This window comes from Amaranthus tricolor, chromosome 8 (assembly GCF_026212465.1).
Source record: "Amaranthus tricolor cultivar Red isolate AtriRed21 chromosome 8, ASM2621246v1, whole genome shotgun sequence".
NCBI lineage: Eukaryota > Viridiplantae > Streptophyta > Magnoliopsida > Caryophyllales > Amaranthaceae > Amaranthus > Amaranthus tricolor.
The window spans coordinates 30,592,438-30,710,243 of record NC_080054.1 but is presented as its reverse complement, the minus strand read 5'-3'; the positions used below and the strand labels follow the sequence as shown (position 1 = coordinate 30,710,243).

The 117,806-nt window shown below is 30.6% G+C and overlaps 9 protein-coding genes and 2 non-coding genes across 14 annotated transcripts; 3 read left to right on the top strand and 8 right to left on the bottom strand.

The window, feature by feature from the left end:
• Positions 1–7,016: 7,016 nt before the first annotated feature.
• Positions 7,017–11,510, top strand: LOC130820980 (probable LRR receptor-like serine/threonine-protein kinase At1g14390). The gene is made up of 6 exons (XM_057686561.1): positions 7,017–8,356; positions 9,129–9,262; positions 9,340–9,580; positions 9,920–10,113; positions 10,502–10,645; positions 10,960–11,510. The coding sequence occupies exons 1-6, from the start codon at positions 7,102–7,104 to the stop codon at positions 11,212–11,214; spliced, it is 2,223 nt and encodes a 740-aa protein (XP_057542544.1). The 5' UTR covers positions 7,017–7,101; the 3' UTR covers positions 11,215–11,510.
• Positions 11,511–14,165: 2,655 nt separating this feature from the next.
• Positions 14,166–19,459, bottom strand: LOC130820840 (ubiquitin-conjugating enzyme E2 2). Of its 2 annotated transcripts, XM_057686378.1 has the most exons (7): positions 19,154–19,445; positions 18,420–18,510; positions 18,183–18,316; positions 18,045–18,070; positions 16,569–16,658; positions 15,710–15,798; positions 14,166–14,539 (listed from the first exon to the last, which is right to left on the bottom strand). In XM_057686378.1, the coding sequence occupies exons 3-7, from the start codon at positions 18,305–18,307 to the stop codon at positions 14,411–14,413; spliced, it is 459 nt and encodes a 152-aa protein (XP_057542361.1). In that variant the 5' UTR covers positions 18,308–18,316; positions 18,420–18,510; positions 19,154–19,445; the 3' UTR covers positions 14,166–14,410. The 2 variants fall into 2 exon arrangements, with proteins under 2 accessions (XP_057542361.1, XP_057542360.1); XM_057686377.1 differs by lacking the exon at positions 18,420–18,510 and having other exon boundaries at positions 19,154–19,459.
• A 1,740-nt stretch (positions 19,460–21,199) lies between these two features.
• On the top strand, positions 21,200–23,360 carry LOC130821346 (pentatricopeptide repeat-containing protein At2g02750-like). Its single transcript, XM_057687062.1, is given in 2 exon segments — positions 21,200–22,159; positions 22,161–23,360. Coding segments are annotated over 2 exon segments (1,764 nt in total). The 5' UTR covers positions 21,200–21,305; the 3' UTR covers positions 23,071–23,360.
• A 2,430-nt stretch (positions 23,361–25,790) lies between these two features.
• LOC130821309 (WRKY transcription factor 72A-like) lies at positions 25,791–32,204 on the bottom strand. 2 transcript variants are annotated; one of them, XM_057687006.1, is made up of 5 exons: positions 32,092–32,204; positions 30,022–30,101; positions 28,953–29,531; positions 28,242–28,355; positions 25,794–27,117 (listed from the first exon to the last, which is right to left on the bottom strand). In XM_057687006.1, the coding sequence occupies exons 2-5, from the start codon at positions 30,064–30,066 to the stop codon at positions 26,323–26,325; spliced, it is 1,533 nt and encodes a 510-aa protein (XP_057542989.1). In that variant the 5' UTR covers positions 30,067–30,101; positions 32,092–32,204; the 3' UTR covers positions 25,794–26,322. The 2 variants fall into 2 exon arrangements, with proteins under 2 accessions (XP_057542990.1, XP_057542989.1); XM_057687007.1 differs by lacking the exon at positions 32,092–32,204 and having other exon boundaries at positions 25,791–27,117; positions 30,022–30,066.
• A 9,673-nt stretch (positions 32,205–41,877) lies between these two features.
• LOC130821248 (single-stranded DNA-binding protein WHY1, chloroplastic-like) lies at positions 41,878–46,461 on the bottom strand. 2 transcript variants are annotated; one of them, XM_057686935.1, is made up of 7 exons: positions 46,068–46,461; positions 44,448–44,542; positions 44,253–44,345; positions 44,030–44,124; positions 43,373–43,446; positions 42,463–42,551; positions 41,878–42,299 (listed from the first exon to the last, which is right to left on the bottom strand). In XM_057686935.1, exons 1-7 carry the CDS (start codon positions 46,336–46,338, stop codon positions 42,273–42,275), a joined length of 744 nt encoding a protein of 247 aa, XP_057542918.1. In that variant the 5' UTR covers positions 46,339–46,461; the 3' UTR covers positions 41,878–42,272. The 2 variants fall into 2 exon arrangements, with proteins under 2 accessions (XP_057542918.1, XP_057542917.1); XM_057686934.1 differs by having other exon boundaries at positions 41,878–42,321; positions 46,068–46,441.
• A 1,916-nt stretch (positions 46,462–48,377) lies between these two features.
• On the bottom strand, positions 48,378–48,449 carry TRNAD-GUC (transfer RNA aspartic acid (anticodon GUC)). The gene has a single exon. It is a non-coding gene; the product is annotated as a tRNA-Asp (tRNA).
• Positions 48,450–49,070: 621 nt separating this feature from the next.
• LOC130820852 (pectate lyase-like) lies at positions 49,071–51,747 on the bottom strand. Its single transcript, XM_057686393.1, has 2 exons — positions 51,495–51,747; positions 49,071–50,455 (listed from the first exon to the last, which is right to left on the bottom strand). Exons 1-2 carry the CDS (start codon positions 51,695–51,697, stop codon positions 49,312–49,314), a joined length of 1,347 nt encoding a protein of 448 aa, XP_057542376.1. The 5' UTR covers positions 51,698–51,747; the 3' UTR covers positions 49,071–49,311.
• Positions 51,748–55,974: 4,227 nt separating this feature from the next.
• On the top strand, positions 55,975–58,459 carry LOC130821788 (uncharacterized). The gene is made up of 5 exons (XM_057687567.1): positions 55,975–56,472; positions 56,612–57,442; positions 57,501–57,735; positions 57,833–58,199; positions 58,342–58,459. Exons 1-5 carry the CDS (start codon positions 55,975–55,977, stop codon positions 58,457–58,459), a joined length of 2,049 nt encoding a protein of 682 aa, XP_057543550.1.
• Positions 58,460–60,076: 1,617 nt separating this feature from the next.
• LOC130821787 (probable pectate lyase 7) lies at positions 60,077–63,787 on the bottom strand. The gene is given in 5 exon segments (XM_057687566.1): positions 60,077–60,295; positions 61,852–62,067; positions 62,069–62,272; positions 62,274–62,461; positions 63,194–63,787. Coding segments are annotated over 5 exon segments (861 nt in total). The 5' UTR covers positions 63,228–63,787.
• Positions 63,788–63,914: 127 nt separating this feature from the next.
• Positions 63,915–77,822, bottom strand: LOC130821821 (alpha-amylase 3, chloroplastic). The gene is made up of 13 exons (XM_057687615.1): positions 77,443–77,822; positions 77,041–77,171; positions 76,327–76,381; positions 75,905–76,027; positions 75,691–75,808; positions 74,738–75,093; positions 73,158–73,840; positions 72,756–72,945; positions 71,731–71,837; positions 70,950–71,199; positions 70,006–70,128; positions 69,120–69,287; positions 63,915–64,423 (listed from the first exon to the last, which is right to left on the bottom strand). The coding sequence occupies exons 1-13, from the start codon at positions 77,707–77,709 to the stop codon at positions 64,265–64,267; spliced, it is 2,730 nt and encodes a 909-aa protein (XP_057543598.1). The 5' UTR covers positions 77,710–77,822; the 3' UTR covers positions 63,915–64,264.
• A 26,732-nt stretch (positions 77,823–104,554) lies between these two features.
• TRNAT-UGU (transfer RNA threonine (anticodon UGU)) lies at positions 104,555–104,626 on the bottom strand. The gene has a single exon. It is a non-coding gene; the product is annotated as a tRNA-Thr (tRNA).
• Positions 104,627–117,806: the final 13,180 nt, after the last annotated feature.

Genomic DNA, 117,806 nt, shown 5'->3' with positions numbered 1-117,806 from the left:
ATACGACACATTTTTATTGATCCTCTCTGAAGTACAAGACAAAGCATATTCGATTAAATGTTCAAAGTTAACGTCATTATTAAGATTATTGGCACTTGCTTTAACAGTCAACATAGTATCCTCCAATTTCTGCAAATTCTCCTATAAAGTTCTCATATAAAATATATAAAAAGGAAAAGTGTAGTTATTAAAAAAAATGGAGAAAATATTCACAGAAATTTCCGTCTTCGGATTTAGACTACAAATATTCATCATTGTTGGGAAGCAAAAGATTATCTGCATCCCGAAGTTCATGTAATTAATATGGAGTCATCCATACAAAGATGAGCCTGAGGATGCAGATTATCCATTTCTGACCATTCTTAATTCTGTTTATATGCATTAATTAAGAACAAAGGGAGAAAGCTAGCTACCTTACACCACTAGATTTTTATTAGCTACTGATCATTTTTAGTGCTATAAACAATCTGCTGCAAACACAATATATAGTCGTGTAATTTGTACTCTTTCATGGCTTAAAACTCATACACTTTACACGCTTAAAGCATACAAGGGGAACAAAAATATACAATATTTCATATTTAGGCCCCATACATTTTACTTTTACGATGACTAAAAGAACATATTAAAACTAAGAATTTTGTCTAGAAAATGATTATTAGTTAAAGTTGTTGGCTGAAATTATGGTCAATTTTGACCAGTTTAAAGACTGATAAACCTCTTATAATGAAAACCTTTGGTAAAATTTTCAAGTCAATGGCATAAGTGAAAATTTTTGTGGCTATGCTATCTAGTGACAAGAATTTTAACTTGTGCTATGATTTTACCCATTACAAGTGACTATTTGTAGTAATAATTAGGTGTTAATTGTTATTTGTTTATTAGAAAATAGTTGATCAAAAATCAAAAATCAACTTTTCAACTAGCATAAAAGTCATTAATTAAAAAACTAAAAATTAATATTTAAAATCTATTATATATATATGATTTGACATTTTACATATACCTAAAATCACCTTAAAAAAAGTGTAAGATGCTGAATAGTTGAGCTTTTGACCGGTCCAATCTCATAAGACAAAGATATTCTTAGAGTATTTCATCAAGGATATCAATTCAGAAAACTCAAACAATATGTTTACATGTAACAAATTTACTAATATGTAAAAACCGCATCATATTTAACTTTAAGTTATACCAATAAAATGTGAGGAATCTAATCACTTGCTTGTATTATATTGACAATCTTCTCCTCAAAGGCCACTAAAATTTTTTACCCACAACAATCATGAAACATGTTCAAAAGACGGTAACAGTTGTGTTTTTTATAAGGTTGTACATTTAATTTCTTCCGAGTATAGTTTTATGTTTTATTAAATTTGCTATATTATATCTAAAAAAATATTTTATAATGTTTGACTGAATAATAATAATAATAATAATAATAATAATAATAAATAATGTGGTTTCGAGCATTACACACACAATATTGTTTATTTTGTATTTGAACTACTCCTAACATTTTAATCAACCGTTTAAAATGCATGGTCTAATTATGTGTATTTATGGTCAGATTATATATGACCGTATAAGGTCACACCAATTTATCATAAAATTATTATACTATACCATGGTAATTATAAATTTATCTCAAAAGTTAGAAATATCATATAGAATTTTCCCATAAAATATCAATTTAAAAAATTAAGAAAATAGACTTCAAAAATAGGACATGAGTTCCGCCACTATTTAAATTGGCCACTATTCAGAAGCCTTAATTCCTAAATTGTTGAAAGTGTTATTGCTTGAACATGCATCAACTTGTTGAACCGAAATTGAATTCAAGCACACCAAACGCATAAAAAACAACATTGCTTACTATACAAATGCCTAACATACACTATGGTCGTAGTCCAAGGCACATTCTCGGTCGTTTTCTAGGCTAACAATGCCCACTTTATATGCTTAGATACTATCAAACCTCAAACCATGTTTATATGTTAGATCACTTGGAAACTGCTTGAATTGAGAGTTACTTAAGGGTTAATAACTAAAGTTTCTTTGGTTTAGATGAATGTAGAGAAACGTAGGGTAAGAGTTGGGATACTTGCTAAGAAAAAAGTTAGTTCATATGGTCATTTTCACAATGATTATATACCAAATGGGTGAAAACGTGACGTTAGTTGAATAGTTGTAATTACCTTTTTTGTTTGCCACCATGTTATTATGCTTTAATCAAATAACTTTGAAAGCACCAAACAAAATTCTTAGTCTATCAACTAAACATCATGGTATTGATTTCCATTATGATTAACTATGCTCAAAAGTCAACATTGCATGACGAAGCTATGACCTATGAGGTCGTAATAATGATATTAGTATTTTAATCTCAAAAGATTGAAGTTGACTATATGAATAAATAGATCCTTTATATTATTTTTCACTTCTGTCCTTCTAGTTATCTTTCCTCACTTTAAGTCTCTTCCGTTCTAATTTCTATTTTTCTTACCATTTCACTAATATTCATCTAATTTGCACATTCCCAAACCATCTTAAACGATTCTCTTTCTACTTTTTTTTAATATTTGCAACTCTTAAACCTTTTTTATATCTATGAAGCTATGACATGTGGAAGAATATTGATTTAACAGTACAAATAACAGTTATTGTTTAATAAGGTTAAATTTTTTGAAAAAGTTATTTATGTGAATAAAACTCTGGAGGACAAGAAATTTCTAAATTTTTTGTTCTTAATGGTGACTCAAACTAGCTAGCACCATTGAAGAAGATGAGTATGGGTCAAAGAGGACCTCCGCAGGGCGCGAAGAGGCTGCTGCCTCAGTCCGCGGGGCGCGGAGTGCGTTCTGTCTCCATTTCGCGGTTCGCGTAGTTTTACACGTACAGTTCGCAAAATGGCGGTTTTCTTTTCACGGGAATTGTCTTTTGGGACGGTTACCTTTATTTGTGGTCCGTTATTTGTGGATACTTAGGCCCCAAGTTGTCTTTCAAAATGGCTTTATTATATATACCCCCTCTTGTTAGTACTAGAAAATTAATGATTCACAAATTGAGAGAGATCACAAGAAAGCCAATATAATTTGTGAGTGTGATTGTATTTCATCTTGTAAAATCTTTGCGATCATAGTGAAAATATTTGATCTCGGTGCCGGTGGACGTAGCTATCACATTGATAGTGAACCACGTTAAATCTCTCATGTCATTTTCTTATTGTTTGCATTGAATTTCTTATTGTTTCATTATTGTTCATCGACTTTGCTTCCGCTGTCGCACAACATTTCTAAAAGATAATTTTAAAAAAGTTATTTTGTAAAAATAAACTCTGGTGGACAAGAAATTTCTAAATTTTTTTTCCTTTCAAAAATAATTATTTTTGAGAATAAAACTAAATATCGAAGTTAGTTCCAAGTTTCAACAAACATAGTTTGTTTCCTCCTAAAAACAGAAAATTTTCATCCTCATATAGGATTAAGAAAATAATTAACGCCACCAAATATTTTAGAGAGACAAAAATACTTTGGTCTTGTTACACATTCACATATTTAAAGTTCAAACTCTTCCATTATTTTTTAGAATTTTGTGAATTTCATGTTCATATATATAATTTAATTAATAATAAGCTCCACAAAATTATTAAAATCTACAAAGCAAGCAAAAATATATGTCATAAGATGTGGTGATGCCCTTGATTAGATTTGTCGAATTTGTGGCTTATGAATTTATTATTCTTTTATTTTTCCTTAATGAAATAGCTAAAAGCACCATATAAATTTTTTTTTTAAAACTTATTATATCAAGTGAAGAGCAATTTTAAGTCATGACTATAAAAAAATCGACTCAAATAGCTTATAACAAAAATAAATTGACATAGGATATTTAAATTTATCATATGTAGGATAACGTATCTAATCAGTCGAAACTCAATTAAATCAACTTCAGTCAGATTTATGAGTCGGGTTAAAAATTTATATGTATCCTATTGATATTTTTTTTATGGAATGGTATACCCTTGATATTAAAGCTAGCTTATTGGAGAAATGTGCTTGTCTTTTTCATTAAAAATCTTACTAAGATGCCACTTTTGATAAGTAACTATTAACAAATCATTAAACCATGTTGTAAGAGACAAATCTTAGTAATTACCCCATACTTTATAGTTAAAAAGTTTGTTAATAATAAATAAATTAATTACTGAAGTAGAGTAATAATTACTCCTATATTTACCCGAGGATATGATATTTATCCGACCTCGAAATCGAATCCGACTCTCGACTTTAAAATGAATTTAAAAATATGTAAAAATCAATATTAACACAAATCGACTCAAAATAATCCGAAACTGACCTGATAACCTAAACAAATACTCTACTTCTATTATTGTATTCTGGTAGTATGTCGTTATTAGTAACGATTTCAAAGTAACGAAAATATTAAAGAAATGAACAAAGGGCAGCCCACTACCGACAATGAACCAATGTCCACGGTCACCGTCTATACAAGAGTAGCCGTAATTTCCTAAATGGAAATGACATTCTTTTGTACTACTTTTGCTAATAATTCTAGTTATGTCCTAATCACAATTTTCTAATATCTCATCATCCTTCACATTATTGTGAGTATTATCTTATTTATAGAGTTGTTTAAAATAAATCATTTCTAATTTTATTACACGTTAAAGTGTGTGTATGGAGTATATAATAATACTTTTATGTACTAGTAATACATTATAATGAAATAATCCAATCTCAATCTTGAAAATTAAGTCATCGAAATTATTGTTATTATTATTATTGATAAATTAGGCTGAAATTATTGTGAATGCTAACATTTAATCGGGAAATACAAGACACATATTTCATAAACCAATTAGATATCATTCCAAAACTATATGACAATGGAAGGAAACGCTTTAATAACTTATAAAGTGTGTATACTATTTTTAATTTATTGATATGAGATAAATCATTCCAACAATTGTCCTCTATCTGATGAGATAAATGAGTTAAAAATTCTAGTACTTAATAACATAATGAGCAACTTTTTTTTTTGTATATATAATAATATTATGGACAACCTAATTAGCAAAATATATAGAACCTATAATTAGAAAAGGGATCACATGTTTTGATGTAAATTTAACTTCAGCAATCAAAAACAATTGCACCAAAAAAATTCCAAAAGTTTATTTTTATAGAAAAATGGAAAAAATTTGTGAACAAAATAAAAATATTTTATAAGTAAAACATATGAATGAAAATTAAAAAAGAAAATTTACTGTAAATAATATAATATTTCGTTAATTTCTCTACGATAATACTAACTTTTGATTAACCATGAATAATACTATAATATCAACTTAGAGATCTTTTTTCCTAGAACAATACAAATTTTAGTTTATTAACTAACTAGATAATACCCGTGCGATGCACAGTTATATTAAATTTTTCGATATTTTTGTATCATTTAAAAAATTAAAATTTTAAGAGATAAATTTTATATTATAGTTATATCTCATTTCACTCTGAATAGTTGTATACATTACATACATTGTATAATTTGTATTATTCTTTGCATTGTGCGTGCAGATGATTGTGAAAATTAAGTTTAGGACAAATAAATCAAACTAAAGAGAAAAAATTTGATTATATACATTTAATATAATTACATTTATACCCTTATTTGTTTCTTTTATATAAAAGGGTAAATTGTTCGTACATAAAATATACAGTACAAAATTGTGAATATTTTTTAATAAAAAAAATAAGATACGACCAATTTATGCTAACAAAATAAATATTATATAATTCTTATAAAGTGTTACAACTATTAATAACACACTTTAAAATCAAATTTTATATAAAATATGTAAAATTATTTTAAAAAAGCATAAACAAAAAAAATATATTGTTTGTCATAAACCTAAAAAACATAAGTGAGTTGCATAAAGATAGTCACAAACTAAACCATATAATTAGAATAAAACATTGCATTTAAATAACCATTTGTATAAATAAAAAAATCCTAATAAAAGTATATTACTTCTCTTTTAACCATCTCAAATATCCAATGCACTAATTAAATAATACTCATTTAATAAATAAAATTAATAAGAATTTATAAATAAAATAAATACATTATTTTCTAATACATTAAATGATGTGACTTAAAAAGTATAAAATCAATCAATATAGATAATAATATAGTCATAGTTAAAAAGTAATAAAGTCAAAAATATGAATATTAGTCATAATAACAATAACATCATCATCATTAAGTTTTAGAGGGAAACTTTTGTTGAGGTTGTGACACGCAAGCAATATTAATTAGTGATGAAGTCAATAATGTTTTGTTTTAGTAATAGTTATAGATTTATCAATTTTTTTGTCATATACTCTTATCGTTTGATTTTTAACATATTAGAAATATTTTAGGAAAAAACAACCCCCAAAATTTGTATTATTTATGGTTAATCAAAAAGTAGTATTATGATAGAAAATAAGCAAAAAATTATATTATTCTTGATAGTTTTTCTAAAAAAAAGCCCCAGTAGAAACAAACTTGATTAGTAGGCTCAAAGTAATAAATATTTATGTTTGTACCTCAACTAACATTAGTTGCTTCACTTACGCATTAGTTCATCTTTACTCATTTCTCTAATTGCATAGGGCTAGTCTCTTGAGAGACCGTCTCTTTAAGAGACATATTTTAAGTCTAGCCCATTAAAGATTAATGCGTACTTACCATATTTTTAATGTCTATTTATATTTTCCTTAGTGCCTACTTACCGTATCTTTAATGTCTACTTTCATTATCTTAAATGTCTACTTACATCATTCTTAATGCATACTTATAATATTTTAAAATATATATAATGTATCAATCCAATTAAATATAGTCTCTCAAAAAGATCGTCTGACACGAAAAAATTATTTTTGTGCTTTCCATATTTCTCATCAAAGTTTAGTGTGGGAATATTTGAAGCAATACCCATAATATATATTTCTACATTTCCCATTTTAATGGAGATTTGAGTTTTCTTTTTGTAAAACCCAATATATAAAAATAAAAAACACCCAAAATCATAAAATGAATTTAAATTTCTGGGTTTATTTTAGTTTATTAATTCTTATAGTGTGCATTCCAAAATCATTTGCACAAATCAATCCCCCAGAAGCAAGAATTTTATTACAACTCCAAAAACATCTTGAATATCCATCGGTTCTTCAATCATGGCAAAAATGGACTGCTTTCTGTTTTCTTCCTCCTTCATCTTCTGTTACTATAACATGTTCTAATGGGCGTGTAACAGAAATAACTGTCATTGGGAATAAATCTTCACCTACCCATGATTCTTCAACTTCTTTAATAAATGGTAAATTTATTGTTTCTCAAAAAACTTTATCAGAAAAATTCTCCATTGATTCATTATTCACTGTTCTTACGAAACTCACAAATTTACAAAAACTTTCCCTTATTTCATTGGGTATTTGGGGTAATTTACCCACAACAATATCTAGATTTTCTCTTCTTGAATCATTCAATATGAGTTCAAATTTCATCTATGGTGAAATCCCATCTCAAATTTCCAAAATAAAAACCCTAAAAACCCTAATTGTTGCAAATAATTTAATCAATGGAAAATTTCCTGATTTGGGTAGTTTACAAAATCTTCAAGAGATTGATTTAAGTAACAACCAAATAGGGCCAAATTTCCCGTCATTAGGAACAAATTTAGTGAGCATTATACTAAGAAATAACTCATTTAGGTCACAAATTTCTACTCAAATGAAGATTTTCAATCAACTACAAAGATTTGATGCATCAGAAAACAATCTAATTGGGCCAATCCCATCTTTTATGTTCAATCTTCCTGCATTATGGTACTTAAATTTAGCACAAAATCAGCTGACAGGTGAACTTCCAATGAGCACAAACTGTGGTAAGAGGTTATGGTTCGTCGACATATCTCGAAATTTGTTTGTTGGGGAGCTTCCTAGCTGTATGGGTAATGAGTCCCACAAGTATAGGAAGGTCCTTAGTGATTGGAACTGTTTTTCGAGTTTGAGGTTTCAGCACCCGACTTCGTTTTGTGAAAGGGAAGCCATTGCTGTGATTCCACCTGATAAGGAATTTGTAGGAAATCAGGGGAGTTCTGGGAGTAAAATTTGGTTGATATTTGGGATAATTGGTGGGACTATATTGTTTGTTGGTAGTGTTGTTTCTTTGATTTGGTTGATTTACAATGGAAGAAAGTATGGAGGAGCACAACTTTTTAGTAACAAATATGATAAATCTTTTGGTGGGAAGTTGTCTGCTCGTCCTTCTGCAATGGTTGATTCGAGTAAGATCATTTTTTTCCTTTGGGATTCACACGAAAATTAGTAAATTTCTATACATATAAAAATAATTCTAATTTTTTAAACTGAAAATCACGAGTTAGTTTGGTAGTTGAGGGTCTTCCTTTCACCCTTGTGAATTACTGGTGGTCGAGGACATTCTGACCCTCTGACCCATCCCCGAAAAAGAAAGATCAATTTTTTGCATCTCTCAATTTAAAATTTTTCCTTACACTATTTTTGTTTTTTTTTGGTTTTGGATTAACAAATAGTAGAAAATTCTTATTATATAAAGTTGCAGATGATATTTACTATTAAAGGCCGCTTGAATTCGACTTGTTATCAAAAAGATAAAATTGTGTCCATCTAACCCCAAACCTAGTCTAGGAATGAGTCATGTAATAGTATGGGGTGATGGATGTTGTTCAGTATTTTTTGGTGTTTTTGATGTTCTCTGTATGACTTGTGTTCAACCAACCTATGTGAATTTGAAATTGATGGAGCCTAAAATATATACTAAGTTGATTTCATATGCATGACTCAACTAAACATTTACATGATCCTACATGAGGGACTCTTAATTAAGGGGAATTTTATTTTGGCCTTGCCTAGGTCACAGCTCGGGTGATTTGATCAAACTTTACTAGGCTTGGTTATGATAAATGTTCAACTCACCTTATGATAGTTTTTTTGATTCGCACCTGCTCTTTAGGCTTGGTCGTTGCTTGGGTTAATCAAAATGCTGAATTAAACCTTTACGTGTATTTTTATTTTAAGAATATGGACCGAAATCGATGAGGATTCCGAACCTAGGACTTCCACCCCATAAGTCTTTTACCTTAGAAGAACTAGAAGAAGCAACAAATCACTTTGATCAAGTAAACTTGATTGCAGAAGGATCTCAAGGACAGGTACATTGCTTAAATAAATGTGTAAATAGCTTCAAAATATGACAATATATGATCATCTAATATGTGTTTGATTACAGCTTTACAAAGGTTTGCTTCAAAGTGACACACCAATTTTGGTTAGAAGTATAAAGGTAAAAGAGAAGCATTCATCCAAGACTTTAAAACAACATATGGATGCTTTATCACAACTAAGGCATCAAAATTTGGTTTGTGTGCTTGGACATTGTGTTGTTACATATAAAGAACGACATCAAGGAACCGCGATTTTTGTTGTTTTCGAGCACGTAACAAATGGTTCATTGAGAGAGCAATTTACAGGTACAAGATCGATTTCATTCATTTGTAACGTTAGGTAATTGAGTATCTGATATATCCTGATTCAATGTCCATTGGCATAAGCTTTTGGTTGGGTTGATTACTTGATATAGTATTAGAAGAAGGATCACAGTTTTGAATCTCATCCACCCTCATTATTATGCGTAAAATATATGGTAACATGTATGAGAAAGACATGTAGCTTTTATTTATGAGGGTGTGATGGAGTATATAACAAGTTATGGAGCTACAACCATCAATTTTTGTTTGAGTTGATTCCTTGACTTAAGAATTTGTTTTTTCTAAGGATTTGTGACATTAGAGTAAATTTTTGTTGGGCAGATTGGAGAAGAAAGGACAAACTAAAATGGCCACAAAGAATGACAATCTCAATGGGAATTGCCAAAGGAGTTCAATTCCTGCACACAGGAATGGTACCAGGAGTTTTTGGGAATGAGATCAACATTGAGAATATTTTGTTGGATGAAAGTCTTACTCCAAAAGTCAGCAACTATAGGATTCCATTGCCCTTCAAGGTAATCATCACTACTTTTTGTTCAAGGGAATCTAGGCACGCGTAATATCTAACATGTAATATATAACACGTAATATATAACATAGAAAAAAACCCTACTTGATTCTGAATATATGTAAAGAAGAGTATTCGTCCCACAATATAGCAGTATTCTATATTCGGCCTTTGCTTTTTTCAAAGGTCAGATCACGTGCATTAATAAGTTGCAAATATTGTTCATTATCAAGGTTTAATCGAAGATAACCTTTATTTTTTCAAAGGCTAGGTTGCATAAATCCGATTTCCTTATACTCTGCTTAAGTAGGAGTTGTTTAATGGTATTACGATAATGAAATGTTGTATTACTTCCATAATTCCTATAATAGCTTTTTGGCATAATAAAATTGCAGGTAGAAACCCCAAATGATCAAAATGTCCTAATTTCTGGAAAACCAGACAAGGATGACATTTACAATCTGGGTGTGATTCTGCTTGAGTTACTAACAGGCAGACAGATCACATCAGAAAACCAAGTAGATAAGCTAAAACAAGAGGTACTTTCCAACTTCCCATTGTTTTTCCTTATTAGTACATTCCATTACTCCTCTATCCTTTTGAATAAGAGGCTATTGGATATTGGGGCATTAGGCAATCTGCTGAATGCTAAAAACTGATAACTGGTAACTGATTGAAATGACTGATTTCAGCAATTTGAACCCGTTGCTAGGAAAAACAAAACGGGTTCGAAAATAGTTGATTTATAACAAGTTGTTTCAACCAGCTAATTTACTACAATTCAAAGAGACAGAGAGAGCGCACATCATAAAGCATAGTATGTATAACCCACTTAAATGTTTATCCCATGCAGCTCGAAAAAAGTTTAGCAGAATCAGCATCAGCACTACAGCAAGCAGTAGACCTGTCGATGAGAGGCACATACGCGTACCAATCCATCAAAACGGCTGCTGAACTTACCGTTAACTGCTTAAGCAACGATCCCAACAGACGACCTCCCATGGAAGACGTGGTATGGCATTTACAGTACTCGATTCAAGCACAACAGACCTGGACTAGCAGCGGAAATCTTGCGTTCAACAGTGGAAATCAAGGCTTGAATAAGTGATGTATATATGTTCATGATCGTACAGATGTGGTGCTTCTGGAATCTGGATCAGTTCCTGCAGCACTGAACTGTGTAATATAGCAACTTTTTGCACTTCCCCTTTGTTCAGAAAACAAAATACTTGTATACTTCTTTACCTATATGCTATTGTAGTTATTATTTGTAATAAAACGGGTTCTAGAGATCATATACTTCAACCTGTCATATATGTATAGATTCATTTATATATCACTCGTGAAGTGGAAGGGTAGATGTTCCTGCTAGGAACAATGTCCACTTAGATTGTGTTCGTCGTATCTACTTTAAGTAGTTAGTAGTTTAATGGGGTTAAAACTCTCCGCACCCAATAAGTTATTTTAAGATGAATTGTCCCGACACAATAAGCGAATTTGGTTCAAGATTTTTCGACATGATTATTTAATTATTTTGACTTGAATAAACTCATTCTTACACATGTAAGGTCTAGGTTGAAATTTCTTAACCCGAATACATTACGATGAAATAAACGAACAATACCGATAATACAACACAATTAACTAACCCATTTATTTTAATAGTCACTTATATTAGTTAAAACTATAAATAGAAGTGTTAATGATGGTGTATGCTGTAATAGTCTGAAAGTTTTAGCTATCAAGATTTATAAGATAAATCTTGATTTTTTGTGCTTTTAAAGCTGAACGTATAATGTAAGATCACCAAACTTCACTTATTTCAAGCTTTACTTGTTTATGGTTGTTATGAATAGTGTGATTTGAGTGAATAATTGATATGTGCATTCATATGTGTAAGTGATGGGATGGAATCCTATAGATTGGAATTAAGTTAATAACTTAATGATTGTGGTGTTTAAGTGTGATTTATTTGTTGAAGTAATCATGGGAGTTATTTGTTTTAATTAGGGGTGTTCAAAAAAACCCTGTTTGCAAAACCCGACACGGATTATCCGGTATCCGGTTTAAAAAACCGTATAATTAACCCGATTTGTCAAAACCGGGTATTTCGGACCGGGTATTCGGGTTAGATCCGAATATCAATTTTAGTAAAACCGGATACCAGATATCCGGTTTTTAAAAATTTTATTTTATTATTTTTTTTAAAAAAAAAATTTTAAATGCTAAAAAAAATTTTAAATGCTTATTCTTAATATATCTGATATAATTAATATATTATGATCATTTTACCCTAAAAAAATCAAATTCAAAGTAATGTGTTAAATTATATTCCATTATTGTCCTTAAATAATATTTCAAACGACATATTTCAAAATAAGTGTTTTCAGTAATTATTAGATTGATAGCATGTTTCATAAAATATCTCATCCGATGATCAGCTCAAGAATTTGATTTATTCTTAATGTGGTATTGGCAATTAGATTGTAAATTTACTAAACTTATCCTTGATAATTAGAATTTAATTAGAATCACCAAAGTAATAATAGTAAAGATATTGCATTACTTAGTTTTATCTTATTACTAATATAAAAACCCCTATAATGCACGGATTTATTATCATAGAATATATAAAAATATTACTTCATAGAATACGTAAGTATATATTATCGTGATTAAATTTATTGAATACATGATTTTTGTAAGAAAAAATTAAATATTGAATTTTTAAAATTATTTATCAAATACATCACGTTTTCATTCAATTATATGTAACAAATTCTAAGTTACTATGAAATTGTTAAAATAAATCATATAAATATTTTGCCTAACTTAGCTCCAATTTTTAAAAAAAACAAATTCTAAATTAGGTAAATCTATCATGTAAAGAAATTAGAATTTGAATTTTATATAAAAAAATGTTAAAGAAATAAGGAAAAAAACACAATTTTTAAATAAACAAAACCGGGTATCCGGTTTCCGACCCCGTTTAAACCGGGTCGGAACTGAGTCACATTTTTAGGTACTCGAAAAAGCGGGTACCCGGATTTCCGGATCCGAGTCGACCCGGTACCCGGTTTCGATCACCCCTAGTTTTAATGGTGTTTAATGAAGAAGTGCAAAGGGTTTTAGAAGATGCTTTGCTCGAGCAAAAACTGTCAGAAGGATACTGAAGGTCGCTCGACCAGCTCGTTCGACCGAGCAAGCTCTTGGGTGGGTCGAGCGAACAAACAAAATATATCCAGAAGTTGCCTGTAGCTCGCTCAACCAAGCCGCTCGACCGAACGAGCTCTCTGTTCTAGTCAAGCGGTTCCTCTAATGCGCCTAGGATGCTGTTTTTGTCTCTTGAAGTCCTTGGAACTGTTTCAACTCATTCATTATTTAGCATTAAGCATGTATTAAGTGAGCAATTATCATTGAATGTACTTAGTACTATAAATAGAGAGCACTCATGCTCATCTAAAACACATTAAACACAACCCTTAAACCAAACACATAGCCTTTTTGTTTTATCTCTTACTCAATTGAAATACTTTATTTGTAAGAGTGTTTTTTACTCCATTAAAATAATATAAACAAGCAACTACACACCACGGAGGATGTAGTCATCATTGGGTGAACCTCTTTAAATCATTGTGTCAATTTTGCAAATTTTATTTTATCAAACGTTTGTTAGTCATTAAAATTATTATCGTTCATCAAGGTTCGTAACATCGTATCGATCTTGACAAAACTTATTTCAATCGCTTATAGATTACAGGGTAACATCTATGAGAACCAATTTTAGAACCTTGCCCGAAGAGTGTTTGCTCCAACTGAAGCGAAATCCGATTCTCACTTGTTTATGGCTTATTAATTCTAGTATTATAATTCGTTTTTGTTTTACCCTTCTCACTTTGATCGACAGTCTATTAGACAGTTAGGTTTGGTTTACAGGCATCTCCATTCGTTTGATTGTCAATACAAAACATACATTCCACTTGATTGACAGTCTAAATCCAGAAAACAAGACATATTCACAGCCACTTAATTGAGAATGTAACCGTAAAGAAAGATCAATCAAAAGCAATCAAAGCACAATTAACATAACCTGCAGTGTAAAGTTCAACATACACCGAGCTAGCGATACAACAATCGAGAATCCCAACTAGATCAAGCAAGTACTTCAGATATTATAACATAATTAGACAGTTGCTGGGCAAATTGTAACTTTGTTTCCCAGTTTTCCCATTCCCTTTTCTAGTCTCTGACGTTATTTGAGATGGGATACTGGACTATCTTCACGTATACTCACAATCCCAAGATTAATCAGCAGTCCAACTCTGCTCGACAATCTCACGTACTCTCCTATTATATTCACGCTTGTTCTCACTAAACATCCTTGCAGCTTCTGAATTAGCAGGAGAGTTTGGGTTCGGATCACACAGCAAAGACTGTAGAAAGTTCCATCAAAACGAGTTTAAAAGGCATTGAATCCATAATTGTTTAAGCAGCTAAAAGACATAATAGCACAACAAAAACGTGAAGCTCGTCCATGCTTCACCTATTACTAGAGGTAATCAAAAGTGCAGCAGTAAAACCGCAAAGATGTGAAACCAACTACATCAAACTGTAACAACAGAATTGGTAAATTGTAACTTGTTCACCAAAAGTCAGCTCATTGACACCCCTAATCATCAGTGCACAAGAAATCTGCTATACCAATTTTTTAACCATTATTTCAGTGGGACGGCAGTTGAACCAACATCCACTTCCACAAAGTAAAAAACAAAAACCTAATTTTGAGCTAAAGGTGGTTCCAAGCTATCTTCATGGTGAAAAAAGGTGAGTTTTTTCCTTCTCCTTTTCCCTTCATTTTCTTCTTATTTTCTCATTTTCTCTTTGTTTCCTTTAATTTCTCTTTTTTACAAGTTCTCTTTTCGTGGTTAAAAATATCAAAATTTTGGGTCGAAGTATCAAATGATTTGGTACACGACCCATGATGATCCGGGGCACACCTGTCCACGTTCCGGGTAGACCATCCCCAATCAGCAAACCATCCCAGATTAGGATACTATAGTTTCATCTCGTTTTAAACTTGGCTAAAAAATTAGATAATTATGAAACAGGTGCTTAGGAGAAATAACCACACTTTCAAAAAGAACAACTTTCAAATGAGCAATTGTTGTAATAAACTTATGTCCAACAGTACAATGACAAACTCTAACTGGATGAACCCATTTCAAAAAACTTTATCTCCAGGTTACACACGCACATCTAGACTAACCCAGGATGAAGGTACATAATAATTAATATGGACATCTGCAGACCAACCCAAGGAAAATTTCTAGTTGGCATCATTCATACACACTATTGTGGACACCAATAGAATTTTAACAGTATCTATAGATAATGGGAGGTTTTGCCTAGTATTTGTCTGAATTCAAGCTAATTGGACAAATATCAAGTAATATGTCAGCCAACAGAAGAAGGCATACATATCATATATGGAACTCACTCAAAGCATAATTGAATTTTTTCTGTACAGAAGTACTGAGTATATAATGTATATTGTATGCCAAAGGATATGATGATGATCTGAACAAACACAAGAAACTCATTACCTGAATTGAGGTCAGAATAGCAGCAACATCATAGATAGGGCTCCATTGATTCTGTAAGATATCAAGACAGATGCTTCCATCTGCATAAACTAAAAACCAACAAAAAAAGCACACAAAAGATTATAGCATTAGAATATTAAATTGGTAGATTTTATTCACTCATGTAACTAGCACAGCTGCACAGGACCAAATAAAAATGAGTAGTAGTAAAATACAATTACAAACTCAGCGTAGGTTACTCCTCCTGGATCTAAAATCAGATTTGATAGCATAGCAATTTTACGAAAAAAAAAGTGCGAAAAAAACATATGCAAGCGATCTATTTACAAGTACTCAAATTGAAATTAACATTCTCTATAAAAATAGAACACCTTTGCTGGCTGGTGGCCACGACTAAAGAGTTAAAATGAAATGGTCAATTATCACTCGCCTCATCCAAAATCATTCTCATAACAGGTACTATAAACAAGCTCATCAAAGTACAAAGACATAAACATCAAAGTACAAAGATCATATTCTTAACCTAAAAGGATAAACATTATATTCAATTGCACCTTGTGGATACATGTCTTCCCCACTCAAAAAAGCATGATATTGTTGTACATCTATTACAACTATTCAACCTTCTTTGCACAGGTGTTTAAATTTTATTATTGTATACACAAACAGTTCAAAACACGAATGACTACAATACAAAAATGCAACAGAAAGATAATAGTAGATAAAACAAACACATTACAACTGGAACTTAAGGTAGTCAACCATAACTCCATAGTCAATTATCAACAGTACATGATGTAACTAGTATCTGAAGATTGAAGGGTATAATAAACTGGAAAAAATTGTTTTGATAACTTACTGTTTGGATGGAACATCCGAGATACAAAGCGTACCGTTGGAGGTTTATTAGGGTAGTCTTCAGAGAACTGAAGTGTCAACTTGAACGTGCCTGACATACTCAATATAAATAACAGAAATAAGTCCAAATATAGTAGCATACAAATTCACTAAAACGAAATTTTCATTGTGGAAAAAAGGCCGATTAATAACAATCAGTTATGGAAAGTTTTATTAATATAAACAAAAACATTCATTCATAACCTCAAAAATCAAAAGCATGTCACAACACTACAAATTAAAATAATAAATTCATATACAAGCACTATGCACATCTAACAACATCATAGCTCCTCTCCACAAATTAACAACTATACAATGCTCTAATCATATCAAAACTAATATTATTGAATATAAAAATCACAAAAAAAAAGGTATCAAACAGCAAAAAATAGAAGAACACCATGTAAAATTAAATGGGCAAACTTGTAAGACTGTGTTTCGCAAGCAAGTCAAGGATTTAGTAAGTGAGTGGAGCTGTTACGGATCTATTTAAGAGCTCAATGAACAAAGAACTATACACATTTGAAGATAATATTTCTGAACTAAGTTAGGGTAGCTTTGCATGCAGCTTTGCCATACATAAACATCAGATTGTTGATTGACCTTTCAAACTCTGCCATATTCTGAAGAAAATTGGGGGAAAAGTGTGTATATTGACGTGAAGGTGTCATTTATCATGAATAAGATGGCAAAAGCACCATGATAAAAGAGGACCAATAGTCGTATTTTGAGTATATCCAATAGACACATCAAAGACACAAATCCAGGGAGTAGTAAGTTGTACAACCAAGGAGAGGAGAGAAGGATCATGTAAGCAAGGCAAGGGGATGGCGCTTTGATTTGTGTGGATCACCTGTTTTTTTTTTAAATTAATGTCCTAATATTTTTGCCAAGGAGAATAGTTGTTTACTCATCATACTCCCTCCTATTCACATCAAATCTCTCTTTTTCTTTTGCACGCATGCCAAAGCACTAATTCAATCCTTATCATTTTTATAATCAAAAATTATAAAAAGTTAATAGGAGTATTAATAAAACTTATATTGAGACGAATCAAACAAGATTACACTTGACTATATTTTAACTTATAAACTAAGAATAATGCAAACTAAGAATGATACGTGAATAGTGCTAAAAAAGAAAGGGGACATTTAATGTGATTAGGAGGGATTAATAAGTATTGCTCAATCCCAGCACTGAGATCACTACATTAGGCATATTAATGTGAGAGATTTTGAGGTCAAATTTAGCAATCTCATTGAGACAAGGAGAATTGAAGAAAAGAATACATGCAAATGATAAAACTAGGGAACAATCACCAATGATTGTATGCGTCACAAGTCAAGGGTAAAAGCTCACATAAAACCGAAAGTTACAGGCATATCACAACGTAAATAATGCACATAATTCTAATTGATTGAGAATTTCTTATTACCTCCATCCCAAGGGGTATCATCCGGACTGTATAAAACCAACAAAAAAAATACATATTAGAAAAATATGGCATAAGAAACCTTTTATCAAGCAAATCAAAAAGTTAACCCACAGTAAGTCTCAAAAGTTAACTACTGACCCAAAGATAACGGCATTCCAGAGCATAATGTTATTATCTTGAGGAGCACCACTAATCCCAGCGGGAGGGTCTTGTGAGAGGCGCTTGAAATCCCTCATCAACCTCTTTCTTGCTGGAGTTGACATCCTCACCGCCTACAGATATCAAGCAAAAGTATAACTTTACCACAACAAAATGAGCATAGACTCACAAAATGAAATTAGAGTTGATTGAAAATAATAATCAACAACAAATTACATAATACTATTTGACAGCTACAAGCATCAGAAGATACTATAATCAAGCTGAATCCTTTTTTTTTTGAATGATGAAGTCGAGTTACAGTGCCCTATTTTATAAAACAGCTCAAATTGGATTAGATAAATGATGAGATATAGAAATTGAGATTAAATCAGATCAAAACTAATCAACAAAAAAAATTACATGCTACTTAGATCAATATAAAAGAGAACCACAGTTTGACAATTACAAGCTACTGAAGTTACAATACTTACGCTAAAATTCTTTTTATTCAACAAAATTTAGTTGAATTTCAATTCAATCTTTTATACAAGATATCAAATTGGATTGGATTGATTAAAACGACGAGCTCTGAAAATCAGGGTCAACTTGAAAGTTACCACAAAACGAAATTACGGTTTAACATAATCAAAACTAATCAACAAACACCAATAATATTGACAAATACATGCTACAGAAGTTACATAATCACACTGAAAATCTTTTTCTTCAATGAAATATAGTCGACTTGCAATTCACTTTTTTAAACAACAGTTCAAACCAAATTTGATAGATCGATGAGATTTGGCAATTAGGGTTGAATTTAAAGAAACCACAAAATGAAATAAGGGTTGAACGAGATCAAAACTAATCTTTAATCAACAAACACAGAATGTAAATTCATAAATAAGTCTATAATTACCAGCAAAAAAACAAAAGAAAACGTTAAAAATCGACGAAATTCGACATACCTAATTAGAAAACGCGGCGAGAAAAGAAAGGGGGGAAATTAAACACGAAACCTCAGAATTAGTAAATGTTTGAGAAAATTCGGAATCAGGAGAAAGATAAATGGAAAGCAGAAGAAGAAGAAGAAGAAGAAGAAGAAGAAGAAGAAGAAGGGAAGGTAGGGCTTGTTAGAAGAAAATATTCATGGAGGATTAATGGATGGATGAGATTGGGAGAGAGGAAATGCAGAGAATGAAAGAAGGTTCAAGTCAGCCGTCAGCTGCATTCTTTTTAACTCTCTTCTTACTTTTTCTACTCTAAAATTAATCTAATTAGTCCAAATTGAATATGTTTTGACTCAAATACTCAAATGTACACATGCACATCTCTTAAAAAATGAGTTGTATTTTATTATTTATGATTATATTATTTGGTTTTGGAGTAGCAATAACAAAATAAATTTATTTTGAATTTTGTTTTTGCGAGGAGTATAAAATTGATAAACTAAAATCTAAATCAATTTTAATATTTTGAATGATGATAAGTCCCTTAAATCATTTAATTGAGCCTTTTTTTGTTATAAGTTTTAGAAATAAAACTATTGCCTTCAAATCACAGTATGGCAGACATATAAATTATATCTATGCATTGAGTTGATTTTATCTATTTAGTGGACTTTATATGCTTCCTTATGTGAGAATTTATAATCATTTTGTAATAAAAATTAGTCTATTGATGAAGATGTTTATAGTGTAATTGCAAATATACATTAGAGTCGAAAGTAGTATAAAACAACGATTTTAGGTGTTACTTATTTTTCATGTATAGTTTAAATTAAAGAGAAAAGTATTGTTTATTAAGGAAAAAAGTAGATAATGATAATAAATAAAGAGTAAGAATGAATTGTATGGATGGAATTTGCATTATTATTATCCAAAAATAGAAATAATGCAAATTAAGTAGGACGAACAAGTATATGAAAAAGTATATATGATCCACAATACAATTATGATTGTAGTTTTAATCTTGTTTGTTGTATAATTTCACTTGTTCTTATGTACTAGTTGCTTGTCATTAATTACTTGTCTTCGTTTCATTATAGTGATATTTTTTTCAAATATTTGGGATCGGTGATTCAAAGTAACGAGGAGATTGATGGAGACGTTACTAATCGTATACAAGCGAGTTGGCTTAAGCAGCGAGCAGCAATCGGGGTGCTTTGTGATAAAAAGTTCTCGAGGCGAATAAAAGGTAAATTTTACCGCGTCGCAATTAGACCGACGTTGTTGTATGGGACCGAATGTTGGCCCATAAAGAAGGTTTTCGAATAGATGATGGAAGTAACAGAATTGCGTATGCTGAGGTGGATGTGTGATAATACTATGATGGATAGGATAAAAAACCAGAAGTTTAGGGAGAAGTTAGGGGTTGCACCTCTCTCCGCAAAGATGCGGGAGAACAGGTTGAGATGGTTTAGGTATGTGCAGAGAAAGACCCATGACGCCCCAATAAGAAGGATCGCATTATAGTGGAGGGCAAGAAAGGTCGAGGAGGACCTAGGATAATGTGGGAGGAACAAATTAAAAGTGACCTGTATGAACTTCACCTCTCCAAGGGCCTGACCAGGGATCGGGGCAGTTGGCGACGCCTTATCCACATCTTAGATTACTAAACCCAACCCTTTTACCCGTCGTTTGTTATCGTTCATTGCCTTTAATTATCGCTTTTTACCTCCTTTACTTTTATCTTTATTTTTAGTTATGTTTACGTATTCTATTCATTCTATTTGTAAGTTGTAGGTTTCTCTCTCTATGAATACCTTTCTCGAGCTGAGGGACTCTTCGGCCGTACTCTCCTCTATGGGTATGAGCTGTCGTCTTTCTTCCCTCCCCAGACCCTGACCATAGTTTTTATGAGCGGGATACACTGAGTATGATGATGATGAGTGATATTTTTTCAAACAATATGTTACAATCGGATGTGAGTATTTGGAAGAAGTATTAAATTTTTACTCCATTAATTATAATGAACTAACTATAATTTAAAAATAAAATTATTGGCATATTATCTGTTACCGTTTAACCATTCTTCCTTTGATTCAAAAACACAATCTTAACACAAACCACCAACTTTTATGGATCAATTAAAAGCTTTGGTTCTTAGATAATTTAGCACATGAATCATCATATACCAAAGCTAGTCACAAATGGTTGTTATAATCAAGCTTTGTTTTTGTATTCCAAACTTCGTTCTTCCTCTTTACCCGTCAATAATTTCTCATTTCCTTGTCTTCTCAAAGCCTGCACCAAGCTCAACTATGTACTCCAAGGTCAAATCATCCATAACTATGTCATCAAATCTGGGTTGCTGTCTGATGCCTATGTTGCAACAGCTCTTACCCATATGTACATGAAATTTGGACATATCAAAAATGCCATCAAACTGTTCGATGAAATGCCTCAACCAAATGTAGCATCTGTTAATGCTATGATTTCTGGATTTTCACAAAATGGGTGTTTTGGAGAAGCTCTTGTGGTCTTTAAAGAGGTTGGTTTGAAGAGGTTTAAACCCAATTCGGTTATGATTGCATGTGTGGTATCGGCTTGTGATGTTGTGAGGCATGGTAATCAAGTTCATAGTTGGGTGATTAAGATTGGTGTTGAAAGGGATGTTTTTGTTGCTACTGGGGTTGTTACAATGTATATGACTTGTTTGGAACTGGTTTCTGCTACAAAGGCATTTAGAATGATGGAGTATAAGAATGTAGTGAGCTATACTACCTTTTTATCTGGATTAGTACATAATGGTGGTGTTAATGACCTTGTATTGAAGGTGTTTAAGGGTATGAATATAAACCAATCTTGTGATGAAAGGCCTAATGCAGTCACATTGGTTATAGTTTTGGGTGCTTGCTCTTACGCGACTAATCTTCAATTTGGAAAACTCGTTCATACGACTGTTCTGAAGGTTGGATTAGAATCCAACATCATGGTGGGAATTGCACTTGTAGATATGCACTCAAAATGTGGTTCATACGGGTTATCATGTATTCAAAGGAATGAAGGGAAACAGGACTCTGATTACATGGAATTCAGTTATTTCAGGTGTGTTCTTGACTGGTGGTTCTGATACTGCTTTGGAACTGTTTTCTGAACTGGAATCTGAAGGACTGATTCCGGATTCTGCTACATGGAATACAATGATCAATGGATTTGTGAAACAAGGAAAACCCGACAGAGCATTTCAGTTTTTCACCACAATGGTATCAAGAGGAATGTTCGATGCCTGCTCCATGATCTCGTCTTTGCAGTTTGGAACACAGATTCATGCACACGCCATTCAATCCAATATCATTAATGATGAGTTCTTCGGTAATGCTCTAATCGACACATACATGAAGTGTGAGCGATCTTCATTGGCGCGCAGGATGTTCGACCACTACAAAATCAAACCACGCGATCCAACATTTTGGAACGCAATGATTTCAGGTTATGGGAGAAACGGTGAAAAAGAGTCTGCATTCGAGATTTTCAGGCTGATGCAGAACAAGAATATAAAGCCAAACAACAGCGCATTTGCGAACTTGCTATCTGTCTGTCGTCGTGCAGGGGAAGTTGACAAAGGTTTTCGAGTATTCGAGATGATGATTACAGATTATGGTTTGACTCCAACTTCCCAACATTTTGCTTGTATTATCGACATGTTGTATCAATCAGAACACCCTGAGAAAGCTCATGAATTTATGAATGGTATTCTTGAGATTGAACATGAAAATGCAAGTATATTGATGGTTTTGACTGATATTTATGCAGCAATGGGAAGGTGGAACGATGTTGAGAGAATTCGAAAAATAATTGTTGCAAAAGGACTGCAGAGAAAACCTGGTTATAGTGTTCCTATTTCCTACATAGAAAAACACAAGGAAAATGCAAAAAATTGAAGTCTTATAGCCATTTTTTTAACAAATTCTTAAACGAGATGGTCTTATGGTAAGACAATATCTATTGAGCTGACACATATGTATTTATTATGTTTAAGTGATTACTTACAATTTTAAAGTGATCAATTAGAGAAATTGACTAATTATATAGGCTTGTCTCATAATAAAACGGTATCTTGCAACATGAGCTATTTTTTTTACTGGTTTATTGTCCTTTGTAATTTCACATTTTAACCTGGCCCGTAAACTTAGATCGAACCAGTCCGGTCAAGACCCAATTCGTTATTTTGAAACTGTGAGCTTTTGATTTCTAAATCAATATTTTCATTTAAACCTTTCAATTTTATTATTTGAGATTTTATTCCAGTGTGACAATTGAAATTTGAATTTTTTTTATCGAAAAACTTATATAGTATTTTTTAGATTTGGTCTGGATATAAATGATACTACCTCCTATTCAGCCTAAATGTCCCATTTGATTTTTGGCACTATTCACTTATCACTCTTAATTTGTATTTTACTCTTAATCTATAAGTTAAAACATAGTCATGTGGGATCTTGTTTGATTCGTCTCAATACAAGGATTATTAATATCAACTTTTTATAATTTTTAATTAAGAATAATTTAAGATATTAAGATTTAAAATGTTGTCTCGGCAAGTGTGAAAAGTCAAATGGGACATTTATGCTGAATAGGAGGGAGTATAATATTACATGTATAACTTCAAACTCGATCTACCTAAACTGATTTGACAACTTATTTGAATTTGGAACCCGCCTTATTTCAAAAGAATTACCCAATGAACAAAATGTTGAATAGATGACAATTTATAACTTTCAATCTTACTGAAGGATTAATCATGATTATTCCATTACTTCTTTCACCACATCAAACTTAAAATATTTCACTTTAAATAAAAGGTAAATAAAAATTATAGCGTGAACTTCTATTATGTTCGACTTTTGTATCATGTTAAAGAAATTAGTTCAACTACTTGCTTTTATGAAAATCACCGAAAATAAAAATTGTGTTCAAGAATAAGATAAAAAAATAAATGGATAATAGAAATGAATAGTTAAGATAGAGAAAAAAAATAAGTTTATTTATAAATGAGATTAAAAGAAAAAAATTGATATTATCACTAAAAAAATATAAAATCCATAACATAAATTAAAATAAAAAATAATGTTAATCGATAGATATAGAGGGGCTGAAGGAGTATATGTAAGGGAACAAATAAAAAAAAAAAAAAAAAAAAACAGTATCATTATCAAGTATGCATTTAAATGCCCAACATATCATGACATTGACTACAATGACCAAGTGGTGAAATTTCTAGTATTAGTAGTTGGCTTTCACCAACGACGGCTATATTTTATGGTCGTCCATTTTAATTTGATCTTATATTTTATTAATAATATCTTTAATGTTTATGCAAACCACAAGAAAACAAATGATGTTTAAAAGACAAGAACAATAGTAAAGTCAAAGTCAAGTAGTCAACATGTATTATGTCTTCTTGAGAATAAGATTAGTAATTGTAGGAAATATTGTCCAGAATAATCCTATCTATTTTTCATTTGTTGTAAATAATTTTTACTATTAATTATTTATAAATAATTCAACCTTTGTATATTATTTGCTGACAATACCCATTTTCACATTTTAACCAGCTAATAAAGGTTCGTACCACCAAAGAGAAGTTAGGTAAGACCAATGAATAAGTATAGGGGAGAAGAAGAAGTGAGTGTAACAGCTAGTAGGTACCTACAATAGTCGATTAAAATGTAAAAAGGGGTGTTGTCAGCAAATAATATACAAATGTTGAATTATTTAAAAATAATCAATAGTAGGGATTATTCACAGAAGATAGACAATAAATAGAATTATTCTAGACATTTTTTTTCCATAATTGTATTGAGATAGTTGTATTATTTCTCGATTGAAATAAATATTACTTTTTTTATTTAGATAAGATTATGAGTTGGATTCTCTAATAATTATACATCAAATTAGTTCAATTCAAGTGAGTTCAATTCCAATACGTTATTTGAAGTATAATTGGACTATGCGACACAAACTAATCTTGTTTAGGGTATGATTTCCTTCAACTTTTTGAAAATTCAGCTAATGCAATTCAGATTGATTCAATTTACTAAAAACAAGTCGAACATGACATATAGTTGATTTTAAGTAATCACACCTCCTTTTGACACAATATCTAGAACCATATTTATTAGAAAGCATTTATTTAAATCATACTCCAATATTTTTATTTTGTTTAACTTACACTACAAAAAAAAATGACGTTGCGACTAAGACGTACAGGGTGAAACCACAACGGGCTGGCATGGGCCTGGCCTTCGCCCTCCCCTGGTCAACCTTGCAGTTCATTTTTTAAAAGTTATTTTTTTAATTATATGCTAGTAGTATTATAATTATTAGAGTGATAAATATTTGATTGTTTAATGGTAAGAAAAGCTTTAATATTACATGGAATTATAAATCAAGTCTTCTTATATAGTTTTGTCCTTGATATTAAATTAGAATATCTAAATCAAATTAGTAAACATTGCTTTTTAGCTAAAGCATAAATGATATTTTCTCAATATTAAATCAATATTATTTACAATATCATACTCTCTTTTTTCTTTTAATAAATTTTATCAATATTTTGGACTACTTCCCTTCAATTATTTTCTATCCACTAATTACTTGCTTCCATATCAATTATCCTTCTCCTCAACAAACTTAGAAAGAAATAAATATTATTATACTTCATATTCATTTAATAACAATATTATCTACCAATTACCAAACAATAAAAATAATTGACAATTCATGCATGATATTTCAATTTGTAATAATACATGCAAGAATATAAATGTACCGAAACACATCTAAGAATGTAAGCCTCATAGTCTCATTGAACAACCTTTTCCTTCCTTCCCTTAATAGCAAGGGCCTTGTTTAATTAAGACAACATTGAATAAACTCCATAGAAACACATTGAAGCATAATTGTTAAAAAGAAATATGTATAGGTACTCAATTCATCCCTTTTTCATTAAAAAAAGCAAATCCCCCCCCCCTAAAAAAAAAATCAATAAACTAGATTCAAAATACACAAACCAGTATAAGTTAGGCAGAACAGTACAATTGATCTGCATGTGTACAGAACCAACTTAACTACTATTCTTTTTGTGTTATATATGTTACATAACGCAATATTAACAGGGGTTTTGTGATGAATTAGGCAGATCCAGACCTAGATTCTCCCCTGCTTGCATCAACACCGACAGATGCATTGTTCTTTGATGTTGTAGGAAACAATGTCAAGCTTTGATCACCTTGATCTTTTGGTTGTGAGCCATTTTTTTGCTCAAAATTATTGTTCTTATTTCCAACATAAGAAGATATAGCTGCTGCTAAAATTGACTGAAAATTAGGGTTTGTTGCAATTGCCTTTGTCGCAGCAGCTGCTAATGTATCATTTAGAGAGGATTTAGGGTTTTGAAAAATATTATTATTTTTTATATTATTATTATTATTAATAGTAGTATTATTGTAAGGTAATAAATACCCATTAGCCCAAGAAGAAGTATTTGTAGGAAATGAACAAGAATTATTATTTTTTGAGAAGTCTAATGAAGGTAATGATGAAGATGAAGGAGTTGAAGAAAAGTTTAGGAAGCTAGAATTTCTTGAGGAATTTGATGATGAAGATAACCAATCAAAGGAGGAAAATCCTGAATTGGGTAAGGTAAGGTCTAGGGTAATAGTAGGGTGTGAATTATGGGAAGAAGTTGATATTAAAGAAGGATTGTTGAAAGTTGTGATGAAGTTTGAGGAGTGTAGTCCAAGAGATGAAGTAGTTAGAGGTCTTGTAAGAGTTGGGGTTTGGGAGGTTAAAGAGGGAGATTTTATCATGGCGGCGGCCGCAGAGGTGGCGGATGCCATCGCGGTGGCGGAGAGTGGGAGTGGGTGGTTGTGTGTTCCTTCATAGGTTGTGATCAAGATGGACATGTCTTGAGGACATCTTTGTACCTACAATAATAAGTTTACAAGAAAAAGTTGGCATACATGTTTCTTTTCACATACAACTACTATCTAAAACTTTAATTCATATAGAAAAATAGAAAAATAATTCATGTATTGAAGTTGAATTTCGTAACACATAAAATAGAAAAATAATAACTGAATTGGTTTAGCACACATGTAGAGGTGAGTGTTTGGCCCACCCTATACTCTTATAATTAACTCGCCTCTAATATCAAAAGATTAGAGTCAGTTACATAAACGAAACATTAGATCAGTTCTAGTGGTCGTTCAAACGAAGAGTAGAGGACATCCTAACTAGAATTGATTTTTGATTTATGATTATGCATAGGAGGTGACTAAAAGAATTCTCGTCTTTCATTTAATTATCCTGATATCATGATAAGAAACATATTTAATCAAATTCAAATTGATGGTTGAAGTTCTATTTTTTATTATATACTATGTTATAAAGCTTTTTTGCCAAAATTTTAAAATTATGGGAATATTTTTTCCAACAATAATATATATCTATCTATTAATCATAAAAATTAAGAGAGTTATTTGATCGTTTAGAATACACCTTATGAAAAAGTCCACTATTTAATTGGTCTAAGACTTGAAACAACGACAAACAAGTTGTTTATTGGCCTGAAAAATTGAATAACAAGCTGTCAAGATTAGCTATTAGTTTAAAACGGATCTTTTTGGGAGGCGGTGGGAGGTCAAAGGCGAGCCTCATTAGCGCCATACAAAGTGTATCTTTATAGTCTTATTCTATTATTTTCAAATAAACGATATAATATCAAAAGCTAATTAACAAGACGGTTGGTTATAAGTTTAAAATTTATTCAATGACCTAAATGAACTATATGTTGTATCTACACTTCTTTCTCAAATGACTCTCGTAGAGTCATGATGATATCATATGTAACATATATATATTGAGAATTCAACTATCAATTTTATCTTTTGATATACTTCGTTATAAAAATATTTGTTACATTACAATTAATAATACTTTTTATTTTTCAAGCTTATTTAATATATTATGGATAATGTGTAAATAAAAATATAGTCAATATATAATTGATCCAAATAAGACGAAGTAGTATGTAATATTATTAGTGTACCTGTTTTCTGACAGGGCAATTCTGCGAAACTGTGCATCGATAGTATGCTCGAGGACATGGATTTCCTTTTGCTATTTTCTGCCCATACTTTCTCCAGTGACATCCATCATGAATCTACAATTTTACCATCAACCACACATTAAACTCATATAACAATATGTTTTAAAGTATTTATGTACAAATTGATTGATAAAATATGATCTTTAAATTTCATAAAGATTGCACCTCAGCAAGTATCTACTCCATAAATTGTAAAGCTAATTTTATAAGCTAAAAGTTGTAAACTAATTCGTTAAGCTAAAACTAACAACTATAAAGTTTTATCAAATAACAACTCTTAATGTGAGATCGTCTAATCACAATAACATAAATTCATATATATATATATACATAAAGCACAAATTCAAGAAAAAAATAATTGTTATAAAATTTAAAATGTCAATTCTAACATCTTAAATGACGTATTAAACATCAAACAATTAAAAATAAATATTATAAGTATGAAATTAAATGCTTTTATATGTGTAGTTTGACTATTTAGCCCATTCAGAATTGTCTCACGATAAAACCATTTTAATAATAATTTGTGAATATTGAATAGGTTCAAAATTGAGAAACGTGAGCTAGTTAATGTACATCAACAATTGAGATCTTTTATATAATTATATTAATCTTAGATTAAAAAGTGATTGGCTTTAAAAGTCAACTAACCGTGGGGGAGTCACATCTTGATCTAATGCAAACCCTAGTCTTCTTCACTTGGGGTTGGTGCAAGCTTTCTTGATCATCACCCTCCTTTGAATTCAAATCCTCTTTAGCCTTTAGATCATGACTAGAACTCCATGCCTCCATATTTGCACCTTCCTTCGAATCTCGATTGGAATTCTCGAACCTCAAATCATTCTTAGGATCATTATCACTAGCCTTACAATAATCTAGCCCTAATTCTAACTCTCTTTCTACCATTCTATCATTATTTTCTTGCTTCTTATAATTATGATCATAATTATGTTTTTTATTGGTAGTACTCCAATTACCAAGAGTTAAGGAGACTAATTCAGGCTCTTGGTTTTGATTATCTTCATAATTATCTTCCTTGATTGAGTTATTATTGTTGCTTATTGATGAATTTGTTTCTGTGGATTGATCATTTTTAGGTTGCACCATTGAAGAGATTTGATTCTCAAGAGATTGATAATCTTTCATAATTTGTGATAATAACTTCTTTAATCTCTCATTTTCTTCTTTTACTTCTCCCATCTTTGCTTTTGCTGATTTTAGAAGATCCTCCTACATAATTTGGTGCCAAAACACTAAATTAATTACATCAAATAATAATTAGGAAAACAAATACACAAGTTTATATTATTAAGCAAATATGAACATGCATCTTCGAACATGTTTAATTATTTTGAGAACTATGAATTGACCTATTGATTGAAGACTATTTATTTCATCTTTGTGCGTGACAAGAGTTTGATTTTTACTACTTATATTTATAGGCATGTCCAACCTTACATCGGAAAAAAAAAAACATATCGAAGGATCCTTATTATGAATTGGATTATAGAACTTTTGAAACATATTTTCATTATCCTAAGTATTATTAAGTGACTTTCACTAGCTAGCTAACATTAGAGAGATTTCAGATTATCATAAGTATGTAACTTTAAAAGCAAAGATGTTTTCCAATCTAGCCTTAACAATAGATTTAGTCAGTAAATTTACATAAATGAAAAGTACACATAATTAAATAATTTTAAAAGAAATTAAGGCTTACTTGATTAGTATTGAAAATTGTAGAACCACTAAGTTCGGCCTCCATTTTTGATAGCTAGGTTTTGAGTTTCTATGAGCCAACTGCAATTTACAATAGTGAGTTAGGAGAACCTAATGTCTAAATATATATATAGTAGTATATATATATAGTAATAAGCCAATTAATGCAAGTTTAGATCAAAAAATATTTAATTATTTTACAGCTAAACAGTTAGTTAATTACCTATAGTCTTCTTTCAGGAAGGGAATTAAATGAGATAATTAAATAAGATGATTAAGTGTACTTCCTAACAAATAAACGATGGTTAATTTAGAGGTGTAAATTAAGGTGTTTTGATAGGTTTTAAGTATGCTATTTCAGATCAGGTCAATTTCATATATATTATAGGAATGTTTGGCAAAATAGTTTTTAGGCAATTTTAGCTTATATTGATACAAATAGAGATCGTTGGGTGGTCACATTCAATGTTAGTGTTTGGCAAATTAAATGGTTGAAACAACGTATTGTTATAAATAAGCTGTATTTTTTGAACAAGCTGCCAAGTAGTGGGTTTAAAACTAATTGGTCAAACCAATTAATAAAATCAGTTGGTAAAATCAACCAATGTAATCAGCTATTAACTATCAGTTATCAGTTATCAGATGTTTTCCTAACACCCCTATATATTTTCTAATCGAGTCGAGATAGAGTGATTTGGACATCTTTAATGGTTGATGATATAGTAAACGAGTAGTATACCTCAGCTAGTAGCTAGAACATGTGGACTACAGAAAAATATATATATTCAACTCTGTGAATTAAGTCTCCATCATGGAAAAAGAGTGGTTATACCAAAGAGATATAACTTGGAATTAAAAATTAGGTTTAATCAGTCTTCTTAATTAACATTTAATGACATAAAATAAAGGAAAAAATGGATTATGAACATGATCAGAAGAAACATTTTATTAATTAAATATAGCTGTTCTGAAAGGGAATCCATGACCATATTGTGTTGACTTTGTGTGGGCCCTTCTGTACAAAAGATTCATGCTTTATTTTTAAAATGTTAGAATTAGTGGAATTTTTTGACAGACTCATTAATCAAGGAAATTTATAATGACTTCTCAAAAATTTAAAAATAATGTTTTACATATCGATTATATTAATGAAAATATTAATTATTTTAATTGCTAGTTGTAGGTTTAGCTCGTATAGTTATTTGCTTGTAATATAAAACTTAATATTTTTTGATCTAGATGCGTGTAATAATAATTTAATTAATAAGGAAAATTTTGTTGTTAATAATTTTTCACACATTGTTTATTGGTTGAAAATAAATTTATATACTATCACTATATAAAATCATACATGAAATTATTTAAGAAAATAATTAATAAATGAATTTATTTTCAGTAAATTAATAACAAATATTTATAATTAATGTCAATTTTTCATGATAAAATCTAAAAAAAAAATATTTTTAAGAGTACTAAACACAAACTTGTTGCTAACTACCCTCAATTCATTTGGGACAATGATTAAATTTATGGGTTATATATGAAGATATATATGAATATCTTAATATTATTATATAGATGAATTAACCACTCACATAATTAATTTCAATATTTATGAATCAATATTCCTTAATTTAATTATATAGATCAAATTATACATCTGCTTTAATCTTGAACGGTCAACTTTCACAGATGAGATCTGGTTTTATAATTACTATTAATTAATTTATATGTATATTGATTGATTATAAAGATACGCTTGTTGATAATATTAAAGCTTGATTAATTATTTAATTAATTTAAAAGTTAAAACATTTTTTAAATTAATTATTATTTTCACAAAGAACATCTTAGGGATCATTAGCAAAATTATTATTAGAAAACTTTGATCATAAAAATTAAATTATAAAAAAATTAGGCTTGACATACCAACCAAATTAAAGAAAATAATTTAAGAAATTGGTGATATATTCTGGCAAAGTAAAATAAATTAAAATTAGAAATAAACCAATCTATACAAATAATGAATGATTAAAAATATTTTTTTGAAAAATAGAGGCTAAATTCTTACCTTATTATTTTGAGCGGTTTGAGTACGTTATCTTGGATAGTCAGCTGCTGAATTCGCCAATAATTTTTCTGGGGCCATCACATTTATATATGGAAACAAACGTACGAACTTTTATCCAAGGTCTAATATAATAGTCAATATTTAATTTAAACATATTTTAGAGGGGATTTTAAATTTATTTTTGACTTTTATAATAAAATAATATAAAAACAATTAATATTACATAAAACTTTTTATTTTAGGAAAAATTGATATTAATAATCCAACTTTTCACTCATCTGCGGTGAATAATTCTACCTTTGAATTTGTTTTTTAATAATTCAGCCTTTGCACTTAGTTTCGATCAGCATACTAATAGGATATGCTGATAGTAGAGGCAAAGATTGAATAATTATAAAATAAAAAGTTATGCTGCTAGCAAACTAAGAGTAAAGGTTTGATTATTAAAAAATAATCTAAAGATGAGATTATTCATAGCAGATGAGTGAAAGGTTGGATTATTAATATCAAATTATCCTTTATTTTAATTATTTTTAGATTATATAATAGATTGAGATAAGGCGAAGGAAATTCAATTCACTTGCTATGTAATACAAAGAATTGTCAACCATCCACCATATTTCAGTCTCACAAGCAATATGGATCATAAGGAGTACAATAGAGTAAGAGTAATGATCTTGTTTTTAAATTAAATAATAATGATAAATTTACATTTTACTAATTATGTTGTCAATTTCATATAGGTTCATATCGTAGCAGACCCGTATTGTTAGGATCACGAATTTGGTTTTACATGATTTACATAACTATAGTAATTTTTCATTTAATTAATGTTGTCAATTTACATAAGTGATTTACAAACCATCTAAAAATAATAATTTTTCATTTAATTAATATTGTCAATTTAATTCATATAGGTTCATATCGTAGCAGACACGTATTGTTAGAATCACGACTTTGGATTTATATTGATTTACATAATTGTAGTAATTTATAGTTAATTGGAATATCCGAACAGCATTATCATATTTTATAACATAGATATTATCATTTATAGATGGATATCAAATTAAACTTTGTTGTCTAAGTTGATTTAATAAACACTACTACTATCTTCATTTTTTTTCTTTTTCCTATTTTAACCAATTTCACAAGAGCCTTTTAATTAAAATAAGATTAAAGTATTATCTTTAAAATGTAATTTAAACAATGACAAACAGATGAAGTTTCAAAATAATTTTATAATTTTTATATGAAGCTAGTACTTATACTCGGAATAATATAATATAAAGATCATATTTAAAAAAATTATTTAAGATTATTTATTTTTTAAAAATAAAAAACCCTAATTTTCAACATCAAAACCTGTTTTGCATGAGTAACTTGTATGTTTATCCTTCCAATTAAAAAGGAAAATATTTTTTTCTAATATACTTCTATCACTATATACTACTCCCATCCATAGCTTTCATATATAAGGTATTTAAAAATAAATAATACTACATAAAAAGTAAAATTGGTGAAATATATCCAAAAATAAAAATGGAACAAATTTATTAACACATACTAAAATAAAAAATAGAACAAAATAAATGAGACGAAGGGAGTTAGGTTTAATGTCATAGTTATAACTTATAGTCATCAATTTAGTATCTCGCACAAGACATAATCGGCTTAGAGAGGAAGGTAGTGAACATACAATATTTGAGTAGAGGGCAAAGAAAAAAGCATGCACTTAATATATTTCCAAATAATCACGTTCAGTACTAAAAGTGTATAAGAATAAGATGGATAATACACAACTCACTTATGAAGGCACATTAAAACTGAAACCAAGACAAAATAATAAAAATTTAAAATGGTATTCAAGTATTAAGAAAGAAACAAATAAAAAAGACCAAGTACTATTGTACCAACATGGTCAAACTTTGAGCTCTGTTTTAATCGGTATCATAGATCTATGTTTGACTTTGTAGAAGACCTATTCCAAAATCCATCCAATGAAATGATGCCACGTCATCATAGTAGTTTCTATTTTTGATTGGATGCATGGTGGACGGCAAAAGAAATTCACAATAGAATTAGACAAAAGTTTGAATGCATAAAACTGAATCCAATAAAAATTCTTCCTCCTTCTTTTGACTAGTCAGCTGACTCTTATGTCTTTTCTAGTGTGTATGATCTTTTCAATTCACGAGTGTTGCTTCATTACTACAAATCTACAATCATGAAAATTTTGGCAATTGCCATTCTCAAAAAATATGTGACACGTGTTGACAGTACAATTAAAATTTTCTGTTGTTTTATTTTTATAATATAACAATGTTTGATTATTAGCCTATAATAAAAACATCTTTTAAAATATTTATTAGCCTATAATAAAAGATGTTTCTATATAAAATTAATTTTGATTTATAATATATCATAAAATTATACACTATTTAATTAATATTCTACATAAACAATTAAGATACACATTAAATTTTAATTATTGGATAACATAATAATCAATTCAGTAAAAAAGTTATTTTTATTGACATATTATTCATAAATTATTAGAAAATATATTATCATAATCAATTAAGAAATAAAATATTGAAACAAAAGATGCATGTATAATAATAATAATAATAATAATAATAATAATAATAATAATAATATTTATATAATCTATCGGTAATTTGAATCTAATTAAATATTTTAAGTGCTTTCAAATTAAATTAATTTATTAATTATTATGATTTAAAATTACGCATAAATAATTAGTCATATATACAATTAATAAGTTTTATTGGTACCTAAATCAATCTAGCATATTTTATAGAAGAAGGATACACACTCTGCACGACATATCTTAACGACCCATTTGGTAATCTGTTGTAAATGGTGGGATAATAAAAAGTTAGTGCAATTTTAGTAGGAATATCTTTTGACAATTTTAATGATCTATACTCCTTCAACAATCTTATTTTCTTCCCAAAATTCATTCCAATACATTTTCATTTGAACATGTAATATTATTAGGTGTTGATGGAAAATTTTTGTAAAGAAAAAACTTTTTTATGATCAAACTTTCATTTCATTACCATGGGAATGAATGACAACATATATATCATGAGAATTTACACTACAAATTATTTTCATTTACACCATTTAGTAAAGATTAATGGGCTGTTAGTTTACGACTTTATGTTACTTTTTTTTAGATTAACTTATTTTCAACCTAATAATTTTAAAAATATATAATATAAATAAAATATATTTTTGCTCTATTGGTAAAGAAGATTTCATTTTACATGAATCAAGTTGCTTGAAATTTAGGTTTTATATAATAAATATACTTGAACAAGTCTTAAATTAATTATTGTAAAGGTCAATGAAATAATGTCAATCTAAAGTACATGAGATCTTACTTTCAAACTATGATTTCAGCAGTTGTTTTTGTTATTATCAACTATACATTTGATTTTTTTTCCTTTCTGTACTATTCAATATTATTATTATTATTATTATTATTATTATTATTATTATTATTATTATTATTATTATTATTATTATTATTATTATTATTATTATCATTATATATATATATATATATATATATATATGTATGTATACATATATATATATATATATATATATATATATATATATATATATATATATATATATATATATGTATATATATATATACATATATATATATATATACTATTCATTTCACAATTTTAGTTACATTTGATTTTTTTGCATATTTTTCAAGTGGATTTCTAATATCTATAATCACACTTATTAAAAAGTTATAAAATATGTATATTTAAATTAAATACATCAAAATGAATCTAATAAAATTTTATATGTATATATATTTAACTTTTTTATTTTAAAATAGCTATTTAATATTTTATTATTTAAAAATGAAATATTTCAAACGTAATCTGAAATGAGGTGAGTAATTATTAAAGTATAAGAAAATTATATCCTGCATTATAAGAAAAAGGTTATCTCTTTCTGACCATGTAGTCTTTATTTTGAACCTCAGTCGTCCTAACAAACTGTCAAAAACTATTATTTGGGAGTAGGTTGGTACTTGGTATGTCTTTTATGTTATAAAGAAAGTAACTCTTGGTTTGTCGTCTTAACAACTACTTCTTCCATTTGAGTCTTAATAACTACTTCTTCCATTTCAATTTAGTTGTAATATTGAAAATATTTATACTATTCACTTATCTCTTTTAATTTTTAATTAATTTTTAATCTATAAATTAAAACATAGTCAAATGAGATCTCATTTGATTCGTCACGGTGCAAAGATTATTAATATCACATTTATAAAATTTTTATTGTACAACTTTTTTATTGTATATAACTAGAGATATTAACAATGCAATTAGTGTATTAGACTGCGTAAAAAAGCAAACGTTAAAACTATTTTGGAATGGAGGAAGTATATATTAGCATCTTGTATAAAGAGATTTATTTATTAATTTTTGGAAAAGAAATTTTTAATAATATTTTAATTTATAATTAGTCAATCTAATTCATCATGCGATTATTATATGGTGATAATTTGATATTTATTTTAACCCAACTTGTTACTAATTAAATTGGAAATTAGATTAATTAGCCTAGTCAATATTATATCTATATGTAATAGCTGTACATTGGTGAATTTGATTGATTACAGTTAGTCACTCAAATTTGGAGGCTAATTAATAAAAATTAAATTTAAATATAAAATGATTACATAGAGAGGCGGACTTTCATTCAGGGTCAAAGGGGTTGAACCCTAAAAAATTTCCAGGTCATTATACAAACATAAAATGTTGCATTACTATTATAACAATTATAAATATAGTTTGTGAACTAAAAATTAAGGGTTTAAATCTTTCTGCGAAACTATTATTTACAACAAAGATTGGGGTGACAATCATCCATATGAATTGTTTTTCTTTTTTCATTCCAATTCTATCATTTTATTCTGTTATCGTTGATATGATTTTTTTCCTCTATTCATCCCAAATTCTGTCATTTTATTCTGTAAACTTAATTCCAAATATTTATTTAAATCATACTAATTTCTATTTTATTTAACTTATAGACTAAGATCTGCCCCTAATTACACGCGCATTAAAAAATTAAAAGATAATTTTCTTTTAAAAAAGTTAAAAGATAATGTTGAAGGTCTAGCTAAAGTCATCAAGGTGATCAAGTAAACGTTATGATGTGGATTGGATAATTAACTTAATTATTTTTTGTAAGCAAATTAACTTAACCTAATGGTGACAAAAGCCATATCTAATTTTCAAATAAAGGACATTTTAATATATAGAATATGTTAACTTCTAGCTACCATTTAGTTAGCCAAAGAAAATAGTTTACAAAATAAAAAATTAATTTTGATTTTATTAAATAAAATAAAAAAATGTATGTGAGTATGTAACTTTTAATTAATACAACTGAAATATATTTTCAATTTAAGTAATCTAGTTTATTACTTCCTATTATTCTTTTCTTGAAGGTAGTAGATGAAGCTGAGGTTAGTTGACTCTTCTCTATATTCTTTTGATATTTATTACTTCCATATTCCAGTTAAAGATGATAACGAAAGCATGGAATTTTTTTAATTTTTTATTACATGGGCTCAAGGCTAAGGTGAATTAGATAAGAATCAAACTTAAGACCTTAACTGAAGAAAGTGATATTTTTATAATTAAAATAAGACTCAATTTTCAAAAATATAAAAGTTATTATTTAATCAACTTAAATTATCTCAAAGATGACAACAATTAAAATCTCTTAAAAATAATCAAAAAGGAAAGGAATTTAAGATAAGATCATACCTTCACAAAAGAGCCTAGCACATTAGACGAGGTAAGAAGGATTGTTGATTTTCACTACTTCTACATTAGAACACCCATCATTAAAGGATTGAAAAGTATTAACAATCCATTTGAAAGGTAATAATAAATGGGATAATAGGAATGAAAAAGTAGTGTATTTTAGTTAAAAAATCTCTTATTTTGATGGTCATATTTGTCCAACTTCAATTATCTTATTTTCTTCATAAAATTCATTCCAATACATTACCATTAGAAAATGTGGTATTAGATGGTAATGAAAATTTGTAAACAAAAGAACTTTTTTGTGATCAAAGTTTCATTACTATGGGAATGGTACGGAATTTTTGCTGAAATTTTACACTATAAATCATTCCAATTAATACTATTTAGTAAGACTAACTAAACGGGCCGTAAAAGGATTACTATGCAATTAAGTTAAGGGGAAAAAACTTCCAACAAAAACAAGCGTATGTTTAAGTGTCTTTGAAGATATTATTTTTCCAACAAAGAAAAAGAATTTCTACAACAAATATCTTAGACTGTGATCATCATTATCATCATCCTACCAGTGTATCTCGCTCATAAAAAAACTATGGACAGGGTTTGAGGAGGAAAGGACGGTGACAACTCATACACATTAAGGAGAGCACAGCCAAAAGAGTCCTCCGGCTCGAGAAAGATAAGTAGACATAACTACACGGGAAAGATAAATTAAATGTCTATAAATAAAATAAATAAGTAGAACCAACTAAAAAAAAAAAGAAAACAGAAAAACTAATAATAAAAGAAACGAGAGAAGCAAGAGGGCAAGAACACCAAAAGGTAATCTAAGAGGACATCAGTAGTCTAAAATATGGATATGGTGCCTCCAACCACCCCTATACCTAGTCAGACCCTCATAGAGGTTTAACTTATGCAAGTCAACTTTTATTTGCTTATCCCAAGTTCTTCTGGGTCTTCCTCGACTCCTCTTACCCTCTATAATAATGCTTTCTACCCTCCTTATAGGGGCGTCGAAAATCTTTCTCTGCACATGTCCAAACCACTTCAATATATTTTCGCGCATTTTTCTAGAAATAGGGGCTACCCTTAGTTTGTCCCTAAACTCTTGGTTACTAATTCAATCCATCAATGTGTGCCCACACATCCACCTCAGCATACGCATTTCTGTAACTTCCATCTTATATTCAAAAATCTTCTTTACAGGCCAACATTCGGTCTCATATAGTAGAGCAGGTCTAATTGCCGTCCGGTAGAATTTTCCTTTTAACTTGCTTGGAAATTTCCTATCATATAGCACCGCGGTGGCTGCTCACCACTTGACCCAACCCGCTTGTATACGATGATTTACATCTCCGTCAATCTCCCCATCCCTTTGAATGATCGATCCCAAATACTTGTACTTGGTCGTACCTTTAACAACTGCTTCACCAATGGACACCTCTGGTTCACCTACCGGTACTGTCCCACTAAAGTCAGAGCGCAAATACTCGGTTGTCGTACGACTAATGCGCAATCCTTTACCGTCTAAAGCTTCCCTCCACTCATCCAATTAATTACTAACCTCCTCTCTAATTTCTGCTACCAGCACGATGTCGTCAGCAAATAGCATGCACCACGGTACCGTCTCCCAAATAGATTGAGAAATCTCTTCCATAATGACAGTAAAAATGAAAGGACTTAGAGTCGATCCCTGATGTAGCCCAACTTTAACCGGAAAAGACTTTGTTATCCCCACTAGTGTTTGAATATTAGTCGACACTCTGTCGTACATATCCCGTATAGCCTCAATGTACACTGAAGAAATACCTCTAGCCTTGAGGCTATCCCAGATGACATGTCGTGATATGCTATTATACGCTTTCTCCAAGTCAACGAACACCATTAGGGCTGAACAAAGTTTGGTATAAATCGTAAACCAAACCGGACCAAATCGGAATTTTAGTATTTGATCTGGTCTGGTTTTTTTTCAAATTAAATTACGATTTACGGTCTGGTCTTGGTTTTTTTATTTTTCAGACCAGATCGGACCGGACCGGACCGCAAACCGTACTATGGTCAAAAATCATAATTTTGTATTTAAAATATTAAGTTGCTACCTAGATATCTTAAGATGTAGTTATTTTTATATAGCAATATATACTTGAATGATGTTGATGTTATCAACTAATTACAAATTATTATATTTATGAATTGTAAGTGTGAAATATTTGCATAAATACATGTATTAATTTGGATGAAAATATAAAAATAAAAAACTGTAGACCAGACCAGACCAGACCGTTGTAAAACGGTTTGGTCCGGTTTGAAAAATTTTTAGACCGGAATTTCTGGTTTGGTCTGATTTTAGTGTCAGACCAGACCAAACCAGACCGTATTCAACTCTAAACACCATATGTAAATCCTTCTTTCGCTCCCTATATATCTTAGACTGTCGACCAAATTAATTTTTAAAAATTTACGAAACAATTTCAATCTAATTTTAAATTCAATTTACTTAATTATATAGTATACACATCTTGGTTATTAAATTTAATCGAATTTGATGAAAGTAACCAATATACAATAATAATAATAATAATATATAAACGATAAATATCATAAAGCATTAATTATTATCATCATATTCATTGTATTCCACTCATAAGAATTATAATCAGAGTTTTAGAAAGAAAGAAAGATGACAACTCATACTATAACGAAAAAAACTGTTAAAAATACCCCAGTTCGAAAAAGATCCACTTACATATTTGATTACTTTGATCGTATACAATATGAAAATACATATATGATGATCACCTTTCTAGAAATAGAGCTTTGCCATTAGGGAAATTAGCTAATATAACAGAAAATGTTGACCATCATGACGAGGATTTCATGTAATGACATAATACACATTTGTAGATATCTCAAAAGTCTAAGTAATGGTTGAGCTATACTCGTCCGTCCCGTTTAGATTGTAATAAAAGAACTTTGTACAGAGATTAAAAATTATTTAAATTATGCATATGATATTAAAAGAGAGTTAAAAAAATAATGAAATATATTATAGAGATAATATTGAAAGAGAGTTAAAAAATAGTGAAATAAATTATGAAAATGATATTAAAGGAGAGTTAAAAAAATAGTGAAAATAAAAGCAAGTGAGGGGACACATCTATTAAAGAAATTTGTTGCAAAATACAAAAATGGATTTAAAAGAAAAATGTAACAAAATTGTAAGAATAAAGGGAGTAATTTGCAATCCCACATCATTGGAGTATTAATTACTTTGAACAGTATGACACACTAGATTACGATATTAATTACCAAATCTACAGAAATTAGCAATTTCCAAAGTTTTTTGGTGATGAGTTTAAACTAATTAAAAAGCCAATTTAAAAGGCAATATATATCTTTTTTTAATAACTTTTGACCATTAACTTACTTTTTCTCTAATAAAAGTGAACTCAATAATTAATTTTCAATAAACATTTTGATTGTATGTAACTTAACAGCCACCTATTTAATTAATATTTTCAGGTAGTCAAACTAAAAAAATGACTCAACAACTTCAACCTACAGCCATTTATAAAATAAACCCCAACATGCTTATTCCAAACCAAATATTAATTACTACCAAACATAAAGAAATTCAATGTCAAATGAATATATTATGATTTTTCTTTTTAAATTTATAAGTGGATGAAAACAAGAATTTTTAAGAATGAAAATATCAAACTCTAAATTAATTCCCTTAATTTATAAAAGGGTTATGTAAAACCTATTTAGAGGTTATAATCTTTACTCTAACCCGCTTATTTCGGGTTAGGTGTGTAGAATGGTATCAACTTAAAGCGATACTACTCCTGCCATCGTGAGCCAGGAGCTCAGTCATTACTGAAGCTCCTTTTTTGTTCAACCCCGTTAACATAGAATCAACGAGGAGAACTTGCACCTGCTATTGAGATCGGACGTTAATGGGGATTAAAATACCAAGGCGAAAATGTGGATGGAGCTACCCAACCATTCCATCGACAACCTTACAATCACAAGGGCTGTTTAACAAGCCAACATCAGCGTTACTGCTAGTGTTGAAACTTCCCTATAAAACTTTCTAGTACCTAGCTAGAATGCTAAACATCACACATAAATGTGAATAACAAATCCATAGACCTCAAACACTACTTTCTATCTAGTTAGATTACTAAACACCATAACCGTTACGATCTTTCTAACCATGGCACTGGAGAAAACTTTGCTTTCATATATATAGAGCGCAGACTATCTAGTATCTGCTCCATTCAGAGTCTAGAGTTCTCGAGTTTGAGCTGATCGTCATATTGCTATCGTCTGGTTTTATGGAATCAACAAAGGCATGCCAACCTATAAGGTATGGCAAGATAAACTGTAACATGCAGAAATAATCCGGTTTAACAAAACACCTTGACGGTTGATCAATTAAATTCAATACATCTTAATCGGTATACAAAATGGAAATTATTTATCGTATGTTGAATTAAAGAATGGGAGAATGATTCTATCTTACGTTGAATGCTGATAGAAGAACCGCAAACTCTGCTTTTGAAATTGGTATGTAGATGTTTTCGTCCAAGTTTAAAAGTTTATTTTGAACACCTAAATGATGGCATAGCATAATTAGGAGGGATAAAGAAGATCACTAACCATGAATTAAGCTAAATTAAGAACACCTCTCGGTCATGACATTGTTAACAATCAATAGAATGAGAGATTATCACGAGGAAGCATAACACATAGATTAAGTCCACAAGCCGAAGTGAATATAAGAACAATTTAATACAACAACATTTCATTACTCCAATGTCATTTAGTAACTCTCACCTAGACAGGGTATGAGAGTCGAATATACGCAACCTTACCTTTGCTAGTAATAACAAAGAGGTTGTTTTCAATTGACGCTTGGTAGCAAACATAATCTGCAACCTCAAATAAGCGCACTTGATTTGATGAGCCATTTTAACTAGGAAATATAGATCTTTGGTCTTATCGAAATAAGGGAGATAAGAGAACAATGTGATACTGGGATACAAATTTCACCTCAAAAACAGAACCTTAATTCATTTACTAGCTAACTTATAAGATACTTCAAAGGCAAACATGGACTTAATTTACAAAAAATAACACAAAATTGATGAGACGAGTACAATACACACAAACATCCTTCAGGAATAACATCATATTATCCATTATGAATACCATGTTGCAAGGAATAAACTTCGGAACCATAAAAGTTTGTATGGTATCCTCGTATGCAAGTAAAAGCTAAAATTTAGAGTGCGCTGACCATTTATAACAAAATTGAAATATAAATGTCATGTTAAAAGGAGTGATGATGCACAAAGACTGACCACATAAGAAGATCAAAGCAAATGGTATCATAATCAATAGTAACAGTCGGTTTGAGAGAAGAAGCATACTTAGATTGAAGAAGTAGCCGGAGCCATCCGGAAGAGGCTCCACTTTTAATACCTTCCTTACTTTGCCTTCGTCGCTGCATAGAAGAATTTATAAAAGATAAACATAGACCGCTTAACACGAAAGATTGGGATTTGCAAGAACACATTACTAAAAAAATAATGGAGGAGAGTACATGTAGATAATCATTAGAATTGATTTCATAGTTGCAGATTTGTCTTAGATAGGTCTAGATAAAGTATAATACGTGGATAAAGTATAATTCGCGTTACCAACGATTTCCCACGTTGATTGGTTTTGTAGTGTGTTTTGTGTAGTCAACCCCATATTGTCGGGAATTATAAAAGGTTCACAAGCAAACACAATGACACCTCCCTCGCCCTTTCTAACAACACAAATTGTTGTGAGAGACAGTCTCTCTGAGAGATGCATTAGATATATGGGCTAAATAGCCCAATTAATACAAATTAAAGAGAAAATAAGAATATGAGCTTCTTGTTTTGAGGTCGTCTCTTTGAGAGACAGTCTCTCACAAGAGTAGCTGCTCTAACAATATTTCAACCATCTTCTCACTTTAGAACATTTCAAATTCAAACATTTTGTATAAGCTGAAATAATTTCAAAAAAGAAGAAAAAGCATCATTTACCCGATTGTTTACCTTTTTCCTTTGTTTGGATCATGAAAAAATTCACACGACTCCTTTGGCCCAAGGCTTACCAAGCTTCCAATTTCAGAAATCGAAAGAGAAAACACCTGAAGTTCACAATACTTTGATATTACATACTACAAAGTATACTTCATTTGCGGTTGAGTTGCCTAATAATATGACCTTTGGGATATGATTATCGAACATCAATGAACTAATCACCTAGATAACTCACCTGTTTTCGGCTCCAATCATATTGACGAACACCGGCAGCGGGTGCAAATTGAAGCATTATGCACCCTTCCTTTGAAAGCTTAAACGCACCTGACTATAACAAATACTTTAAGGTGCAGAGAAATATTCTGCTTGGAAAGCCGATAAAGAACAAAGTACAAGAATGAGGAAAACCAAAACTCTACACATAACATACCTCCAATGGCAAAAATTCCGGAGCTCTGGGCTCCACTGTAAGAGCAGCTTTCCCTTTATATATTGAATGACCCACAAAAACCCTAGGTGATACACCTACAATTCAGAAAATTAGCACCAACAAGAACCTTTCTATGTGTTCAATGAAGATCAAAATTTACAATACTATGAATAAAAAATTAGCATAAAGAGGAACACCAAGATAAGACTTGATAAAATTACTCCCGAAATATCAATCTTGAAAACAGAAAGCTTTCAAACTACTTGACTCAAACATGCAGATAATAGAGCATAAGCCCAGAAAATTGATAGCCTAACATAATCCATTCGATTTTAATATAAAGCACATACGATATACAACTAATCTAGTGTAACATTGCACCAACTAATTCGCTTTTTGGATTCACAGTTCACTCAAAATGACTCAAAATAGCTCTAAAACAACCATAATTACCTTTTTCAATTTGCGATTCGCAAGAAAATTAGTAAATCATGTAGCACTAATATAATCAATTACTCTTAGGGGGTGTTTGGCATGTGGGATTTGAGGAAGGGAATGGAACTTTGTCCCCAAAAAAAATATAAGTCTTTGTTTGTTTAAAGAGAATGGTAATAGAGAATGAGACTAAAAAATAAGAAAGTCCTCAAGAAAATATCTAGGGGGAAGGTGATATTTTAGTTTTCATTTTTATTTGTTTCTTCCAAGCCCCTAACATGACAAACAAATGACAAACAAATGAGACTTTTTTATCTTAAAAGTCACATCTTAAAAGTCTCATATTAGTCTCACAAGTCCCGTTCTCTTGTGCCAAACACCCCCTTAGTACATGGTATTTGAACTATCCAAGTTTCTTCCGCCATTACCAAAATCCAAAAAATAAACATAGAAATGCTCATAACTAATGTGGGATGGGAAGAGTAAATTTAAAATCAAGGTTGCTAACCAAAACAAAATTTAATCAACATCATAGACAAGATTTTCACCGGCGGAAACTAAAAAGGGGGAAACTGGTGCACAAAGCATTAGCAACAGTCCGAGATAAGGTCCCGCAACAAAAGTTTAATGGAGGCAAATCTTAACAAGCCTTTCTGCAAAAACCGAACATGTGACCTTTCAGTTACACTGACACAGCGACCTGTAAACCCTAAAACCGTGCGCTAAGGCTCCCCTTCTCAACAGGAAAGTACCAAATCAAATTACGCAACTACTTCAACCAAGAGAATCACTAAGAGAACAAGCAAAATACTCCCAAAGCACCAAGCAACTTGACTCAAAACGATTCATATTATTCATTTATTTCCTAACAAATTGGGGGTAAAAAAAATCGAATTATCGTGGGTTTTAGGTTATTTTTAGGTCATTTTGAGAGAATTTAAATTCAAAAAGCTAATTAACCTGCAAATTATGTTACAACATGCAAATTATAGAACATAAACCCATTAAACTGATGATCTAAAATTAGGGTTTCTTCCCTAAATAAAATTTATTCAGCATCACTAGGGAAGAGATACCCACTACAATTTACTCAAAATCTGAACATATAAGACAAAAATAACTGAAGAACAAGGTAAAACAGAAATGAGACAAACTTATACAATTACACAAGTGAGAAAAATTTACCAGGAGAAGAATTTGGTGAGTAAGATGAGGATAACTTAGAAGGAGATTGTTCAAAGTAATCTGAAGACTGGCGACATTGAACACCAGAAAGTAAGGGCTTTGACAAGGAAACATTGGAAACCCAGTTGTTAGTTTGCTTCAAATGGCTAATACTCGTGATAATGGAGTTGTGGGAGGAGAAAGAAGGGAAGTGGTTGGAAGTTAATCCATGAGTTTGGAGTTGGGTTCCAATGGAGAAATTGGGAGGAGATAATAAAAGTTGATGTGCCATTGTTTTTAGGTATGTTTCCCTCCAATGATGTTTTCTCGCTCACTAGTCACTCCATCGCAATATGACTTGAATGGGTTGATGGGTGTAACTTGTAAATGTGTGATGAAAGAATACAAAGGGATTTTGACAACAATATGGTTTTTGTTTGAGATTGTTTTATGGTGTGATGAATCTACATAAAAGATTTATTAGTAAAATAAAAATGATGAATTTTTTGTTTAGGCTAATTCAATTGAAGTTATCTCACGGTGAGACGACTTCAATTAAGAATTAGAGTAGATAATAGGCTCTTGCTTCATTTTAAATGTGATGAAAAAAAAATAAATTAAATATGTTCATTAAAACTAAAGAAAAAACATAAGTGATAGTCAAAATAAAAATAAGGCAAAGTTAATAGAATAAACTAAACATAAAAGTCCACTAAAAAAAAAAACTAAACATAAAAGTTGGATAAGTTTTGTAGAAGAGGTATTAAGATTCTCTCTATTATTTTTCTCTATTACTCATATTAGGATTTTAACACATATTTTAAAATAAAAAACAAAATGTTAAAACCTACCCTTTTAAATTCTATCAAGCAATTATAGCCATTGGATTGAGAAATGGACCCTCTATTACATTTTAAATAATAGAGAGGATCTTAATTCAAGTTATTTATCTTATAAAATTCCTAGTGACACGGCCCAAACACAATTTGATTGGTCTGTGTCATCAATCTCATATTTTTCTCGACATTTCAGGCAAAAAAAGCAGCAGAAAGTTTTAGAATGGTCTAGAGCCTAGATCATTTTAGGTTGTTCTATAAACATCTAAAACACTCTTAAAGATTCTAGAATGTACTAGAGACATCTAGTACATTCATGAAGGTACTAGTGTGAGCTAGAAAACACTAGCATGCTCAAGAATGGAAGGTGCTAGAAGGTTCTAGCGCTATCTTGTAAATACTAGAGTATATTAGAATATTATAGAATAGTGTGGTGTGTTGTAGAGTGTTCTAGGCATGTTTAGAACCTTATAAGTCTTTTTACACATGTACATAACCTAAAAGAGTAATGAAGAGCATTCTAGAGAACTCTAGGATAAGAACACTCAAGCGAGGCTTGCCCATAAATAGACACTTAGGTTCAGTTTTGCATCCAAATTATATCAAGTTTTTAAAACTCTTATAAAGCATCTAATTCTCTTGTAAGAGTATTTTTTTAATACAAAGCTTTTTTTCACACAAATAGTCTCTTACTAAATCTTTCCTTAGAAACTTTAACCAAGCTCATCGGCTTGCACATTTAAAGGTCAAATTTAAGGCTGAGCTAGTGCAATCGTTAATCATTGATACTAGTGTCGCAGGGTTTTCAGTAGAAAAATAAGTGAGCCCGTAACACTAGGAAGTGGATTTCTTGTCATTTTATTCGTTAGTTAGTCAAACAATAAACAACTTAAGTGGATTTTGCGCTGATTGGTCAAACAAAAATTTTGCCATACTTTTGCCTTTTTAAAAAAGTTGAAGCGTCAGGCTTTTCATACAAAATGATAATGTTGTTTTAGACATCTTTTTTTGATTGGTTTTGGATTATAGGACTATTTTTTTTAATTAACAACTAAACATTTGGTAACTCATTGTATATCAAACGTCTCCATAAACAATGGACATAACTACCAACAAAATAGTCATTAATACAAGTTGGTTAAAGAAGTCACTCAACCTAATCAACAATCTACATTTGATTGTTAAACAAAGTAGGACGTGTTGGGTCTAATTTTATTAAAGATTATTAGAAAAAAAATATAGATTTTACGAATATTTTTAAACCTTATATGTAGTTTTAATAATATTGATGGACTTGATGATTGAGTATATTTATAGTTGTCCTTTATATTCCAAAGCAGCCTACGTTCTCATAAACCATCCAAAAAAATATAAAGTACACAAAAACGTTTATTAGGGATGATAATCTTGTAATTTAAATTGAGCTTGAGTTGGATTTATCTTATGCATAAAACCAAAGTTCAATATGGAAAATTTAAAAATAAAAAATTAATAGCGCCGTTGCCGGGGATCGAACCCGGGTCACCCGCGTGACAGGCGGGAATACTTACCACTATACTACAACGACACTGTTGTCACTAATTGTAGCATATGATTATATGAATATTAAATATATTTGTTTTATACTATTCTAATCTTTTACATTTTGAAAGAATGTCGCAAACTAAATTGTTTTAAGGTGTTTGTTATTTACGTGCTTTCCAATAATATTTTCCAAGAAAATAAGTATTTTATTATTTAATATACCAATTTTATATATCTAATAATTTAGAATTTGATATGTTTAATTATATGAAAAATTGATATATTGGATAAATTTAATTTAAAAAATCAGTATTTAATTTTTACTTTAAAAATCTTATATTCGATAAATTTAATCATGATAATATATATATACTTTTATTATTCTTTGAAGTTATATTTTTATATAGTCTATACTATTGTGCATTGCACAAGGTTTTATATAGCTCTATATAATGGCGGATTTTCTTTATGCTTTGTGGAGGCAATCTCTTTTCAAGTATTAAATTTTTATTTAATCTTTTATGCATTTTAAAATTATTCGGCTTTTGTATTTTGTCCCCTCATTCAAATTGCTCAAATTCCGTCATAAATCTTATATGCGTTATTTATACCATTAAATATCAATTATGATTCTAGCAATATAAGCGCCTAAATAGAATAATTCATGGAATACATGTTAATTATTAGTGATCTTTTATTGTGTTCCATTGACTTCATACAAGTAATTCATTAATTTGTGCAAATTTGTATTTCTATGATCAACGGTAACCAACTATGATATATATAACATATTTTAGGACTACGATTATTTGGTTAAATTTGTAGTGGTAGTCTTAGAATATGTTATATACTCTATTAGTAAAGACACAAAAAACGACTCTTTCTAGTTCAACGATCGACAAATATTAGCATTTATAATAAGAAGTGCATTTTAATGGTCCGGCGAATTTGACAGCCCGGCCGGCGAATGTCCCGGGCATTGGATATATCATCCTAGTTTTATCTAGGGCAATATAAGTAGGGAAAGATTGTTGGAAAGTAGCACCATTTACAAGCATGTCCTTGTTTGAAACCCATATTCCGGTGTCCCATTTAGATTGGGGCTTTTGTCTATGTGTAACTTCCTTGGCCCTTGGATTTGGAGGAGCAATGAACCGATTTCCCTCGCTAATAATTGTAGGGTTCATGCTACCGCCAATTGCATACATTAACCAATGGGTGTAATCATTGTTAACTATGTGGAAAAATCCCCATCTACATCTTGGCATCCTTTGTTCTAATCCTTTCCCAAAATGATTATATGCAAGTGTAACTTGCATTTGTCTATCTTCTTGGTGCTCATCATTGGCACCAAATAGGAATACCCTTTTGTGATCAGTTATATGGCAGTTGGAAATTGTAATGGCAGTAGATCCTTTAATGATGTCGATGATCCCATCTGAGGCTTTCGAGAATGAGCAATGATCTATCCAAATATGATGAGATCCGAATATAGAGATTGCATCTCCGTCACTTGGAGTCCTGAAACCATAATGATCAACTGAATCTCTGATCATTCCTCCTGTTCCGGAGACTATGTTTCGAAACCTAATCCCATGGATAATGATATTTTCTACAAATTGGATAGTGATACCTGCTCCGCCTTCGATACTAACAAATGTTCCTCGACCATCCAGAGTTTTATTGCTCGTCATTATTAGTTCTTGATTGAGCCTAATTGTCATAGGTTTAGCAAACACGATCCATAGAGGTATTTTTTGTATGACTGCATGACGTAGAGTTCCACGTTTAGGGTTAACCATATCATCATCTGAGGAGTCGGTTACCAAATACTTGCGCCCTAGCTTACCTCCGATGGTTCCTTTACCGAACCCTAATGCACATTTGGCTAGAACCCTCCTTTTCTTTTCCCAATTAGGTTGGCATCTCCAACATTGATCGATCGGATTTGTATACATGCAGCTTCTCCTGTATACCTTTGCTAATCCCCTTCTTGTGTTGTTTGTTCCTACTTTAGTTGCTTCATTCTTTTCCCACTTTCTTTGTAACCTATGTCATGTAAAATTAATACCTTTAGCTTATATATATATATATATATATATATATATATATATATATATATATATATATGTATATATATATATATATGTATATATATATATATATATATATATATGTATATATATATATATATATATATGTATATATATATATATATATGTATATATATATATATATGTATATATATATATATATATGTATATATATATATATATATATGTATATATATATATATATATGTATATATATATATATATGTATATATATATATATATATGTGTATATATATATATATATATGTGTATATATATATATATATGTATATATATATATATATGTATGTATATATATATATATATGTATATATATATATATATATGCTATCTTTCCATTTCAGTATCCAACGTCATTAAATGGCTCCCATCTAGGGTGAAATTCGATAGGGTTAGATGTATACAATGATCCTACCATTATTAATGATAAAACTAACAAAGAGGTTCTTTATAACTCTTAATAGCAAACATCATATATAATTTTACGAAATAAATAAAAGATGTAAATGGTTTAATAAATCATTTACTTTTAAATTAAAAAACTATAAATGTTTAGCATCATTTTATCCTGTAAATTATATTGCACAACATGTTTTGATAAATAGCACACTTTCGTCAAAGTAATATTGAATTTCCAAAACCATATTAACCAATTAGTGGTCAAAATTGTTTTTATAATGAGATAAGATGGAAGAGTTTGTTTTTCACTAAATCCCCTCGACTTTATTTTTTTAACCCATTGAACATGTGTATTATTGAAATATATTTTATGTATTTTAAAACATTAAACATTATATACAAAATATAGGAAAATTCTAAAAAAATTTCTTGATGTATAGAAAGGTCGAGAAAAGGTAAAAATTAGAAAAAAAAAACAATAAAAATTAAACTTAGATTTTTCTGGAAAAAGTGATATATACTTTAATTAGGACAAAATTCGATTCTCAAAATCAATCAAAAGTTAAGAGACTTACAAATGAGCTCGGAGATTAAGGTGGTTGGTGACGTTGTAAGGATAAGGGTGGTAAGCTTCCCCAATTCTCTTCTTGGCTTCTTGTTCACGTAATTTCCAATACCTATGAGATTCTTCTTCATTGTTGAAATTTTGTGCCCAAGTTAAGACGAAGAAAAATCCTAAAGAACATAATAAGAGAAACAAATTTAGTTGTTTCTCCATATTTCTTTAGGTTGGGGTTTTACTTACAAAAATAATTAATTAAGCTTAATATTAATAGCTAACTTAATTATTGTATAATGAGAAGAAATTTTAATTTTATAAAATTGAATTTCACCGCTTGTTAATTCCTACCTGTCACCTACCTTGAATTAGAAGGAGATTAATTTAACAACTTTTTTGCAAAGTTCAATGAAAGGTGTTAAAAAATTACAGTTTTCTTTAGGTGGCAAAGAAAGAATAAACCATTAGTTAATTAGGCTTTTTTTTTTCTTGAGAAAGAGTAAATTTTTTATTTTTGTTTTTTTTACTTGATGATACGCTAGAGAATTCTACGGGTTAGACGGAAAATAAATAAGTAGACTTTTTGTAAATATTGAAAATCAAATTCTATTACAAAAATAAAATAAAATATCTCATAAACTAGACTATTTCATAATTTTCGAAAGAGTAATTTATTATTTTAAAGTATTCAAGTCATTTTACGAGGGAAGTCTTTTGTTTATTTAGGGTCATAAAAGGTAAGCCAGCAAAAATTAATTCGACTTGTTGATTCAAACTAAACCTAACTCAAAAAAAGTCGGTTTAAGTTGAAACTTTTAACCCAATTAATTAAATGGGTTAATTTGACATGGTCTTTTATTAAATGAGTTTAAATGGGTTAATTTGTCATGCTATTTTTATTAAATGAGTTACATTAAATGAATTAAATTAAAGTCAAATTCTAAACTTGAACTCTCTCTAGTTTCTCACTCTAGGATTTTTCTGAGGGTTTTCTACGAGTGTTGTGTGGGTCTTTTCTTATTCATGGAGTCTGTGTGACTTGGAGTCACGGCCAGTAGCCATTATTGGCTCTTCTGTTTCTTCTCCATCCAAGGGTGGGGTGGATATTTCTCTGAAAGATAAGCTTGATGATTGTCGATCCATTCTTGGATCCAAGATTGTTGGGGATGGGGTTTCTCGTGGTTCTGATGATGTTTCTGGGAAACAGGAGGGTGGTCTAAATGGTTGTGATAAGGAGGTTGAATGGGTTGATGATGGCTCGGATGAGGAGACTGATAATGATAGGCTTGAATTGGGGCTCATAGGGAAATTGTGGACGAATAAATGTCCTAACCCAGCTACGTTCATCACTAGTTTGAAAAGTGTATGGACTGTTAAGAATGGTGTGGATATTGTTAATTTCGGGCGTAATCTTTATCAGTGTTGTGCGACAACGGAAGCGAAGATCGAAAACAATAATGAAACAATAAAGATTCAAACAAACAATAGAGAAAATCACATCGAGAAATTAACATGGTTCACTATCAACGTGATAGCTACATCCACCGGCACCGAGAATAAACTTTTCACTATAAACCGGGAGATTACAAGATGAACACGAGAAACCATAACAATAGCTCTCTAAGCTTTTTCTCTCTTGGTTTTCCTCACTTTGTGTTTTTCATTGCATCTCATTCTAATTCTAATTGCATGGGGCCTTTATATCGTATACCTCATAATAAAAAGAAATTAGGGTTAAGAAAATACAAAAAACCGTTAAGAACTAAGAATAACCGGCCAAAAACGTGCCAAGAAACCGTCATTACGCAGGCTGTGAAAAGGAGCAGAACCAACTCCGCGCCCCGCGGACTGGGACAGCATGTCCTCCAAGCCCTGCGGAAGTCTCTCTGCCTGGTAACTTGTTCGAGTCACTCTTTTTCAACAATCGGTTTCAGTTTTTCCATTGGCGTGACAAACAGAAAATTTTGACGGGACAACCTTGGTACTTTGATAAATATCCTCTTCTTTTAGAGGAATTGGATAAACTGATGAAACCTTCGGATTTAATTATATACAAACTTTCGATGTAGGTAAGATTTTATGATCTAGCATTTAAGGGTAGGGGAAATGATGATAACGCGAAAGTTCTTGGCAATAAAGTGGGGGAATTCATGGAAGTGGCGAGCTCGGGCAGAATTAGTATGGAAAAATCTTTTAGAATTAGAGTTCGGGTTGATGTGCGGGAACCTCTCAAAGATCATGTGTTTTTAAAGATTCTGGGGATTGCACGCCGGAAAAGAAATTTGGTGCATCTCTAAGAGCATCTCCATGGAAAGCTTTTAAGGAGGAGTTCTTGACAAAAGAAAATGAAACTGTTGGGGTTTCTTCGGGTACCAACTCGTTGAATCTTTATGTGACGGAGTAGTGATCATGGTAGGAGGAGTCTTGATTATACGACTGTTCAAGATGTTACTGATGGTTTGAATAATGTCTTTTTTGATATGTCTGTTCATGATAGGGAGGGGGATCGCTCTTTGGTTAAGGATTTCCGGCAGGAGAGAGGTAGTTTAAGAGGGTGTGTGGTGGTTGTTCCTCATAAGGAGCAAGGTCTGGTGGGTGTTGATGAGTCCTGTAGGAATAAGGAGGATTGTAGGGAGGTCAAGGGAGACGGGGCTGATGATTCTGCAAGAGTTGCTGATCTTGATCAGAGGTCTTCGCACAGTCTTATTTCTCATAGGATGCATGGAAAGTGTAGGAAGTGGAGGAGGCAAAATCGTGGGGAACATCGGGTGACTTTGGGTGAACAGTCCCATGCAGCCTGCATGGGTAAGAGAGATGTGGGTTTCTTTGTGGATTATGGCTTAGAGGAAGGTGAGATTAAGACATCCCAGAAGCGTCGTATTAATTCAATGGAGGTTGATAAGGATTACCAAGGGTCTGTAGAGGAGTACGTGGTGGGTCCCACATCTTGGACCCTTGATGAGCAATGAGTAAGCTGATTTTTTGGAATTGTCGGGTATTGGGGAGTCCTGAGGCAATTCTTTCTCTTGCGGATCTTATTCGTCAATACCCTCAAGATGTTATTTTTCTTTGTGAGACGAAGAGGTGGGATTCGGAAATGGATTGTATTAAGCGTAAGTTGATTATGGATTGTGGTGTTTGGGTGGCTGCTGAAGGTAGGGCGGGTGGTTTGGCTCTTTTGTGGTTGAATCAATTGATCTTAGCATTAGGTCTTTGGGTCAGAGATATATTAATTTTGAGGTTAAGTGTGATATGGGTGAGTGCTGGAGGGGGACTGATGTGTAGGGGTGGTCGGAGTCGGGTCATAAGTAGAGGACATGGGAATTGCTGAAGGATTTGGGTAGCTGTCCTAATATGCCATGGTTGGACGTTGCTGGAGACTTTAATGAGGTTTTTATTGAAGCTGAGTAAAAGGGTGGCAACGTGTGTGATATGGGTTCCATTTCTGGGTTCCGTGATGCTGTTGACTTTTGTAGCCTTAAGGATTTGGGGTGTTCCGATTATTCTTTCACTTGGTCGAATAAGAGAGGGGAGGAGTTCATTGAAGAACGGCTGGATAGGGCTTTGGCTAATGATGCTTAGTTGGACCTGTTCCCTTCTTTCTCGGTCAACAATTTGGAGTGGGATTCGTCGGATCATAATCCCATCATTGTGTATGCTAATAAGGAGATTAGAGTTTGGCTAATGAGCTGCCGTGGGAGGAAAGACCTTTTAAATTTGAAGCGAAATGGCTTCATGTGGAGAATTTTGAGAGTGTTATTTCTCTTGCTTGGCGTGATGCGGGGAAGGATAGTTTTGGCTTGTGGTCTGAGAAGATTTCGCATTGTGGTCGTATCTTGGATAGGTGAGGCAAACATAATTTTAAGAACATTCATAAGCGTCTCAGGTGGCTATTAAAAAGGTTGAATAGACTTCGTTGGATGGCTCAAACTACTTCAATTATTGAAGAATTACGTAGAGTTGAAGATGAGATTAGAGACATTCGTAAAAACATTGAAACTGAAGCTTGGCAAAGGAGTAGACCCTTTATTTTGAGAGATAGGGATAAGAATACTTCTTATTTTCATTATCGTGCTTCTCATCGTAGAAACGGAATAAAATTATTTCCTTATTTGATTCTTCGGGTGTGGAGTAGTTTGCTCTGGAGGAGCTTATGCGTGTGGTCAACGCATATTATTCTAAGTTGTTTCTATCTTCTAGGCCTCCTATTGATAAAGACCTTATTGAGAATGTTGAGGTGCGCTTAACTGATGCTATGCGAGATGTTCTTTTGAAGCCTTATTCCAAAGATGATGTTGTTATGGCTTTAAAAGACATGCACCCGACTAAGGCACCTGGTCCGGATGGTTTTCCCGCTTTATTTTATAGTAGGTTTTGGGATGTTGTGGGAGAGGAGGTTTGCAGTATGGTTGTTCGATTCCTTAATTTTGGGGGTATGCCAGCTAAAGTGAATAATACCCACGTGGTTTTGATTCTGAGTCAAAAGGCTTCATGAGATGAAGGACCTTCGTCTGATTAGCTTGCGTAATGTCTTGTATAAGTTGATTTCCCAAACTCTCGCTAATAGATTGAAAACTTTCTTGCCTGATATCATTGATGATAATCAAAGTGTGTTTGTTCCGGAGCGTCTTATTACAGATAATATCCTATTGGCTTCGGATATTTTTTATTTTATGAATATCAGTTCGGCTCGAAAAAGGGGTTTTATGGCTTTGAAACTTGATATGAGCAAAGCCTACAATCGGATCGAATGGGATTATCTTAACGACATTATGCTTCATATGGGTTTTCTGGAGATTTGGGTGGTTAGGGTTATGGAGTGTGTGACTTTGGTGTCCTATTCTTTTTTAGTTAATGGCCAGCTTACTTCTCCTATGTTTTCTCAGAGGAGTTTGAGACAAGGTGACCCGCTTTCTTCTTATTTATTTTTGTTGTGTGTCGAAGGTTTGGGTGCTTTGATTAAGCAAGCTTTTCATTCTAAGATGTTGCGTGAAGTTTGTATTGCCAAAAATGCTCTTGATATTACACACCTGTTTTTTTGCTGATGACAACATTATTTTTTCTAGAGCTTCGATTAAGGAAACTACCATTATTAATAATATTCTTTGTTGGTACGAGATTTTGTCTGGTTAGAAGCTCAATTTGGAGAAGTGTGAGCTCTCTTTTAGTCACAAGCTGGATACCCGTTTGCGCCATCATATCAATTCTATTCTGGGATTTAGAGAGGTGGTTGTTCATGGGAAATATCTTGGGTTGCCTACCGTTTTTGACAAATCAAAGAAGATTTCCTTTACAAACTTGTGTGATAGAGTTTGGAGGAAAGTGCAAGGGTGGAAAGAAAAGATGATTTTTAGGGCCGGTAAAGAAGTCCTCATCAAATCCGTTTTGCAAGCTATTCCTTCCTACACTATGAGTTGTTTCAAGCTTTTGATTGGTGTGTGTAAGGATCTTAGTAATATGATTCGTCGCTTTTGGTGGGGAATCCTTAAGGATAGAAAGGGAATTTGTTGGAAGGCGTGGGGTTTTCTTTGTAGGCTTAAGGACGTTGGAGGGTTGGGTTTTCGTGATTTTGAGGCTTTTAATCAAGCCATGTTGGCTAAGCAGTTAAGGAGGCTTCATTTCTGTCAATCCTCTGTGGTTGCTTGGACTCTTAAGGCTCGATATTTTTCCTCTTGTGATGTTTGGAAAGCTAGGATAGGATGTTATTCTAGCTATGGTTGGCGCAACATTTGGGGAGCTCGTAAGGCTTTGGTAGGTGGTTTGCGCTGGAAGGTTGGTAATAGCAAAAAAATCCGTGTTTGGTTGGATGCTTGGTTGGTTGGCTCTGGGTTAGGGTGTGTCATTTCTCCGCGTTTAGATTTGGCGGTTGATGTTACCTTAGGTTATTTATTACATATTCCTATTAGCATTGGTGGAGCTGAGGATGAATTATGTTGGATTCATGGTGTCGATGGATCTCTTCGTGTAAAGAATGTGTACTCTCATTTGATGAATGACGTGGATTTTGTTTCATGTGTTTAAGGGTCCTGATCCCTTATGGGGAAAGCTTTGGAAATTGAAAGTTCCTTCTAAGGTTCGAGATTTTGTGTGGCGTGCGTGTTGGGATATCATCCCTCATGGTTTGAACCTCAATTCCAAAGGTATCCCTAACTTTGTTGGATGTAAGAGATGCGGTCCGGATGAGCACTTGATGCACTTTCTGTTTGAGTGTCACTGGGCAAAAATGTTATGGGATTCCTCTAAACTTGATCTTGAAGGTAGAAGGTTTCCCTCTTTTAGAGATGCTCTTGATTGGGTTTGGCTTAACTTGGGTGTTGCTAAAGATCGAACTCTTCGTTACTTTGTGTTGACAAGTTTGGAAAGCAAGGAATGAGTTGGTTTTTGAGAATCGCCAAGCTCCTCCTCTTCTTTATGTCAGAAGAGCTTCGGATTGGCTCAAGGATTATCATCATTCTTTTTCCACGGCTCGTTTTTCTAGATCTTGTAGTAAGGAGAAGCTTCCTTGGGGTCGTCCTCCTCTTGATGGTGCCTTTGCTGCTTCTAAGGAGAAATTTGGTCTTGGATTTGTGGTCCGGGATTGTACTGGTAAGTTCATTCTTACGGGCTTTAAGACTATTTGGGTCGGCAGTTCCGCTGAAGAGGTTAAAGCTCAGTCTTTGTTTTGGGCTCTTTCATGCATTAATGATCAGGGGTGGTCATTAAGGAGAAATTTTGGTGGAAGGTGATTGTAAGAATATCATTGACTCGCTGAATTTCCATGGGCAATGAGGTTTTCATGTGCAAGCTATTCTTAATAACTGTCTCTTCTTCAAGAATTTTTTTCACTCTTTGTCTTTTTGCTTTTGTCCCCGTTCTTGTAATAGTGTAGCTCATAGGTTAGCTTGGGCTTCCTCTCGAGTTAGTGTTGAGGTTTGGGAAGATGTTGCCCTGATCTTTGTTAAGGACGCTTTGTATTCCGATTTGATTCAATTTGATGCTTAGCCTTCTTTTTCTTTCAAAAAAAAATTCTAAACTTGAATATATATATATATATATATATATATATATATATATATATATATATATATATATATATATATATATATATATATATATATATATATATATATATATCCCTATTTTTCATTGTAATGTTTTAACTCTTAAAATGAATCAAAAAAAAAACTCTAAATGAGTTGAGTGAGTTGAAATCAAATATCGTGAACTGTTGCAAATTAAGTTAGAATGTTTGGGTTAAAATATTTCTGACTTATTTATTTATATATAATTCAAAATGGAGCTCGACTTAACCTTAATAGGCCTACTAAAAGGCGGTCATATGATTTACTTAACATAAATGATGAGATATGAATGAATTCAATTATATAATAATAAGTTTAATTTAAAATGGGGAAGAGGATGAATTTTAGCTTTGTCAAAATGAAGAAGGAAGGAGTTGTATTTTATTAAACAAGGCAAAATTGTTGAATTATCAACAATTTGTTTGATCATGAACAACTAATTTATAACAATTTGATGCAAATATGGTAAGAATTACGGTTTATTGGGGCGTTTCATAATCTGTAAGACTGTAACAATTTTTTTTCCTTATTTATCATTACCAATTATGACTCTGTTTAATTTACCCGATCTTTAGTTATCAAATTTAAATTTTATTTATTAAAATTAATTCTTACTTATTGTTTTAAATGAATTAGATTTGACCAACTAAAATTTTTCAAAAGTAGCAAACTAGTAATCTAAAAAAAATTATCTTAAATAATTCAATTTTTTTATGATTTTCCTATAATAATCATGAATAATCCTAACTTTAGAGAGTATTTTTCTAGAGTAAGCTTAGGTAATTCAATGACCTGTTATAATAGGTAATTCACAAAAAAAGTAAACTGAATATTAATGTAAATTTGAGAAAGTTTTTGAAAATTTACATAAAAAATTCAGAAAAATAAAAAAAAAAGAAATTTTTTAAAATATTTTTATAACTTTTTTTCGACATTTTATTTTAATTTATTTTTTTTAATAAAAAAATAAAACTTGCTATAACTAGTTATCTGGTTACCGGGTTTACTCTAAGAAAAGACCTTCTAAAGTTAGGATAATTGATGATAAATCAATCGATGGGATTATTGTAGAAAAATCATGAAAAGGTTGAATTATTATAGGTAATTTTTTCAAAAATAAAAAGATTATGCATTTTAATTTCATGTGCTCGGGTTGGAAAAAACTCTAAAATAAAATAAAATAAATAAAAGTAGATAAAAAACAAAATTGAAAATTTAAAAAATCATGTATAACATATATGCATTATCTGTCTATCGGTCAATAAATATCAAACATCACGGAAGAGTCATTGTATAACACAAGAAAATTTCTAGAATTAATTATGCTAAAATTTAAAACAAGTTACATATTCTCCTTTGAATATAAATTTAAGTAGGAGGAAAAATCATCTAAAAAGTTGTACATGAAGACATTTTGCTCCTAATTAAATCATCTACGTACTATATGTCTATTTGAATTTATACCATAAGATTTTTTTAATTCCTATATATATTGTAAATTCAAAAAATATAGAGATTAATAAATAATTAAAAAGTGCTAGCAAGGGTTTCCAGGCAGCCATTTGCGTGGACCAGCAAATCTTGTTAATTCACCGACCATAGTTCCATCCATTGGTGTAAACATTCCAGCTTTATTATTATTGCTAATTTCGTTGCTTCCTGATTCTCTAAAATATGCACCATTCAAGAACAAATCTTTCTCTGTTCTCCATGTCCATGACTTCCACTCTGATTCTGGTGCTTCCCTCTTTGTCACCTTCATTTTTTCAATAATATGTATACATAAATACACTTAATTATGAACTACATTTAAGTAATTTAAATTTAGGCTCGGGTTTACCTAGGTAAGTCATGCTAGTCTGGGTCAACAATTAAAATTCCTATTAATATTGGTGTAACGTATAAAATAGAAGAATGATGATTAAGTTGGTTCAATACACCTATAAAAGTGTTCAGTCCACCTAATTATACTAGTATTCTGGGTCGTTCGCTCTTGCATAAAAATAATTTTGAATATTATACTACAATTCTGGATTAGATCTCGCATAAGAGTGGTTTCGGATATTGGTAGATCTTATGTGGGAGCCAACTTAATATAAACAAACTAATGATTAAAGGTAATTTTAGAAGGGCCAAACAAAAAAGTTAAGTATTTGAAAAACAACTAATCTCTTGAGAGACCGTCTTTTTGAGAGATGTATCTCAAATTCAGCTCATGAAAGATTACTGTCTATTTACCGTATTCTTGATGCCTACTTACATTATCATTAATGCTTACTTACCGAATCCTTAATGTCTAAGTTCAATATCTTACATGTCTATTTACATCATTCTTAATGTCTATTTGCAATATTTAAAAAAACATATAATGAATCGGCCCAGTTAGAGACGGTCTCTCAAAGAATTTTTGAAAAAGTTAAGAATTTAAGTGATTGAATGCTACGGTGACTTGCATCTTTTCGTCTTCAACATAGTCATTTAATTAATGCCCCAAAAAGAAAAACCTACAAATATTTTTATAGAATTAACTACTCAATTTTCATATGAAAATATTGCAAAATTGTAAAAAAAAAAAATACTCCCTCCTATTCATCCTACTTGTCCCATTTATTTTTGGGCACTATTCACTTATCACTTTTAATTTGTATTTTACTCTTAGTTTATAAGTTAAAATATAGTATTGCGGGGATCTTGTTTGATTCGTCTCTATACAAGAATTATTAATATCAACTTTTGATAATTTTTAATTAAATAATTTGAGATATTAAGGGTTAAAATATTATCTCGGCAAGTGTAAAAAACTAAATGGGACTAGTAGCATGAATAGGAGGGAGTATAATTTTTTTAAGTAAGGTTAACTACTCAATTTACTAAACAAGTTTTTTTAGTGTTTGATCAAACAACATGACATTGTAGCAACTTTTTCATTTCAACTTAAATGCTAACTTTTCACTTAATTTACTTACTTGAAATTTGTCTACTACGAAGTCCTTTTGATTGTTTGATCAATCAGCATGGCCATATAGTAGTCTTTTCATTTCCACTTAAAAGCTAACTTTTCACTTAATGAGTTAACTTGAAACTTGTCTACCAATAAAGTCTTTTAGACTGTTTGATCAACCAACATGTTCATGTAGCTAACATTTTTATTTTGATTTAAAAGCTAACTTTTCAATTAATTAATTAACTTAAAATCTGTCTATCATAAAATCTTTTTGACGTATAAATAATGGGACAAAAAACCAACCAAAAAGCCTTCAAAATAAAGGGAAGTACATCCAATTAAGCTAATGAATTAAGGTGAATATATACCTCATTATGATCAGCCATATGACAATTGGAGATAGTAACAGCAAATGATCCTTGAATTACATCAATAAGTCCATCAGTAGCTCTTTCCATAGAAAGATGATCAATCCAAACATTCGAAGATCCAAAAATAGAAATAGCATCACCATCACTTTTTGTTCTAAACCCAAAATGGGTTGTAGAATCCCTAATATACCCTCCATTACCAGCATATATATTATGATTTATGAATATGTAGACCATGTATAATTACATTCTTAACAAATTGTATAGTAATTCCTGCCCCATTAGCAATATGTACACTCGCTCCTCTTGTATCAATTGTTTTGTCGCCTGTCATGATCAATTCTTGGCTTAATCTTATGTTCATTGACCTATCAAATATGATCCAAAGTGGCTCTAACTGGATCACTACATGTCGTAGAAGTTCCAAATTTTGGGTTAATCATGTCGTTGTCTAAAGGGTCCGTTACCTCTTAAAATCGTCCGACTTTTCCCCCGGTCGTCCCCTTGCCAAACCTGATGCCGCAATCGGCTAGTCTCTTTTGATTCTCTGCCCAATTCGATTGGCATCTCCAACAAGCGTCGATAGGGTTTGTTGCTTCGCATAGACCTGTATGCATATGAATCTTTCCTAAGAGGTTTCTTCTTGTCTTCTTTTTAGTTTTTCATACTTTTGTTGTGTCTTTCATAAGAAAATAACTTTGTTCAGTCGAAAATTATATTACTTTAATAGATGAATTTTGGATAATTTTTTAAATTTTTAGTATTTCGAATGTTTTCCTACTATACGCCAGTGGGAAATTTTCGACTGAAGTATAGTAGGAAAATACTTGGAATTCTGACTAAAGTCCTATCATCTCAGGCAATCAAAATTCCGACTAAACACCTACCAACCATGTGTTAGTCGGAATTCCACTAAATTTACAATTGTTAATATTTACCGACTACATTTATTTCGACTAACAAAAACAGTCGAAACTTATTTCCATGGTAATGAAACTTTGATTATAAAAAAAATTATGTTCACAATTTTCTATTACTAACTAATACCAATCTAACTACGTAATTAATTTACATCTAAAAAAAATATATTGTTTCGGTTAGCTAGCTATTAATAGTAGCTTTATTTTTTACACTACTTAATACACTATTTTAATTCTTGATGACTTTATTGATTATGCACAAATTAAATAATATAAAAAACTAATATATACTTCTATTATGTAATGTGCATGCATTAAGACGATCATACAAAACATTAACCATATCTTTCTTATGCAAAAAAAAAACAACCGAACTATTAAAAAAATAAAGGTAATATATTATTATTAAAATAACTCACAAGTGAACTTGTTGATTAAAGTGATGAGTGACATTGTAAGGGTGAGAGTGGTAAGCTTCCTCAAAATATTTCACAACTTCAAGTTTTCTTTTTTGCCAATACTCATCAAATTCCCCAATGTTGGCATTTAAAGTTATAGCCAAACCTAAAAAATAACACAACATATATATTCCTTCCATTTTATTCATTTTACCCTATTTTATTTTTTATTTTTAATTTTTATTCAAATTTCAATTTTCTTTCACTCTTTTTCTTTTTATTTTTCTAAAATCCGGAAAAAAAAAAAGAAAAAAGAAAAAAGTTGGTTATGGCAAAGGTACCTTGGCTATGGCTTATTTCTATGTACAAGTTTATAGGCCAAGCCTAGACCTTGCCAATTCCCAACTAAATTTTGTTACAGAATCAAGTAAAATGATCCTTAAAAATTTTATTTGCTAAATTCAGGGAAGATAAATAATGATAAATTTTAGATTTTAAATATGATTCTAAATTCTAAATAATGAGAGGTATAAATTTATTGTTACCTAATATTTGAGATTTCTTACGAGAAATGAGGGGAATCAAAAAACCACACCCAAATAGAATAATTTTTATTGTGAAATCGGATCTTACTTCCAAACAGCATTCATCTCGTCCCTAACTATTGAATTGATGTTCTAGAGTATATATCACTTTTTTCAAAAATAAAATTACGTATATTCAAACTTCATCTTCAATGATATCGTACAACGAATTTGATATACATAATAAAAATTACGAGTTTTAATTCAAAATCAAGTACATATAAACATGAGAATCATGATCTAATGAATGAAATTCCAATGATATACAATTTCAGATTATTGTTCCCTGTTATTGAAGAATATATCTACAGACAATATGAATGTCCATTGTCCAGCAATCAAACGTCTACCGCGACATATAAATCTCTTCAACTGCGAAAGGCCGCTTGAATACACAAACAACACTCCAGGAAAGTTTTTGCGATTGCAAAATCCTCCTTTCTGGGTGTCCAATACGATTATATATTACGATCATATACACCATTCAAGAAATCGAGTTATCGGGTTTTTACAGTGCTTCCCAAACTCTGTATTCTTTTCCGTCAACGGCCAACGACCATTTTTGAGGCCCACTGGGTGGCTCATAGTAACCAGGTCCGATTTTCATTGCTACTTTATCGTCAATAATTGCTGCATAAACATCTCTCTCTGCTTTAGTTATCTTCACCTGAAAAAATCGAGTTTCAACGAAATATATGAGACCATTTTTACTGTACTCGAGTTCAAACATTTTCCGATAAGAGCGAATAACATTTATTTAAAGACAAGAAATCGGTAAAATATGTGCAGGCGGGTGATCGAGCTTCTTTTCATAAGCATCATTATCAAATCTGAAACAGAAATTCTCTAACCGTTCCCCCTTTAGTTAATGCTTTTGCGTTGTCGTTCTCTAACACCTTTTCCTTTGCCAGTTCGATTTATGGTAATAGTCCCCACAAGAATGCATACTAAGTGTGGATGCAGCACAGACCATCCTCATACCTGTCGCAAAATATTTTACTTGAATTTGAGGGATAGTTGAGATTCGAACCTACGACATTCTTGTCACGTTGCTCCGATACCATGTTAAAGAACCAACTCTATAGGATATTAGAATATTTCATAAATTTATTTTTAGGAAACTTGATATATTTGTTTTATTCCTTTTGCTTTTTTTAACTTTATGTTTTGTGTATAAATACTCATATAATTACCTTTTACAATCAAGAGAAACAAAACATTTAGCCAAAACTCTAAACTCAATTATTATTCCGCATTTTATTGATTCTCATGGTATCAGAGCCGTAAGGTGCCTTTCCGGGATGGCGACCTTTTTCCGGAAATCATCATATACCTATCTTACCTGCAATGGCAGACTCCAATCAAACCGACCAAACCAACAGCTAATCACTTTTCGCTCAGATGGAACAAATATTCCACACATTTCAGCAATTGTATATGTCCATCGATATTGAAAACTCAGAAGGCAAGAATGAGAAGGAGGCGTATGAAGATAAGATAGAGGCAACAAAAACTTGCCTAACTTAGCTTTTTATACAAAAGCTATGAAAGAACCCCATCCCAGGAAACCTAAACCTATTCAACCCATGTCACATGCGGCCCAATCCCAACAATTCCCACAAAAATCCACCCATCCTTCATGTGAAATCCAATTTCAACAGTCTTTTTTAATTCTCACAATACTACTGGGCTGGGTATGGCGTGTAAATCAAATAATTTTTCTTGGATTTTCGACTGCGGAGCCACTGATATTATGACCTTTGACTCTCGAGATCTTTTAATTCTTGGCCCCGCATCTCATACTCATATACAGACCGCAAACGGGGCATGTGTTAGTGTTGATCATACTGGACCTGTTGATATTTCTCCCTCCATCCACTTACAAAATTGCCTTTTGATACCTAATTTGTCTTATAAATTATTATCTATTAGCCATTGACAAAAGAACTGGATTGTACTGTTACCTTCACTTCTAATTGTATTCTGCAGGATGCTCAAATAGGAACGATCATTGGGCGTGGTACTGAGAAGGGAGACTTATACTATGTGGAAGGGGGTCTGCTGATCATCGGTTATGGATGTGGCACCGACGTCTAGGTCACCACTCATAAGGTTATCTAAAACGTCTTTTTCCATCTCTTCATGGTTGTAATATTTCTTTGGATTGTGAGGCATGTGTTTTAGCCAAAAGTCATAAACATTCATATTCTCCTAGCATGTCTCATACTGATAAACCTTTTGTCTTATTACATTCTGATGTTTGGGGTCCTGCTCTTGAATTTAATAGCCATGGTTTTACATTCATATTCTCCTAGCATGTCTCATACTGATAAACCTTTTGGCTTATTACATTCTGATGTTTGGGGTCCTGCTTCTGAATTTAATAGCCATGGTTTTTATATTTTGTCTTGTTTGTGGATGATTGTATTCGTATGAGTTGGATTTATTTCTTGAAACATAAATCTGAGGTCTTTGATGTCTTTGTCAAATTTTATAACATGATTACCACTCAATTTCAAACTCATCCTCAAATCCTTCGTTCTGACAATGGGGAAAATATGTTAACTTGAACACGAAAAAATTCGTTGATGATCATGGTCTTATTCATCAAACCACCTGTCCTGATACTCCTCAACAAAATGGGGTTGCTGAGCGAAAAAACCGTATTCTTCTTGAAATAACCCGATCTCTTATGTTTGAATCACATGTTCCTGCCCATTATAGGCCTGAAGCTCTTGCTACTGCCACCTATTTGACAAATCGTCTTCCTACAAAGGCTATGGCATTCCAAACACCTCTGGATACACTTAAAAACCATACCTCTATTCCCTCATCTCACTCTCTCCCTCCTCGGGTGTTCGGTTGTGTTGTCTATCTTCATATTCCCAAATGTGTCAGGACCAAATTAGAACCTCGGGCTATTAAGTGTGTTTTTCTTGGCTATGGGTTACTTAAAAAGGCATCGCTATTCATAACAGAATGTATACAACTATGGACTGTGATTTATTTGAAAATTCCTACTACTTTCCCCAGCTTAATCCTCAAGGGGAGAACGTGGTTGAGAATCTAAGCTAGTTAACATATCCGGTAAGGATGGACCCTATAGAGCAAGTAGGTAACACCACCGATACTGCCTCCGAAAATATTGTATCTTTACCTCCTCAATCCACTCCAGTGCTATCTGATGAGCATCTTAATGAACCAAAGGTAACACTTGAACCCGATATGTTAATGCCCGGTACAGTGCCAAACGCTGAGACATTGTCTGATGATGTGATTAATAGTATGAACAATGTTGAGATATCTAGAAGGTATGAGTTAACCCTAAGAAGCACACGAGGTGTTCCACTACAGATATGATCCATATGAAGCATAATGATCTCGATATCCCATCATCCGAGATAGTGATGAATCATTATCTCAGACTGTCATGGCTTTTAACACCTCTCTTTATGCTAGTGTTGTGCCTAAAAATGTTGAGGAGGCACTTCGGGATCCCAAGTGGAAGAAAGCAATGGAAGAAGAAATTTCAGCCCTCAAGAAAAATGAAATATGGGAGAAATGTCATCTACCAAAGGGTAAAAAGACTGTAGGGTGCAGATGGATATCTACAATCAAGTATAATGCAGATGGGTCCATTGAGCGCTACAAAGCTTTGTCTTGTAGCAAAAAGATACACACAAACCTACGCAGTGGATTACTCCGAAACTTTTTCTCTAGTAGCTAAGATTGATATAATTCGTGTCCTGTTCTCAGTAGCTGCAAATAAGGATTGGCCTCTCCATCAGTTTGATGTTAAAAATGCCTTCCTACTTGGTGAAATCGAAGAAGTATATATGAAAGCTCCTCCTAGCTTCTCAGAGGACTACAAATCCGGTTAAGAAGACTTTATATGAATTGAAACAATCTCCAAGGGCTTGGTTTGGGAGATTTACAGCAGCTATGAAAAATTTGGGTATGAGCAAAGTAATTCTGATCACACTTTATTCCTAAAGAAGAAGAGGGATCAAACCACATGCTTGATAATCTATGTTGATGATATGGTTATCACTGGAAATGATGAAGAGATACATAACTTGAAGGGGAAATTATCTCTAGAGTTTGATATGAAAGATTTGAGTCATATAAAATACTTCCTTGCTATTGAAGTTCTAAGATCAAAAAGGGGGATCTTCATTAGTCAAAAAAAAGTATATTCTAGATTTATTAGCAGAAACTGGCATACTTGACTGTAAACCAGCCAAAACTCCTATCATGACTAATCATGGGCTCCAGATGATTGAAGGAGCAAATCCGGAGACAAGGATCGATATCAAAGAATGGTAGGAAAGCTTATATATCTCTCACATACGAGACCATATATTTCTTATGTTGTTGGTGTAGTTAGTAGATTTGTGCATATGCCTCAGATACAATACATGACAGCTGTAATGAGAATTCTGAGATATCTTAAGGGTACCAGTTGTAGGGGTCTTCTCTTGGGAAAAAATGATAACCTGGATCTTCTAGCCTACACAAATGCAGACTGGGCAGGAGACTAAAGTGATAGGAAAGCACATTTGTAGGGTTAACCTTGTCACATGGAAAAGTAAGAAGCAGAAGGTTGTTGCGCTATTGAGTGCCGAGGCAGAGTTTCGAGGAATCGCCAAAGGTATCACTAAGGTTCTTTGGATCAGAAAACTACTAGGCGAATTGAACTTCTCCCAAAAAGGGGCATGCAATCTATACTGTGATAACAAAGCTGCTATTAGCATCTCCGAGAACCCAGTTCAGCACGATTGGACTAAACATGTTGAGATCAACATACAATTTATAAAGGAGAAACTTGATAAAAGGATTGTTTATCTCCCTTTTGTTCGATCAAAGGATCAATTGGCAGATATCCTTACTTAGCATCCGAAGCGTTTGACACAATATGCAAGTTAGGTCTTGGAGAACCATACGACCAAACTTGAGGGGGATGTAGGATATTAGAATATTTCATAAATTTATTTTTAAGAAACTTGGTATATTTGTTTTATTCCTTTGCCTTTTTTAACTTTCTGTTTTGTGTATATATACTCTTGTAATTACCTTTTACAATAAAGAGAAATAAAACACTTAGCCAAAACTCTAAACTCAATTATTATTCTGCATTTTATTGATTCTCAAACTCAACCAAAAACTTAAGTTTATGATTGAGCCCCATAATATTTTATATACTCTAACATACTTCCAGTAATTTTTCCACAACAACGTAAACTGCTAAAAATTTATCATTTCCAAGACTTAACCGAAGAATGAAAACACGAGGTAAAATATAAGTTAACATATAATAAATGTATATGAAAAATGAATGTACAGCATTCGATTTTGGCACTTACATCGCTCCTGCAATGGATCTTGTTTCTATTTCTCACAGAAATGAGCGTAGAAACTTCATGTCTGTAGTTTGAAAAGATATGGTCATAAAACACTGCTGGTGTTCCGGGATGAGTCAAGATGTAAGCATAACCTTGCATTTCCTTACCACCGGGAAATCTCCAATGACCCTAGAAGAAACCATACAAAGGTAGCGAGGAAGTAAAGGTCAGCGGGAAAAAAGGTACAAACAAAAGGAAAATAGACGACTTTTTTTTTTGCAGTCTACTTTTCTCCACAAAGAGCCAAAAACAAAATAAGGAGGTATGGCCTATGGGGGTGGGAGAGACACACTTATGCTGACAACTCTTGGACACCCCTCCTCGCTCTCAAAAAAAAGCTGAGATTTCCCTCTATCCAAGCCGACTATCAAAATAGTCCATTCTTGGGCATCTTATTAAACCAAATTTTTTTGTTTCGATTTACGTATGTCCAACAAAAGAAGCCCCTACTCTTTATACAAAAATGCTAAACACAAAAACAATGCAAAGCCTTAATCCCAACAATATGGAGTGAGTTATCATCAAAACCAAAACAAATCAACGATCGACTTGAGAGATCATCAATTTGACAACCTTTGTTAGCAGAAAAGTAGATGTGTTCAAAACAGACCCAATGACCCAATATTCACCCGATCTTATGACCAAACCCGTTTTGACTCGACTTAAAAATGGATTTACAATTATGTAAAATTAATGTGTAGGAGAGGTGGAAATTTAAAGTATATATGGAAATAATTTTTTGGTAATTTTGAGTCTCAAATCTCAACCATGCAGATTGTTACCAAGTCTAAATTACAAATGCATACTAACATTATGACAGGACAAAAAAGGAAACTGAGGAACGCACCTGGGTAGAACCTGTGTCGTGATTTTCGATGAAGGTAACAGCACGAGAAGGCCACCAACCAACAACCCCTGGTGGTTTTCCCTTTGCATCAGATAAACGCCAATATTCACATCTCTCCAGTACCTGGAATAAATGACAGAACTTAATAAGAACATATCCTCTTCCAATAGTAAAAACAAGATTTATAAACCGGAGAAGACGCTACAAAATTTCCATTTAAAAAATCGCGCTATTCTTGCACGTTGGAACCCGACAACTGAACAATTTGAATATGACATATAAGGTGGCTAAAAAATATCCGAAAAAATAGCTTGCGTGTATGTTAGAATCATCTAGAGGCCAATTTGGAATTAGGCAATTTCTCTATAAGGCATGGGGAGAATGTCTGACCAGTGTAACATAATTCTCTAACTAATTCGCTTTTTGAATTCACGATTTGCTCAAATTTGCCCAAGAATAGCCAAAAACCAACCATAATTTGCTTTTTCCGATTCGTGATTCGCGAGAATATTAGCAAATCATGTAATAGTGTATAAGACTCAAGGCTATAATACATAATTATCGAGATAATATTTTCTGGCTCATAATTCTAACAGCCACAAACATGTCAAAGTTCCGGTAGATTTTACATTTTGAATAGTATAGCATAGGTAGGGTAGAAAGACTTTGGATAAACTATTGGTCAAGTTTCTTGTCCGCCGCGAACCTGTGGTGGTGATGACTGTTGAGTTAATGACCTATAAAATATGTAAAGCAAAACCGCAGATCTACGTGAATAAATCAACATGAATTATGTATGGTACAAATTTTTGAGAGCAAATTTCATCTACGATTCAAATTTATATATTTTATGAAATATTAAAACAAAAAGAGAAATTGCGGGTTACAGAATGTACATCGTAGACCAAATTAGGTTATCTGATTACGCGAGAACAGATACATACTGAATGAAGAATCCCTTTAGTGGTGACATCAAATGCACCAGCACTTCCACCGGCAGCATTGATCCAGTCTATAATTCTCTGTCTATGAGCATCTTGATTGTAATCCATTTCTCCGTACGTATAACTTAGAGAATCCCAGTACTCCCCCACGGCAAAGTATGGTTCGGTAGCATCAATGTAGTCCTTGACATAACCACCCCAAAATCCACGCACAAAATCGAGCCTCCAGCCATCATAGCCAATATCTTTCCTGCACATCACGTCAAAGGAAATTTTAAACATGCTCATGAGTCATGACATAGACTACGCAAAATTCAATGAAATATTAAGAGAGACTATTTCAGGATATCCAACAAAAATGAAATGGAAAATTCCAAAAAAATAATTTTAAAAAAATAAAAAATAATTTGCAAATTATGGCCTTAAAGTTTGGCACTTTTGCAAATTACAACCTTAATATTTATTCATTTTACGAATTACAGCCACTAAAGTATCAAAGTCTACAGCATTCAGACTAATTCACGAAATTTTGACCAGTTTAGTGGTTGAAATTTTAGATTAAGTGGTTGGAATTATGGGATTTGGCTTGAACGCTGTAGACTTTGATACCTTCGTGACTGTAATTCTCAAAAAATAAACATTAAGGCTGTAATTCGCAAAAGTTTTAAACTTTAAGGTCGTAATTCGCAAATTATTCTTAGAAAAAAGAAGACTCTGGATCAGTTTAAATCCCTGTCGGATATAATCTGGAACGACCAACCAACATCACCAAGAAACTTACCTCAGCCAGCGTAACCATTCTTTAAGATCCTTTCTAACAAAATCCTGTGAATGATCAATGTTTGGTGCGGCATGAAAGTTATCTCCACTACTCTTATTGCCCCTACCCTGGATAACACAACCAAAACCTTAGTCTTATTGAAATACAGATTATTCATGATCTTCCTTTAGTAATTTGAAGTGTAGTGCAAAAATACAATTTTATAAACCTATGGAGTGGTGATGGGGCCATGGGGGTGATGTGGTTGTGTAATGCCAAATGTTGACCAAAACATGAGATATCCCTTTACAATGCGGTTGGAAACGGTTTGGTAGTTCAAAAAACTTTTATGAGTTGGCCCATACAATAAAATGAGGCTTCGTTTTTGCACTATAATTTGAAATCATACGCATCTGTTAGCATAACAAGTCAAATTGCAACTTTCAAGCCTTTACGGGATGTCTACTATAATGCAAATTAAAATTCTCGCATGTAAACATAATTTATAAAACCTTCAAGAAAAAAGGAGATCTCCACTCAAGCAAAATAAAAAGGTATCAACAAAAATATGATTTACAGTTAAAAACAAGCAGAAATTGCCTCCTTTTACTCATCACGATGACAAATAATTTTCTTAAAGTAGGGAGAATCGGCATTGCACGTCCTAGTATTTATGAATCATACTTGATGAAGTATAGTGAAGTCCATCTGTTTATAAATTCCATATATGGTAGTGAACCCAGTGAACCAACAGAATGAAAACATTAACTAGGTCATTAGACAAACACTGTGGTAAGCTGTTACTTGGACTCAGGTACTGATGTCGGATACTGATATATCCAAGTGCCGGACACGTCTAAATATTCAATTTTACGCTTAAAATGAAGTGTCTAAGTGTCATACCAATGTCCGAGCATCAAGGATCGGACACAGGAACGTGAAGCAAAATGAAGATTCCGAGTAACATAGGTGGTAAGATATCAAAGGAAAAAAATTTCGAATGGATGTACTGCACTTATCTAAAACAGAACAGAAAAAGTAGAAACCTGGAAATGAGGATCATCAGCAACTACTGCCCGATCATCCCAATTAAGACGGCCTCCAAATATATTCCAAACACCATTTTGGTTCTTGAAGTGTGCACAACGATGATTTAACACAACATCTCCAAGAACTTTGATACCAACTTGATGAAATCTCTTCACAACAGTCTTCAGTTCGTCAACCGTACCATATCTAGTCCAAAATCATGACAGCAAGAAACAAAATCATGTAGTAAAAAAAAAAAAATAGCTAAAATTACACCTCCTCAACAGTCTTCAGTTAGTCAATCATACCATATACGTACTTCATGTGAAATTTCATGTTGATTTGCTTCATTGTACATTTTCTAAAATAGAAAAATAATTTCTAAACGTAAAGTTACGGTTTTTGACGGTAGAGCTAACCTGGAGTTTAAATTGTATAGATCTTTTGGCATGTAACCCTCGGGTGAGACAGATTCGGTAGGCGGTGGCAACCAAATTACAGTAAAACCAAGTGATGACAACTCATCAGCTTTTTCATGGAGCTCCATGTACCATCTTCCCGATTTATGCGACTCCCAATTAAATCCCTGACATAGAATTTCAAATCCAGATCCTGTTCCCGAACTAATTTCAGCAGGAAGTTTTAATTCTTCGATTTCCAAAACAGCTTCCTCGGGTAAAGTTGCCTTAGAGCTTCTGAATATACTATATGCTTCCGCAGCTAGCTTTTCGATCTCTTGGAGGATAGTTTCTTGTGCTTCTTTACTCTCGGTCTTCCACTTTTTATCCGAGGAGATGTCGGTAACTAAATTGCGTATCTCTTTAATGATTCCATCCGTAAAAGTAGCTGGCAAAACATCTTGATTTTCTTTTAGTACATTTTCTTCTCGTGTTACAGAATCTGAACTTGATTCCAAAGCAACCTTCTTTTCAATTTCTTCGGATGGAACATCACCACCTTGAGTTCCGGGAAAAGGAATAAAAAAGTCATCTCCTCTATTGTTGAACCACGTATCGTTGTTCAACTTCAATACAAAAGCAAAACCAGTAATTCCTTTATCTAAAGTAAACGAGCCTTTAGCTCCGATTCCGTCCGCTTTAGTCTGCCAAAGACAAGGATAAAACCAGTGATTACATCACTACATGATATCTATCAGAAGAAAATAATTCATGCAGAATGAGTCTTTTAGGAGCAGAATAGACGGAAACTGATTATTCTAGGTAATATACCATTTAAGTATAACTAATACAATGTCAAGACAAAAATAAGAAAACTTTATGGGCCACATCACCGTATCACGACCGTATCGTTAAAGTTTTTGAGTTTACCGGGATATAGGCCGCACTAACTGCGAAATAATCCGTATTGAGCGCATAATCCGTTTTTCGGCCAAAACCGAATCTGATACCGAAACTAAAATTTAGCACTATGACTAGAACCCTTGTAATTGTAGTAGATACTAGATAGATAGCAAGATTTATGGTCAAACATCACAAGCATAAAAAAGTAAGCTAGATTCAAGTGAAGGTGCAGATAAACAATAAAGTAAAACACGGATGTAGAAAACTATGTTTTGGTTGCAGAGTGTAACATAATTCGCTAGCTAATTCGATTTTTGAATTTACAATTCGCTCAAATTTGCCCAAGAATAGCCCAAAACCGACCATAATTCAATTTTTCGATTTGCGATTCGCAAGGAGATTGGCAAATCATGTGACACTGGTGCAGACGTATCCAGAAGTAAAAGTAAGTTTTGATGCATCAAAGAAATGTTTTCAAACTCATCTGCAGAGAAGATGGAAAACGAAACATGACAAATACGGAAAAATAGCTAATTATAAAACATTACTTGGCTTTAGAGACTAAAAAGACAGGCATACACCATATTACTTGCTTGAGCTTTCAAATCAAAGCTTCAAACTCCAGAGAGAAGTTCTGAAGAATCGCCATATAAAGTATGTAGACAAATCAACAAGAATGTGTTACACAAGTTTCATACCTGTAATCTTGTTCGCAGTGCCTTATTCTTAAATACTTCAGTATTTGGTGGATGTGGTTCCGCTGGTACTTCCCATTTCTTAATGTCATTTTTACATATTCCCCAGTGAACTACAACATCCCCGAGCAAATCTGTTTCTAGAGAGACAAGATTCTTATCTGTTTCGGGGCATTTACACACAGAGACCAAAAGGGAATTGCAAACGGGAACTTCTTTTACAATAGGCTGCTCTTCGTAAAACCCTCCGAGCGACTTATTTGCCAAAGTGGGTTCCGGAGATTCTTCACTGCTGCCTTCAGCTCTACGTTGAGATCCTTCACCTTTAAAAAGCATGTGAGAAAGCTGTCCAAACGTTCCTACACGAGTCAATATCCCAAAAAAACTGTTCATGAGTCATTAAGAGCCCTTTCTAATAAAGAACATGCTAAGCGTCAAAAATACAAGCAGCATGAAATGTCTACAGATACCAAGGCAATCCCGTGATACATCTCTATGCTAGAGTATAATAGAGACGAAGTTCATGCTCATTACACTATAATGCATATCAAATCTACCTATATTGAACGATACTCTCAAATTTCGGGAATATCAAATTACAAACCAAGTTAATCGAACCAGTAAAATGCACAAAATGAGCAGCATTTTCATTCCGACAGCTATCACATAAACTAACATGAAAAACTTCAAAGAGCTTCAAAATTTGAATTCAAGCATTGGAACTTTCAAACGGTAACTATAGAATACTTCTATCACATAAACCAACAAGTATATAACATTCATAAATGTAAATGAGAGGCAGTAACCTGCCACGGTGCCTCGTGGTTGAGAGGTGTACCAAATAGTGTTATTCTTAAGGTAATAAACTGCCCTCATTCATCAAAGAGCTTCGGAATGAAAAGAAAACAAACTGTTAAAAGCCTCGGTGAAAAGATTAACATCATAATATATTCCACCTGGCCATATATTAAGGCCCTTCTTTCCGATGACATTGTCCTCGTCATGGAGATTGTCAACAAGAGGCACAACAAAATCCCGACCTTTATGCTGATACCATGATCCACCTTCTTCATCCTAATGCATTTGCAAACACGAGGACAGTATAAGACAGAGGTATAAGATATTAGTATTCAGTATATTTACACAAGCTGCAACAATTGAAAGAATAACCTTTAACACAAAGTTAATTGCCGCAATTTCACTATTGCACTTCACATTGATGCTCACTTCATGAACACTCTCCTTGCCCTCAGAGGAAGACGATTGTGTCAATGGTGTCTCTATAGCATAGTCCTGAAAATTTACAAATAAGCAGCTAGGGTTTTAAGTAAATGTTCTACACCAATTCTTTATTGAGGCCGTCTTACCGTGAGACGACTTTAATTGGGTCAGCCCAAACTATTAAAAACAAAATTGCTTCCTGTACAAGTGAGAATTCAGATTTCATTGATTTTTTATGCTTTTTTACTCATGAGCTGTTTGTATGGGCCCGTCTCACGTTGAGAAGGTCTCATACAAGACTTGCTGAATGTTCTACACATGAAAACACAAGCTACAAGACATTGTAATCCCTTAACTAAAAGAATGAATACCTTTATGACAAGGGAACCTGAAGGCCTCATTTCTTCTGGAGGTTGATCCCACTCACTGAACAAATCAATAACAATGTCAAAGCCTAAATCCCAAAAAATATACTTCAAGATACCTAACTTAAAAAAAAGCCCTATCACAATTGCAAAGCATGTTACTTCACAAGACGAAGATGAGTACGGAATGAATCAAGACCCAAGGGTTAAACTTAACATTTTCCAATCTATCACATCCAAGAATAAACTATTGTATTCAAACACCTTATCATCGAACTAAATCAGAGGTTTAGACAAAGAGCTTAAGGTTCAAATAAATATTTCAAACAGCAAATCATACAATTCTCAATGACATAAACCAAAAGAACTAACTTCCGAAGGGGAGCTATTAGTGGGCGATGGCCGGACAAGGCCCATCCTAACAAATCAGTGAAAATTTAGTATACATAGGGTGTTTGGCCTACAAATCATTGTAACTATATGTTCGCTGGTCTCGCTGTCAATATAACAAAACTGCTCAAATAACCAATACTCTGGAAATTTTCAAACACGCACCTTAAAATCTATCAATAATGCCCCCCTTATATAAAAACCTAGCTTTCCTATGACACTAACTTATGATCAAAGATCACATAGATGATAGAATCAAAACCCAAATTAAGCAAATTCATGCACAATCATTTAAACCAGTCAAAAATGAAGTAGGGTAAGAAACGAAACCTTCCAGTATCACCCACATAATGCACACCCCAATGCAGAACCCATTTCCCTGGAAGGGTGCAACCTACTGTTAACTGCCAATCACCTGGATCTTTCTCTTTATCTAGTCTTATAAATATCTTTCCCTCCACCTATAAAATTACAAATAAATCAAAGTATTAAAACCAAATACAGGAAATCAACAAATTCAACAAACACAAATCACGAAAAAAATGAAAATTTTCATTAAATAGAAAGAACCCAATTCAGATAACAAACGGGATCAGAAACCTTAACAAAAATACAACAATTTTAATCATACCCAACAATCCAAATCAAGAAAAAGCATTGAAATTTCCACAAAGAAAAATGAGCCCACTTCAGAAAAACTAGAAATATCAAATGGGTACTCAAAGTTCAGACCTTTTTGATCCATGACAACTCATAATTCTCACTATAAGCGACTTCATTAGATTGTGGGTCATGGGTGAGAGTAGAAGTTGCGGAAGAAGAAGTAACAGAGAGATGTTTAATGGGTCTATGGCTAAAAAAAGTCCCACCAATTTTGACAGCCCTAGATGAGAAATTAAGTGAAAATGGTGAAATTTTAGTTGATTTAATTGGGTGAAATTTGGGGATGGGTTGTCTAAGAGGTTGATGAAGGAGTGGTTCTAGAGTAAAGGAGGACATAATTTTCAGAGAATAGTGATCAAGGAAGGAGAATGGCACAGAAAAGAGGAAGAAAGAAGATACAATATGATGTGTGATGTGGGCATACTATTACTATTAATATTAATAAGATTGAGTTGGTTGTTATCTGAATATCTGCTGCTAAATAATTTGGTTTCACTTGATTTGCCTTTTTATTTCTTCACCTTTTTGTTGTTTGTTGGTTTTTATCACACGGCTAATTATTCTTTATTTTTAATTTGAATTTCACCCCTTATTATAATAGAGGGTCACTCTAAAAGACTTACCTTCTATATAGGGTTAAATAATCAATTTAAAAGTATATACTTCTTTCGTTTCATTATTGAAGCAAAGAGAAAGTTCTTGTTTTTTAAGAAAAAAGTAGATAATGGTAATAAATAAAAAGAGAGAAGGAATTGTGCGGTTTAAATATATAGATGAAATTAAAAGGAAATAGTGATACGAACCAAAATGAAAATTGTTGCAAATTAAATGAGATGGAGGAAGTATATTGAATTATAGACGTCTAAAAATTATAAAAAATTAACATTATGAAAGTATGTGATTAAACTTATTCAAATAAGATCCCACTTGACTATATTTTTTCTTACACATTAACCACAATATACAAAATAAGTTTAAACGATGAATAGTGTCAATAATGGAAACTAAGCGAGTATTTCAACACAGAGGAAGTATATTATGATAATATAAGCTTATTTTTTGAGGTTGTTTCACCGAGAAACGGTTTCTCACAAAAGTGGCTCGATTGATATTGTGTAAGCACAATCTCCTACGATCTACTAGTAACAAAATTAGAAAAATAAAATGATTTAGAGATAGGTTGGAGACTTCTTACTAAAATTGGCTCTCGTGTAGGTGATGAGAATTGTATTTCTATCATAAGGATGAAAGAGAAAACTCGTAAAGAGGATATGATGGAATTAATCTAGAAAGCATTGAGACGCTAAATAAACATATAATTGTTGATTAATTTTTCATTTGATATGAAAATCTTACTAATTGGATTCAAATTTGATGTTGATTTATATATTTAAATTTTGGTTAATTTCAAAATTTTGTATCAATGAATTAAATTATTTCTTGTCAATCTCATAAATTGTTATATAAGATGGCTTTATTGTAAAACTCGTTCCTTATATGGGTTAAATAATTCAACTAATACAAATTATGAAAAAATATAACCTCCTTATTTTAAAGTCATCTCACTGAAATATGGTCTCTCATGAAAGTAACCCAATCAATTTTATATTTTAATTTTGGCCCAATATTATATTTCCTACCTTACGGTAACAAAGTCACAATCTCATTTGCTTTTCATGTATACTTTATCGATCAATTTTAATTTATATTTTAAGATAAAATATACTTGGACTTTGTATATGGTGGGATGTCTCGACTGGAATTAGGAGTCTCCTCCAACTTTTAATTTAAACTGAATTCAAAATTTTTCATATCTTACATACTATTTTTTAATTTCTACTATGTTAAGAAGTTAATATCAAATATGAACTTCATAAAATAATGAACTAATATTGCTATAGTATATCAAAATCCAAAAGAATTGTAAGAGTATTATCTTTTTATTAAAATAGCTTTCATATTATATGAACTGGAAAAGTTAAATTGTTATCTAAGTTAGTATTTTTATACAAATTATTATATGAGTCGATAAGACGCACTTTAACCTTTAAATACAAAGGTTCACCATTTATAAAAATTATAAGAATATTTACTCTTTTAAGACATTTTAATAAAAGACAATATCTAATAAGTGTATTTAATAGTAATACTTTTATATATTGGTAGAAAAAGTTTTGTGGCTTTTGGTGTTTCCGAATCTTGAAGATATTTATTTTATGGATCCAAAATGATGGGCTTTGCGTAAACACAACGGTGAGTTTGACCACCAACACCTTAACGCATTAGACCTAACTTTAGCCAGCCATTTGTGGTACGAAAAAGTTCACGCACTAATTTTAAGGTATTTTAAATTGTTTTATCCTGACCCTTTTGCACATAAAATATTAGCAAATATTATTTGAAATTTTAAGGCTGTTGTACACTTATTTATCCAACTTTTTTTTTCAAATTTCATTTGTTTTAATCTTTTTTTCAAATATAAACTCTAACTCTACCATCTTTTATTCAAATTACATTTTTTTCCCCCTAAATTCAAATATAGTACTTGAAATGGTGAATTAGGATTTATATTTTAGGGGAAAAGGTTGAAACTGATGGAATTTAAAATGATGAGTCTCATAAATAGGCGTATAGCAGCTTAAAGATTTGATATTAACGTTGTTAACGTTTTATGTGCAAAAAGGTCACAGTGGAACAATTTGGAAAACCTCGAGATTACCGCATGGATTTTTTCAAAGTTTGATTACCACGTGGAAACCCAAAACTTCAGGATTACCACGTGAGTTTTCCAAATTTAAATATATCAATCTAAATTATTGTAATTTTTTATAAGAATTCCGCTAATAAATACTCTTATGAAATTTGATAATGAAAATATAATTGAAAGTCAAATTATTAATACTTCCTCCATGTTGCAATGTTATTCACATTTAATTTTTGTACATATTTTTTAAGTATGATACGAATTTTAATATATATATATATAAATACATTCTATAAAAAATTATGAATTAGATATGTTAAAAGTTATAAATACATTGTATAAAAAGTTATAAATAAGATATTTTTGTGTATTGTCATTCCCACTTGCCAAACAATGTACCCGCCTTTAGACCTTAAGCAACAACCGAAGTTATGCAATATAAAGTTTTGATTATTTTTATATGATATAGGAGCTATAAGTTTTTCCTACTAAGAGCACCATCATTCATGAGGATATATATATCCTTTCCTATTTTCTCTCTCCTTTTCTACACTTGACATATCATTTTCTCTTTCCTCTACATCACTTCCCACTATCTCCATCCTTTTACTTATCCTTTCCCTCAAAATTTCCCAACATCCATGAGTATCCTTTCCCACTTTCTCTCTTCTACTTACATATACCCCACCATTTATTCCCTTTACAAATTATATATATATTTTTTTTGAGGGGAATTAATAAACTTAATTATTATTATTATTGGTGTACATGTTGTTAATAATAATTAATATGTAGATCATTCTATTAATTAGACACATTAATTAAACGAGACGAATTCTAAAACATAAAATTCATTGATTAACAACATGAAATACAAAGATTAAACGACACGAATAAAAAATATGTTACCCATTGCACTGTTTCTTTCCTCTTTTCAGTATTTTTTTTGGCTTCTTGTACAACTTGTGCTCGTGGGCCGAGGAGCCTTCTCCTTTCCATGGAAAGGAATACCCAATTCCTTTTTCTAACAGGATCCTCAAACTTATTTTTACATTGTTATTCATCAAGATAAGTACAAGATAAGGGAGCTAAAAGGAGAGTAGTCCTCAACAATGTTGGTGCTCTAATACGGAAATGAGTTTTATTGAACAAAATAAAAAAATGATTAAATGCACATAAAATAATTATAAATAGTAAATGACTTCGATAAAAATGTGTATTAAGCAAGTTAATAAATATTTTAGATAACTACTAATTATATCAAATTTAATATAAAGTTTGATGAAACTATAGTATTTCTTTCATGAATTATATTGGTTGGTTTCATATAACTGGTACTCTATACCTATAATTTTAAAAAAATAATACAACTATTTTATCATCTCAATACCATTAAATGAATTAAAAGAGAATTAGGAGTGTCGAAATAAACATGAGAATAAAAAAAATTCTTTTTGATCATGTAAATGACTTACAATTGTCAAGCAACATCTAGAGTTCCCTAAACACTTTCTGGTAGCTTTTAGGTTCAAATCCATATTACAATATTCAAAGGAACTCCAGAAATCACCTGACATCTTGTTTTTGATCGAGTATATAAGATATATTATTGGGTTCCATCATTTTATGAATGAATACTAGCTACCTCTACATAGTCAAGTAGTGTCTAGAGCTCCCCTAAACACTTCTAGTCAGTTTTTTGTTACAATCCCTATTGAAGTGTTCGTGGAAATCTAAAAGCAACTGAAAACTTATTATGATAGAGTATATAGCGTGTATTAAAATTAGTTTTCATCGTCTTATGAATACTACCTCTCCATTGTCAAGCAACGCCAAGAGTTCCCCCAAACACTTGAGTAGTATTATGCATAAAGCTAGCAACTTTTTGTTTTGAGTCCCTATTAAAGTGTTCGAGAGAGCTCTAGAGAACACATGACGATTTTTTTATAGAATATATAACATATTTTAAATTTTCAACTAAAAACTTAAATTTTTAGTTTAGCAGACAATCATTTTGCATCTATTTATAAGGTAATAGTTTGGACTTTGTATTACATTCTTATTCCTTAAAGTTCATCCATGGTCTTTTTGAACTAAAAAGATAATAAACTAGAAATAATCCAAATTCAGGGCAGGTGCAATTTCATAGACTGAATCTAGTCTCTTATGTGGCTTGATTAATCGGTAAAAATTGGTGATTATAATGCTAAATAATTTCTTCCTGTTATTCTCATGAACATTATATTCCATCAATACAAGAATCAAATGCATACTTTCCACAATTTTATTTAAATTTTCAGGACGAGGATAATTTCTTATAAGTAAGACAGAGTCGACCTATAAGTGTGAAAACATAAATCAAATCTCTATCATAAAAATAAAAAATAAGTCTTTAAAAATTAGACCAGCTAATATTTCATCTTTTCACATTTTTTTATGTTCAACTAATTTATATATATTCATATTATAAAGAGCATATGATTGATCAATCAAAGTAACATGTATTATTTGAGTTTCTATAGTTAAGTTAATATTTTATTTTTTTTCTTTTTTACATTATATTAAAATTTTTTGTGATATAATATATTTTTAGTGATATTTAATTTAAATTATATTAAAATTTTTTGTGATATAATATCTGGTGATATTTTTCATAAATATTATTAAAGACTATAGTAATAATTACATGTGTTATTAAAAACCAAAGAAAGTGTAATAAATTACTTTATAGTGAATTTTAAAATAACAATAATTATTACTCTAAAAATATAAACCAGTGATATTTTTTAATATCGTTAAATTCTATGTCGCGAAAAGTTAATTTTGTTGTAAGGACATTTCCTTAAATTTTGTGTGTGGTAGAGATGTTTAAAACAGATTCGACTTTCCAAAATATACACAATTTTGTAATAGAATCTGACTTTAAAACTAAATTTATTTGTAATCATATAAAAATAAACGTGAACACACAATTTAATTTTAACCTAACATGAAACATCTGATTTAAAATCAATCAAATGATAATCTCTAACATATGACATACCATAAACATAAACAATAATAGACCAATTTACATAGCATAACCAATAATAATAACACTAATTCTTAAACGAGATGATCTCACTGGTGAGACCATCTCTATTAAGCTGATCCAATATACATTTTTTGTTTTAAAATGAGCATTTATAACGTTAAAGTTATCACCTATAATTTTAACATAATTACTTTTTATAGTCTTAGAATGATTACTTATAACCTTAAAATGATTACTTGTGATCTTAAAGTAATCAATTGAAGAAATTGGTTATTATATGGACCCGTCTCATGGCCAGCTGTAATAATAAACCAAATTTTCTTAACAAATTAATCAGGGGAAGAAGATAACCACCTTTTTACTCATAAGAGATTATTCTTATGATCTTATATATATCCGTAAAAAAAAATTAGGTGATTAGAAATAATTGTTATTTTTAAAGTTAATAATAATATCGTAAATTCTTTTTAGGAACAATATTACCGATCGCTTCCTAAAATTTATCAACTTGAGTGATTTAGATCCATTTCTCACAATGTTAAGAGGATATCAAAATAAGTAGAGATGAAGGATTTATATTCACTAATTTGTATTTTTAAAACACTTAATATATATTTTTAGCCATTCTTTTGGAGTAGAGAGAGGGAGTATTCACCATCATTTAAATTTTAAAGTCAATATTAATGACGTATTGAATATATTATTATGGCATATAATTGTTTACGTACATAAGGCAGTTAAGTTAAGTAGCTTTATTATAGTATCCTTAATAATTAATTAATTTGGCTAGTTCATCAGCTTCTCAAAAAGGTCATATTACTGACTAATACAGTTTGTGAAACTGTACATTGCTTGAATCTCGGCTAAATACATCGTATTATTGTTACTGGTATATTATATATATATATATATATATATATATATATATATATATATATATATATATATATATATATATATATATATATATATATATATGACAAAAGATAGTGGGCATTATTTTTTAAAAAAATATTTACGCAGTCACTTTATTGTGAACTTTTTCTATTTAAAATATGATGATAAGACCATTATTATTATTATTATTATTATTATTATTGTTTTTATTGTTGTTATTATATTATTATATTTATACTTTATTAAATATATTACTGATTTAAATGAGTTAAGTATTATTCATATTGAATGAATTTTTAAATTTAAAGACAATTAAAAACAATAATACATTGAGTGATCGGTTTAATTTATGAAGTTTTAATAAATTTCTTATCAGAAAGAAGTAATTATTATTATATTGTGTATGACAAGGACACTAATGTAGTTAGTTGAAAGTTGAAAATAAAAAAAGCTTAATGATATATTGTTAGATGTTATAAATAAGGGGTTGAGAATGAGAATCATAAAGTTGGTATAGACAAAGAATAAGGTGAAGTACCCTCTTGAGTTCCCCAATACTTCAATTGGGATTCAACTTCCCATCTAAACCCCCCCTATAATGGAAAGCTTTTCCCTGCTGAAGTGTTTGGAGCCTGGAGGGAACTCTTGTTTGTGCTACACATATATATTATTTTCTGTTTCTTTTTAATAATTATATTTCTCCAGTTTTTAAAGAAAATTGTGTCCATTTTATCAAGGAGTACTCGCTTAGTTCGAATCGTTACTATATTTTCATCTTCAAGCCCTTACATCACAACAATATATATATATATATATATAGCAAAACGATTGAAACATAATATTATTATACCAATTCTTGGCGGCAGAGTCAATCAACTACTATATGTCAAAGCAGCTATGTCAATCGGTCTTATGATGTAAATTTTAATAAGTCATTCTAGTAGTCATTTGTTACCATATTATTGTTATTAAATAATGGTAATGAAAATGATTTATAGTGTAAAATTTTATCAAAAAGTTCTATATTATTTCCATATGGTAATGAAACTTTGATCACAAAAAAGTTTTTTTGTTTACAAATTTTCATTACCACCTAATACCACCTCTCCTAATAAAGTTAGAATCCTCTCCATTACTTAAAATATAATGGAGAGTCCATTACATTATCTAATGGTAGAATTAGTTGATGGAGCAATATAGGGAGAATTTTGAAATTTTTTTTAGTTTAAAATAGGTATCAAAATCTTAGTATAGGGTATAAAAGTAATGGAGATGATCCTATATCTCCAATGGTAATGCATTGGAATGAATTTTATGAAGAAAATAAGATGATTGAAGTTGGAGAAGCATGATCATCAAGGTACTAAGATTTTTCAATCAAAATTACGCTAATTTTTCATTCCCATTGTCACTGTTTATTACCATCTACTAAACGGACCGTAATAGTTATTTTTCCTTTTGTTCATTTAAATTTATTAAATTATTTACTTTAAGCTCGTTAATATTTCTAATTATAAATATCAAATAATTATGAAAACTAATATATAATTAATTTTAAATCGAGACAACTTAAACAAAATTTTATATGATTATGTTTTAACTTATAGATTAACGTTAATATGAAAATCAATTTGTTTGATGAATAATATTAAAGTCAACAATAGTGCAAGATTTAAAAAACGGAGAAAGTAGTTTAATAAAAATATTTAATTTTAAAACGCACAATATTACATACTTCAACAGAGATAAGATGCAATTCTTTAATTTAATGTAAATTGTAAAGTAGCATATTTTGAATGGATGGAGCAGCTAGTGAGTATATAGCAGAACACAAATTCTTGTGAGAGACGGTTTCTTTGAGAGACTATCTCTAATTGGGTCGACTCATTATATATTTTTTAAAATATTGTAAGTGTACATTGAAAATGATGTAAGTAGACATTTAAGATATTAAAAGTAGGCATTAAGGTTACGGTAAGTAAACACTAAGGATAATGTAACTAGGCATTAGAAATACGGTAAGTAGACATTAATATTTAATGAGTTGAATTTAAGATACATTTCTCAAAGAGACGAGCTGATAGCAGAATGGGTACAACATACCCGGCCAGACGGCCAATATCCATAATAAATACTTCCTCCGATCTTTTGATATAGTCCCATATAGCTTGGGCACGGATATTAAGGGTTGTGTGGGGTCCATGTAAAAGGTGGTAGTTGGGTATTTTTAAGTAAGTGGATTAATTGTTAATGATTTCCTCTTTTTGATTAATAAAGTACATGGAATGAATTTTGGAGGGAAAATTGGGTTTGACATTGTTTGAGCTTTAATAATTGAAATTAATACATTTTCGAATTTTTTATAATTAAACAACCATTAAACTAGTTAATTTAAATTACAGAAAATTACATCAAATAAATTACAAAAACCGTCAAATTCATAAAATAAGCTAAGTCTTCAATACTTCCTTGATTTCTTCAACGTTTTTTGAACGGCAATTGAAAACGAGCAACCCTCTCGCCACATGCGCATGCGGATATTAAATCTTTCGTTGACTTCAGATTTATAAAAACACAAACACGGTATGCATTTAGTGTTGAAAATTAATTAAATAACTAAAAAAAATCAAAATGTTTCATTTTGAAAGGAAGCCATCAATGAGAAAAATACAGCTGATCAAATGATACTGTAACAAAAATAAGCTGATAAAGGGAAAACAATTGAGTTGACAATTAGAAGATAAATACAGCAAAGGGAAAATGGAGACAGATGGATCAAATGAGTTGACAATTAGTAACACAATAAAGGGAAACCAAAAAATTAATGTCAATGGCGCCAAAAATGAAAAAAAATTGCGCCCACACAGATGCAATTCAGTATATAAGACAGCATTAAGTGAAGATATCAAACACTTCATTTAATTTCCACCAACTTCAACACAGTATATACAATGGGAAAAAAAAAGATGTAGATAATTTTACTAAGACTCAAATAATGCATGACCTTTTAACGTCAGCAAACAGTAATGGGAAGCTACAACACGGGTTCATCAATGAAATTGCGAAGAAGTATGATTTGCATAGGAGGACAATCGGAAGGATATGGAGACAGATGCGTGATCAAAAAAAAAACAAAGTTCCAATTAATGTCAACAATATGAAGTCATTGACCAACGGTAAAGCTCCAATCGCCTTTGATGAAAACAAATTCAAATCAATTGAAAAAGCGAAGAAGACAACCTTAAGATCACATTCAAAGGCCATGGAAGTTAGCTACAGCACAGTATGCAGATGGAAAAAAAAGAGGTACTTTCGAAAGCACACCAACGCAATCAAATCGTTACTTACAGACAAAAATAAACTCGACAGGTTAATTTTTTGTCTTAGTAGTTGCATTTTAGATGAGCAAACAAAGAATTTCACATTTAATGAAATGAAAAATGTAGTCCACATTGATGAAAAGTTGTTTTACATTACAAGGACACAACAAACATTTTATCTAACTCAAGATGAAATAGAGCCTCATAGAGAAATCCAATCAAAATCAGAAACCAAATCAACATCATCCAACGATTCTTCATCTGAGGAAGGGAACAAGTTCTCAATGTATAGATCTTGAAGATCCAGTTGTAAATCAAACATTCCCTGTATTTCTTCATCTTCATAAGTTATACTTCTTCCCCAGTTAGGATCCGTTTCATCAGAAGTCGTAGGTAGGCGATTGTAGAAATCGAACCACGGGTTAGGAGATCCAATCGTAGGATCACTTTCTTGGGACGAAGACAAACAAGAAAGACAAGACGTTGGTGAGGCCATGTTCGAAAAAACCCAGAAAAGATGAGAAAAAACCCAGATTTACAAAATCCCTAAAAGCATTAGGGTTTCAAAGAAGACGAAGATGGTGGAAAAAAAATGAAGATGAAGATAATAAACCGTAAACCAAGGTATTCTTGGGGATGAAGATGAAGATCAGTGAAGAACACGAACACAGGTTGAGGATGAAGATGAGAGAGAGGGAGAGAGAGGGAGGGATGGGAAGGGATTCAGAGTAGGTGAGGTTATAAAAGGGAGGGAATGATTAAGGTGAGGTTAGAGTGTTAATTATTTTAGGTTAGTAGGGTTAACGGGGGTAAAATCGTAATTACGTGTGTGAACTAAGGGTATTTAAGTAAAAAAGGATTGCCAAAAATAGAAATGGGACTAATTCAAAGGTTTTGCCAAAAAAGAAAATAGGACTAATTCATAAGATCGGAGGGAGTAATATTTTTTACACATATTCACTTATTATCCATCAATTGTGGAGTATTTCATATATACTCATACCAGTTCTAATTAATTGTAATTAATTGAAATCAATGCAATGTAATACCTACAGTGTTTTAACGCACACTATCCGTATTAGTAAAAGTTAACATTTTCTATCAGGATTTGGTATAAAGTGATGTATAGTATTTTATTCATAATCTTTGTTCTTGTACAAATATTAAATAAAGTTATACTTCTTGAAATGCATTAAATATCTAATTACTCTCTCCAAATATATTTTACAAGTTTATTTTTTCTCTTCAACTAAATTGAATATGAAGAAAACTCAAGGAAATGTGTATATAGTAATTAGTATACTTTTAGGGTATGATTTACCATATTTTATTTCTCTTTAAATCCTAATCATAGTTCTATAAGTGGAATACATCGGTTATGATGATGATGAAAGAAAATAAGAGATATGAGATAATAAAGAAAAAGTAATTTGCAAGATGAATTCATCTTTCACAAATTCTTGTGAGAGACGGTCTCTTTGAGGGACCATTTTTAATTGGGCCAACCCATTATATATTTTTTGAAATATTGTAAGTAGTCATTAAAAATAATATAAGTAAACATTTAAGATATTGTAAATAGGTAATAAGGATATGATAAGTGGGCATTAAAAATAATATAAGTAGACATTAAAAATACGATAAAAGCATTAAGTTTTAATGAGTTGGGAATAAAAGACGTCTTTCAAAGAGACGGTCTCTCAAGAGACTAGCTATTCATCTTTACTTGTAGTCCTTAGTCCTTACCACATGTATTTCATTCTTCCTTAACAAAGGCCAAATTCCTAACCAGGTTCACTTATGAGATGAAATTGTTTGGGCAAAATTAAACTTTGTTGTTGATTGGTAATGACATACAAATATGGGTATATATCTTACATTGATAGCGTTATTACTAAGGGTGGTCAATGGGTAATGCCCCCATTTTAAGCCCTTATCGGATCTGTTTTTTGAAGGGCTTTGTAAGGATCAAGCCAAAAACGGGCTATAAAAGGCTCAATAAGGGTCGTAAATGGGCCGTTGTAAATAGTATAATTAATGGATGATTTAAATTTTATAAATGACAATGTCAATGGAAATTATGATATTTTTTCAATTTAATTATTATAAATTGATATATAAATAATTTTTGGTGATAAAAATGGGCTGGATTGGGCTGGATCAGACTTTCAAAGTCCGGCCCATTTAAAATCCATATTAAATCTAAAGGACCCTTATCCAATCAAGACCATAATTACTTAAGCCCAATTCAACCCTTATTCTGACCCATTAGCCCTAGTTAGTAATACCAAATTAAAGGTTAGTGATCAAGTGTACGTTTCGAGGTCTAGGAAACCAAATTAATTGGGGCACTGTAAATTACCGATTCAAAAAGCTCCAAATATTCATGTCATGCATTGGGGTTCCATATTATAGGTTAGTGATCAAAAGCTCACTAAAAGGTACTGTAATAGTCATTATTTTAATACAGTTTAATTATAGTACTAATTAAGTTGAAGAGTGTTTGAAGTTTATTATGATGTACATTATAATTTCGGGAATAAAATTATTTTAAATTAGGGAGAATGAAACAGCCATTATTTTAGTACAACTTAATTATAAAACTAATCAAGTTAAACTGGGATTCGAGTTAAATTAATCCCAGTAATATTATTTAGAGATAATAATTTGTCTTATTATTTATTTTGACTCGTATTGAAAGATTTTTTTTTTTAATCTAAAGTGACTCATGAATAAAGTAAAATTTATAGGACTATTTTATTTACCTATGATATTTATTAAGTCAAACGTATTTTGTAAAAGTGTTATTTTGGATATATGGCATTTACATGATACAAATCACTTCCTGCTTCCTTGCTTTGACACCACATATGTCATGTGGCATTTGATATTTTCTTATAACAAAGATCATTAGAAGCAAAACTGATAAATACATAAGAGCTCATACCTTCTCCGAACTTAGCTCTCTTCTTCATTCTTCTTCTCTTGTTAGTCATTTAACAAGTTCTGTCTTCGCTGTTTGCTGGCATTTTCGAGCATGTTCTGATCATTTTTAGGGTTTCACAGTAGAAATAACGGTTGTAGAGCTTCGAGTTGTGAACGCGTAGACACTTAAATCACCTATTTTTCAGTTCATATAAAAAAATTACGCCCAAAATACTAACAGAATGTCATGAAATCCGAGTTGAAAAGTTAAGGTTATGGTTCATTTAAATTGGGATTTTTGTTAGTTGATTTAATTGGTTATTTGGTTAATTTGTAACTAGTATTAAGTTGGGTAATTGATTCAAGTGTCAAATTAGATAGTTAGTATTACTTGGGTTCATTTGAGTAATCAAGTATCAAGATAAGCTTTGTAAATCAAAGTGGTGTGGTGATTAATTTTTGTTGAAAGTGGGTAATTTGAGTATCAATTAGATTTATTTTGGTAATTTAATTATGATATTAAATTGGGGCTTAATTGATAATTTGATTAGCATCAAGTTAAGCTCAAATTTAGAATATTTATGTTCTGAAATTTCAGTTCAGAAACTGAACCTTCTGTTTTGAAATATTTGGAACAGTTCTAATTGTTTATGGGTTTTGATGTCTTCATATGGCTCGTAGATCTTTGAGTCACGATCGCGTAGCCACTTGAATCGTCCCATTTGGTTTTCTTATGAGTGAGTTATGCTTGTTTTAGTAACAAGGTGTCCTAAAATCATTACGGAATTTGTAATTTGGGATCAAGAGGTATGAAATTCAAGTGGGTATTGTTCTAATCTGGTTTTTGGACTCATCTAAGCTTTTTATTGTGTTTAATGCATTGATTAAAGTGGAGGTTTGAGTTTATTCGGGTCAGGAGTAAATCAAGTTGAAGAGAAAGTCACCCATGGTCAATTTCAAGTACATACTTATGGTTTCTTCTCAAAACTTTTCTTGGAATTGCTATTTAAGGTAGAACTCTAACCAATAATCCTCTTTAAAGTAGTTAAAAGGTGTGGTATAACTTGATATAAAATCCAAATGGGAGCTTTAATAAAGTTATATCATAATGTTGTAATTTTGATTGCAATGTTTGATCAAAATTATTTAAGTAAAAGTATATCAAGTATATGATGGAGTTTCATTGTAAGTCTAAGCTTGAATTATGATTGGGATTTTGGTGTTTTTTATTCAATTTAGATTGAGTTTTGTGATGGTTTGAATGTGTGTGAATATTGATTCGAATTTAGGATGTTGATGTTGTTCAAATGTGCCAAAATCGCAGCCCACGACAAGATAGTTTTCAGTTTTCAGTCAATTAATGTTTTGGCCATATCTTCTTTGTTCGAGTTCAGAATGAGGCATATGACCAGTCTCTATTAACGCACAGATGTCTAGATTAATATTTTATTGGAATTTCTTCAAAAAGTTTTGTAGAATCTTATTCATGTGTTCATAGATTCCTAAAGGTAAAAAATGACTTTGCTAAAATGGGTTAAACTTATCAAACAAGTTGTTATAGTTGTAAGGGTTGTGTAAACCTTAGAATTAAGTTGGAATTGACTTATGGATCTATATATAAATTGTTATAATTTTGTTTACATTGTATGAGCTATTGTTGTGTTTATCTGAAAACAGTAACATGATAATAAAAAGGCTTGATAGTAAGGAAATGCCGAACCATGCTTCCGGCATGTAAAATACGTGGGACGTGTTTTCCGGCACGTAAAATACGGCGAATACAGTAAGGTTATTCAACCTGACCTGTGGTTCGAGCAACATTGTACTGGAGGAGTGACGACTCCCACTAAGTTAGGGGTTTTGGTTACCTCACCCTAACAGGCCCTTACATATATCAAACAAAGATCATATTTGTTGCATTCATTTAATAAATTTTTGGATTTCACGCCCTAACGCTCAAGCAGAAGGACTAGAAGTTAATATATAAATTTAACATAAAAATAAATCTCCTATATTACATAAAACACCTTGCATATTATTTAATGTGATGCACTTATTTTTGCATATTACTTATTGCAATGCACATATTTTTATACTTGTATAATTGCTGGCAAGTTTCTATACTCTACTTAGTAGTTGACCTGTTTCCCACCGTCTGTTCTGACTTATGGGGAGTCCCTTTTGGGTGATTATAAAGGTTTCATTGTTTGGTGTACTACTCAGCCGTGGTTGCTGATACTATACAGTTTTTGTTGTCACTCTAAATAACTGTCCCTTGAGGGATAGTGCATTTACGAGTATTGCAGGTGTTAGTTGGATACGCAGCAAACGATGGTTGAAACTTCTCTCTCGAGATGAATTACGTTTTTTATTTTCATTGTAAACAATAATGGTATTTGAGAAATTTATTTGTAACTTATTTGAAAAAGGCTTGTGTAAATTTTCATAAAATTATTTAATTTATTGAAGTTTATAAAACTCTGATTGGTTTGCTTAGACCTTTGGTCTAAAGTTGAAATAACCCGAGTAATTAGTCAAAAGTCTTCCGTTATGTCAGAATAAGTATTTTATTAAAGGTGATTAAGACTCGGGCTGTTACGGGTACCATAGTAAGATCAATCGATAAATTTGTTATTGAGCTTGTACATAGTAAGATCCTCACAAGAGGAGAATTCATTGCATATATAAGTCCGATGAAAATCTACCTTAAAATTAATTGGTAGCAAGAGTAACTCATTAAACTTATAAGTTAGTCAACTTCTCCCTAATTTTTAAATTTAAAATTACAAATAGATTATTTTTTCAACATCAACCTCATTTCATTTAGTATCAGGATCAACCATACTCTTCAGCATTTAATAAAGAAAATTCAAAAGGAGGAGAGAGTATGACATTTTCTATAAGATTTACAACTAGCTAGGAACTAACATAACTAATAAGGGCTTAAAAAATAAATAATTATAATAAAAAGATCTCGTTAAGGAATTCTTAATACGTAGCATTTGTTGATAAAAATATAAATTAATTTTAAATAGGAAATTAAAAAATATTTAAAAGTTTGTATCATATATGCACTAACAATAAACTAATTTTATATAGTAAATTAGAAAATATTTAAAATTTATATCATATAAGCATAGCATTAGGGGTTATTAGGACTTAGGAGTACCTAAAAGATTAATAAATTTAAGATTTATAAATAAATTGCATTTTAAAATATATTCCTTTTTTTCATTTTATTTATTCTATTTACTTTTCCATACTTGTCGAGGTAACATTTTAACTCTTAATATCTCTAACTATGTATAATTAAAAATTATGAAAATTTAATATTAATAATCCTTGTATTGAGACAAATGAAAGAAGATCTCACTTGAATATATTTTAACTTATAGATTAAGAATAAAATACAAATTAAAAGTAATTAGTGAATAGTGACAAAAAGTAAATGTGACAAGTAAAATAAAAGGGAGGGAGTATAATAATTTCAATTCAAAAAATTAAATATTATGATTTTTTTTTATTTCTTAATATAATATTTTTTTCATGAACGAAAGTCATAAAGGCGTTTTTTTAGCTTTTGCCTTATTAAATTCATAATGACTTCATTTTTAATAGCTTTAATTAGAAGTCGGTTAGTGAATCCTTGTGAATCAACAAAATAGGACAATTAAAAATATTTTAAAGTTGATCTTGTATCATTGTATGAGACTATCTCATAATAAGACGTATTTAAATATATAATTAGTCAATTTCTCTAATTGATCATTTTAAAATTAAAAATGATAATTTTTGTAGACTATGTATATAAGTTAACCCAATAAAAATAATCTTACAATGAAACCGTATCATTAACGAAATTTGTGAAATATTTATTATTTATAAACGTATAATATATAAGCACGCACCCTTATTAAGTCAAAGATTCATTTGGTTGTCAATGGAATTAAAATTCCCTGAGAATGTATAATACATGAGAATTTAATTTTCTTATTTATTTCTTAGAAATTAAACAATATTGTTTAATTATTGACTTTGTGAGTTTTAAATTAACACAAAAATTTGTAATTACCAAAGGTATTAAGGTGATTAAATTCCTACAAGTTGTAGGAATGAACTTCCTTTGAAATTTGAAATTCCTATGTTAATTGCTAACTTATAAACACAATTCATTTTGACATTTTCTAAAAATTTTAAATTCCTTTACTAATCAGTGTCAACAAAACAGGCTCTAAAAGGTTACTATATCATGTACTAAAAGTAAATTAAACATTTTTTTTGAATGTAAAGGAGATTTGTATGAAATTAAAAAAAAATTAAAAAAATTGCAAAATAAAAAACTTTACCTTCTGTTTGCTTAGTCCTACCACAAAGAATAATACTCATATTAGGGCTTGATTAAGTCTAATTAAACTTTACCTTCTCTTTGCTTAGTCCTTCCTCAAAGAAAGTTTTTGGAAAAACAAAGAAGATGAAGCAATATCATAATTTTTTAAAAAATATACAATAAACCATGCGAAAAATAAATGAGATTGGAGGTCTTAATGAAAGGAAAAATACTGATTAAGTACCTGAACTCAAGGACGAATTTAGGATATTAGTACACAGAATGCGTTAAATATTCATACCTCTTTGATGAGTGCTGAAGCAATTCGATTATTATTATTTTTTTTATATGCTACACAATTGACCAGAGCTATGGCCTTGGCCGGCAAACCTGAGCCTCAATTCCCTTGCTTGATATGAACAACATAAGACCATGCTCTTCGGATATTAGATAGAACATGGTCATGGTCATGGTCATAGTCACCAGCCCAACATCCCACAAAGTTCGGGAGGAAGAGGTAGCAAACATTCCATACCCGTATTTCTCGAGGAAGAGGGTAAGAGGAAAGCACTCAAACAATATACCCCCAAGAACTAGATTGAACAACAAACAGCAAAATAATGGCATCGAAATAAACATCTTATCTGATAGTAAACACATTAAATTTCCTATGGAAGTATATATGTTGACAATCCAGAATTAATCAAATGAATACAAGAGTTCCCCCAAACACTTCAGTAATTAGGGCAAATTATTTTTATCTACAAAGAGCTCATAATACCCTTAAGAAGTGTTTGGAGGGAACTCTAGGAAACATGTGATACTATAATTAATTTTATCTATTAAACTCTAATTTTACATTTGATGCATAAACAACCCACCAATTTATAGTAAAAGTATAAATCATTTGACAAAACAAACCAACTTGGGACATGAATCTGGTCACCATTATAGGATATGTTAAATGGGAATCAGGGTTTACCTGAAAAGACGATGTGTGGCTCATATGAATTCCACATATTAATTCATCTGTCTCGAAGAGATTGTAACATTAATATATATACTACTTAGCACAAATATTAAGAAATCAGAAGGAACTATTGAATTGTGTTGGTACAATTAATTAAAAGTGAGAAAAAAAAAATTGTGTAGATAATTAAAAAATTGAAGGAAATAGTGGAAATAATACATTAAAATAAAAAGTTTGCAAATTAAGGGCACGGACAATTCATTTAAGAATATAGGGAGTATTACTATCTTAACTTTTAGTAATTTCTCTTGTTCTTGTTTTTCTAAACTTCACTTTTCTCACTCAAGCATGAGAAGACTTTGCCTTGTTTTAACCCTAATTAATGAAACTAAGCTTTGTATGGTCAAGTTGTTTAGTAAAGTACTCATTTGTTACCTTGAACTTTCTACCAAGGAGTTTGGTAAAAATATAAGAGATACTTAGGTTATTGTTGAATACGTAAGATAATAAATTTAGGTTGTATGATTGGATATTCAAAGAGATATAAAAATGTGTAATGAGAATTAATGTATGTGGTGAGGCAATTTCATTGAAGGAGATATAGAATAAACTAGATCGTCATTATCGTAATATTTAATATATCTCACTTTTAGAATTTATGATCAGAGTTTCACCGGAAAGGGATGTTAAATAATATACATAACATTGAATAGGAAATCATAACATTAAATAGGAAATCGCAACCAATTAAGAGACTCTCGGCTTAAAATATTGCAAATTAAATTATGCGAATAAAATGAAATTCGTAGCTAATTTAGAATACGTAGGGCTAGTGAATTTATAATTAGTGAAAATAAGGTAAATAATAAGCGAAATACTCCACATAATATACGAGATCATCTACTCAAATTTTCAAAAATGTTTCATGTCAATTGTTTTCGAGCCACCTAGCTCATGCCGAAACATGTTTTCATGATATAGCCATAGGGGTGTTTAGTTGAGAAAAACACTTTTTAATTATCAAAATTTTGTTAAGTTGATAAAGAAATTCTTATTTTAGCCCAAAAATTAATTTAGAAGCTGCTTTTATGTATTTTATAACTTTTTTTTTTTATAATTTTATTGCCATTTGTCATTAATTCGTCGCTATTTTATCACTAAACATTCTCAATATCAAGATATTTATACAAGAAAATGCATTAATATTTAATGAAAGTGTCTTCAAAAATACTCAAAAGGTAAGACATCGGAGTAGAAAAAGAGAGAAGGAAGAGTGACCTAAACGAAAATTAACTATTTTCATTTCACCTTTATTTTTAGCGACAAATTATCAATAAAAATGAATGAAAATCACGATATAGCAACAAAGTGGTGGTAAGTGGTAACTATTTAAAGACTTAGTCCACACGAAAAATAATGTGCACATCTCCATTTAAAAGAGTTGAATTAAATAATTTAAGTAGAAAATGAAAAAATGTTAAGAACGTGGACTAAGTCCATATTTATAAGACTTACTCGATAGTACATGAATTATGTTAGAATTAAGTCAAATAATAATGATTAATAAAAATACATTTATACAATTAAGTTTAGAAAACTCATATAAAACCAAGTATAAGTTAATTAAACCTATAATTGTTGCATTGTATTCCAAAATCTAGGGATTGTTTGAGATATAGATAAGGAATCGTGTTTCACCTTTTAATTAGTTGAAGTACAATAACATATGCTAAACTTCATATATACTTCTCCAAAATCTTTGCAAAATTCTAAAATTGCCTAAAATTATATGTTCCATGTCAGGTGCGTTCGTTCAATGATCTTCCCCAAGAAATTGGCCAGGTTCATTTTTATACATATGTTTTGCTTTTCTTTAATGAGAAAATTAACAAGAATCACAAGTCATTTTGTTTCACACTACAAATAAACACTAAAATAGCAACGATAAAAGGCATCACTAATTAGACCCTAAATAGATTTAGCGTCTGTCTGACGATGAATTTTTGACTTGCTTTTATCTTTTTCAATGCTAAAAAGTCTTTGCCTATGTCATCGTTAAAAATGGCAACATCCCAGGCGACCATAATTCTCGTCCCCCGGTGACCACACCTTCCTCGCTAAGCAATATAAATTATAATAAATAAATTAAAATATAAACAAATTTACAATAAATAAATTGAATTGTAGTTCATTACACCGTCCCAATTTTTTACAGCCATAAAATATTAATTTCACTAGCTTCTTCAAAATTATGATTTTCTTTCCGAGAAAATTAAAATTATAATTTTTGTGTGTATGTTGAAAATCAAATCTACATTTAAATAGTAGAAGTAAAAACCGTCAACTACTACATCAACCTATCATTTCAATATACTATAAAGCTTTCTCATGTCTTTTGATTGCATAATACTGCTAAGATGTTTAGATCCATGATGTATTATAGTCATTTATAATTTAGTTAATTAACTAAAACTTTTGAGGAAACCTTAGCTTAGTAACTACTATAATAATAAGTTTAAGTTGCCTTTTAGCATGTACTTAATTAATTAGGGTATATATGACTTTTGTTGAATATGATATAAAGTAATTCGTTGGTTCTATTTCATTTGCAGCTTTTTTATCCGGCCCATTTTTATAAAGGCTTTGTGAAGGCCGAGTTGAAAATGTACCTTTCTAAAAATAGACTCTACTACAATTAAATTAGAGCGAGCCTATAAAAGGGCAGAAAATGGGCCTTTATAAATAAAAAAGAGCTCTATTATAATTATTATAATGACAATGCCATTGGAGATTATTAACATTTCTATAATTTAATTATCATACCAATAATTTAATTATTATAAATTGATCGATGTGGATAATAATAAAATGTATATGAAAACAGTCTGGGCTGGGCTGGGTCGGCCTTTTCAAGCCCTGCTCAAAAAAAGTCCTTATTAAATTTTAAAGGTCGTTATCCGAATTGATTCATATTTTCTAGGTCCTTATCCGACCCATTAAACACCTAGTGATGACCCATGACCACCATGTGCAAAATGCTTAAGCTTGTTGGAATACTGTTGGCTAAACAGAGTAGTATGTTGATGCATGGAAAGTCCCAATAGCTTGAGATATATTTAAACACCTATCTCATATTGACAATGAAACCATCTAATATTAATTTTTCGTTCCATTTATTTTACATTAATTAAAAAATATATTCTCATAATATTTTTTAAAATAATGCAAAATGAATAAACAAAAAATTACATTTTACAATTTTTATTGGGGATCATGACTGACTTTCGCCACCAAATAGCTGATGACCAACTTTTTTTTATGATGATTTATTAGAGTAAATTATCACATTTTATTTAAACCATCTGTTTTACTCTCTTTAAATTTTATTTTAATTTTTGCTAATTTTAAATTTTTTATCTACACATTTTAATTTTTATTTAATAGTATTTTACTATTTTTAATTTTTATTTAATATAAAACTATGGTAATTTCTTAAAGACAAAGGAGTATCATACAAGTTACAATTCTTTATATAGTGAAAAAATAAAGCAAAAGAAGAGAATATTATAGAGATCTGTTGTTCTGCGTGTAAAGGAAGTCGAACCTAACCCAGAAACAGGTCTAGGTTCTAACCCATAAGTTACTATAAATAGAAGCACCAAGCAACCAACACGTATAAATCTGGATCATTAATTCATCAAATAATAAATAGCAACAAAATTCATCAGGTGTTCCCCAGAATTCCTCCGAACACTTCAATAGAAAGGACTTTAATTTTGTCTATCCTACTGAAGCGTTTGGGGGAACTCTCAGGCTCATTTGATTGTATGTGTTTCAGTGTTGGATGGTTCATCCCACATCGACAGATCAAAGATGATGTGCACACTTTATTAGTTATTGGAGCCCTTCTTTCCGTTGTCATATCGTTTTGGAATGAGATATAACCTTGGCTTATGAAGTGTGTGCCTCGTGTTTTTCTGATAATATATATGTTGATATTTATAATAAATTTAGCTCAATCCAGCTCGATTTAACATCCAGGCAAGCTCATCAAAACAACCCACCAAGTGAAGATGATGCTACGTTTTTTGTTGCATTGATTTTTTAATGGTGTCAAAAGCAACATAACAACAAGTTACAAATTCTTTAGATTTCATCCATCTCTTATATAGGCTTAGGGTATAAAAGGGTTTGTATTGTATCTATATTTTTACTTCAAACGGCTCTCATGTAAAGGGTGAAATGTGAAATAGAGTGTATAACATATTTACGAATTTATACAAATTGTCAATTTGACTTATTATTTGCTTAATTTATAATTATTTAGGGATTTATTTATTGGTTAACTTTTGGAATGAAACCTAAAAATTTAGCAATTTCTTATACTATTTTCCGTTTTTAGTAAGTGTCATAAAGTTTCCAAACCTATGTCTTCGAAGATTTAGCAAGTAAAAAACGCAAACTATTTTGTGGTCGGATTTGTCGACTTTCAATATTATACTTTTTTTACATCTATTCTTGTAAGAATTCCAACTCTCTAAGTGAAGCCGCAATAAAATAATGAGTTAATATTCTAATAATTTGTATGACCTGAACTATTTAATTCATATATGAGGTGGTTTTATAGTTAAACCATGTCATATGCAACAATTTGTGTTCTAAATTAATTGTAATCAATAAAATATACTAATGAAAAAACAACTTAAAACACGTGTCACACTGTCGTTATAAATTTTCCCATCTTTTTTTATCATTGGCGGGAAAACTTTTGATATTTAAGAAAACAATTAAACAATTAACTCCTTAAAACTGTAATATTGTTGACGGACTATAACTATATGTGATAATCTATTGAAATGCTATATTTCCTTATATAAACCAAAAAAAATATATACATGTAAATTTTTATTTTAACTTGATAATAAATTATTATCACATAATAAATAAACAAATTAATTTGACTATTTTTTTCAACTAAATTCTCTCTCCTATCTATTTTGGTTGAAGACTTTTAAAATTTATTTTTCTTAATTATCAATAATTACTATAGTACATGTTTTAAAACTGATGTATAATAAATTATTCATTCACTTTGATAATGATAATATCATAACAAATACAAAGATTTAATAATTAAGAGTATGTTGTAAATGAATTAATTTTATAAAACAATATCATTATTCATATCAGTAAATATTTATAGCATTCGTGTTTTACACGAGAATGTATCTAGTATATATGTATTTATTCTACTCATCTCAAATAATTAATTTTAACATTTTATTAATTTAGTAAATTTTCCATCTATCAAACTTTAGTATCTAATATAATAAACTTTCTGCATTTAAATTATACATTTATTTTAATTATCATTATTTTAGCATATGGAAAAATCCTACTATAAATGTTACCACAGACCAACTTGTGTATATCAATTAAACAAGACAACGAATTCAAATCAGAAAAGTAGTTTCTTTATTAATGAAATAGTAGACAGATAAATAATGTTATCTGATCATATCTATTTTTGTCAGATGCTTCGCTACTTGCAATTGTATAATGTTGTAGCAAAAAGTCAATCAACCAATAATTGAGAATCAAAAGTGTAACAAATAAAAAAAATTCTTATTTGATTTATCCAAAATAAATATGTCAACAATGATATAAAATGCTTCATGCATGGCAATATAATAGGTCAAATTATAACCTATAATGTCAAATTTTTTTTTAAAAAACAAACTCTTGTTTTAGTATAGTAAATTCAAAAAGTCGAAAAATGTATTTTACATATACAAAAAACAAAACACTATTTTTAAAATACAATCCATACTAGAGCATGAATCGAGTTAACATTCACAATTTTCAACTTTCGAATATACTTGATTGTCGGCGCATCGTTATTCCTTCATGGTAGTAATTTGGGTTTGTGACATTATAAGCAATTAGTATAATAACTCGTACAAAATTTAATCTTTTTAGGTTAATGCTCTAACATTATTGTTGAAGTTTCTGCAATCAGTATTATGTTGTCAACTTTTAATAGAATAGGAACAAAAACATAGAACTAGTCCTTCACCAAAATCATATAAAGAGGTAAACAACCCAATTATTAGGAGACACATTTCAATGTTATTAAAAGTACTCTTAAAAGTTATAGAAAACTCATAAAACAAGATTTCTAATCAAGTCAGTGTATGATGGTCAAAACAAAATATCACATAAATAATCCAATTGTTCGAGTTAGTCATTTGATTAATAATCCTTTATATTAAATAGTGCTAAAATATATGAATAACGCAGAAAAATAGCAAGCCAAGTTGATACAGCCTACATGTAAAGATAAATTTACGGTCTGGCCCGCCCGATACCGAAATCACATGAACAAAAGAAAGAAAAGGCATATTGGCCACTGAGTGACAGAGTAGTCAGTTCTGCAGGTATGTAAGAATTGGCTCTCTAATCTAGCCCATACTTGCAGCTAGGTTCAACTAAGCTCAACAAGGTTCCTAGTTCAGCATATTCATAAACAACATAAAACTAAATATTTGATGTGTAGAAAATCTGAAATATTTTATAGAATAAACTTTACCATTTTGGCTAACCAATAAAAGTAGTGATATTGGACATTTGTAAATTGGTCCCACTAATTATTATGTGGAAAATTTTCATATACCTAACTCTCACTATTCAATGAATAATTAATAAGAAAAAGTCTTATCAAGCATTGGTAAATAGTATTTTAGTGTGAATTAACTTTTGAATATAAAAAATAGTAAGTATTTCCAGTTACAAATACAATTAAGTACAATCGTTGAAAAATGATTACTATTTTTAGGTTGGTCTACTTTAAAATAGCGTGGATTAAATTCATATAAGATATTTTTCTAGTAATTATATGAAGAATTAGATTTATCTCACATCTAGCTAGTTTCATGTTTAAACAAAATTCGTTTGATAATATTTATTTAGAGTAGTATAATATTGTTTACATGTCAATACTCAATGATTAAGATAATTGGGTGGTCGAATCATCTGATGTTAGTATTGCAAAATAAACGGTTGAAACAGTTTGTAGTTATTATGAATCAACTACTTTACAACAAATTGCTCTCAATAGCATGTTCATTAATATCTAATCAAATCAATTATCTATTGATAAATCAATTACTTATTAATTTCAATCATCTATAAATTGTTTGTCAAACACTTTCATAGTATATTATTGTTCCAGAGGCATCGTTGATTATACACCCACAAAGAAGAAGAATCAAGAATTGCAAAAGTCAAAAATTGATATCACATAATAGTGCTTGCTTGTTAAACTGAAATAACAACTTTTATATATTGTTTTACCATAAATATACTTTAGGCATGTGTTAATACTAAAGCATGTGAAAGAAAAAGGCAAAAGGTTCATTCTTTGGAGTACAATTGATATTGACGCAACTTCTTTTATTCCTAAAAATATTATTATTTGATTGTTCTCAGCATGCATTAATTGTATTTAAGAATTTAAAGTGAAAATATTAAAAAAAGAAATTAAATATTAAATGATAGAAATAAATAATTATAATAATAAGTTTTTATATAAGATAAAAGAAAAAGAGTAAAATAATTATTAAAAAATACAAAATCAATGAGATATACAGACTAAAATAAAAAATTATGAAAATAGGATGATTGTACAACTTTTTGAAAAGGGCATAGTGATATTCACCATTTGATAGTCAATACAATACAATAGATATCTGTTATGTGTGAATCAGTGTGTCTAATCTAACTCAAAAACAAGGCTAGGTTCTATGAAGTATGATCTTCATATCAGAAGGATATTTTACACACCAAAAACATTATAAATAGCAATTCTAACATAATAAGCGTCATTCTTCAGCAAGTACACTATAAATTTAGTAACAAAAAATATCAGATGTTCCCAAGAGTTCCTCTGAGCACTTCATTAGGAGCAAAATATTTTTCGGTCCTACTGAAGCGTTTGGGGGAACTCTCGGGCTCATTTGATTATACAAGTTACCACATTATATAGTCGACTTTATATAGTTGGAATTAAAGATTTAACATTGTTGATGACAAAAAGATGAATCCAAGAATTCGTCCGAGCACTTCATTAGGAAGAACTTATTATTCCTATTGAAGCGTATTGGGGAACTCTTGTGCTCATTTGATAATGTTGAAGGATAAAGTTGTGTACGTTTTACATTCTAATTGAATTTATATATTACAATGGTAAGCATTGTTAACTGTTCTCTTTTGAGCAGCGCCAATTCTTTTTTTACAATTTTGATAGAGTATATTATATGTTATATATCATATTCTGAGACTTAAACCATTATTTAAGTTTTTGATTGAGTTAATTTTCAGCATGATATTATTCATTAGAAAGTCAACGTGATGTAAGGTTACGAGATTGAATCTCAAAAACCTCTTATTAAAACTGAGTGAATTTTTTGCATCGTGTATGAAGAGAGCGCATACATGCTTCAGAATCATTGATATGGCTAGCACAAAAGGCTCTTATGTAAAAGATGTGATAAAGTATATACCGCATTATCATGGGACTTCAGACGTACGATCAGTTTAAATTTTTAATTGAGTTGATTAGTCATAAATGGAATGGCCGGGGCAGGTTTATCAGGTTTACATCTATCATTTTCTGCTTATTCATTGTATGGTATTTTTATATATTACTGATCGTCCCTTTAAATTTGCTGTCTTTCATCATTTTATATGAAAGTTTTTTTGTCAGATAAGCAAACTGCTCTAAGGAACGAATAAGGAGTATATCTTTTGTTGCATTGTAATAGATAAGCAAACTGTTCAGGTTTCTGAGGAAATAAAAAAAATGTAACCGAAGTAAACTTCGATCATTGTTCTTCAATCAATGAAATTTTGCCATGAATAGCTACAGCAATAACGACCCACTGCCTTAAAGTCGAAAATTTACAACAATAATAATGTTTGATCTTTGAAATCGACAAAAAAAAGGTGCCCCCATGCAGGATCGAACTACAGACCTTCAGTTTACAAGACTGACGCTCTACCACTGAGCTATAGGGGCTGCTTGTTTAAGAGGTGTATATTATAAACTAAGAAAGATAGTACATAGTTAGAGATGCATGTTGGAGTGAGACTTTAGCATTAACCTAGCCCAATGGGCCTTAGCAAGTTGATGCAAGCCGAACTACTACCAGTATCATGTAAACATATTCATTCTTTAAGGGTACAGCCATACTGAGTCTATATTTTCAAAAAGTGTCTTTCTAGATTCACAAATTCTTATATGAGACGGTCTCAACATGCCTTATACTTGGGTTAAATATGCTCAATACTAAAAACTTTTAGTTTATGGCCGGACTTTTTATTTGAAGGTCGTCTCACCGTGAGACAGTCTCTGATCTAGATTTGGACCTCCTCATATGGAGCATGAATAATTTTTATTTATGCCTGTCTTTTCTAGCCATTTGTTACACATGTTTATGGCAACGATCTTCATCACTTTCTTTAATTTTCAACCAAGTAGTAAACTGAGGAGAATTAAGAGTATAATTAATAATTTCACTTGGTGTCCCTTATATGAATGTGAGCCCAGCCTCCACAAACAAGACATGATGGATGTTCCTAGGATAATGCTAGATTATAGTCTGAAAGAGAATGATTATATTATAAGACCCCTTACAAATCATGTGATTACATTATCATAATCTTTAAATAATTCACTTGAATACTGATTCCAAGCATGTTACTGTAGGATTAGTATGAGGCATTCTTGTCTTTAAGAGGATTTAATTGAATTACATTTCATTTTTTTTATTATAGGTTGATAATATATTGTTCTCATGCAAGACCTTGTGGTTAATTTGAAACTTTTTGAATTATATATAACCAGGCTGATTAACATATTTGCATCATCTCTAATAGCTAGTTCAAATAATTGGTTTATCGGTCGATATGTTTGGATGGTCAAACAAGTAGACAAATGATCTAGTAAACAACCCCGTAAAAAAACTAGGAACCCTATAAGATATATGTTGGTTTTCGGTTGAAATTGCTAGCCCTAATTGTAACAGCCCGATTCTTAGTCACCTTTAATAAAATATTTTTTCTGACACAAAAAGACTTTTGACTAATTACTCGGGTGTCGAGTTATTTCAACCTTAGACCAAGGGTCTAAGAAAACCAATCAGTGTTTTATATACTTCAGTAAATTAAATAATTTTATGAAAATTTACACAAGTGTCCTTTTTCAAATAAGTTACAAATAAATTTCTTAAATACAATTATTGTTTACAATGAAAATTAAAAACACAATTCATCTCAAGAGAGAAGTTTCGACCATGGTTCGCTGCGCTACTCTGATATCCAACTAACACCTGCAATACTCGTAAATGCACTATCCCTCAAGGGACAGTTATTTATTGTGACAACAAAAACTGTGTAGTATCAGCAACTACGGCTGAGTAGTACACCAAACAATGAAACCTTTATAAGCACCCAAAAGGGACTCGACATAGCACTTAGGGATTTCACATAAGTCAGAACAGAAGGTGGAAATTGGGTCAAATACTAAGTAGAGTATAGAAACTTGCATGCAATTATACAAGTATAAAAATATGTGCATTGCATTAAGAAATATGCAAAAATAAGTGCATCACATTAAATAATATGCAATGTGTTTTATGTAATATCGGAAATTTATTTTTATGTTAGATTTATATATTAACTTCTGGTCCTTCTGCTTGGGTACCAGGGCGTGATTTCCTAACACTTCTGCTTGAGCGGTAGGGCGTGGAATCCAAAAAATTTATTAAATAAATGCAACACATATGATCTTTGTTTCATATATGTAAGAGCCTGTTAGGGTAAGGTAACCAAAACCCCTAACTTAGTGGGAGTCGTCACTCCTCCAGTACAATGTTGCTCGAGCCATAGGTCAGGTTGAATAACCTTACTGTATTCGCTGTATTTTACGTGGCGGAAAACACGTCCCATATTTTTTACATGCCGGAAGCATGGTTCTGCATTTCCTTACTATCAAGCCTTTTTATTATCAAGTTACTATTTTCAGATAAATGCAACATTTACAATAACTCATACAATATAAACAAAATTATAACAATTTATATATAGGCCCATAAGTCAATTCCAACTTAATACTAAGGTTTACACAACCCTTACAACTATAACATCTTGTTTGATAAGTTTAACCCATTTTAGCAAAGTCATTTTTGTACCTTTGGGAGTCTATGGACACATGAATAAGATTCTACAAAACATTTTGAAGAAATTCCAATCGAATATTGTTCTGGACATCTGTGCGGTAGTAAAGACTGGTCATATGCCTCATTCTGAACTCGAACAAAGAAGATATGGCCAAAACATGAATTGACTGAAAACTGAAACTATCTTGTCGTGCGCTCCGATCCCGAATAAACTCAAACGTCCACTCTATTTCACCCAATAAACCCAATAAAAATCTTTGATGAGCTCAAAAACCAGATTAGTAAACTACCTTTTAAAATCTAAAGCTTGTGATCCCAATTTACAAATCCTGTATGATTTCAGGATACCTCGTTGCTAAAATAGGCATAAGTTACTCATACGGAAACCAAATGGGACGATTCAAGTAGCTACGCGATCGCGACTTAGAGCTCTACAATTCATATGCAGGCACCAAAACCCAAAAATAAACAAAAATATTTTGAAATTTGCAAAACAGAAATGATGGTTTCGGGATTAAAGTTTCACAACATAATAATATATCCCAATTGAACTCAACTTGATGCTAACCTAATCATCAATTGAACCCCAATTCACTTGAAGAAACACAAATACCTAATAAAGAACCCTAAACATTGTATTAAAAGAATACTCAATTGAACTCCAAACTTAAACAATTAATTATCAATTTTCGTAACTTCCAACTCGGTTTTTAAGGATACACTGTTATTATTTTTAGCATAAATTTCTCATACAAACTCGTATCGAGGTGATTAAAGTGGCCACAAAACCACGACTCGAATCTCTACAAATCTTATTTTCTAACCAAAATCCAGAAAGGAACAGTATTCGAAATTAACCATAAACAGAAGGGACGAAATATGACTTTTATAAAATAAGATGAACTTTGCTTTTCCTTAACTTAAGAATAAAGATGCTATAGAAATGAGATAAAATGAAATCGCATGGACTAAAAAGAAATGATCTTGATCGTGTTTCTTAATTTTGTAGATAGAAAGAAATAGAAAAAGGTTGGAGAACAAAAATAATAAAAAACCAAATTGATGAATTCAGTAAGCATTGAAATAAAACTAATTTCTTCGCTTCGAACAAGGGAGTTTAGGCAAATGACAGATACATCATGATGTGTCTATGTAAGATGTAGAGAAGGATTAGTGTCCTTTAACACTCCAAGCCGTAAATCTCATAAATAATACCCAATTTTTATCTTTTGTCTTAGTTTACGAAATACGTTTCACTAAATAAATATTGTAAATAAAATAAAATAGTCTCAAAATTTTACTCTATTCAAACGTCACTTTAAAATAAAATAAATAAATAAATAAATAAATAAATAAATAAATAAAACTTTAAATACGTGTCAAAATAAATAAAAAAACCAATTATCATCTCCAAAATAATATTACTCGGATTAACTTAACTCAAATCCCAACTTAACTTAATTAGTATTATAATTAAGTTGTATTCAAATTATAGTCGTTTTATCTCTCCCCAACTTAAAATATTTTCGTCCCCGAAATTACATTACACATCATAAATAACTGCAGACACTTTCCAACTTAATTAATACCATAATTAAGTTGTATCACAATAGTGATTGTTACACTAATAAAGTGGTTTAAACTTGTATGTGGAGTATGGACTATTTTTGAGGGTTAGTCAAAGATGTGACTGATAAAAGTCATAGGACAAAAGATCTGAAATTTAATTACTATAAAAATGGTTATTGTAATTAAGAATTCTTCGTATATAAAATTAATACAACATGCGACTACAACATGCGATTTAGTATTGCGATTAATTATGATACAAAATAGCATGTATGTTTTTCAATTTATATGAGAGAATCTTTATCTATTATTTTACCTAAGACTCTTAATAGACACCAATTATAAATATGAACCATGATATTTAATTATGTAAAATTGTTTTTTGATGAGAGATAATTATAAGGTAATTATTTATCTTATTTGTATTATATTAATTAAGTTGATAATAAAATGGTGTTGTGATGCATATGAGACCTTGTCAAGGAAGCACCACATATATTAAAGGATAAATATACCAGACTAGGGGTGTTTAATGGGCTGGACCCCCATTTTGACCCCTTATCCGGCCCATTTCTAAAAGGGCTTTGTATTGGTCGGGCCGAAAACAGGCTACACTTTATGTAAAATAAAGCGGGCTATAAAAAAGCTTAATAAGGGCTGAAAACGGACCTTCATAAATAACATAATTAATGTGTTTAAATATAGTAAATAACAACGTCAATGAATTTATTAATATGTTTTCAATTTTTTTATTATAAATAATAATTTTATTGTCATAAATTGATAAATGGAGATTAAAATTATTTTTAGTAGCAAAAATGGGTCGAATTGGGCCCGACTGAGCTTTACTTGGCCCATTTAAATTCCATATTAATTTTAAAGGGCCTTATACGACCCGACCCATTAAACACCTCTATACAAGACCCTTCCAAGCTTTGATTTTGTTGGTGATTCAAAAGCCAATGAAGAGGGTGGCCACTTGGCAGTAGTGACAAATTAGACCATGCCCCATTTCTTGTGCTAGCTTCATCGATTGATACCCCTTCTATTGGCCTTAAAAAGAGAAAATATATAATTGAAATAAATTATATAAAACAAAAGTTCAACTTCTTCCCACTTTACCCATGAAAATTGTCCTACTGGCAATGGATAAAAAATTAAGAAAAATGAATAAAATAGTATTTTATGGAAAAGAAAAAGTAAATTAAATATATAGATAAAAATTAAAGATAGATAATAAATCATGGCCAAAAATAAAAATTGAACAAATTTAATAAATCTGAATGAATTAAAAAAGAAAGTGGTATTTCGGTTGATTAAAAAAGGGGATAATGAACATTGTAAGTTGTAAAATCATGAAATTACCAAAAGAAGATGAACGGAAGATACTTCAAGTAGAGAATAATGTAGTTGTACAAATTCAACCTGATTAATTGAGTTCAAGTATAATTCAACTAGAGGCGTTTAAAACAATTTGAATATTCGATATTTACTTGATCTTGAAACCAAATCAGATTTTAACCCGACTTCAAAATGAATGTAAAATAATGTAAAAATTAATGTGGACACAAGACTCGATTTAAACCGACCTGAAACAACTGAGTTAAAATTGACCCAATGATCCCAATAAACACATATAAATTTACCTCAACCTGATCGACTTGGAATAATAGCATATTAATTCAAAATAAATATCAAGATATTTACATACATATAAAAATTAAAATTAATTGGACCGATATATCAACACAGTTATAATGTACACTCGTTCGGTGTAGGGAACAATTTGCATAAGAGAGTGATGATTGTGTAGGGATCTAAGGTAATTCAATCAAATTTACAACAAATAACTGCAAACTAAACAATATGTATGATATGATAGAGATGATGAGATAGCATAGGATTCCCAGAAGAAAGGAAAACAAAAACCGCATATATACACTCCCTTTAAGGTTAAATAAAATACATCGTTCTTTGCAGAAGTAAAGAAAAGTTAAGTTTGATGGATGGGTAGGCTTCAAAGTTGAAAATGGGGGCTCTATTTTTTATGATTCATCAAACCCCACACGGAATGGAATGCAAACTAGTCTTGCTCAATTTTTTTTAAAAGGTATCCCATGTTTTACCACGAATTTGATTGATTTGATCACCTAAAAACAGTAATTAATTTAATTAGATTAAAGTTTGAATCAATTTTACTATTTGAAAGTATTGATTGATTTTGATAATCGAATCAAGCTTAGATATCAATTGATTAATTTTGATAATCGAATCAAGCTTACATATCAGTTAAAGCAATTATATCATTTTTAATTTTCAATTATGTTTTTGAATTCGATTTTTATTTAACTCTTTGTTCTTCTCCAACCAACTTGTAATCAAAAAATCTGTATTGATTAATTTAGAACCTAGCAAAGCAAATCTGATGTTACGAAGAAATTTGGTTTAAAATAGTTGATTATTGGTTGTTTTTAAAGTAAAAATAGGTTAAAAAGAAAAAAATAAAAAAAATTACTCATACTAAAAGTAGATACTAAAAGTAGATTTAAGTAGTTTTTTTATCGACTTAAGATTTAGCTTTTCAACTATATTAATTAAATGTCATCCACCAATTACTTTCTAATCCATTTAAAAGCCAAAAATAAAAATCAACTAAAAATAATTTGTTAAATACAATCAAATGAAATAAAGTAATTTTACATTAAAAAAACGTTCACTTAATAATATGCTAAGTAATTAAAGATTGTATATAAATTAAAAAGATTGATTACCATAATTTCATAATCTTTTCAATTTTTGTGTTCCACGCGTGGGCCTTTTCATTCCCTTCCTTTTTTACTTTCTATAAATTTATAAGCTTCTTTTCTTCTATTATACTCTCTATAAGTTGATAACCTCCTTTTCTTCTTTTATATTTGTGTGGGCATTTTCTTGCATTGTGCATGCTTTGAATGTGATTATTTAAAGCATGGCATCAATTTGTTTTAAGTCTAATTTTAGTTTTATGCATGCATTAACTAAGTTGTTATTTGATCTAATGTTTCGACACTAAAGATTCATTTTCTAAAATTACAAATAATTTAAAGATAGTGTTTGGGAACAAATATTTCATTTTAAATTGTAGATTTTAATTATGATTCATAATGAAGAATTTGAGAACGACAAGGTTTGAAATGTCATACTCAAATCTTAATCTTTAACCACTTTTATAATAATGGTAGATTTAACTCAAATTCAAATTTAAATTTTTGTTATTTGTCAAACACTGAATTTGAGCCAAATTTATATTTGCAAATGAAATCATTATTCTCAAACATAGTATAATTAAGTTGGACTGAATTGAATTAGTTAATTAAACCAAAATAAATTTAATTGAACTTGAGTTGAGGTAAAATAAAATGAATACTATTGAACTAGATAGTATACTTATTTGAATTGAATCAAATTGAACCAAATAAATTAGCTAATTAAAGCAAGAAAAAGAGTGAGGTGTTGAACAAATTAAATATATTTTCCATATGTTAACTAAACTTTTAAAACGTATAAGAGACATTGGGAATTATTTTGTCTCGATTCTTTTCCGTTTACACGATATAATTTGAATATGTAAGATTTATTTAGGATATACTTCATGTTAAAAACTAAAAAAAAGACGAAATACTATTCATATATATACTTCTTTCGTTTCATTTTAATGCTATATGTGACTTTTTACACAATTTATTGCATTATTTTGATCATTTATATATTGAACATCATATAATTAAAAATTATAAAAAGTTAATATTATAAAATATGTGATTAGATAATTCAAATAAGATTCTAATTAACTATCTAAATTTTTATTACACATTAACCACAATACATACAGTAAACATAAATGATAAATAACGTTAATAACCATAATCTAATAAATACTTCCTCTATTTCATATTAGTTGCAACATTAGGCAAAATGGCACTATTTATTTATAACTCTTAAATTTGTGATTAGTTTTTAATCTATAAGTTAAAACATAGTCAAGTGAGATCTTGTTTGATTCGTCTCATTACAAAAATTATTAATATTGTTTTAGTATATATATAATTAGAGATATTAAGGATTAAATTAGTGTATTAGACTACATGAAAAAATAAACGTTATAAGTAAATTGAACGGATAAAGCATTCTAACAATACATTGAAATATTAGAAGTATTGTTAGAAGTCAGAACCATCTATATAGAGAATGACATATACTTGACCAACTTTATCGATTTTGACCGAGACATTTTTTGGTGTTCAATAACTTGGACTGTCAGCGTACCAAATCAGAAATAAAATTCTAATCAATTATCGTGATTTAATAAATCATTATAAAAAATAAAAAATATATATTAATAAAAAAAACAAACATAAAAAGGTAAATTATAATTTCTAAAATGTCAATCTATAAAATCCCTCCACATGAGTGTGATTTACCAAGTTGACAAATAACATATTAACCTAGAGTTGCTCAATTACAATTCGCAAGCATTCTAGTCTTATGTATTTACGTACTTTGTTTCAAATTTATAAAAATTATTCAAAATAATTCAATTTTTTATAGATTTTTCTACAATAATTTTAAGTTTTGATTAAATATGAATAATTCAAACTATAAGAAGTGCTTACTAAGAATGCACCAAGTAATCTCTTATCGTTTTGCATAAAAAAATAAAAAATAAATACAAAATTAAATTATAAAAAATTAAAAAGAGAAATAAAGTAAGTTTATTTTTTATTTTAGCATTTAATTTTTTATATTTTTGATTTTTTTCATATTTTTTAGCAATTAACCTATAAAAATCGGACATCATTTGGGCAATAATATTATTGAGTAAATGACTCTAAAATTAAAATTATTCATGATTAATCAAAAATTTAGATTATTATAGGAAAATTAACCAAATATTAGATTATTCTCAATAATTTTTCGTTAAAATTTTCAGTTTCATTTTCAATGTCCTCCCGACATTGCTGCCCAAGAAATAACGTAAAAATTTAGACAAATAGAAAGATGAATATTTTTGTAGAGTTTCGTAGTCAGAGTTACAAAAGGTAATTGTAGGTTAATGCAGGATTAAAGGTAAAATAATGTCAAAATATTAATCGTTGCGTTTTCACATATGTTTTTTTCAAATAGAATTTACGAATTTTAGTGTCAAACTTTGGTTACGATTTCTCATTGATTTATAAGAAAAAACACATTTATGTGAGATCTTGTTAGATTCGTTTCAATATTTACTTTTTAAATGTCAACTTTTTAGAATTTTTAAAAACTCACAATTAAATAATTTAATTTTAATATTTCATTAGAATCTGCAAAAAAAGTGAATGAGAAGAACACTTAAAAAACGAAAAGAATAGTAAAGAAAACTCAATAGGACGGATTATAATAATACATGGGGCTAAATCGCAGCGACAAATCCAAGAGTATTAAATATTGCAACAAAAGATTTTTAAAAATAGTACTATATACTACTAGTACTATTACATAGTAGGAGAAATCAATGAAAATAATTTTTACTACGAAAATTAAGAAAAGGATTTTGGTAATCATTATACTGAAGCAAAGACCACCTAATGACACGTGTCCGTCTCTGGTAAAAAACTTTTCCGCTCAAATTAGCTTCTCACAAACATTTTCTTATAAGTTTATTTTAGCTTTCACGACAAGATTACAATACATTAATGCATACAATTGCAATAAGTTTGACTATTAATTTTGTCTATTTAAGATTGGAGATTTATATCTTTATATGCATTGAAATATTATTTGTGATTTTAATAAGATTGAAAAACAAATTTTCTTCCTCTCATATGCACTGAAATCTTATATGTGATTTTAGTAAGATTAAAAATAAATTTTCTATTTAAAATTTATTTTTTATATATTAATATAAATTAGTGTGACATTTTTTAGCCTCCCCTTCAAGAGGACCCAAAACTTATAGACCATATATCACTATATCATCTCTTTGTAACTTTATTCAAAAAAAAATTATAATTTAAAAATATAAGAAATAAAAAAAATTCTAATTGGAGAAATGTGTGGACACTCCTTCATTACCCACCACCAACACCGTACCGCTACCATTTTAAATGGGCAGATACGTGTATATTTAGTGTATCACTACAAGATCAATTAGAAAAATAATCTAATTTCACTATAAAAAAGACAAATTTCCGACAACTCAAAACAATCGGAAATTAGTCGGTATAGCTCTATATCGACTGAATTCCGACTGTTTTGGGGTAGTCGTATCAAAATGGTCGGAAATTCATTTTAGTAGGAAAACAGTCGGAATTTCCGATTAACAATGATTAACCTAAGACGTTGCCCGTCCTGTTCGGGTCGTCAAAGGCTAAAGTATGCATACCCCATGGTGACCGTAATGATCCAAAAGTGTTATGGGAACAATAATTGTAATAATCCAAACCAATATGTTAACCCCTTTGGGTAACATAATCTTAACATAATCCAACCAAACGTCAACCCCTTTGGGTGACAAACACATGAATTCTCAATTTCCAATTAATTTCTTTCAATTTATTTGAAGTGTTTAATCCTTATGTGATTTACCATGCCTCGATTAGAAATGAAACATCACTACTTGCACAACCACATAAATAGTATGGTCTAAGTGTGTGCCTTTAAGCGCCGCAACCAAACGATATTTAACCACGATAGAAATTTCGCCCTCTTATGAATCGAGGTCCTAAATAACACACACACAAAACAATCACGTATTAGAACATGATTACACATTTAATACACTCCATATTACTAAGACATCACTAGGATTTGATAATTTTAAATGTTTTCATCAAATTCCTAATAGTTCCAAATTGTAAACTTTAACCAGAAACTTAAATGATCGATTTGGACAGTTTAGAAAATTCAAATGAAAAATCCGACTTCGCCGTTGCGTTCGGAACACGTCAATTACCTTGGGTACCAAATTTCATAATTTCTAACATCCAATTACTATTTTTAATTATTTTAAGCGGTTAATCTGTTTTTAACGCATCGGTACAATAAACAACAACGGAACACGACTAACATTTCCGGGTCGGCACCAACACCGAGGCAGAAACTGCTGCTGCCCGGAATATATATATATATATATATATATATATATATATATATATATATATATATATATATATATATATATATATATATATATATATATATATTTTAATTTTATTATCATTATTATTTTATATATACATTATTAACCCTTTAAATCTCATGACCAAAATAACTCTAGCAAGGTTACATTCACAAAATCCTTCAAGAGACTTACAATTTCATAAATTATGATAACTAAATCAAATACTTAATTCTCTTAACAAATTAAAATTTTGTAGAGAATTACAAAATCAATTCACCCTTTTAAATCAACACACACACACACTCACACACACACACACACACACACACACACACATATATATATATATATATATATATATATATATATATATATAAATAAATATATATATATATATATAAATATATATATATATATATATATATATATATATATATATATATATATATATATATATATATATATATATATATATATATATATATATATATATATATATATATATATAAACACAATCCTTCAAACAAATCAAATTTTGCTAAAGGATTTACAAACTCTTGGATAACTACAATACTTGGTCTATACCATCTAAATTTCATCTAAAAAATTGATATTTTGTTAGAGAAAAGTAAATCATAAGAAATTTATTTAAATATCAATATAACTTTAAATTCTTAATTCTTATAACAAATTTAAATTTTGTTAAAGAATATTGATCAAGAAGTTCTTTTCTTAATCCTTTTAACAAATTAAAGTTTATTAAAGGATTATTAGAGAAAATTTTCATATATAAAAGAAAAAAAATGTTCAATCCTTCTATAACTCATAGGATATCATCATACATAAAACATAATTCAGTTTAGAAATCATGTATATAAAATCTATAATTAACAATTCAATTAAATTTACCCTTTGATCAAAAGATTGGATGGGGCAACAAGAATTTTTTTTTTCTTTTAAATGTGCCGAAACAAGAAGAAAAAAGGAGGAATATTTCAGAATTTTTTTGTGTGTTCTTGAAAAGATAGAATGATGATTAAGGATTAATAGGCAACCAAAGGATTAATATTAATAGGCAACTTAAGGATTGATCATAATTGTGCCATAATACACAATTATGAGAGGAGTTACAAGACTCCTCCCATGCACCACAACCGGCCACCCCTCTTCATTTTCCCCTATTTATTTATTTTTAATTAATAATTAATTAATTAATTAATCATGATATTGTTAAAACCGAAAAGAAACACCACACGATAACATCGTACGCAATAAAACTCGTTACCGTTAAAATTTAACTTACTTTATTTCTTATAATTATCTATGTTAAATAATATAATTTAATAATACATATTTATTTTATTTTATTATATTATCTTTTTAAGCCCGATAAATTATGGGGTATTACAGACTACCTCCCTTAAAAGAAGTTACGCCCTCGTAACTTACATGATAACGACAACGCAGGACACACATCGGCTACCATTACTCAAAAAGGCGAGGCTACAAGCCAAAGAGGTTACGTCCTAACACAACACCTGCGCGAAGTTCCTATCGCCTTCTACCCCCCTTAGGAAGTTACGTCCCCGTAACGTAACTAACCTGAAAGAGATGAGGGTACTTTTCTCGCATAGAGTCCTCCGTTTCCCATGTAGCCGCTTCACGCTCGTGATTTGACCACAAGACTTTTACCATAGATATATCCTTCCGTCGTGTACTACGGACCTTCGTGTCCAAGATTCTAACCGGTTGCTCAGAGTAAGTCAAGGATGTATCCAAATCTAAAGGTTCGGGATCTAAGAAATGAGAGGCTGCGGCATGATATCGCTTAAGCTGCGACACATGAAATACGTCATGTACCTTTACTAAGGAGTTTGGAAGGGCTAACCGATATGCCACCTTACACCTTACCCACCCGTTCCAAAATTTCATATGGTCCTATGAATCAAGGGCTCAACTTTCCACGAGCACCAAAATGCATTACTCCGCGCATGGGTAACACGCGAAGTAATACCCGTTCGCCCACGATGAACTCTTCTGGTCGTCGCTTTAAATCAGCGTAAGACTTTTGACGATCTTGCGCCGCTTTTAAACGATCCCTTATCAACCTCTTTCTCTAAGTCATCTGGAACAACAATTCAGGTCCCAAGGTCACCGCTTTGGTGAAATCATCCCAATAAACCGGACTACGACAACGATGTCCATACAAAGCCTCAAAAGGAGCCATCTGTATAGATACCTGATAACTGTTGTAAGAAAATTCGACCAGATCCAAATGTTCATCCCACGACCCTTGCCGTTCCATGGCAATA

Bases quoted from the DNA above. Each gene is read 5' to 3' on its own strand.
- LOC130820840 (XM_057686377.1), bottom strand. From the start codon at position 18,307: ATGTCAACTCCAGCAAGAAAGAGGTTGATGAGGGATTTCAAGCGCCTC. The intron at 16,659-18,044 runs GTAATAAGAAAT...TGAGTATGTCAG, and splicing joins TGATACCCCTTGGGATGGAG to GCACGTTCAAGTTGACACTT. The intron at 15,799-16,568 runs GTAAGTTATCAA...GTTGGTTTTTAG, and splicing joins TCGGATGTTCCATCCAAACA to TTTATGCAGATGGAAGCATC.
- LOC130821821 (XM_057687615.1), bottom strand. From the start codon at position 77,709: ATGTCCTCCTTTACTCTAGAACCACTCCTTCATCAACCTCTTAGACAA. The intron at 75,809-75,904 runs GTTATTCTTTCA...CAAATGCATTAG, and splicing joins CAATTAACTTTGTGTTAAAG to GATGAAGAAGGTGGATCATG. The intron at 72,946-73,157 runs GTTAGCTCTACC...ATTTTGGACTAG, and splicing joins CTATACAATTTAAACTCCAG to ATATGGTACGGTTGACGAAC.
- LOC130821788 (XM_057687567.1), top strand. From the start codon at position 55,975: ATGAAGGACCTTCGTCTGATTAGCTTGCGTAATGTCTTGTATAAGTTG. The intron at 57,443-57,500 runs GTAAAGAATGTG...CATGTGTTTAAG, and splicing joins GTGTCGATGGATCTCTTCGT to GGTCCTGATCCCTTATGGGG. The intron at 57,736-57,832 runs GTAGAAGGTTTC...TGTGTTGACAAG, and splicing joins CTCTAAACTTGATCTTGAAG to TTTGGAAAGCAAGGAATGAG.
- LOC130820980 (XM_057686561.1), top strand. From the start codon at position 7,102: ATGAATTTAAATTTCTGGGTTTATTTTAGTTTATTAATTCTTATAGTG. The intron at 8,357-9,128 runs GTAAGATCATTT...TTTTATTTTAAG, and splicing joins TTCTGCAATGGTTGATTCGA to AATATGGACCGAAATCGATG. The intron at 9,581-9,919 runs GTACAAGATCGA...TTTGTTGGGCAG, and splicing joins ATTGAGAGAGCAATTTACAG to ATTGGAGAAGAAAGGACAAA.
- LOC130821309 (XM_057687006.1), bottom strand. From the start codon at position 30,066: ATGGAGGCCGAACTTAGTGGTTCTACAATTTTCAATACTAATCAA. The intron at 29,532-30,021 runs GTAAGCCTTAAT...CAAATTATGTAG, and splicing joins CAATTTTCAATACTAATCAA to GAGGATCTTCTAAAATCAGC. The intron at 28,356-28,952 runs GTTAGTTGACTT...GTAAAATTGTAG, and splicing joins CAAGATGTGACTCCCCCACG to ATTCATGATGGATGTCACTG.
- LOC130820852 (XM_057686393.1), bottom strand. From the start codon at position 51,697: ATGGAGAAACAACTAAATTTGTTTCTCTTATTATGTTCTTTAGGATTT. The intron at 50,456-51,494 runs GTAAGTCTCTTA...TACATGACATAG, and splicing joins CTTAATCTCCGAGCTCATTT to GTTACAAAGAAAGTGGGAAA.
- LOC130821248 (XM_057686934.1), bottom strand. From the start codon at position 46,338: ATGGCACATCAACTTTTATTATCTCCTCCCAATTTCTCCATTGGAACC. The intron at 43,447-44,029 runs GTAAACAATCGG...TCTTCTATGCAG, and splicing joins GATCCAAACAAAGGAAAAAG to CGACGAAGGCAAAGTAAGGA. The intron at 42,322-42,462 runs GTAAGATAGAAT...TGCATGTTACAG, and splicing joins TTCTTCTATCAGCATTCAAC to TTTATCTTGCCATACCTTAT.